Source organism: Nilaparvata lugens, chromosome 5, assembly GCF_014356525.2.
Source record: "Nilaparvata lugens isolate BPH chromosome 5, ASM1435652v1, whole genome shotgun sequence".
Taxonomy (NCBI): Eukaryota; Metazoa; Arthropoda; class Insecta; order Hemiptera; family Delphacidae; genus Nilaparvata; species Nilaparvata lugens.
In genome coordinates, this window is record NC_052508.1 from 20214338 (window position 1) to 20325001 (window position 110664).

A 110664-nucleotide genomic window follows, 5' to 3' on the forward strand; every position below is an offset into this window, starting at 1 on the left:
ACCTCGGCACGGTTCGGTGCGGTTATGTGTTCCGAGCTTTAGAGTTTTGTGATGAACGTTCCAAATATTATTAATGTTGTACTTTATTTTCATCTTGTTCACAAATTTTAACTTCAAATGAATAAAGTGTTAATCACAGAAGTACATTTACAAAAATACAATATTTCAAGCTTTATACGTTTTAGAAACTGAAATAGAAAATTCTAAAAACAGTGAAACTCCTGTAAAGCCGTGTTTACACTGAACAAATGTTCGACAAACATGTTTGTTAAAAAAGTGTGGACACGGCTCAAGTGTTGCTTTGTACAACGCGCTGCTTGACTACAGTAAGGAAAATACATAATTATCTATAAATATCATTTTCTTGTATCATTGTTTGATCCGTATTTTCCACTACTAAATTTTAGCGTGAATTGTTTGTTTCTAAATCATTTACTTTTTTCAGGTGGGTGACAGTGAACATTTTCCCATTCATCTTCATGCACAAGGCTTTAAACACAAGAGTAGTCTTCAGCTTCAAGTAAGTCAGTCTCTTATCACTAACTAGATGAGTCCCTTTTGAACAGCTCAAACGCTTCCAAATTATTTGCTATACCAATCATCGGAAATTCCAACATTTTGAAGTATTGTTATTCTTTAAATTCTTAAAAGGTTATAGGATCAAAATTCTCTTAAGAAGTGCTTCTTGTTCAACGGAATGAGAAAATCATGGACTTATTGATAAATTACACTTTTCTTTGTCGATATCAATAATAATATTAGAACAGAAGTTTGAATGTATAAAAAACTTTAAGCTTTTGTTCCTGCTCTACTACCCTTAGATCACTTTTATTATTATTATTCTTACTCCTCCCTGAAATAATCGTTCAAGCAGGGAGTAATGTTCTTTTACTTATTTATTGTAATATACGTATTTGTAATTCATTTCTTGATCTTTCATGTATATTTTATTCATATTCACCATAACTGCATATCTTGTACTGTTTATTTTCCGAATTATACCATAGCTTCTTTTTTTATAGCTCTCTGTCAAATGCATTAACTCTTATTATAATTATATAGTATTATAGGCTGAATTCAATTAAAGAATAACAAGGATTGAGGCAGATTTGGTTGAAATAGTCTTTAAAAACAGTCTAGTCTACCCCACCAGCAGTCAGTAAAGCAATTATTGAATGACGACTAAAACCAGTAGGTCTTCATTCATCAGCGACCCAAATTTTCAAGCTGATAGCTTCTGGCTTTCTGTGTGTGTGTGTGAGTGCGCTGTGTGCGAGCATTGACTCGAACCGCTTGACTTGAAATGGAAATTCTCATGGAAACTCGCGTTTATAAAAGAGCACATGAGAGAGTGATTGAGAGTTAAGAGAGAGAGAATGTTTACAAGTGAGAGGATGAGTGCGAGAGAGATATTGGTGAGAATATGAGTGAGAGGGTGGACCGCGAGAGTAGCCCTGAAAACCGTTATTATAACGAGCATTTTAATTGCTATCAGAAAATCGGAGTGAACAGACCAGGACTGAACTTCCGGTGTGGCTCGTCTCTCTCTCCACCTGTGACTTCCGGAGACTTTTAAATTCGGCCGTTCAGAGCCGCACCAAACACGTTTTCTGCTTCAACGCCTGCTTCATGCCTTCACTGATCACTCTTTTTTCATTTCTCACTTGCCAAATTGTTATTGAACCACTTTTTCTCAAATACATCGCTTTCTAACGTGTCAGTCATATAAAGTGGAAGTTCAGTAGCCCCTACCAAGGAATAAAACAATCTCAAGAATAAAATTTCTCTGTCCCTTCTTAGAATAGTTGAAAAACAGAATATATTCATGATTAAGTTTATTCTGTATAGAATCGATTCCTTGTCATAAATTATAAAGAAAATATAAAAATGTCACAAATAATTTTCTTTTTTCTTAAAAAGAGAATATCTAATTATTGAACAATATCAATTAGAGTTTCTAACGATATAAAGACCGATTAATTTTTGAAGTAGTATATAAGGATAGAAAAAATAAGCTCATTAGTCTTTAGACTTTACAATTTTTCTCTAGTTATAGTTATTAAGAGAGAAATTCATCTCAATAAATATGCACAATTAGCAGATCTTATAATCATGTTTCAGATGAATTCCAAAATCATAGAGACCGTTGAGACCCTTTCATGTTTCATCGTCCAGCATTCAGTTGGTTGTTACTCTCTCAAACTGTCGATTGTATGCTGTTTCTTCAGAACACGGTTCTCCTAAAAATAACGGCTACCGAACTATCATCATTAAATGCTTCTATCTCATCGAAGTTTCCACGCTATCTCTGCATGACTTCCATATAGTTTTCCGGTCACAGGTACTTGAGTATGCCTTTGCTGTTTAATTAATACTCTTGTAACGCATATACTCGCGAATGTTAGTCAATCAGATAGAATCTCAAGAACAACAGTAGCCGTGAGAGGCTACCTGCTAAAGGAAGAGGGAAGATGCTCTGTTGGACAACTTCTGTCTTGAGAATTTATGAATTGTTTGGGAAGGGGGTATCCCGGCCGAATAAGGTCTCCGGCATTCTAGCTCGCGGCTAACAACAACGGGGTACTGTGCTGTCCAGATGTTCCCAACTTGGGGGATTCGAGAACCGGCTGTCGAAACAGAAGAGATGAGGAAGATGAAGATGAAGAAAGAGGAGAACAAGTGCATGAAGATGAAGAAGAAAAGTTCGTCCGGCTGTGTTGTGAACAGGGTCAGGAGAAGGAGCAGGCAGGACCCAGCAACAGTCAGTTCTCAATCGCCGCCTGTTGCACCTGCTGACTGTTTCCTTCTCTATTCTCTCCACATCCTTTCTCCTTCCCTTTCTTTTATTTAGTGTACGTGCAACAGTAGCCAGCGATCGTGTTTGTCCAAGTAAGTGCGTGTGCGCTGCCAATCTTGTCGTGGGAAAAATCTCGTTGCGTTCCCACAATTACCTTATGAATGATTTCAATATAATTCTTTTACCTCCTTGTTCGCCTCCCAGCTAGTTTAATAACTATCTGTATGAAATTGCCTCTTCCATAATGCTTTGTTGTCCATATATGTGTGCAGGCTACATGATTTGAAGGGCAGGTCGACCGCAATACAAGTCGGCCATTTTGAATCCGTATTTGATTTACCAAGCAGCAACTGCCTACTCACTCTCTCTTGTCTGCTGCATTTGTCCACACCCTTGAAATATCATACTGCCGCTATTGAGTTTCGAGTAAATTAGATATTCGCACTCCGTAAATATAATTGATTTTATGATTGAATTGTTTGCCTATTGCAGGAGTGTTCACTCTCTAGCATTTAGGAATCATGACACCTAGAACTAGACAGATTTCTACAACTAGAGAGAAATAAAAATTTATTCTCCCCAGTTATTAGCAACCGTCAACTAATAATTGACACAAGCGACCGTTTGAACTGAAGTCGATCAGAAGTTGCGTGCAGTTCACCAGTATGAATGAATTGCAGCTGACCGGAGATAAAATTCTCATTGTTGGAAGTGATCAAAGATTTTTCATTTCCGAACGTGGTGGAAATCTTAATTAGCAATGGCTTTTCTATTGTTGCCCTGTTCACCAATTTCATTGAATTGGAAAAATCAGAACTCCATTAGATCTAGAATGAAGGAATCATATTCATTTCTTGTTGTGTCTGTGAACATACTAAGGACTTTCCTGATGCAGAAAAATAGTTTATACTTCCAATCTTCGAAGCAGTTTTACAAGCTCAGAACTGATCCAGTGGCTCTAGTTGTTTGAATCTATCACTTAGAAATGTCTTTTAAAGCATGAAAATGTCATTTGAAAGATGTTGTGGTATAAAAAATATATGTTGGGAAAATGGTACAATTACACAACAATGGAAATTGCACAACAATTAAGAAATATTGCTGCCAACCAACTAGCGAAACAATGATGGAATAAATAGCAATCATACATAACTAGGATGTTTGTTACACATATTATGTTGATTGGATTGTTTGATGGTAGGAATTTGGATTATATGATTACAATATAGAAGTTTATTGAAATACTCGAATGATAAATGGAGCTAATTTATAGCATATTAAAATTTTTTATAAACAAAATCTTCGGATTTTCATCCTCTTTACTTTTAATAAGGAATCCAAGGCATTCCATGTTATAATCCAACACTGATTGCGAAAGACCATGGGGAATTTTGAAACGTATAACTAAACAGAGAATTCATCAAACAGTTTGGATGATTTACAGTCATATTACAATTGTTTGTCATTTTTTATCCTCTCTGTGACTGTAATCAATTTTGTGATGAATGAATTTTCCAATTCGCCTTCAGCCTCTTCATTCTAGGACTAGCATAAGTTCTAACTCTCTTCATCCTGACTATCTTCGATTTAAACAAACGAGAATCGTCTGACATTTGTATCAGTTCAGATGTGACCTACATGTATTATTATAAGAGTCATTCTCAACTCCTACACTTTCAGATGAACACACCAACGCCATTAAGAGCCAAAGAATACTGTCATACTTGCCTCGTGAAAGCTATTCAATGTAGTGTCTGATTGAAATGTGCGACGTGCTCATTATTTTGGACAGACATTGGTATTGTCAACATTATGTCAATCGATATGGAAATCAGATCAATGTGTGTCAAGTTGATGGGAACATGACTGTCAAATCACACATGTCCACGTTTATTCTGACAACATGAGGGCTGTTATGGTTGACACACAAATATAGGATTAGAAGTTTGGACAAATATTATTATAGAAGCTTCATAATATCATACCATCCCGAATTTTATCTGATAATTCCATAATCATGACTTTATCATTCAATTTAGTATTAGTCTTGTGGTATCTAAACAATGATTTTGAATCACTAATCAGCTTGAAGAATAAAAAAATATGATTGATTGTACTGTATTATTTTTGATATGATAAACATAAACAATGACTTATGTCGGTGAAATTGAACATTTTTTAAAAAGCAGGAATATTTTGAGAGAAAAATTATAAAATAATGTGAATTGAATCATCAAAAATTACAAAGATATATTCTTCAAATTGAGTTCTCATGATATTGCTAGTGCTATGTGAACATGTGCACAATCAGGGAGGTCCTTTAGAAACAGGTCTTAATAATTTTCGAGGCAGCGTCAAATTACTCAACATATGGTCGAGCATATGCTAGTGTCAGATTTTAAAAATATCTACCACCCTGCTAATCCAGATCTGTTTCATCTTTTTTCATACTTGGCTTCGGAAGCTGATTAGCCTGCACCAAAGCCCGATCAATTTAAGTGGTTGCTTCCATAAATGGACTGTGCAATTTGCATCATAGAAAATTCAATCCACTCTTGGAATGTACCATTAGTATTAATTATTATCGAGTAACTTAAAATTTTGCAGCCATCAATCTCTCAAGCTCAACCACATGTGCATATCAAATTGATAAATTACTTCTTAAGATTATTGGTAAAGCTTTGAAGCTAACTGCAGAGAATGTGCAATAATAATTTTAGGCCGAAATTTTGGAGCCGAGATAATAATCCAATTTCTTTTTCTCACAATTTAAAACATGAGAGAGTTTTCTAATGAGATTGAAACACTTTTTCTATTGGCACGCAAAAAACGAAGACTATATCGTATTAGCTCAAATGCTACACCGTACTACTTGTGTTACCGATAAGTATTTCTTTATCCTACCTAAAAACTTACTCAGTACAGTTATAATATTCATTTGCTTCATATATTATTATAGACGTTCATACAGAATATGAGTAACCAATATGAGTATATAACTGGAGCTATAGTTTTTTTATGAAATATTAAAATAATTGAGACTGTAGGAATAAACAACGATATAGATATCTGAGAAATTCTATAATTTGATACATTCACATTTGGCATCCATACTATTCAAACGCACTTCGTTTACCTCGAGGATAAACGAACGTCCCAACATTCTCAATAATCCTCCAATAGTCTTTTGGTGTGCATCTTCTGTTGAATATGTACCGTATTACAGAACAGGACAATAACATTTGGACACCTGTCTATGCTGTAATTAAACTGACGTCTTTGGCCTCTACTTGGATCGTTGTACTCCTTTCTGGACTTACATATCCTGTCTCTGCTTTCCTGTATTACTCACTCTTTCAGAACACACACCTACAGCTGCACTCACACTCACACATGCACCTACTTATATTGTCCTACAAAGGCTTGTTGCAGAAAGTGAGTGTAGAAAAAGAGCCGAGGAAAACAATGCAATGGAAACATAAACGCCGCTTCTTACTTCTGCACTGTTCCATTTTCTTGTGTGACTCATCCGTTTTCTGTTTTCCTCGGTAATTTTTCAATCCTCTTCCGTTTAAACGTGAACTGTTCCTGTCTAATGAGTGCTCTCATCCTTTCTACAACAATGGACAATTATTATTCTGTACTTCGGCGTAAGAGAGGAAAATGTAAACATAACCGGGGCCTTACGACGTCTTCAAGATGTCCGTTTCTACATTTCATTGTTCCTTCGGCCTGAAAACATCTTCCATGCCGACCGACTAACAAAGCATTGCATGTGTCTAATCAGTTGGTTCTACGCATTTTTCACTGGAAATTATTATTTCGAAGAATATGGGGAAGTATTATTTCTAGAATCCAAGACAAAGATACTGACTATGCAGTATTTTTTTCGAATTCTTGGAATGCAAGTTCTTTCTGTTTTAGTGAATTTTTATAGAACATAATATATTCATTTATTCGAGCACATAACCTGCTATGAGAATTGACAAATTAGGCCTACTCACGTACAGCAAATAAGAAGATACCAAAGCACAATAGATATAACTTATGTTTTTCCACCTACCGTATTTTTTAAAACTTTCAAAGGAGTTATATTTTAGCAGAGATAGTGGACATCCCAGTCAACTGAAATATCTTGCTGTAGCAGCATCAATACAATAATAAATTATTGTTAAGAGGTATTCATTCCATTTAATTAAAATTATTATAAAAATATGTCTTCCAAGTAGAATTAACTTTATTTCCTTCAAATAAATCCAACCAGATGCCTTATAATGCTCTATTTCAAATATAGTTGAAGATTGAAGATTCAATATGAGTTCATGAAAAATACTATATTTCAAAGATACTAAATTTGCATTCAAATTGTGTATTGGAATATTCTTTTTGCACTGTTTCTTTGATGAACAGATCTTATGAACCATCTACCTTTGCTATTTTCTAATAGGACAAGAGTGGAAAGTCAAATCAACATCAAAGGATGGAGAAAGTATAATTTCAGCCTCTGAAACTGAATCTTGAACTTGGAATTAAGTGTTGCGATCAATCTAGAAAAAGAGCGTTTGTGTGTGTACATTGGTTTTATCTGGTTTTAGCATCAATGGACAGAAGTAGTAGCTGCTTCGCTTGATCGGAGTAACCAGATCTCGCTCGCTCTCGCTTTCTTCCACTTGGAAAGGCAGCTGGAAAGTTTTGCCAGATACGGGTTAGGGTGCTTGTTCTTGGGCAAACTACGTTCACAGCATCCCAGTTAATTCGAGTAAACTGGATACACAGCAAAACAAACTTCCATTTCTAAGCGCTACACTCTTCCAATGTCAGCTTTTGTTCATTTACCGATTGGCTGGGATTTTAGGTACCGTTCTCCTAGAATCAATCCACAGGAATTTCAAGAAGGATTATCTGAGATAAGATACCTAGTTGCTCCAGTTTTGATTATGATACTGGTTGATTGGAGCAAGTATATTGTTTCAACTTTGCAGAAGATTGTTTGTGCATTATATAGAATTTCAATCTGGCAGACATTCATGGATAAACAATCTAGGAAATTATAAATAATCTATAGATTATAAAAAGATTGAACGAATTCTAGTGTAAATTATTGGGTTCAGTAGTCAAACCTCTTTCTTAGTACCAATGTCATCATCATTAAATATCCCCTGTATTTCATATTTTTGTTGGAATCTGATCTAAACACATAAATAGGTATGTGACTTAGTTACAATCATCAACTACTCCCAAGCCCTGCAGTTATGGGTCTAGAGCAGTTATAGAGTCTATAATGTTACCAAAAACGAAATATTATATCAAAAAATTTTTGGTATGATTCTATATTGTTCATTACAGGTATAAATGAATGAATGAACAATAAATGAGTTAATACAATGAAAAATATAATAATGAATGAATGTATACATAAATGTAGAGTAGCTCCATCTTTTCAATCTTTCCCATCTTTGAGTTTTGATAGACTTGATCAGAAAAACTGGTACATTGAAAGAGATTAATGACACTTTCTGCATAAAAATATTCTTAATGGCATTGACTAAAACGAACTAATCCATCCTGAACCTCTATCTGTTTACTCTTTCTCTGTAGCTATCGTAGCTTTCTCCCCAATTAATCAAATGTTGGCTGAGCAGTTTATCGCTGGAGCCCGAGGGCTGACAGAGCGGACCAATATAGACTTCTCACTCTTTCTTCTTTTTCTATCCTCTTTTTTCGTCTCCATTGAATGTCTCGAATAGATCGATCGATTCGAAAACGAGACGTTGCTATCAATTTCTCTCGTTTATTCGCCTCATTATCGACTCCCAATTGACAGGTCGTTTTCACCGAACCAGCTCGACTCTCGACTGGACTCCAATCGACTGCTCGTCTAATTATCCACGAACCGCTTCGCCCTGCAGTAACATAGTGGACAGACAAATCCTTCGAATAATAGACGACAGGAAAGCTGTTGGGGAAATCTCATTTGGACAAAATACGTCTAGTTTATTGAATGGTTAATAATAAGGCACAGACAAGCTCTCAATATTTCTGTTATTTTCTGTGTCGTATGGCATTATCAGATATGAGTTACACAGCTACAGAAATGTGATCGTTGGTTATTTCAATTACAAGTATTATGAACAGTATTTTGCAATTTGATTATTTGTAATATTTAACGGTTCTCAAATTCTGAGAGGAAAAAGTACAATTCATGAATAAAATATTGAGGGTTAATGTGCAATTTTATATTTTTGTAATACATGAGCCTAAAAAAGAGGCCCAAAAACCTAATCCAAGATAACACCCACCCTCTCCATAAAAATTCCACACTGGTGAAGTTCATAGGGGTCTAAAAATTATGAACAAACTCCCCACCCCCCCCCATTTCAAAATCCTGTATTGAATCACAGTACATACAAATATATCGATTATTCGTAATTAATAATGTTGATGTTTTGTGGCAGACATAGAATGGCTGTGTTGGAACTTTATGTTCAGTTCAAGTAGTGTAAGTTATTCAGGGGCAGATCATGAAACCCTCTCAACACGTCAATACCTAATAATATTCAAGAATCCAACCCAAATAAGTAAAATACCGAACTACTATGTTACACAAATAACATAGCTTCCCCGTTAACAAAAACTACGTCAGTTGCTAATCTATTGAATACAAGTTTCATCAGCTTTCAATAATAGCAATATGACAATGTATTTTCTCATTTATCTCATTCATGAATGGAAGTTCAAGTAGCATAGTTTGAAAATTCATGATCCCAATTGGAAATTTGTATGGATACATTGTCACAACCATTATTTGGGTGATTGGCTCAAGGTATTCATTATCATTTTCTCAAATCAGTATGTGATGATAAAAGGAATTTATTTATTACTGTATTATGTAGATGATTGTTCTTATCTGTTTCGAATTATTTTTCTTCTGTGATCAGTGTATCTGAATAGTTCATACAGTGAAAATGTGAACTATCATGGAACATCTCTTTAGTATGAGCAATACTTCACAATAATGAAGCAACTATCATGTCTTGGAATGTGGGATGGTAGCCACTGCAATTACAACAATTAAAGCATTTGATAGCAAGAGTTGAGAAAATAGCACAAGTACTTGTGAAGCACTATGACTGGAATTCAAAAAACTAATGAGAAGCTCAAGAACGATGTAGGAGAAGAGAGATGAAAAGTAGTGGAAATAGTTCTCTGGGAATTAGTAATTCAGTATAGATTTCTTCTTAATTATGAAAATGTGTTGTATAAGGGCGATGGAAAGAGGAAACACGGAAAAACAAAGACAAACCATGAAATATCAGCATAAAAGGTATTATTGCCTTGATCTAGATCGCCATAATATTGTATCTACTAAGGACATTCTGTGGATGAAGGCTTTCAACTGAATGAGTGTTATAACTCGAGACAAACTCTTGAATTTCTGACACCAGTACCAGAGTAGACAGAGTTTGGTATAATATACAAATTCGAGTAGATTAATACTAACTGACGATGCTCAATATTTTAATTATATCAGATCATAGTTATAATAGACTTAGATCCATTAAAACACTCACTATTATTAAGAATTTGAGCTGATCTCGCTGCTGTAGTATTTTAATATACAGTATTACTTGAAACTGATACTTTGTCTTGAGTGTCCTTACATTTAATCGGTTTCAATCCTTCAGCGAGCTTATTCCAATGATCTCTAATATAGTACTTTCAAGATGGAATAAGTGAAACTTGAACGAAAACGTTAGCTCTCACCTCGCAGCTTGCACTAATACTTCAAGTCCTTTCACAAACCAGAATAATAATCGGATCATTGGTAGGCCAGTTATTACCAAAGTAGCATTGTGGTTAAAGGTTGAGCAATTCAAATTGCTTGTTAACAGCATGGTGGTGACGTCAGTATTGATAGGCCTACTAACTGTAACAATGCACTAAGAGCAATTTAAATAGTGAGTGATACCTTTAAAGCAGAGCACGATCCAACAGCTCATAGTGCGCGTGCTTCGACTTTGTTATCTTGTAGGCGGCCTTGGCGCTTTATTAAGTTTGGCCTCACCAAACAGAGTAACAGAGAGACAACAAGGGGAGAGAGAGAGAGAAAGAGAGTATGACTGAGAGCAGATCTTAAGATTTTCTAGTAATACGAACAACGAACGTCAACTGCAACAACAAAACTGACGTGGAAGCGTCATTTATTAATACAAATTGTGTCGGCACGTTATAAAGATTATGCTAATGAAGGCGACGGGTCCTGCCTTACTTAATTGAAACAAACTGTCTTCTCATTTGTCCTTTTTAAAATTTTATCCGGACGCCCGGCTAGATTAAATGCTGGCGCAATGATTGAGCCCTGAAGCCTGAATGCATGGTGATGTATAGGAGATCTGTGTGGGAGGAGGTAGGAGGTAGGTCACAATAGGCTACGAACCACTAATGAGTTGCTAGCTCGGGATGAGACATTTTTGAAGAATCTACTGTCTATGAAACTAGGAATGCGACCAGACTTTTCTTGAAATGAGAGTACTTATTCTCAGAGCGGAAATTGCAATTTTAACTTCAAAACATGGAATGAAAAGTTTTCATTGGAAAATAAGAGCATTGTCGTGAAAAAGAGTTATTCTTCCAATAACTTGGGTCCAATTCCGAACCAAAAACAGTACAGATACAACAGTACAATCTAGAACAACCTACGTGTAAGAACATTGTGTTTTTCTCTGACAACTGATACCAATTGTATCGGATAATACCGCGGAATGTGGCAACCTGAAATACAGCAGTACAACAAATAACAAAGATATCAGTAGCAGTTTGTTTAACGGTGGTAGACACACGGTTTGTGGTGGTTGAGGTGAGTCGATCGCTGGACGATTTCTTTTAATTGGGCGAGTTGAAGTGTGACCAGTGAAGTCGCAGGTCGTCCAGTTGCGATTGCGACGCTCGCTGGGAGCTGGGGACGCCCCGTCGCCACGTCGCCGTTACAATAACGACGTCGGCCAATTATTTCACAGCGAAATCTCGTCTTCGGATGTTGGCGTCATTAGCGCCAAATCCATTGCAATGGCAGAGCGGTCTCGGTCCCTACTGCTGCTGCACTAAACGTTTTTCCGGCGTTTCGCGGTCTTATTAATTTTCTCCTCTTTTTTCACTTGCTTCATTTCGGTTTGCCGGTTCAACGGCCAACTCACAGCCTGGAAATTTCACCGCAGGCTAGGTCAACAATGCTTGTTAAGAATGTTATTATGTACTAATTTTTGTGATACCTAATCGTGAAGTCCTTATGAATGCTTTATTTTGCCTGAAGAACCTGAAAATAAGAATATCATGTTACACATTACTTGTCAAAAGCTGCAAGGAACAAAAAAAAGCTCATTGACTTGCACAATAACAAATGAACAACAGATCACTGTTGTGATCTTCAATGAGAACATTATACTTTCGATAATCTGCTTTGTTTCTCATGCATGGAAACTCATGGGAACTTTGTTGATCATTTGAATTTAAAATAGTCTGGTTAAATAATCAGCTTCAATTAATGTTCCCTGGGATTTACGTTCCCTTATATCTTCCCATTCTATTCCTGAAAAACATGACTTCTTATATGAATATGAAATATCCGATCAACCATGCAATACTGGGAAATTCTGACAATACATTACAATTCGATAACAGATTCTGTTGCTGATGATTTTTTGTCACTTATAAAAAATACTATATAACATTCCTCAAAATGAATTTTCCATGAATAACATTTTTCGAAAGAAAACGGTGACAGTTTGCAAGCTCAAGGTAATTTCAATGTCGAAATAGGAAACCTCTTCGTTGGCTGCTTGAAGAGAAAGTTGAACTAATGAAAGTAATCATAAATGAAGGATTCATGAGATCGTCCTCTAGATAATTGATTTCCATATTCGATTAGACTTGATCAACATGATTTCCATTAACCACGTTTCTCAATCTCAAGAGGAAGATATTGACAGAGTGAGATTTCAGTTCTCGATGATTGGTTGATAGATATCCATATTTCAAGCAATAACCTAGAGAAGATAGGAGTTTTTAGGTCTCAATGATTGCGAAATTCATAGCGGCTTTTATCTTCGCCTGAAAAGGGAAGAATTACAGATGATAAATGTGTCACTGGGACTGCAATTTCAGTAGAACACAGATTGATGATTGGCGTGTCTTGATGACAAGAAACTGATGGTGGAGGATGGAAATGTGGCGAAAGCGAGTCTGCAAATTGTTTGTTTCGGAGCAAAGGAAGTCGTGTCGGCAGATTCTACGCAAAAGTAAGATGTCATTATCGACGCATGAATAAACCAGAAGATCACGCTGGGTGCTTCGTTTCGATGTTTCAATCTGCTTCTTTCTACAGTCAACAACCGCCTGAGTAACCCGAATATGGCGTCGCCAAAGGGGAGACCGCGTCTAACGGAGAACAGACCTTAATTCCGACAATCGATTCTCGTGAATCGATGACTTGAGCGCGATAGTGCACGATGCAACCGGAAAGCGATTCGAGGAAACGGATCTACAACTGAACACAGACTCTCTTATCAACGAAGATTAACATCGATTCGAGCCTACTGTGACGTCACAGGCCAGGATCTACCTCGGTCACGGTGGGACACGACCTCTTGGCCCAGATCTGTGTCGCGGGGCTCCGGCTATGGCATCTCGCTCCTCCAGCTTCAAGTTACACAACGCATGTGTGTGAATGTGAACAAGCACTCGCACCAACGCACCGTGACACGCACTCGCCGCTCATCTTCAAGTAGCTTCTCAAGATCACTGTCACGAGTCTCTGCTCCTCACCTTCATGGCGACCTCTATTAGTCTCAGTTTCACAATACAGCTCAAGTAGGTATCTTATAACTTCACGTTACGATCACATATTAGTTTTGGTTATAGGAGGGAAGGAAATCCAATTTGATCTGATATTTTGATGTTTAGTTCACTTTAGCTATTATATTTCTTATGTACTAATTGTTTATTGGTCATCTCAGTGGTAGAGTACCGGTTTCCCTAACTTTGATAACTTCTACGCAGAATACTCTCCTACTAGTATTGACTAGCCAACCACTGTAAGTGTTGGATGATCAAAATTAGAAATTCAGTGGGTAGAAGCATAGAAAAAACTAAGTTATCATATAAGAGTATTTCATTATCCTCTCTGGTAGGTATACAACAAAATATGAACAAAAACGCCCTTCATATGATGCGATGAATGAAGGACTAATTGCTATTGATTGTACTCATAATTCCACCTTACCTTACATTTTACGTGTTTATACCTTACATAACGTAAGCTGGATACAATACCGTCGATTGATTAACTTATCTGGGTTGATTAATTCATTCAAATTTTCTCACAGTATTAATTCATATCATTTTACAAACTCTAGAGTGTACTGCATTTCCATATAATATATTTCAAATATAGGTCCAAAGATTCAACGAATTTTGATTAATTATATCATAATAATATGAATCAGGAATAATTGAACATTATTAACTATATAGGCTATTATAATGTAATGTGGATCAAAACACGGATCAATGAGGAATATCCATAATGTATTATGACAATAATTTGCCACAATGAATATTCATAGAGTTATGTGATCTGTATTTGCCTAATCAATATAGAATAGTGTTTCCTTATAGCAAGGAGATTCTGGCCTTCATGTCTATCATATATAGTGTATATTATTTTCTAAACTATTTACGAAATCATACGTTGATTTTCATATTATTTATATAGGCTACTGATCAATGCTTTTGACTGGCTTCAGTTATTTGTTGACAATAGATTGTTCAATTTCAATACTTGAAGTTTGGATTGGAAATGGAGCAGGATACATGTCGCGAACTGACAGAATATAATCATTTACTAGTGAAACTTATGACGATTCGTTTGACACAATATATAATTATGAAACTGAAAGAACAGTTAGCCTAGTCGAGGTAACACTCTAATAAAATCGAATCTTCTTTCTGATAAGGAGCAGTCGTACTATATATATTTCATATCCTTCTTAGTGCCGGTTGCACAGCAGCCGGTTAAATTTTAACCGTGATTGATTCCACGAGAACCAATCATAGAAGGCCTTACACTAGGTCTGACAATAAGAGATCCATGGAAAATTTAATTATGCATTAGTGAGAATTCTTTGGCAGAAATAAAATTATAAAGCGACTTATTTATTGACTGGCAGATTATAAAAAGGAAAACACTTGCACGATTTGAGGTTAGAATCCTTGTTTTGATTTAGCATGTCACATGATCTTAGATCAGTCGACAATTTATTGATTCATTATGCGAGCAAATCAGTTGACTGATCACTCGACTATTATGAATAAAATATATTTTATTTGGATAATATTATTATTAAATACTAGCCGTCAGGCTCGCTTTGCTCGCCATATCCGTCTAGCCAGGGGGCTCCGCCCCCTGGACCCTCGACTGGATCGTCCAAGAATGAGATCAGCAGGCTCGCTTCGCTCGCCTGCATTTCTCATTTGAGCATTTTTATCATATGTTAGAGCAATCCAGTCGGGGGTCCAGACTAAACGTCTGGCTAAACGGATATGGCGAGCGAAGCGAGCCTGACGGCTAGTAATATAATATTCCCAGGATTGAAGTAGCAGTGCCCAATCAATTTTTCCGCGATAAATGCATTTAAATCTTCAACTTGGTGCCAACCTAATATAGTCAACTCAACATAATGCCAACCTGACAAAATTATTAATTTAGTTGCCAGTTAACAACTGTTTCGAAGAGGTACTCTATCTAGATTATAGTTCTATAGTAACATATGATATGGAAATTTCAATTATAATTAAGAGATTGGGAGAAGAAGAATATACATGCTAAAAGACGAACTTTAAACCCTTAAAAACAACCCTTAGAGTTAAAATATTGCCAAAAGATTTCTTAGTGCGCCTCTAAAGGGCCAACTGAACATACCTACCAAATTTGAACGTTTTTGGTCCGGTAGATTTTTAGTTATGCGAGTGAGTGAGTGAGTGAGTGAGTGAGTGAGTGAGTGAGTCAGTCAGTGAGTGAGTGCCATTTCGCTTTTATATATATAGATGTATGTTAAAGAAAGGTTTATGTAATGGAAAAGCCATGATTATTATGTTATTTTGAATATTTATTGGTATCTCAAAATATATGAAAAAACAAGAGTGTACAAAGCTCACATAAAAAAGTAAATGTATTCATCATTATATTAGTATATATTTAAGATTTATTTGAATGAAATGCTCACGGTCTATTATATAAATTTATTCAAGTGCAATCTTATTTATTTTTGTATAATAGAAGCTAAGGAAACCCTGAATCTTTAATAGTCAATCACATCACGTCTTACAAAGACTAGAAAACCAATCTGATGAGGGCTTACAAATTTTAGAGGGAGAGATGGAAATTTTTCCAAGAAATGCTCTCTCTGGCTTGTGATCTCGACCGATATGGCAGCACATGAGGATAGGGTTCCTTTCAATTAATTTTTTAAAAGCATCAAGCCAGTCCCTTTTTAAATGTCAAGTATTTGTAATTAATGTTTGATTGTTTATGAACTCAGTGATTGTTCAAGAGTTCTAAATTGTAAAATATTCCCATATACACAAGTTTGAAAATTTCACAACGTGTCGAACACTATCATATATTTAATAAAAACTCTTTTCATGAATATATTTGATATACGTAGGAAGCTTATTTCCGTGCATGGCATGAATCCACTTATCCCTGAGATTTTAAATTATTATTTTATTGATTATTAATTATTGATTGAATTAATAATTCTATAATTATAATTCTATTGAACCTATAGACTGAACAGGTTCCATTTTGTTAAATTCTGAATCGACCTGAAGTTTCACATATCAGTATTAATAAATATATATTTTATAGCTCACAGTATTGTGAATGCTAACAATCCCTGTGATAAATGATTTATTAAAGAATTTATTTATATGGATTTATATTTATAAGAGATTTTTATATTTACATATTTTATGGGAATATATTTGAGTTTTTTTGTCAGCATACAAAATATTAGAAGTTTTTATTCTTTTCCTGATTCATCTCGTGATACACAGTTTGAGCTGTCTTGGTACCAAGCATTTTTATTCTGCAGCATATACAATTAGTGAATCAATCAAGGTTGATCCTATTCAGAGCAATTATTACTCATCATCCTTTGATGATAGTCATATTATTTAGTCAACAAATCTTTACTGATATACAGGGTGTTTCAGAAGTAGTGTCGAGAATTTTAGGGTATTGTACCTGGATGCTAGGAGACTACAAATGTCATATTTGAAGTGTCCAAAACTCAGCGGTTATCCTTATAGCTGCCATTTTGTTTTTTTCACTTAAAAATTTTTATCTCAAGAACGAAATGTTGTACTGATCTGAAATTTGGCATGAATATTTATGCTATAAAGACTCAACTATAAAAAATAAAAAAAAATTTTTCGTTGAAATTTTTCAAAATGGCGGCCATTTTAACTTTTTGATGGCGAATATCTCGAAAACCGTCCATTTTACAGAAAATTTACAAGAGACAAAAAAGTTAGCAAATTTTTTCACAATTCCAATGATACCTAATTTATTAAGATTGGTCGAAGAATAACAGAGAAATTAATTTTTTTCGTACTGCATGCATGACCACTTTTCACCATTTAAAGATCAATATTATTTTTTTTTATAATTTCATGAAAACCGTTCTTATTACAGAAATATACAAGAATAACTTTCCTCCAAATTTTATTTTACATTGAAAAATATTAATTTCACTCAAATCGGTTCACTGATACTAATGCAGCAATTGCTCAAAATGCCGTCCTTCAACTTGATTACACAGTCTGCACCTTTCAATCATGGACCGTCGAACTGCTATAAAAGCATTTTCATAATCTTGAATGGCACCTGCTGCAGCAACCACTCTTGCCACAAGGTCTTCTTCGTTTTCTACTGGCGTGCTGTAAACAAGGTCTTTCATATGGCCCCAGAAAAAGAATCTAAAGGGTTGAGGTCAGGTGAACGTGCGGGCCACGGTACTGGTCAACCCCGCCCAATCCACCGCTGACGACAGGTCATGTTCAGAAAGTCCGTAACAACATTTTCGAAATGAGCAGGGGCACCATCATGTTGAAACCAAATATTATATCTGTTTGCAAGAGGCACATCTTCCAAAAGTTCTGGTAGTATGTCTCTTAAAAAAGTAATGTACGTGGGAGAATTCAGACGATTAGGAAGAATGTATGGTCCAATCACGCGATTACCTAAGATACCCGCCCAAACATTCAGCGAAAATCTATGCTGATAACCACGCACTTTGACCTCATGAGGATTGTCTAAGGCCCAGACGTGACTGTTGCGAGAGTTGAAGATTCCTTCTCTTGTAAAGCTGGACTCATCGGTAAATAACACATTTTCTAGAAAATTTGGTTGGATAATGTCTTGCTGAAGAAACCAACGGGCACAGTTTACTCTTGGCTCATAGTCGCGTTCAACCAATGAGTGAACTTTTTGAAAGCGGAAGGGGTGAAGTCTTTCCTTGTTTAGTACACGCCACACAGAAGAAGCACTTGAATTGATTTGCTTTGCAACTGCTCTCGTACTCGTTCTAGGATTGAAATCGAATTTCTGCAATACTTCCTCTTCAAAAGCAACATTTCGAACTGCTCGAGGCCTACCAGCAATTACCCTGTTCCGTTCAAATGAACCAACTTCTCTCAGCCGATTGTGAGTTCTTGTGAACACCTTGTCGGAAGGGAGACGGCGGTTTGGAAATGCAGCTGCATACATTCTTCTTGCTTCGGTCGCATTGCCAAGAGCTGCTCCATACATGAAGTGAATATCGGTGTACTCCAGCGAACTAAATTCCATTACAATAATTAAATATTTGTGTAGAAGCAACGTAAGAAAATATTGAAACTGGAAATTTAAGATAGAAATAAGACCTAGGAAACGTGAGACTAAGAAATAGGAAGCACTACATCTACTGGTTCTTTACTTTTAATGAAACAACAATACTTTTACAAGACAAACATTATCATCTGAAAACCATTGTAAAATCATCTGTTTGCCCATATGGAGCCATACCGAGTTTCAAAGCTTCATCTTAATACATCTGGAATTAAAAAATTAATATTGATCTTTAAATGGTGAAAAGTGGTCATGCATGCAGTACGAAAAAAATTAATTTCTCTGTTATTCTTCGACCAATCTTAATAAATTAGGTATCATTGGAATCGTGAAAAAATTTTCTAACTTTTTTGTCTCTTGTACATTTTCTGTAAAATGGACGGTTTTCGAGATATTCGCCATCAAAAATTTAAAATGGCCGCCATTTTGAAAAATTTCAACGAAAAATTGTTTTTTTATTTTTTATAGTTGAGTCTTTATAGCATAAATATTCATGCCAAATTTCAGATCAATACAACATTTCGTTCTTGAGATAAAAATTTTTAAGTGGAAAAAACAAAATGGCAGCTATAAGGATAACCGCTGAGTTTTGGACACTTCAAATATGACATTTGTAGTCTCCTAGCATCCAGGTACAATACCCTAAAATTCTCGACACTACTTCTGAAACACTCTGTATATAATAACAAGTCTACAATATATCATATAAGGATCCAGAGAACTTCTAGAACTGGCGTAGTAAGTCTCAAGGAATTTCGAAAGGATAAATTAGTGCATACCTGTATTCATGATGAGCGTTTTGAAACTCAATTAGAAGAATAATAGTTGATTTTCATTGTTCTCGATTGAATATATTATATGGTTACTGATTATCAGTCACTGAATATCTTTCTGATTTCCTTACTGGTATTCTTCAATATCTTCAAGAGAGCAGCGGTAAGAATAATTAATTATCAGTTATCTAAACCCATGGTAGTTCATTATGTTGAAAATATTCATGCATCTATCACTGAGCTAGAGCTGTGGTCAGAACCCAAGTATATTTGCGAGCCGGACGGCCTTAACTTTTTTCAAATTTATTTGCAACCTAGGGATAATAGCACAGCACTGGCATATATATAAATGCAACATCAGAAACTGAAGTCCAATCAAAAGCATACCCGTGCTATGAAGGTTTTTGAAGACAAAGTACCTATATTATGAAGAATAGTCTAAAAATAATCACGCATAATGAAAAAATAATTGGATGGAAACTACAAAGATTGGATAGGAATAATATTGTAGTTTAAGATGTTATGGGGTTCATCATGTGAGAAATCATCATGAAAAAATTTTTTACAGTCTGAACAAGTATTTAATTTTTAATTAATAAAATAGAGCTACAGTTTAATGGTTTCAGTTAGGGCTGGACCTGAAATTTATTAATATCAAGAAGCTACATGAATTCTTCTCGTGATCGAAGACTACCAAATTTTGACAGATTGAAAAACTGAGGGATAAGATCCAGAGACTATGGTGTTTCTGAACAGTGAACAGCTGCTAGGCGGCAAAATCAGCTGCCGAAACCTTCCTTTTCTCTTATCATAGTTCATTACAATCCGAACAAATTACCCTGCAGATGGAAACCTAATTTAAAAGGGATGAAAAAATCGTAAATCCATCAGAGAAGACCCTAGGAAAGTTATTTTTTATTTCTTAGAAAAAAAGATAACAGAGATCGACTGTGAGGGCTTGGTGAGGCTGGCCGAACCTGAAAATAAACTAACCTTAATCAACTACTACCGTCCTCGAAAATCGAAAATGAAGTCTGAGCTTTGCCTCTGTGCGTCTATAATTAAAGTGGATTTGTTTTTGTTTTAGAATTTTTTAGAGGGTTGGTCTGTGCGTCTGTATTGATGGAGGTGCGTGCACACCCACTAGGGGTTTGGTTTTTTTTCTAGTTGTTGAGCACGTTGATGGTAGATCGGAGAGCTGAGCAAAAAAACTGAAAACCGGACTCCAGGTATACTGTTGCTGTTGCGTATGGCGAGCCTGTTGTGCGTTAGAACAGCTTTGTTGTCTGGATGTGGTGGAGTAGACCCCGTAGAAGTTGTACGATGCAAGAAGGAGAGAGAGGAGTGTGTAGAAGAGAAAAGGATAGGAGCGGAGGGTGGCAGTTGTTGTTGTTGCCGTAGGAGTGGTGGCTTGACTCGACTCAGACTCGAAGCCGTCCTCAGTCGGCGTTTAGCGACCGTTGAGTGAAGAACTGTGACGTCACGTTTGTGCACCGGAGCGTTTGTTGGTTCAACGTCGTAGGTCGCGCGTGCCCACACAAATGGACGGTTACAAAACCGCCGTCTCCTCTCATGCAAATGCTGTGCAAATGGACGTGTTCCATCCTACTTTATAACTTCTTCAAGAACCTTTAGTAAAGTGATCTCTAGTCATCAACAAAGTTTAAAAAACAACACAGTGAAATGATCCAGTGAACAAAACTAGTTTCAAGTGTCAGTGTAACAAATTTGCGTTGTGCTTGTGTTTACCTAGTTGTGACTTCGCTATAGTGATATACCATGTGTAATTTGTGATGAGTGCTCTATTGACGTAGATTGTCTGGATATAATTCTCCTGGATTTTGGAAATTTGGAGCCGTCAACTGTCCATCTGCACTTGGGAACATGAAGCTGGATAATTTCGCGTTGAGTTGCTGCTGCATGCTGATCGTCGCAAACCTTGGTGAGTTCATGCCTACAGTAACCGGTTTTCATTCTTTTCCTATTTGTACTGACGGCCTACGCTGGAAGCATTGCATTGCAGCAGTGCCAAGCAAGTGACAGCTGCCACTGAAACTCGAAGTCAGACTCAGAAATTGACTGTTCTGATCAATGGAATGGCTTGAAAAACTACCATGCTAAGATTAATACGAATAACATGTGTTTTTGATTATTTGCTTTGTGGTCGCTTACATAACCAGTTTCTGATGAACCAGAACCAACTTCAACTCAGTCTAGGTCTACAAGGAATTCACGAATTCTAGATTCTCCAGATGCAGCAATCGATTTCAAATGATCAAATATGTTTGAATGCATATTTTAAAATCAAAGAAATCAAAATTATTGACAATTCTCATGATTTATAAAGTACAGTACCACTGTATAACTGATGTAGACCTACTTGATAGGCGAATATTTTCTTTGATCTCGGAATATTTCCGGATGGATTTTCCGCTGTTTCCATTGTTAATTAAACCTCACTCAATTTGATCTTTAATGTACCGAGAATAATATTTTTTACTTGAAAAACATAGTTTGATCGATTGAAACATGAATCAATTAAATGCTTAAATTAAATTTAAATATAATACAATTTATTGAATTTCAGAAAAGTTTATTTTTTCAAATTTTTAATTAATTATACTGTACCGAAACTAGTAAGCGGCTATAAGGCAAGGAAGCTGTCAAAATCTTTTCGAAAGCTGGAGACTTTGAATCTCTCCTGTGAAATAATTCAACTCGATTCGGTTGTTCACAAAATTTAATTTTTTTATATTATCATCAATGAATGACGTTACCTCGGAAGAGGAATCCGCGTCCATGACATCCAAGAAAGCCTTGCATTATCATTATTTTAGTAAAGTTGAAAGAAAAAAAGAAGTGTAATTCCTAAATAAATGTGAACATGAATCAAATGCAAGTGAACTGATTCTGATGGGTCTATAATCCTACATTCTTATATTCCTACTCCTCTTTCATTACCTTACGTGATTGTTCTAAATTGGGAATGATTATTTCGAATAATTATCTAATTCAGAAATTTAATCATGTTGAGCTTAGTGGTGAGCTGACTGGTTTATTAAGAAAAAGCACATCGCTACCTGGTATGATTTCTCCATGGTACAGGCGTAAAGCTGAACTAGTTGAAGAGCATATATTTTATATTGTTGGATTTTGATACTCTGACCTACGATTGCAGCACATTCTAATTAAAATGCAATGTTATACTTGTCTGTGAATGGTTATTTCGGTCTATTCACATTTCAGTCCTGAGGATCTGAGGATACCAACGACTGATTAATTTGGGCATGTTGTAGCCTATACGTAAACGTAAACCGTGGTCTATATTTAGATGAAATGTGAGAGGTACAACTCGCATTCCCTAAATGAATGGTAGGTTACAGAAACTAATGGAACAGAACAAATTAATTGGTATATGCACTCCAAAAATTTCCCTTATTGATTGAGTTGTACATCTGAACGTAAATACCGTTTCAGTTTTGGCATCACCTTTCAAAATTTGCTTCATCAGCCCACAATAATTGACAAAACTTCTATTCTTTTATTAGAAAGACGATACTGTATTATATTTATGTATTATATTACTTGGTATTGTTTCTTTGAAAGGTTTACAGAGTACTCGGGTTTCGCATTCCGGTTAATGAAAAACTTACATAATTAGATCTCATTTGTGGAGAGAAGTCATCGCATGATAATATTTGTAGGAAACTCTTATTATCATAATCATATATCATTCTATCATAAAATTAGATAACCATAATACAAATCCCTCACGATAATCACTAAATCCATTAACTCATATGCTACTGCTATCAATCACTCTGCACACATCCGCAATAGCGAGTATTAAAACAATTACATAGATGAATATCACCACACAGAAATAATAATATCTCAAAATAACAATAGTACAGTAATTCCAATTTATTTCGTTTCAAATGCAGGTCAATCACGAACACGAGGTACGTCATGAAGCATACTTATCGGTTATGAGGCTCTCTGAAGACACATGATACTAATGATCTGATGTCAGTCTGACAATGTATTTGTATGCTAGGCTTTCTTAATGACTTGACGAACTTAATGAGTTGAATATCCTATTTACGATGATAGTTCTAGAGGCTAGAGATTAACTTCTAATGATCGTGAGCTCATTTACCTTATAATCTCTTCCACATGTGATGTTCAATGTACTATGATGATGTTGAGAGCAACTGATTCATGACAAAAGGACTAGTTTTAATCACTTAATAATTAAGAATTATTCTAAAATTAGCCTTTCCAGGAACTTAGTTTTTACAGATATTTGCTAAATTAGCTATTATTCCGAAAAATAATCAAGGAAGCCTTATATATTATGGTTCAATATTAGAAAATACGGTGCAGGTTTAAGGAGTAGTTGTAATATGGGTATTGATTGACATTGACTCTGGTCAAGTAGAAACAATGCTACTAGTAGCTCTGTGAACAGTAGACCTCACGCAGTATTCTCATCCACAAGTACCTTATTGAAACTATAGACCTTATGGAAATACAGCAATAGACTGGCTTCTCCACACATCTGTGTAATCACTTGTCAGCTGATTTATGATGAATAATTCTATAGTCTGATTTTTATTCTAATATTGGAGTATGAAAAAGGCTCCTTTTTCCTTTTATATTATCCTTTAAATACAAAATTTCAAAAAACCTTGTATATTACGTCGACGCGCAATTAAAAAAGGAACATACCTGTCAAATCTCATGAAAATCTATTACCGCGTTTCGCCGTAAATGCGCAACATATAAACATTTAAACATTAAGAGAAATGCCAATCCGTCGACTTGAATCTTAGACCTCACTTCGCTCGGTCAACAAAACAAATTATTTCATCTGTGATGGAATAGTTATTAGGCTAGAGTAGGCTGAAATTTCTTCATTATCCATCTCATCACGCTTTCAAATGTACTTAGCTTGCACACACAATGCTTATACTTGACCAATTTGTTCGTGAATTTCCAGTCTTGAATTTTACCTGTTGTCTATTCATAGTTTCATACCACAATGAACCTTTGACAGATTTTGGACTATAGTGTTGGACGTTTCCAGTTTGAATAGAAGGCTCCAAGGTCGAAAACAGGTCGAAGCCTTTTATATTTATTCAAAGATGCTTCGTCCATTTCTTCCAATCATTGTAACCTTTTGGAAGGAGATTTTCCTACCTGGCCAAGAGGATCCTGGCAATAATAGGTGCTCCATTGTGTGTGCAGGTATCAGGCCTGGTTTCTATCCTTGTATGCCAGATTGCTATTCGGAGCCTCTATTCTACGGCGAAGCCTAGCATTCAACCTGTGCGTTATTTCACGCATCTGCCTCCATAGCATGTCAATGCCATTGTTGGAAATAACTTGGACAGCAGTTGGTAGACGCCAAGTTCTCAGATTCCTACTAATTGAGGCCCTCAATTATTTCGAATTATTGAGGCGTACATTACCAGCAAGTTTGTCGTTCTCATTCTATTATTAATTTCGACACTGATGTACACCAGTAACTGTTAATCAAGGACGCCTATCTGATGTACTGAACATGCATATCCTTGTATAGCTGTTATTCCATTATTGACTTTCGATTCTGTAGGCAGTGGCATTTTATACCTAGAAAGGATACGTTGATCTTGATGGAGTGAAAGTTGCTCTGTAATATAAGAACGGAAGGCGTTCTACTAATATCAACCAAACACTGTATGTCTAGTCTGTTGAAGTGAGGTTATTACCAGATTTCTCTTTCACATTAGCATCACTGACTCAGTCAAGAAAAACTACAAAAATATAATTTCCTAATAGTGCCATTGATTGTTAGAACTACTATGAATTATCAGTTCGATCATGATTATAGAAAATATATATTAGGTTTTTTCATTATTAAACAAAAAGTAATATTATCCATACATCCATCTATGTAAGTAGTGAAAGTACCTCTGTACTTCATTTATGTAGTAAGTAGAGGTATAGCTTTGTGAATAATACGGTAGGTTTGTTTGACCTCATTGTCAATTCCAACCCTGAGCCTCAGACATGCCAAAGTTGCAGCACTCGAGTGACAAACTATGAAGATTTTTAGGGAATGGTGAGAGATTGAAGGCGTGAGTGCGCTATTCAAAAATTCCGGACCTCCCTAGAAATAATTCAACGGTCAGGGGATGAAATAAACATGTAAACCAAGGGTGAAGATATTGTGTGAAATAGCGAATGTTGTAGTGGGTGGAATTTCTCCCACAGGCAGAAAAAAGAATTTCACACTTTTTCAACGTGTCATGGAATGTTGGCGCTCGCATCCATTCTGATAAAGTCAAAACTTTCTCTACGACTCCTACAAAAATATATTTGGGTGTTGTAGAGATTGAACACAACTTTGAGGTTACATGCTTCAATTTAATTAATAACGCATTATCCACGAAATTAACAGATTTTTCAAAATACCAAGCACGAATACATTACTATTCATTTTGTCTTCCCATAGCTATGGAAAGGGGATCTATTCAATTTTCACTCCAGATCTGAATGATAGATCCCATTATTTCTATAATGCTCTTGTAGGATGAAAAAGGATTGTTAAAATTGTGACTTTACATGATAAATATATCAGAATATTACAAAAAGCCTGAAGAAATAGAGATTACAGATGTTGGGAAAAGTTGGTTCTTTATAAAAAGTGAGTTAGTTATTTATAAAAGTAATGTATGTACTCTTCGTGAGTTCAGATATAATAGGAGATTCGTTGGATTATATATTTAACCAATTTATCTGAATTACTGTATTTCTCTGTTTTTTCCTCCACTGTATTCAATTTATAATTTTCAGCAAGTTTCATAACTACTGTATAAAATTTTCAATTAAACCAAAAAGCTCTTACATTTCCAAAAAAGGGGTTCCTTCAGTGTCTTTAGTCAAAAGATTTTTACTAGAAACGAAAAGTACATGATTTTCTTCTCATCATACTCATACGATTTCTGTCTGTCCAACTTCAAAAATCACTGGAACCAGTGCCAGAATAGGAATCTACTCCAATCTAGTGAATGTATTCCAATAAATGAAAGTCAATCGAATTATAGCGAAATTCTAGGAAACCAACAACAATTATTATCAGTTCCATCGATCGATGTGGGAATCTGGAATTGCATTGATATGAGAACAAGAGAACTAGGCTCTGCACAGCATTCTAATAGGCTATAAAGGGAGGACATGACGTCTTTGTTCGATAGAAACGGGAGAGCAGCGATCCAAACGAAACTTCCCCTTCATCGAGTTCGATGAAAAGAGAGAGAAATGAGAAAAGGTTTTTGTTGTAGATGTACAGCTGATTTCTGCAACCGTAAAGTTTTTTGGTCAGCTCCGAATGACATTTTCCTGTCCGTTGGACAGTTTTCCTTCAGAATTGGGGGATAGTTTCGAATGGTCCAAAATCGTTTTTGACCACAGCAGAATGGATCACAGAGCACCTGCACCTTTTTCACAATTATTCTGCTTCCTGCCACGATCAATCACGGAGCTGATTTGCTTGCAGCGCAGCCTGTCCAAAACAGAAAATCGACGCGCAAAAAATGGGAAAAATGGAGCTGATGTCTGAGAACTACCCCTGACCTAACCTCGCAGCACCACTAACCTCGTTTATAGGACTCCCTTTGTGAAGTGAGGCATTGCCTTCAAGGGCCTCTATTGAGATGCTGGCATCTGAATTGATGGAAGCACAAAAACGTCTGATTTCATTTAATAAATTGCATTTCATTCCACCCTAAATGTTATTTCTGATTTCACAACTGAATGATTTACATTTGTAAGGACCTTTCCCCCTTATTAGAAAGATATTTCTCTATAAAGATTCAAGTTAAGAAACATAACATCTCAATTGATTAATACAGTAATATTGACGTCCAGTCAAAAATATATATTATAATGGTATTTCTTATTTTAGAACAATATAATGAAGACTCACGAATTATAATGAATGACTGATCTAGGTACCAAGGCAACTAGAATACAAGTACCAAGGTATCTGTTCTACAACAGAGAAAAAATAATATTCTGTGTTGTGCACAAAAGTATGCAAGACAGTTCTAAAGTAGAGCCGTTTATTACTCGTGAAAACTCTTATCTTTATTTTACGTACTCCGTTATAAATTTCAAACCTGTAAAATCTGTATGATAGGTTACAGAGAAGTCAGTACTAAAATAAAACTATGGTTTGAGTTTCTACATTTTTTAGTTTGGTACATGCTAGAGGTATCAAGTTGAAAAAAAGTTTCATTGCAGAGGAAATGAAAGGTGTTGGAACGCTTGAATTATCATAGAATCTGAACACGTGTAAACGGCTACTATAGAATAAATCCCACCTGAGAGACATGTTCCCCTCGGAATTTAAATGACAATTTATGTAATAAGTTGACCTTGGTGAGTTGTAATTCCTCAAAAGATTCTGAAGAGGTAGGTGTATAATTTGATAAAACAATAGTGTGATCTTATAGTAGGATCATCCTATTGTTCCATGCTTGCTGATAAACATGTATTACCAGTCACATGCATCCTCTCATAAAACGTGTTATGAATCTTTATAACAAAATATTCTACAAACCGTGAATTTATAATGATATCTCGTAGAGACTTGAGATTCTTCTCATTCAGTTCTTTAGTCACGGATTCTCTTTGCAATAATCATGATTTGTTATGCCATCATGGAGAAGGATTGAGCAAAGGCTTTTTTTTACTTAAACGTGTGAAAAATACATGAAAGGATGGAATCAACAACTTTTTTCATCCTTAAAACATTATTTTTGCGTGCATTGATAAATACTAGTTAGTGTTTTCAAAATTCTCGCATCTGTGATTGGGTGTGCGATATGTAGATAGACGACCAATAAATTATTGTTACCTGTGTCCGATAATCTGATTTATTGGTTGAATTGCATTCTCATCCTCTTATTACAAATAAATTATGAGTAATTATTGCACAATTTCCATCTCCAATTATAGAATCCACACTACAGCCAAAACTGTATGCTGAAATTTTATCTCAATGTAGAATATTCTCTACTACTACTGAGTATACATTAGGCTACATAATTCTTTCTGATAGAAATGTCAATTATCGTATATTTTCACTCTGTCATTGTGAATTTTCAGAAACACTCCAGCATTAATTTGACCTTTTCATATTTATGAAATTTGATCTGACAGAGTTGTTTTTATCACGATAGTTCAAAAACTGCTACGTTGACTTTGTGATGTGTTTCATTGGAAGTGTCAAGCGTTTCCATGCGGCTTTCCAAGAAGAGAGATGAACCCTTTTCATCGGAATCCTTCTAATATTACATTGTACAAATCATTGCGTGTCATCATCATTCTTCCGTTCCTTGATTGTACAAATCAAATGCAAGATTGTACAATTTGGAAAATGAGAAATACAGAGAAATGTGTTGGTATAACCATAGAAAAATAGATTCACACACTTGAATTCTCTTAGATATGATACAAAAATTTATTGACATGAATCCACGGGTCAAACAAATTTTTCTACTAGTTCTGTCGAATTTTTCGCTTTGTACTCATATAATTTTAAATGTATTATTCATTGATAGGAGGTTATCTTCGTTGAAGTGTATTTTTCTACTCGCCAGGTCTTCAGTCAGACTACATCTGATAATGGATATTTCAGTTTTAATTACTAGATCTCACTGTCTTTTGAATTGGAGGCATGCAATTGGATCTTTGCGTGCTGGCTCACTATACTATTACACTCCCGCTCCCCATAGCAAATTGATATTATAATAATGCTGTAGCTCTTCTCGAGCCGAGGCTCAACTGACAGCTTCCTCTTTTATATTCGCAAACTATTCTAATTTTCTTATCATAATTTTTATCTAACAATATCTGAAGGAAACCCACTTCATTCAAGCTATCATTTGTCAGGGGCTTTATTCCGTGCTGCTTGATCGTCCGTCAGATAGCTAATTGTATGTGAATGAACGAGGCGAATATACAGATTGTAATCTCAATAACTGGAATGAGAGATAGATAAGCATGCAACTCTTCAACGTCAGCTCGATGAACATGTTCCTTTCAGGGGTAAATTTACTGCAATTTAATTCGTTTCGCCATCATGCTCAAGTGAATTTTCCATTATGTTTTGCCATTATTAAGTTGTCAATATAGGACTACATCATTTGAAAAACTTTTGGAATCAAAATGGTTTTGGAATTTCCGTTATAAAATATCATAAATTTATTTCGTAAGGGGCAGTCTCTATGTTGGCTGAATTGATTCGTGTAGCTTTATAAAAAATGATAATCTATAAATAAAATTATAGCGGGTACAATATTAGTGTGAAATGTACGTTTGATGCTCTTCATTAGATTCATCCTTTCAAATCGAGTTTTTCATTCAATTTAACAGTTGCTTTCTATCCAATTTCAACGTTCTATCCTTCTAAGGCATATTCAAATTTTCTCCTTGCGAAAGAAAACGATCATCAGCATATACTAATCATTATCAAGGAGCTACCTATAATGGAACGTTTTTGCAATAAGTAAATCATTAACCTATATTGATGTTCAATTCCAAGTTCCAATTTCTATAATATATTCCTGTAATTGAAGTTCTAATAGAAGAAACCTAAAACCGATTTTGATGTTCAGTGTCAATTATAAAATTCTAATTTGTTTGAAATGAAAGCGCTATTTAGTTTCTCGTGTAACTCGTTAATAAACCATGATTCTGCTCTGACTGGAGTTTATTTTCTCGCTGATAGATTCTTAAATAGTGTTCAGTGAACTTTGTGCTTGTCTATTAATTCGGTCAGATACTTTGGGAGCCAGTGTATTCATTCTGAGCCACGCAGAGCCGAGAAGTTTGTTAGTTGGATTGAAGTTTGCAAAGTCGCGGTTACTTTGCAGCGCAGACGGCAGCATCGTGGCTTATTAGCCTATCTAGTCGGCGTCTGTGAACGTAATTACATAGATTAAGCCGGTAGTCTCTCACCGAAAGCAGGCGAAAGGTATCATGTCTCTAGATGGCAGCGTTCACTCATTGATTTGTTGAACACGAAACTGAGGCTTGTTTACGGAAGCCACATGGGTTGGGGTAGGCGGTTGCCGCGTTATCATTTCCTGTGAAAACCTCACTCAACTGACGGTTCCTTATCTCACGCAAACGTCCGACGTTTCTTTGGCCCACAAACGGGCCGGGCGGGAAACCCTTGCCGTGCTAATCACGTGACCTGTGTGCATCTGTTGACAGCTCTATAAATTTGTGTGCCGTTCACGATTTTATTGGTGTTGGTTTTGAAGGAGGCTACTAGGTTCTGTATGATCGATTTATCTGTTGCGTCAAACAATTTCTTCCTTGGTGATTCTGTGCTGGAAAGGACATGAGAGCATTCACACTTTTTTCTTGGTTACTTACAAAAAACTGAGAACAGAGTGGTTACTCACAAAGAAATGAAGAACAGAGTTGAAACTCATATCACTCTGCAACTGAGCTAAAGTACTCATTTTTCAGCAGTAATTTGAGAAAGCGGATAGCTCTAAGCGAATAGGTAAATTGAATATCTGGGAAGCATTTTGCTGATTTGAACTAACCACTAACCAAGGTGAGATTTAATCCTGAATTAGGAAATATACATTCCAACAGCCAATTGATTAAAAATAGTTCTTAGTCAACAGCGATAGTGAAATTTGATCATATCGGTAGTTGGTTAGTTAAAGAAAGATTACCAATAAGTTCATTCACAATAGTATTCAGTTGTTTATTATATAACGTAAATTAGATATGAACAATTCTGTACTTACTCTATATTAAAAGGTTATTCAAATTTGATTCCCAATACTTGAAAAAATAATTCTGTTCAACCTTTTTTATTCATCCAATTTTCAAAGTATCTTTCCACTTTATTAGTGATGGTTGGTCGCCATTGGTTTTCTCCTGATGATCTTTTGAATATCATCAAATCATAGAAAGACATATCTAAAACAAATCTTGTATCATCCCCCTATATTTATAAATGAAATGTATTAATGTCCATGTAGCATAATAATATTGTTTGTGGTTTAATGAATGTTTAATGGAAATTTGATATCAAATTGATAAGAATCATTTGTTTTAGCTTCATGATAGATTTGGTATGCATTGAATGAGTAGAAATATTGTTCAAGTGTTTATGTGGTGCTGGATGAACGATGTTAAATGGGGATAAGACTCAGGATCACAATCATTAATAAAGACTAATTGATCCAGAATCAATTGTTTTGAGAAGAAAAGGTTGAAGGATGATTTCAGCAACTGCTGCATGGATGGGCAATTACGGAACAACAAAAGCTTCTATTCTGATGAGCTTCCTGGTGTTCATTAATATTTCAGTGCAATCCCGCTGGTGATTGGCTACTATACTAAAATTGTGACCACTTTCAAACTAGTTGAAATTTCACTGCAATCCATACCGGTAATGGCCTCCGTATACTACACAATAAACAGACACCGAAATGGACTATGTGCTCTGTTCAGCTAATATGCTCGCCTGCTCAGTTATGGAGAATTTATGGATACTGGAACATATTCATCCTACCTACAAATGCTTACACCACCGTTACATACAACATTATCAAGGCTAACCTGCTACCGGCAACCTTGCAACTATTACAAACTTTTGAATTTCAATCGATCTGTCGCACATGTATTTGAAATAAACAATCAGTTTCATTTTTAGTTGGGATCTTTGTTTATTCATTGCTTCAATACACTTAGGGTTGATCATTTTCGATAAAATTCCAGAGCATCAATGATTCCAACAGACATTCAGTGGTTGTTGTAAACTCTACTATGGCACCGATATATTGTACGTGTTGAACTTCCTTTATACGGATGTACTCTTTTGATACTGATGTACTCTTTTGAACAGAATAAGACAAAAGAGAATTTTCTAAACGTTTTTAGACTTTCTCCTCAGAATTCTAGGTGTCAATCACCTTCAGTACAGCTGTACTGTTTAGAGTTTGCAGAATTGGCTATTTTCTTGGAGATCGAAGTGTTCTTGAATCAAAAGAAATGGAATTTCACCGCATGTTTTTTCCAAGTTAGCACCTCCTTCACCATCTGGACGGAGAGGAAGATTGGTGCTGTACCACCAGTTTCCTCTTGCCATCATTCACACATCTCATGCTGTTATTTCGTGAAACCGCTAACCTCCTCAATTCCAACAACTGCTGAGAGCTTCTTTAATCAAATCTCTTCTCCGGCAACAGACTGGATTCAATCTATTGACAACGGACTCAGCGAAAATTGAGTTCGCCTCTTAACTGACCAAAAGTACCTTCCTTGCCCTCAACGAATGGCTTACATCTGTTATTACAGGTGATATTGCTGCTAGTACTTGCACCGTACGATTTATTATTATTCGACCGCAAACCGTACGTTTGATGTGAACCTGTTTACGCCGGTCAGTTCATAGCTGAGAAGTGAATCAAGTTTTCTCAGATACTCATTCAGTAATGAAGATCATTTTTGCGTGAATAATTTTTCTCGAACAAAAATTAATACTGTATGTGAAAAGCAAATGCTTCATTAATAATTTGAAATATGTTAATATGTTGATACATATGAATATGTTAATATCAGTTCGCATAATATCAATCATCATGAGGAATATGAATGCAAGCACACATTTTTTACATGCGTTACACAATCGAATTTTAAATAAATATGTCCTTACTTATGTCATTGTGAAGACAGAAGTTTTCAGTTTACTAGCTCCATGTTTTATAAATTTCATGTAATCTGAAATGATAGAAATCATCTACATGGAAAAAGTGAACTGCGAAGCAAAACAATGTTTATGATTCATCTGAATTATTTCCACATAATTCTTATATTATTCCAATTCAGACGAAACTGACTATAGTTGAAATCCACTCCATACAAGCTTCTCTTATCCAATTTTGTCATCTTTTATGAATTCCATTGTCCATTACAGTTTGCCAGAGGATATTCAGTTTGAAACATGAAATTTATTATTGTTTCTCCATAAAATTGACTCCCTACATGGAATAAATGACAGACGCTTGTCCAGTTCTCACTGGGATGTCAGCTGAATCAACAACTCGATAGCAAGTTTTATTGGTTATATAATTAAACATGGAAAATGTGTGCTACTCAACTTTTATGGCGTTTGTGAACTCTAGTGAAATAAACGTTCGGTTCGATGTCGTCCTACATGTTTTGCAGATCGGGCTCTCAGAATATTATTTTATTCTATCCAGTCATTTGATCATGTGAAATCTTTTTCATTGTTATTACAAATTTTGTCGTAATTGCAAACAATGTTAATGCAGGGTAGCTTCATGCTATGTTTAATATGGCTATCTGACAAAACTCCCTTGCGGCAATATTGTGTTTGTGATGGAGCTAAATAATTGGAGCATTTTCTGTAATAATGCAGAATGCATCCTCAATTACTATAAGATTTAATTTTGCAATATTATATGTACATGAAATACAATCTTTATTTATCATAAGATATCCTCTTGACGGATAAGATGCGGTTTCACACGTGGTAATTATAAACTCCCTTCAAAAGGAATTTCAACAACGTTTTGGTCGGCTTCAAATCTTCGAAATCGACGAGAAGAACTCGAAAGCTTTCTTCTCCAAGAACCTCTCTGGTTTTACATCGGTTCGCCAATGCGCTCAGGAGTTCAAAAGTGTTTAGCTGCGGAGGGTTCGCCATCAGCTGGTTGGTCAAATTCTTGATGATCCTGTCTTGGACGTCCGTCCCATTTCGCCTTTCGTTTCTTTCTCAAAACTGGATGGTTCTCCTTCTCTGATCGCAATATATCAGTGTAAGCCTCTCTCGCCATACTTACTAGACACTTCTGAAAACTCCAGATTTTGGGGTTATATATATCCATTATCAATTTGAGTAACGTCGAACAGTGCAAATTGATTATTCAATGTTTCAAAAATAGATACTACCTAGCTAGTTCCAGGAATAGAGAAAATGGGAAATGTGGTGGTTGGTGGTTGGCCTAGAATTTATTTCAGCTCTGTGATAAGTGGCTTGGCAGGCTATTGCACATGTGAAAGCATGTGCACATTGTGCAGGCATTGCACATTAATATTATGTTTGTCGTTTGCTGTAAATCAGCAAAAATTACATTGAAAAATATTGATCTGAATAAAAATGATTTTTTGGTTTTTAGGTACCATTGAGTAACAATCTAATTGATACTCTTGATATTGAGTATTGGATGCTCTATTCCTTCATCCTCAAGTTTGTTAATTTAATATTTCTGCATTATTCTACTACCGTATCGAATTATGAAGTAACATATACCAATATCCCGTATTGGTAGAATAATTACTGTCATCGTCCCAGATTTGGCTGCAATTTCTTGAAGTACATAATATTTTTCAGTTTCCAGCAACAGTTTTTGTCCAGCAGGTCTGCTGGAGACAAACGTTTTTCTTCTTCCTATAAAACAAAAGCCGTTGTCGCCGAAAAGTTATTTGCTCAGGTGAAAGGAAAGGGATAGGGGGCTGAAGTCGGTTATTGTTGGAGAGAGATGGTGTTATGGGCAGGTGCTGTGAATTGGACAAGGATAAAGCATCGCGGCTGGCCATCTGGCGTTGTTGGCCGTACACGGCGCCGGCCAAGCAGTTCTTGCTGTGTCTCCAACTTGACTCTCTTCTCTCTTTCTCACTCTGGCCCTCTCATTTCTTTTAACCGGTCGTAAAGGTAAAACAAACGAAGGTGTGCCCGGTGTAACCCCCTCTCACTCTTGCCCATTTGTTGTGGCGACCTTCTTCTGAACCCACCACTGGAGCTCGATACGCATGAAGCATGATGCCAAGCTGCTTGCTCGGCTCTCGGCTGACATGTCAAGGTAAAGGAGAAAATTATCACTTGCCTGCTTCAAAATGCAGAGAGCTCACCGTTTGATACGCAGGGGACGTTCTGTATCACAAATATGATACAAAGATAATTTTAGCTAGTAGGAGAATAATTTTATTTATTTTGTGTTACAGATAAAATATGAACCTTTCTATTTTGTTGTAAGGAAATCGTTTGAGTTCATCTTCAATCATAAATAAATCAAGACTTCTTTCACAGTTTGGACTAGGAGTAGGATATAAATTATTCCATAGAGAAAAGATACCATTTAATGATACCTTGATTATTTGTCTCTGAGGATTCATAAAATTAGCTAGAACAAATTAATTATAGGATCTTGGATATATACACTAAACTACATCAATTATTTATGTCTTTCAGTAATGTGAGAATACACATTACAGTAGATCTTGATCGACTTAACCTCTATGGAATAGAAAGTCTCTTCTATAGTAAACCATACTTCTCAGTCTGCTTACTGTATAGGCAAATGGAAGCCAACAGTCTCACAATTACAAAGGTACCTAGTGAAATTTGTTTGAGTGTTGTTTTTGTTGGATGAAATCCAGTGTTAGTGTGTTCGTTTTTTTCAGTCTCCTTTCTTTACTTCACCTCACAATTTGTTGGTGTCTTGAACTATCGAAATTCACGTCAACTATTAAAATTAGTGACGAAAATGGATTCAGATTATTATATTCACAATTATTGAGGACATGACTTTGATATCTCGACTTCTAATTATTCTCGGTTCTTGTTTTCAATTGGTTATATTAGTGAGATTAACTACTTGATGGACAGATATGGAATATCTCCATATGAATGTGAATTATATCTCTTTATTTTTATCTTGGTTAACTCCAAAACTTGCAGTCTATGAAAATTTTTTTTTAAAATATTCAATTCCACTGTTAGCTGTAAATTTGTCCAATTTCAACTTTTCGACATAATATTATTAACTTAACGCGAAACTAGAAGCTTGTGGATCGATATCTTGTTGTTGCTAATAGCTTGTGTATCACACTACTCCTTGTAGGGCCCAGTGTGTGTTTCCTTCGTGTAGGATACTGGTCCTTGAAGTAGAAGCATGGGCATCAGGCCGAGGCAAGGTACAGAGGCAACAGGCGACCGAGCCCAGGGCCCCACCTATGTTGGAGGAAGAAAGAGAAAAAGAAGAAGGAGTAAGAGGTGATTATGAAGAAGAAGTAGAAGAAGGTAGATGGCAGCCATCTTGAGGTCGTGGACCCGTGCTGCTTATGCTGGCAGTCCTCTCCTCTTGGTCCTGTTCAGTTTCAGTCCTCCTTTCCTTTGGATAGCTGTAGGTAATATGCAGCAGGAACCAAGCCAGAATGGCCCACCAGGCACCGTGACTACATTGCCAACAGAAACAGGCTCATACTCCTGCTTGACCCTTGCTGAGCTGCACAATTAATGAGCAGTCCTCCAAAGTAACATGTCATCCCTTTTAAGAACTCGCAAATGCTCACCTCAACCAATTTCTGGAAACCAAACAATTAAACTTCAATTGAACGAACAGTCCATTGAAAATTAAATCAGTATTTTAAATTGCTATTTCTGGTTATCAAACAAAAGCAACATTAAGTATTTTTAAATTTTGATCATAAACCCATTTTCAGATCCAGACTGATCTTAGTAGGCTACAAATTTCAAAACGAGAACTCTTCTTTTCTCAATATTATTTTTTTATTTAAACAAATAATATTATTTTTCCTAATGAATTGAATGAATGATCATGTATGTGATGTTGATTTTTCGTACCCGTTAGAATTTCCAAGAAAACATTCATCGACTCCATACTGAATGCAGCTGCAGTGTAGACTGGAATAAATGAAAAAATGTTCAACTAGTTTTTTACTTTCCTTGCCCTACTACCATAGGTAAGGAAAGTATTGCTTTCCAAAAAAAATTAAGGTAACCCAATTTCAAGTTTTCTATACGTTTCAAGGTCCCCTGAGTCCAAAAACATGATTTTTGGGTGTGTGTGTGTATGTGTGTGTGTGTGTATGTGTGTATGTCTGTGAACACGATAACTCCATTCCTAATTAACCGATTGACTTGAAATTTTAAACTTAAAGTCCTTATACCATGAGGACCCGACAATAAGAAATTCAATAAAATTCAATTCAAGATGGCGGAAAAAATGGCGGATAATTACTAAAAAACCATGTTTTTCAAGATTTTCTCAAAAACGGCTCTAACGATTTCCTTTAAATTTATACCATGGATAGCTATTTATGAGCCCTATCAACTGACATAAGTCTCATTTCTGGGAAAATTGCAGGAGCTGCGTAATATTCTTGAGAAAAATGGCGGATAATTACTAAAAAACCATGTTTTTCACGGTTTTCTCGAAAACGGCTCTAACGATTTTCTTCAAATTTATACCATGGATAGCTATTTATAAGCCCTATCAACTGACATGAGTCTCATTTCTGGGAAAATTGCAGGAGCTCCGTAATATTTTTGAGAAAAATGGCGGATAATCACTAAAAAACCATGTTTTTCACGGTTTTCTCGAAAACGGCTGTAACGATTTTCTTCAAATTCATTAAATGGATAGCTTTTTATCAGCTCTATCAACTTGCATGATTCTCCTCTCTGGGCAACTAATGGGGGGTCCACCCCATCCTTGAGAAATGGACTTAGTAATCTCCTTCTCGTTCATGAGGTAGGTAGGTAGCGCAGTTCATAAAAATAACACATAGTCGAGATATTTCATCTGTAGAACGGCTTTTTTGACGACTTTAAAAAAATTACGACTAAAAAAATAATCGAATTTCACAATTTACACTAAGGAAAAAGTACTCTGAAAACAATAATTATATATGTACATATACAGAAGTTTGATCGTAGTTTCAAATATGAGCAAGGAAAGTTGTGTGAGTGCACCACACCAGATTTTTTATCAAGAGCTCCATTTATATAATTCTATGTGTTCAATAAGTATTTGTTGATTTTCATTATAACCATTGGAATAATTTTATGTTAAAGCATACTGATTGGAAACTGATTCTTTTAATTTACCCCATTTGCGTATTTCACATGCGAAACGGTGAATTTTCTGCAGCAAAGGAATGTTTTCAGTCAAATTTTGTTTTTAAGCTCTGCCTTCTGGGAAAATTCTATCTCATTAATGAGAGTAGTGAGCCCGGAGCTCCCAATAACCATGCCCAACTGTAATGGACTGTACGTGATTGGAAAAATTGAGATCCACCCATAATTGGAAAATTAATATTCCATCATATTTCATATAGGCTACATCATCTGAATACCTCATTGCAGCATCCATATCACATAAGTTCATCTGTGATACTCTGATTGATTAAACTTCTCGATTTAAACTCGTATCGTCGCAGTGACCTGGAAGAGAGAGCTCATCGGAAACTTTTTAACCGTTCCGCTGTTTATATTTTGCAAAATTGAGATAAAATAACTATTGATATTAAATTATCAGGCTGTTGAAATCGGAAACGTTTCTTGACGTTCATAATGTTTCTCCTATATGGAGTAAAATCTAACTTCAGGTGAATAGATCAAATGCTGCTTTCAAAAAAGAATATTATATTTACAATGATGATTTTATTAGTGATAAATTTATTATTGAAAAAAACATGTATATTGTGTTTATAAATATTGCCTTCAGCCTTCTATTCTATATTCTTGAAAGAATTAAAACTTCCAAATGTGGATATTGCTTGACGAATATCATGAACAAGAACTATTACAATAATTATCATGATAATTATGTGATTTACAATTTATTATAATATTATAACTCATAATTATATCATAGTGAATCTAAAATTCATTGCTCATCATTATTGTGTAGATACTGTAGCGAATATAGTATCATAGCATAGGATTGAGTTTAAATAGCTTACTAGGTCTTTATTACGGAATATTTTCAATTAAAATGATTGATGAATAGAATATTCTGCCCACAATATATTTTACACACACCTATTTAAGTGATAACTAGGATGATACGATTTCAAACCTCGAACAATGTTTGTGAATCCAATTAATGAAGGAGATTACAAAATAATGATTGATTCCTCTTATTGCAAGATGTTTATTTCATCAAACAGTCATTTTTTACTAAACAAGAGTGATAGCTTTGTTTTGCCTACTACCCGATTGCTATTTTTGGCAGAAGACCATTTAAGGCAAAAACAATTAGAGGGTCAATGCTATTATGGATTGGCTACTAAACAAGTACAAGAGTGTCAATTACATTATTTTCAAAATGACATAACTCTATGAGTAATCTGATAGCCCAGCTCATTATGATTCAAGTTGTAGACAATTGAGTTAATTGATACCATGAAAAATATTGTACTGAATTGTAAGTGGAAAACTACACAAATTACGTTATTTTGTCACGTCTTTCCAATTTTCGATACATCCAATGAAATTATTATGAACGCTTAAATCGTGCCGATGTGAAAATGATGAAGTTATGGTTTAGATTTTATTTGATAATTTGCGTTTAAAAGTACACTGAATCAAGGATTCTGAAGAATTTATTTTATGAAAACAGCTTTATTGTCCTTCTTATAATTTTCTTGATAAACTGTACTATGAGAAACATTATCCTAAACATTTCTAACAATTTCTTTATTTTTTGTTTCAGGTGAGAATTGGTGTCTTGTTTGCTGCTGCAACGATAAGTCAATTGAATTATACATTGGTTTTTTAGTGATAGGCCTTCAATAATAATAATAAATTTCTCTACTCTTTATGATATTGTAATAAGTATCATTAAATTGAAGCGAGGCTGCCTTTATCGTTCTTGATCACAGATAGGCAAGTAGGTCAGTATGATCTATCTCGTCCTTCTCAATAGGATTTCATAAACCTTTTTAGAACCAGATTTAAATTAAACTAAGATTTTATGATACATGTTCTAAATCTCTTCATAGACTATTCTGTGATAAAATCAATAATATCCAATTGCTTTATCACTATTGTATTTATATTTTCGATTCTTGTCTGTATCTCCATCTAACCAATAATATTGATTCAATTTCACTGACTATATACTGTATTCAATATATGTGATTGAACATAATTATATTTCTATATGATGCGTTAATAATCTGACAGTTTATTAGGTTTATTGATTTGAAAGAATGAGTCGCACATTCAATATTCTATAACATGACTGTAACACGAAACTCCTGCACTTTTGACTGCAAAATATGTTTCAGTGTGCATGTATGTGTAGGCTACAGCCTACACAACATTTTATGTATACGAGTAGTAGCAGAAGTTCGAACGTAGGCCTCTAGAAGTGTTGTATATATTTAGATGGTAGCGCTAACACAGTGACGCTCTCAATTGATATATCACAGACGCAATCCCTTATCACATGACGACGCCGCCGCCATTAATTTATGACCACTGTGACCGCAGCATCAGCGTCAAGTCCCCCTCTTGGGGCGTGCCAATGCATTGCGTCCCTAATTGCGTGTGTGAATCCTGTTTGACTTTCTACAGGGCTTATAACCGTAATACACATCAAATCTCTCTCACACACACACACAACACAGAGCTGCAAAAATCGTTGCCCACCTGTCTCTATTACGCTAATTACTTGGTGTTTATTGCTGCAGCCTGCTGTTTATTGGCTATCAACCCCTTCTGTAACATATTATATGAGGATATGAAATACCTACATTATTCTGCATATCTGAAATGAAAATGCTATTCTCCTAATGGAACAACCTATTCTACCCGTATTTCTCCGAGTTTCGATTCCCATCGTCACGTACCAAGCATTCCATATCCACCCTAACGATTTCTATTCCTTGATGTTAATTAATTAATTCTTCATCCATATTCCTATATCATGATGCTCCAAATCCTATTCTAATGTTCAGTGTTGGTGTGTAGTGTTTATGCGTTTGCAGATTCCACATGGGAAAATGTAAAGTTTACTAAAAAGGCTCTTTTTCAAAATCGAGAAAAGAGTATTAAGGCCTGAATAATTAAGAACTTCTGGAAATCAAATCAATTTATTTGCCATTTGAACAAAAACAATATAGATACAGTATTTTGATATGAGAAGCATAAAACCGAGATTTCAAATCAATCATAAGTAAAATCAGAAATAAAACATAAAAACAATACAAAAACTTGAATATACTGTCATCAACTTCATTGAAATATTTTTCATTACAATTATTTTCCTATGGCGGAAAACCAGCAAGGAAAACCAGTCCGCTAGGAAGAAATATCCCATATCCATACCGGCTTTATCTGAAAAGTTACTAAAAAGGTGAACTTCTCATTTAAATAAGTATGAATTTAGATAAATTTTAATTTTGTTAGAGTAATAGAAAACAAATTATTTACACTGCAATTATAATCCTTCAAAGAAAACTCTCAGTTTTCGCATGCTGTCGGTCTATACATTCAAGCCAGGATTAAAAAGGGGGAAATAATCCAGATGTAGAAGCCACCATCCTTTTTCCCAATGACTTATGTCAAATAAATAAGAAAGTTGGCGAGCAGTAAGCAGAATAGAATATCTTGCCGATTTACCCCACAAGAAACGATAAAATTTGCATGATACAATTTTCTTTCTCCTTTCCTTATTCTAAAGTGGTGCCATCAAATAGACCGAATACATTCATGTGTACGCCACTGTCCTGGGGGTGAATGGTAGGCGGGGAGGCGGTCTTCCTCAGCATTTCCTTCCTTTTTCTGCCGCTCTGGGTGACGAGGGAGGAGTGAGATAGAGGCACCCACTACCTCCCCCCCACCCGCACCGCACCCAGGTGCATCTTCTTTTCAAAGTATCGCGCGACAGGAACGCTTGCAGGGAAATTTGTTAGCCGTAAGTCCTGACTCGAAGTTAGTAGGTTGCAAGGGAATAAAGAATTCTGGGAGTTTCCCTTGAACATTTCTTTGTGGCTTGCTCTTTTATTGTGATCCGAGCCAATGTCCGTTTCCTTTTCCTTGCATTTCCTCAATCGACTCTCTCTATTTATCCACTTTATGTTTTATAAAAGACCCACTCAAAATTCACTTGCCGGCCACTTGCTCACATGCAATGCCTTTCGTCAAGTGCCTCTGTATAAACGACTCGTTATGTCGATGTTGGACATCGTTATTTATTCAACAGTCGCTTTGACTGATGTCCTGTGAGTTCTTTTCATTTTTCCAAGATGACAGTGAATTAAACTGTTCCTAATTTCATCAACATCGGGATAATGGATGTTTGTTTCTTCAACTATAACTTTTCGTTTCTAACCCTATTCGAAGAGAATAGTCTAGACATTCTTTGATTCTATTGATGTTGTCTATCATATATCCATTCCAACAATGTTTCTTTCGTGGCAAAAAATTCATTTCTACAACGAGTACTTCCTCATAGTCGTACCTACTACCACAGAAGGAGTAAACCAAATGTGTTCTCTACTCCGAGAAATTCGTGTTCTTTACTCCGTGCTACCACCTTCATCATCTCAATTTTTCTCAAGAATACTTGTGAAGAAATAATTCAATGTAAGCGCCTATGAGCAATGAGTAAAATTGATGAAAAATGATTGTTCAACAATAATGTGTTTGTTTATGAACGGAAATTAATATTGTATTTGACTGAAAAATCAACGAATTCCATTATAAACAAAATTTCTCCATAATACAGTATATTCATCTTCTACAGCGAACAGTTTTAAAATATCGTCGGATTTTTTCGCAATTTATTGAGGTTTTTAGTGAGTTTGTCAAGGAATGACGGTTGCGTCTAATTGCAGGCGTCAGGAACGATCAAGCTAGAACATAATCCACAGACCATAAAAATTCATAAAAAATTCATGAAGCTTTTTTCTGTACGACCTGTAGCCATCCGAAGCACCGCGCTATTAAAGTGCGATAATACTCAGCTTGGAGGGAATTTTATTGCCAGCTATATCTTGAAAAATCCATTTGAAATCCCGTTAAAGAGACTGCCATGTAGTCGTAAGATCCGTCCTAGAAATATCTAGTTATTTGAGTGTGCAGTGTTTTCGGTTTTCAGTACAAGTCTGTAAGTTTGTACAAAACATTGCGCGGTTTGTTGGAGAGTATTCTTGGCGGCTATATTCCTTATGACATTTTGTGCTCGGAAGAGAAGACAGGAAATGAATGTTTCCCATTCGCTTTTACGACGTCATTGTTCACTTACTTCTTTAACACACTCTTCTCATCACTAAATACTTCTCTCAGCCCTTCCTCCTCATTTTTCACAATCCGTTGTAAATTATTGTCTATTCTTGTATTTTCGTTCCAAATCACTGTTTCTCTTCAGAATCTATTGTTAGCAATTCGTTAAGACAGGATTTTCAGTTTTCTCATACCTGGCGTGGGTTCAGTGATTCACAAGAAATAAGAAATTATCTACATTGCTGAAAAATCAGCTATGAGTCTTTCATACATCATAATTATTTACATTCACTATAATTTTCATTGTAAGTTGAATTGGTGTAATATTAGTAATTGATTATATTAATCATTGAAGGCATTGAGTAATATCAATGATTATAATTAGAAATCTATCTTCGATAAAAATCAAGCCTAACATACAGCACATATCATATATATACGTTACATTTACTATAATTTTCATTGTAAGTTGAATTGGTGTAATATTAGTAATTGATTATATTAATCATTGGAGCCATTGATTAATATCAATCATTATAATTTTAAATCTGTCTTCGATAATAATCAAGCCTCACATACAGCACCACATTAACATATACGTACATGAATAAAAAGAAATACCCAAAATAAGGTAAGGTATTCTGTAACTTGTTAAATGAAGGGATGAAAAAGTGAAATAATATTAAGATTTCATGGTTGAACCAGTATGATTCCATGGTTGAACCTACATTCATCATGGATATCTCATTTTCAAAGTATATTAGGCTACTTCCGAAACTGTGGTACTGAACTTTTATTCTCCTTATTCTAAACTATCTATTGTAGTTTCCCATTAACTTATCCTCACTAACTTGTCAGGTAGCGAAGTAGTATATTCAGGATTACTTCCGTCGGTTTATTCATAAGGTTGAATCACGTTAAATAATTTGTTAACAGTGAACTGTGGATCAGCTCAGTAATTGTTAATCCGAGCAATGAATGTTGTTTTATCTTTCCGTAAGATCATGAATTATGTACAAAGGCTCATAATATTTGCATAAACAAGGGCCTGCAAGAACAACAATTATTACTCCCTCGAAATAATAACTCTCCTACAACCTGATTTTCAATTAGTAGTTCCGTTTCTTTCTGGTGGCTTGCTGTGTTTACACCGTTGTTTTATGTGGAGGATAGCCGATATTTATGGTGGGGTAATTACTGCTAATAAAAATCTCCAGCTCATCCGAGCAACCAACCCTTCCATTGTGTTTTTCATGTTGAGGGTGGAATATTCGCATACTTTGTGAGGGTGGTTGTGTGGCTGGGGTGATTTTGAAAGGGTGAAAGAAGAAGTGTGAGTGCGTCTATTATATCTAGTTGCAAGATCTAGGTGGGGATGTGAAAATACTTTTATAGCCTGAGAGGGACGTTATTAAAATCAACGTCTCCATTGCTCTACATATCCATGTATCACGGTGATGTAGTTAGCGGCCTCTCCTTTCCCCATTTCCTATCCCTGACAGCAAACGTGGCCTACCCTCCATTAATAACATAACCGATGGCGTCGACTCCTCGGCATGTCTTAACGAGTCGTATTTTATGCGTCCATTTTTTTCCGTACTCCAGCCAAGTATAACCTTACCTGCACTTACAGAGCGTCGCCATATTGGAGAATTTCTTTTAGAACTGGTATTAACGCTCGTCGCCTTTAATTAATGAATTTCCTGACGCTCTTCTCAAGAGGCCAACATGTAAATACGCCATCTCTTGTCGCGTATCCCCTCAATGAAGAGCTTCATAATATTATGATGACTGTTAAATACAGTTGGAGAGGTGAAACCTGTAAAGTTGAAACAGTCTTCCTAACGAATCCTCTCAACTACTGAATGCCACCTCTTAGTGAGTCAATTAGTATTATATTTGCGACTCAATACTGCACTGTGCATATTTCTAAGTGGTTACAGACATTCCAGCTTGACTTTCCAGAATTGTATATGACGGTATATGAATTCACTTCAGGTTTTATACAACTGCGTTTATATCAACACTGTACATTAGCTAAAAAACACAGAGATGCGTTTTCCGATTCAGATTTCAAAATATTTTACTCAATTCACTTTACTCTTATGATGAAATTAACATCGTAATTCTCAATATTCAATGCGTTGAAAATTATTTTCCAATGTACAGTTTCAAAAATCGTCACAAAAACACGTTCGCACAAATGTGAACACTACGATTGCCCTCAATAATCATAATTTATTATGAGCTTGAATTCAATAATAAATTTATTTTCCAACTAGTATAAAGTTGGAAGAATAAGACGATGTTGGCAATAGCACTATAGGCTATTGTGGTTCACTAAATGTCACTAGAATAAATTCATTCATTTTATTTATTTATCACTGAAATAAATTCAATAAATAAATTTATTATTGAATTCAAGCTCATAATACATTACAACATCAACCCACAATACCACAATACAATCAAATTAGTATAAAGTTGAGAGGCATCAATTGATTCTTTCTAATGTACTGTAACATAATTTTTCTCCAACCCTACAACGCGATGTCATAGCTAATCATTAATTTAATTGATTCTTACAATCTTCAACTATACACTGTATTCCAGTTACCAGTTTTGCATGCATCTAGCTTCTAGAATTACTAGTAGTTCTGTGAACAGTAGACCTCGCGGAGTTATAAACCACAGCCTCTTATACTATCCATCAGAGTAAATCCTGTCTGTATGTCGTGTCGGCGAGATATCGGTGGGAAAACGGCTAATGGCTGTTGAGGTTGGTGTATCGAAAATGCTAACATCAAAAGCTAATCTTCTTCAAGACATACTGGCAACAGGACAGCCCGAGCTCAAAGCAGAGAAAGGTCGAGAGACAATACTATGCTATTTTAGTTATTAATTGGATGCGTGATTGCATGCAATTAATAGTTCATTTAATAGTGCATAAAAATTGCATTCAATGAGGCATGCAATTAATAGTCCACACAGCAGCTGATTTTTCACCAAGTTACATTGAGATATTGAATTGCATGCGACATGGCATTTATAATCCACTCGACAGCTGATTTATGATTAATAATTCTATAGTCTGATTTTTACGCCAATATTGGCTTATGAAGTAGGCTCCTTTACCTTTTATATTATCCTTGAAATTCAAAATTTCCAAAAACCTTGTATATACGCGACGCGCAATTTAAAAAGGAACATACCTGTCAAATTCTATAAAAATCTATTGCTGCGTTTTACCGTAAATGCGCAACATATAAACATTTAAAAATAAAGAGAAAAGCAAAACCGTCGACTTGAATCTTAGACCTCACTGCGCTCGGTCAATCATCCTGATTAAGTTCATTAAAGTTTGCTTGTCGAAGAATGTTTTGAAAATCGTTTTTTAATTGAAAACTATACAAGTTTTTTTAAATTATAGGGAGTTTATAATATATTTTGTAGAGAATCACTGGTATATTCTGAATGAGCTAATAATGTAGCAGCTTATGAATGGAGGAGAGGCTGTTGTGATCTTGCAATGTCAGGGCTCACGAATTGCACAACGGTCGAGCAATACCTTCCTGATTGACGTCTCAATTGATTGTCATCTCGTCACCGTTATGGACTCATGAACCACTGTCTGTTGTCTGATTCAACCGTGAAATTCTGAAGGCCGTGAAACTGTTTCGACTCTCAACTCAACTGAATATCGGATTCAATTATTGATTGCTTGTCGATAATATTTGAAAGCACCAAGAAATCGAAAACAAAATCTAAATGGTCATCGTGCAACTAACTTTCTCCATTGTTGACATCAACGATTAGATATTTATTGAATAGTTTTCCTGCTATCATTCAGTTCTTTGACGGCTGAGTGAAAGTAGAAACGGTTTCATTGTAGATTGATCATCGTGGTTCCTTGAGAAATGCAATCAATACTCATGGCATGTATTGGGTTTATTCAATTCTGTTACTTCCTTATGTAATAGAAGCCAGTCTTAGATTCTCTTCCTGCCTGGCGATGTAAGAAGATACCAGCAATGGAATTCTAATTTTATATTCCAGAAGAAAGGATTCTTCTGAAAGATTAAAATTGATCTATTTATTTATTCAATCATTCAAAAAATTTACAGAGCTGAAATAGAGTCTTCTGGTGGATGAGCCTTATTCTATGAGTAATATTCTTGTAAATAAGTTCAGTATGTTACAGAAATCAGTTTTGTTCCGACATAGTGTCATCAATGACTGATATACTTACATTCATCGGAAGCTGACAAATAATCATTTTGGGGAATTATTTATTTGCTCGTTCTTGCATGAGATTTGATAATCATCCAATTGGAATTAGACAAACTTTATGTAGCTTGACTAACCTCGATTGCCTGGAAATTGCCATAAATGGATTGTTTTTCCAAACAATATATTCAGTTCTACACTATTTGTATGAATGAACAGGATTCTTGAAATAAGTTATTATTCACTATATCAAGATGTAGTTTTTCTTTTTGAAACAATAAAAGGACATCACAAACTGGTAAAGAACAGAATAATTGTAGATGAGTTTTGAAAATAATGTTGTATTTCTTGGAGGTAAACACACTTCTTCTGTTGAATGTCGGATGATTGACCTATGTTTTTGTAACTCAAGACGTACGTAGTCCATTCTGTGTTGCGCCAGATTTAATTGACCAAATTTAGTTAGCTGTACTCTGCGACAGGTACATGTCTGAAAACGTGTGTTGTTCCTGCCATAGAAATGATACGGTATTTGGTGGGTAGTATGCAATTAGAATGGAATACCAAGAACACCATTATCATTATTTCTATGGGAAGGAGGGTAGGTAATAATCCAGCATAAGTGCCTGTTCTCTGTACAGTGTGGTTAGCGCTGACATATGCTAAGACTGAAATAATTCTAATTTCCACTTGCAACTATTACTATTCATGATGACCAAATCTACCGTTATTTGATACGCTGTCGCTTCAAGTCAACGTCATGTTGTAGTGGTATTTGCATTCCATTATAAGGACAAACTAACTTTTGACATTTGGCCGGACTAATGCATTATCCTGGTAATTCGGAATGGACAAGTCAGCTTCATGGCTGTCTTATGATATGGTTCATATGTGATTCCAACAATCCTAGCTCTAAATCCATCTTGAACATTCATGCCAGCTCAAAACTTGAAATAAATGTTGAGAATGGAATATTAAATAGAACTGTTTTTTGCATCATTCGGCTAAATTTCCAAACTCCACACTTCAACTGAAACTTGAGCTTTTAAAATTGAAACCTGTATAAAATGTTTAGTGATATAGGTTTATCTCTGCTAAGTATAATTTACTACAGTATTTGACAAATATAATTTCATATATTTAATATAGACTAACAATAACACATATCGATGGATTCAATATTGGTGAAATTATTGGATAGGACGACGTGTATTGTTGGACAATGAATCTCCACAGTAGTGTGCTATACTTTCTCATCTCAGCTGCTCAAATATTATAAGGAATGTAGTAATTGATTGTGAGACTGATTATTATTTACAATTAATACGAGAACATGAATGCTCTTCTATCAGTATTCCACATTTTACATCACTTTAAATAGAATAAATTGAAAATTTCGTCAATCAATCATCCCGGTGGCGTTTTGTTCGTAGAGAACAGTAAATACCAATGTTTGCCGTTGAAATTTCATCACTATTTTGTTATGAAAGAGCGATTCGATAAATAATGACAGTAAATTATAGAAATAATTGAATCGGAACCGTGCGTCAATTGGGCAACAGCTGGATCGTGATATGCTGTTTTTGGGTGGGGTCACATCGATACATCATATTTTGAAATTGGCCCGTCGTTTAATTGTTATTAATTTAGAATTTAGAGGTGGGGAAACTTGGGTCACCCTCCTCCTCATCCTCATCCAGCGTGGATGGTCCTTCCCAGCACGTTCATTTCTTTATTCGGCTGATTATTTCTGTCGAATTGATTAGCGTTTTACGTTTACGGATCGATTCGATCGAATCGGTCACGAACAGGCGAGAAGTAATAATGCAAACAGTACAGCAATCATCATCTTCGTCGTCGTAATCATTATCCTCATCATCGTAAACAGCGGAGGCCGTTCCAGCAAATCAAAGCACTGATGGCAACGAGAGAGAGAGAGAGAGCGAGGAGTGATCAGTGGCATTAATCCCTTCCAATCCTCCAATTTTGTTCCGTTCAGTTTGTATCCGCGTTATATAGTTTATTTATTTAAATCGCCCCCCACGACAGTGTCTGTTCAATCTGGACGCCATAACAATTATTCACATAGATTCATTACCCTTCCCCTCTTCCACACAACTCCAGAAGAGACAGAAGCCTCTCAATCCCCAATTTATTATCTACTCCCTCTTGTAGTGGACGTCGCTTTGAATTCGGACAATCACTGAGGCTATCCGTGCTACATGAGTCGGGTGGGACTCAACTAAGTTAATTTATGATAAACTGTATCTCGCATCATAGGAATTGATAGGCCTTTGGAGACCGATATAGTTAACCACATGCACGGTCAGTTGATTTTTTTAAAGGTAACTTCAGCGCTGACCCATGCCATTCTGACTGTGTATATAATATAATTACAGCGGGTGTGTTTGTATGCAATCCCTGGAGTACAAAACATTCGAGATAGGGTGGCCGGTGTTCATATCTCCGGTTCACCCTTGGTGTAAATTATTGATAACGTCCGATTTGAGGGTGAATTATATATAATGCTAAGGGTGAGAAATTGTCATGGGACATCGCTCGCCCGCCGAATCTGTTTTCCACCACTTTTTCTCGGCCTTTTTCCGATGCGCCGGCCAAGCTGCTAAAAGCCAGCTTTCCTGTAGCCTGGATTCCAATCCGCTTGCTCTGCTATGTTGGGGTGATCACAGTGCACGTATGGGAGAAGAAGATTGTTGCGTGGCTTTTACACGTGTATTTTACCGTCGAAATAATTTCGATTTGCTCTGTAAACAATGTTACGTAACTTGAATAAAGCTCACTGAGTGGAACCATACAGAAAGCTTAGGCATCTATGCAAAACCATGGTAGAACTGTATTGAGTTTCTATCATTATCCTTCATGGACTTGACTGAATCCATTAACAAAATTTACAAACATTTATTTCGAGGGTATTCTCGGAAGAGACAGACATTTGAATAGCTAATTCGGTACATTGATGTCAAGAACAAAACAGAGGTTTTCAAAAGTCTGAACAGGTGAATTAGAACGAATCTATCATGATCATATTATTAGCCTCTTATACACTTAAAGGAAATCTCACAATGGTCTTCTCATGGAATTATTACAGCAACAGCGGTACTACCCATCTATCAATACGTATATTTTTGTCGTTAAACTACTCTACACGATATATAATCCATGAATCAAATCTGATTCAATTTATGATGCTGGATACTTGGAATGAAATGAACTCAGAGGATTGAGCATTAAATTCTGCTCTGGGTACTTTTGTTTCCCTCTGATAATGGAATTGCACGGTCAGCCACAGATTGCATTCAAAACAAATCACAATTCAACGCGGCAATCAATGAACGTGAAATCTGTCAACGCTAACGCTTTTATTGCAATGAACTATAGAGGAAAATTGGAAATTGTTTCATAGGTATAGAAGCAGTTCTTTCTTTGTTTGATTTGTGCTTCAGAGATATAATTATCTTTCCCCAATATTATAGGATTAACCAAACAATGATAACGGGAATAGGGAAAAGTTTCGATTCCGTTAATGGGAGCTTACATGGTGGTAGTTCAATTAATTCAATTGCTAGCTCATATGGTGGATATAACTTCAATAAAAGTTTGAGATAGGAGAGGCGTTGCAGAGCAAAACTAGCAGGATGAGCGCAAATAGATAAAGAGTGTTTTATTCATGAGAGACGGGAAAGCGAATAGGAGAAAGAAACTTTCAAAACTTTCCTTTACAAAATTGTTTCAAGTTACGAGTTAATTTCTTCCGCCTAGATAATGTCGTCGTTCTCTAAAGAGTAGGCTTTAAAAAGAAACGAAGTTGGGCTTTGAGTTGATAGGGGGAGGGGAGGTGAGGAGCTATTCCACTTTGGAGTCTGTTCCTGCCAGGGTCGTCCAAGCGAGCTTTTATTAATGGAAATGATGATTCCCCCGAACGAAGACGTACCGTTTCTCATAGAGTACGTTGCGTTCTCTCAAAGCACGGAAAAATGGAAAGACTCGTGAACGGTCAACTGAAAATTGGCAGAGTGCCTGAATCGCTTTTCCAGTTTGGAAGCAGCTCCAATTTTGACAGTTATAGATTATTTGTTTGTTCCCATTGATGGTTGAAAACCCGTGGGAAAATTCCCTCACAAAGAGGAAAATGTTTAACCTTTAAACAGCTATCAATCCAATGGAACTGATATTTCCTGTTTTCCCATCTGATATTTTGATCTCTTGCAATGTTCATAGCATTTTTCATATTTTATTCTCATTCATTTACTTATTGATTTGTTAATGGAGACAACAGGTAGAAAACCTGTAGAAAATTTCGCCTCCTCCACACAATAAATTTATTTTCAATATAATACAATTTTTAATTAGAAGATGAAAAATATGGAAAGAAGAAATATACAGCCAATCTAATTCAGTTTTATTTCTATAAAATTATTATAGAAATGGAATAAGATGATATTGTCTTATAAAGACTGACCCAGATGCAACCTTTCGTCTGTTACCTCTACTTTCATTTTTAATTTCCTTTATTCAAACTCACAAAAAAATCAAGAGTTCAAAAATCTCTGATGAATCAACTCAGCAAGATGATATTTGACGTCCTTCAATACATTAGACATAATATACCTTTTGAATGATTGGATTATATCGGAGGTAATGAAAAGTAATTTATGGCCAGACAATCTTATTTGAAATCAGGGATTGATCATGAATCTCCTGAAATTGTATCGATTCGATATTGAAGATTTTTGTATTGATTGAAAATTTGATGCTCAAGTGAACTACTCCATGATTGAGATGCAAGATGTCCGAGGAAGATTCCCAGCAAAGTAGTGAAGAGAGGGAGCTTTAGATAGAGAAAGGGAGTGACTTAAACTCGAAAGAAATCAATTTGTTCAGAGATTATACTGTGGGTAACCATTCTTTTAGGAAATAAGGGTGGATACTGCAAGAGAATGGGAATTCAAGCAGAATGTAGGGGAAGTAGAATGCTCTTCTCATCTTCAAATTCTCAGAGAACATGCATACTCCTTATCACAAGCTTGTATGTGGAGATAATTCTACGATTGTGATGTAATCCCAGATGAACAACGATTGGCAGAGGGGCTCAACAATGGATGGAACTGCAGAGCCTGTGCATCCAGAAGTATTTCTGGATGCTGCTCATTGTGTGTGGGGGAATCTGGGAATTAGGGGAGTTAATCGAAGGACAAGGGATCTGTAGAGGATTACAAGGGGATGCAGGTTTTGCAGTTGCCAGCAGAAAAGGACGACTAAGTCGCAGAGTCGTGTGAGCTGCATGCAGCGAGGCGAGACATCGACGGCACTCGGTGCGGTGGAGCGACGAACGTTGAGACGCCCAGGAAAAGCGTCGGTCCGTGATAAATAATTTCGGATCGTGTAGGCGCGTGGCTGCGGATAAGGGAGGGAGCCAATCAGCGACGTGGAAACAACGTCACCACCGAAAACGTTCACTATTTCTGCGTCTGAAGATTATCTGCTTTATTGGGCGTGATCGGTCAGATAGCGTTCAGTCTTTATGCTGCCGGTAAATCATCGCACGTGTGTAAAGCGAAGCGGGGGATACTCCTCTACCTTTTACACCTGTTTGATGCGTTACTTTACGCGTGCGGTTTGCTCTGTAGATAAATTACGCGTGAAAGATCACCGACGCACTCTTAAAAATCGCGTAATCGTGTTGGTTGAGTTATCTTCACTATGCTCATTATTCTAGAATCGCATTATTGCATTATGCATACGGTCATGGTTGTCTCTAATTATGTAGCAGAGGAATGGCAACCCTAGTTAACCATGGCTCAGTCGATAAAAATATTCATGGTTTATCATGTCATACGCTCATAAATTATTATTAACTCTCGTTTAGCAAGAGGAAATGACGGTTCTTGTAATTCAGTTTGTTGAATTGTATTCTATACGTAATGGGAGAAGTTTTGTTAATCAAAAGTCCTATATTTTGATTTGGTTTGTATAGTGTAAATTGAAAAAAGGTCAGTTGTGGACAGTTTTGTGCCTTCCCGTTGAGTAATACATCCAACTTCTCATTTGTTCTGGATAGAATAAAAAAATAATAAATAGGTAATAGAAAAATATAATTGTTTGACGCTTTTGAACTGTTTTATTAGGTAGGTACATATAATTAGGTATTTGTGGTTTCTCTGGAGTTGTCATATTTACTCAGTTTGATTCATTGATCCTTACTTGACTTGGTGTAGTACTCTCTGAGGTTAATGACTTCCTCATTGCTTATGCAGCATTGAAGGTCTTCAAAATGTAGAAAATCTTTTGAGCTAGCGTGAGTTCGGTTCGTAAAAGGTGTTACCGCTGCCTATCGGCTTTCATAATACGATCACCGGTTTAAATTCAACGCGCCCGTTTCCTTATGTATTTTTCAGGTAATATTTCGTGTGTGTTAAGTTCGTTGAGTGTGATTGTGTGTGTGTGTGTGTGTGTGTGTGTGTGTGGAAGGCAGCTATCTCAGATCTGGAGCAGTCTAGCGAAAGGTTAACACGTCGTCAACGGCGGTGGCGGAGGTGAGGGTTCTATTCTCCCTCTGTGCAGACAATTTCAACAATTGCCTTGTGAGTTGGTTCTCCTACCGCGCAGTTCGTGACAGTATCTCAGCCGTGACTAATTAGTCAAAGGTTAATGGCTCAGATTACGAGGCATTCCGCTTTAAATCGCGCGCGCTTTGTGTGAGCTCTCGCTACTTTCGTTTTCAAATCCAAAAGTCCGTGTCCGTTTGCACTTTTCAGTGCTCCTGTTACAACTCGCCTGTCTGCAGATACAATCAACTCACAACTTTTTCAAACTTGGATACTTTCTCTGCCAAATTGCTTCCGGGACTTCATTCGCTGCAAAACGATAATGTTTTTCTTTGTGAAACTCATTCAAATGAGTGCTAATACTTGAACTACAACTGAGGAATATTAAATAATGTCAAATTTCTCTGAAGCATACTAAATACTTCTCCCGCTAGAACGTTGTCTCTTCCTATATTCATATCATTACAAGATAAATAATTTCCCAAAGGAAAGTAGGCTTCAATCATCATTGTTCGACAGCTAAAGAGTTGGTAACCTTTCCACTAGTCGATGGCTTTATCCTACTTGTCTACTTCTTGCTTCCTGTACAGTAATTGTTTACACAAACAACTACAATATTCCAACTGAAATAGCGATAGACAAGTGTACTCTTTGACCGCCTTTCAACAGATGATTTTAAGGTTGGTCACTTCACAATAACTAACTTTTTCCAGAAGTACTGTAACCACAGACGAAAATATCGCTGGGATTACAATTCTCATTCACGATCAGTTTATATAGAGGATGATGAAATAGTTTTCAACTTTCGTGCTTTACATTCTCGGGCTCAATAGTATCATAGATTAAAATAGATGAAGAAAGCCCTCCCCCAGTTCATTGTTCATCTATAATAGTATATACTCATATTTATTGTAAACTGTAATTTTATTTCCAATGCTGCAATTAACCATTTTTGGGTTGAATCCCTTTCTTCTCCATCGATAAAGATGAGAATACAATGAACTCCTTGACAATAATCAACTCCTTGACCGTTTTCGCATTGAAGCTCTCTTCCAGCTGATATCAGTGATAACTAGACGCTTGCAATCCTTATCACAACGACAATGAAATTGTCTTTTGTCTCCTTTCAACCTCTTCCTTTTCTCATATTGCAGAAGCTTTTCTTTCCTCTTGAATTCTTTCTCTCCAACTTCCAATCAAGTTACTGCTCGAAACTTCCAGTCCCGTTCCCTTTCTCATTGAACGTATAAGCGCCTTAAAGAAATGACTGAGGAACCAGTATCATTGCAAGTTGCTTTTCATCGAATAAGTTTCTATAAAAAAGCGGCTTCACTTAATTTCTGACTGGGAAACTTCAAAGTTGATTTAAGAGTCTCAACTTCACGTATTTATTTGAAGAGAAAACTTTTGAAATTTTAAAAAAACAGGCAACCTTTCTAAAACAGGGTAAATATCGATTTGAATCAGGAGTTGAGACAGATAAGATTGAATTGAAATTGAAATTTTAATCATCACCCGTTCAACAAAATCATGTAATGCATCAGAACCTACATTCTGAGCAATCGCTATTCGGAATTCAGTATGTTTTAGCTGTCCTCTTGTGATAATACGGTATTTATCAATATTCCACGTTTCAAAATAGGACATTCCTTTTTCTATCTCTCCAGTAATCGATACTGCACGTCCAATTGTGGAAAATAATATTTTATATAGAAAATGTGGCATCCTCATGAGCAAGATTGAGTAAAGTCGCATAGCCTACGTGAGTTGGTGAATTTAAGTAGTGAATATTCAAGATATTGAACCTTTAAAAACTTCAATTGCATAGTTTAGAATCACCTTGATAAAAGCTTATTTTGTGTACTAAAATCGCAAATATTTTGTTTCCAAGTAGTATTTATTCCATTCAATGTTTTGACTGCTTGTGCAAAACTAAGTTCCTTTCTGACAATGATCTCAATTCACCTACTGGGTCATCTTATATGAACGGGCCGCCGTCGTTTGACCTCAGTTTGAGTGTAACCTTTGACATTAGGCAGCCCCGTGGTCGTGAGCAATGGGCAGATAGGCACATCGACATCACTTGACAGTGCATTGCTCCTGTCTCACCAAATTGGTGGAATGAACATACTTATCTTCTAGTCTGGTCTCCTGATTCCAAGAATAGTGTCACTTTCTTCTACACAATTGGGAATGCTCTTATTAGTGAGTAATGAGGTTGGTTTTGCATTATTGATATCGTGACTATCAAGAACTTGATCAGTATTTGCACTAGATTCATCAGTGTTGATGATAGAGGAATTGTTTATTAATGAGAATAATAGATCGAGTGTTGAGAGATCAATCAGTTGATCCATGAAGGAAATTGAAGACTCGATAATTGGTTAAAGAGTAAAACATTGAACAAAACACAATCGAAATCATCATTCCATTCACTGATTTTATTATTAAATTTTTCTGTGAATATATAAATTACATATTCATGTTTCAGTCTAAAACGTTAACGCAATGTATTCCAAAATGTATTGTTTGTATTGGACCGTACCTTAGTTTACAATTGTGAAAGTTTGTTCTCACAAACTATTCCTCAGATTTTGTCTTATTCTATTCTTGGGAACATAATAGGAAAAGACTTATAATATGATTTTATATACAGGTTTGTGGTATAATTGATTACTTACAATCTCTTTTGAAGAAATTACGGTGATTCACTATTCAAAAATCTTCACCACTCTCTACATTAGCATTCGGTTATATAAACTAAAATCAGTAATCCGATTTATTTATGTGGTTAACTCGAATCTATCATGACGTTTTCCAATTTGTGTGTATGTTATCAAGTGGGTTAAACTTGTCAGATTCGTTGAAATGTGGATTGACATGTTGGATTGTGACAAGTGGACCAACATACGGTACTTGAAGTGAGAATATTGATGGTCGACATCCTCGAAAGTTATTCTTCAAGGCCATATAGGTGTATAGAAAGTGGAGTCTTCTGTAGTAGTGGTGTTGGAAGGCTTGTAGTCAGTTGAGAAGAAACGTACACCTGTAGGCTTCTGACCGAGGTGAAGGACTTCCATGATGAGGGCATTGCGGTAGGGTGAGGGGGAAGACGGCATACAAGGAGGATCCTAATTTGATAGGGAATAATATAACAACAGATTGGTGAGTGTGAAGCGCCTTCCGCACTCAGGAAGGTATCATTAGGGACGCCATCTTGTATCTTCCTTCGTTTTCGGTTGGGTTAGAAAGAGAAGGAATGAGGTTTAGACGCAACAAGAGGCCCCTTCGGCTATCAGGCAGGCTGGAAAAAAGAATCAGACAGAGACAGAGAACAAAAAGAAACATATGCTTACTTTAATAACATACCTTGTTCACCATTCGTTTTTTCTTCTTGATACTTTTTTATTCAGCATCGCTCCCTACACTTATCATTTGCTTATTTTCTTATTTCTATGATTATTATTCGTTCTCTCATTTTTATTCTTGTCAGCCGCTTGATAGCTTCTAGCCATCCTCACCTTCTTCTCCTTCTTTTCATCGTTGGATGCGCTCTCCACATACTCTGCTCTGCTCTGCGCTGCGCTGCACCCTGATAGTATACCATTACAATCCCCCAACGTTTCGTCCTCTCATGTTTCCTGATACCTTATCATCATCATTATTCTTGCCGGGTTCTCCTATGCTTGCCCACATCATCTTCGGTGACCTCCTTATTCTTGTTCATCGGGATGAATATTACACCACCGGTAAGTGGATGATGCTTTGTTGTTCATCTTCCCCTTATCCTCGGCTCCACCAGCAATCAACCACATCAGATGCATTGAAGAGGCGTCGCTCTCTCTATAAATGATTACCTGTTACTTTATAAAACTGCTTTCGTTCTTATTAACCTTGACGATTATTCGGTTGGAGGTGATGTAAATTACACTTTTCACTGAGTAACGAGTAATTTCAACGTTGTCTGTCCGTGCTTCTATAGTTGATTCGAGTCGGTGATACCTGATTGAGAGCTGAGCATGATTCGTCAGTATTATTCCCCCTGCTTCAAAAATGTTGTTTCATTCTGTAACTGATGCTTGTTTCAAGTTTCCATGTGCATCGTATGTGAATAAAGAGAATAAAAATAGCCTCATATAAAAAGAAGAAACTATTCAACAAGGATTGACCTGTGCTCTTTGATACTGTATCATTTTCCACAATTCTTTATAATCAGTATTTCTCTGAGGTTAGAGTTGGAATGCGTCCGAGTCTAGAGTCCCAGAACATTATTTCATTAATACTCATAGAATGTCCTTTTCCTCCTTAGGATTTTGTTTTGACATTTTCCTAACTTGAAGTAACTTTTTTATAGTTTTCCAGACAAATAGAAGTAATGTTATTAAAATAGTCACTAATTATTCTACTCCTATACAGTATACAGCTCCATATTTTCCATCGAAACTCAAATCCATGTATTACCCAATTGAACTTTGGCAATAATGAAAAACAAATAAAAAAGTACCTCTTGAAAGTCTGATCTAACGTCGGATATATTTCTATATCATAGATCGTAAGCCAGTTTCACGCTCATGCGCAACAAAGCCTTTTTGCTGTAGCGATTAATTGACAATAAAACTGCTCCACCATAAACCAGAGTAATCGACTTCTAATGAAAAGTTTATATCCGCTACGAGCTTTATTAGTTTCCACAACAATTCGCGTGCTGTTGAGTAAACACACTAACACAAACCGAGAGATATAATATCTAATAATCGGGACAACATAATTTCGTAACACGATTCCATGATGGCGACTGTTGAGGTGGATTTTTGGTCTAATGGCTTCTCGTTACTCGGAAAATCAAAAGGCTTTGCCCTTCCATGATAGAGGGTAGTTAACCGTATCAAATCACCCTAAATTGTTGTCTTGAAAGACCGGACTCACTAATAGGCGTTCATCATGCAACAAGTGGGGTGATCCTTTTTCCACAACTATGAAATAATACTGTTTCCGTCAACTGGCAATTTGTTTTATGATAATTTTCATTGTTGTCACTTCTTAGTTTGAAGGTATAGTCAACTATCATGCCTTATCTAGTAATATGAACGAGTACTATGAATTATGATATTTCAAGAAACTTCGAAAGCATCTTTACCGATTTTTCAGTGTTTCATTGTTTTATCGGTAACCATAACCACGTAGAACTATGAGTGAACTGGATGTTAGAATGGATGTTAAGCTAGAAAAAGTGGAATATTTTTGGGAAAGCACAGTCAAGTACTTTCCACTTACGTGGATTGATCAGTAATCAATATTCTGCATTACTTTCAAGATCTATTGAGAATCAGTTCAAGCTAAATAGGTAGAACCACTCTGATGGTTCCAAGTGTGATGTGCTTTCTATTTCTTGTTCACCATTACTTGATACCGGTACTGATCAGAACATATTAGTGCTTTCACTTATTCTGTCAACTAGATGCTATGTCAAGCTAAAATTATCAATCTAAACCAGTTGGGCTGTGCGATACAAGCTTCCATCAGTTCTAAGCTGTCACGATTGAGATGACAGCATCATATCGGCATGCGTCATCAACTGCGGTGGTGTCACGGACGAAGCATCATTTTAGCAGACCGTGATTGACAACGCGTTGTCTCACTCTCCACTGCTCACTATTGGAGATTATAAATATCCCAATTTCTTCATATCGACAATGGTCTTTCAAATGAATTATCCCTGGGTGGTTTCCATTCTTATCCTATTAATTATCTTCCCTTCACATCTTCTTAATATATTTTACTCATTCTTGTTGTTATCCCGATGGTCTTTCATACGAGTGGTCAATTCACACGTGATAGAAATGAGTAATGTAGGTGATGATTAACATAACAATGGAATATTGTATTAGAATTTCCATTTTCATTTATTATATTAGAAATTATATTTGTATACATTAGATTTTTTGTACTACGCCATGAAACAAGTCATGCGCAAAATAAGTTATTCCGGAACAGTCTCCCACAGAGAAAACTAGTGAATAAGAATTAAGATTCATGGCTCCTTATATGGTCCTGAAATCTCAATAATTATATATTTTTATGATGAATATGTGCGTAAAATATGATAGTTCATTCACACTCATTGATCGTTACAAGAAGAAAGTCTGTTTTCTTCTCAACGAAATATGGAATTTTTACGACCAATTTTGGAATACCTCCTGATTTACGGTAGATTATCCACACTAATGGATTATAAATTATATACTGGATGAGGAAGTAAGATAGAGTTCTTATCATTAGGAGTGCCGCTGAAAAACCTAATTGAATATTTATCAATTCAAGTGTGAAGAAGTGTTTCCAGTGTAGCCTGCCTCATCACAAATCCAGTACACGAGGCTACTTTTTCCAAGGAGCGAGAAATTTTCCAACATTGGATATATACGTTTGGATTTCTCTCTCTCTGCCGTTGCGGGTGTTTAAAATACAACATAAAAAGAATACGAGATCAGAAGAATCCATCTGTTTCTGTGAATATGTGATTTAACACTGGCGGCCATATTGAAAGTTAATGAAGGGGTCGGGTAGACCTATGTGTCGGATTTTCCACACGCATCTATCATCTGGAACTGGAACAGGGGTGGCAGGAGGGTCTGGAACGTCACTTTTGAAGAACACAGCTCTTCAAAAACAGGATCGGAGACTGACAGTACAGAAAATAAAAATAAGAAGTAGGAGTCTTGTTATCCTCGCTAGCGCTCTCTCCGCGGTCGACGTCCAATTATGTGATTCAAGACAAACGATGTCTGCAAACGAACCGGAGAAACACGAGATTCCACCAAAATATTTCATCTGAATAAAAAAATAAATATAAGAATAAAGAAAATGGATAATATAACGTCTATGATAGTATGATATACTTTGAGAGCGTTTTACTTTCTTCTAAATTTCATAGACAGTATTCTTTGAGTAGAAATTTGATATCCAATAATGTGATATAATTTCATTGAAACTCAAGTTTCAATGAGGAACTTATTCGAGCCTATCCTTGTATCTAAAGTGCATTATTGCTTGTACATCCGTTGAGAATAGCTTGTATTATCAGAAATCTATATAAGAAGTTTCCTTTAGAAACTGAGGATTTTTGAGAAATCTTCAAGTTGTTGATTTTTTATATGAATTTGTGTAACAATAAAAGTTTTATCTCTTCCATTTTATAGTTTTTTCCGATAGTTCATTACATTTTGAGAATTCCACGAATTTTTTGAACTTCAATTCAGATCAGTCATGCAATTACAATCAATTGAACAGTACTAGCCTATTGAGTGCAATCCTTTGATGACTATGCTGAAACCTTAGCAAAACAGCCAATCACAGAGACAAATTAGCTCAGGTGACATTGTCGGGTGACCGAAATCTCAAGAAAAAAGTGTCATCTGGTTCTCGGATGGGTGACCATACGGGTCAACAATGTTGCCGTGTTTTGTTTTCTCGGGTAAATTAGAGTATCAGAGTTGCTTCTCTTGGAAAAAGAAGGTGATTACATTAAGTGCAAGACCTACACAATACTGAACACGACTTGAACAAGTTTATCAACGTTTCTATTACAATTTCACTCATTATTTACTATTATGAAAATAGAAAAAGTTTCTCGTCTTATTTGTAAATAGCTGAATGTTCCTTTCATTGAATTTGAATGATAGGATTGCATCCCTCAAGTAATCTGACTTTCCTCAAATATTTTATTGGTTTTAAAATCAAAATCAATATTCTCAATGTTTTATGCATCATGGAAAAATTTTGCTCAATTTTCAATAGGTGTTAGTTACTCTAGTCGTTTCATTTTCATTGTATAACATAGATTTAATTCAATGAAATGTTAGTTCTGACTCTGAGAACTCACATTCACATAGAATCCCGCAATTGATTCAATTCAACATTGATTTTCTCAACGATTTTCCATAATTTTTCAAGTATCCAGTTGTTCAACACCAGGATATCTCACAAGTATGACGAAAATGATGATCTTACTGAACATGTCTCTGTACAGCGTAGTAAACTAACCCTGAAAATGTTGTTATAACTGTAGACCTTTGACAAAAGGCGTGAACAATCCATTCAGCGAAGTACTGTTGTAACAGTCATCCAATTTGTCATGTTTGAATTTGAGGATTCAAGCAACCATTGCTAGCTAGCAACCCCCCAAATCATAAGCTGGGAAGCAGGGCTCGCCCCTCTGTTGTTTCACTCTCATTGTTTAACTAAGAAATTCGCAATCATGCTGTTCGTAGCCCCGATGTCTAACTCAACTTCTTGTGTTTGACTTTGGAATTGATAATCACCTATATTGGGATGTGATCTGGGAGCAGCCTACTTAGCTCTTATTAATATTGTATGTACGCTGTGCAAAGTTACGTTCATTATATGAGACTGAACCCTACCAATATTGTGATTTCTGGGCTAAACCAAAGAGAAGTTGAATATTGGGTTCTCAAAAGTAGAGTCAATCGTTATATTAATATTCCATCCGGTATGATAACGTAGTAGGCCTACAGAACTAATAATTCTCCAAAAACTCATGTCTTCATTAGATTTATAAAAATTGAGATACAAGTTTTCGGTTGTTACACAATTATCAATCTTTGGTAAACTAGTTTCAATATGAATAACTACTATACCACAATATCACCATCACAACCACTCAAAAAGTGTCATTATTCATGTATGTTTTGTACTCATTTGCAGCTTATTTTAATTTAGCTAAATATTCAATTTTAACTGAACCGTAATCAAGTAAGTTTGTAAGTAGTTAGTTTATTGAAGTGTGAATATCTTCGCTTTCACTGTAATCTCCTTTCGAGAATAGTTCATTGGTTGTTGTCAAATGAAAATATACTAATAATTTTGAAATTGAAATCAGCGGAATCTCTTCAAGTTTTAATCTCATAAAAATGCCCAAGAGTTTCGATCAATATTATTTTTCAAGATATTTAGATGGAATTCTTTGTTATCTGAGCTTAACTGAATCGCAATGAGAAATTGAACATTTTTTGTGACCTGAGTAGGAGAATTTTGTGTAAGAAGTTTACAGGTTTAATAGGATGACTGTCTTGATCAGAGGAATGGGCCAATCCGCCAATGGCCCAACAGTTGATTATTCCTTTCATCGGCTGTGGTACTGGCATCGTAATTAAAAACAAAGCCAAGCCGAAAACTTGGCTAGATATTTAAGATTAGTTGGAGAAGAGAGTTGGAGTGAAACAAATTCGGACGATGAGTAGCCTACTGCGCAGTGCGCAGTGCGCACCCTCACTCAGTATTGGAATCGAGGAGGACCCTTATCCGCTGGCGCGATTCAGCTTTTCTTTACAAGGAATTATTAATAAATCTCCGTGCTTACCGCGTTTTCTGTCTCAAAGAACACGAGGAACCGGAGATTATTATCATCATCGGATGAAAAGAGGAAACTGTGTTGATGGGGGAAACGAGGAGGACAATGATTCTGGTGGTCGAAGAGGAAAAGTGGAGGCTAGAAATTTGATTTTTCTCCGTATCCACTTTTCCGAAAATCTTTCATCTTGGCGTCGGTCTCGACTTTCTCGATAAGCTGACGAATTATTAATTCTTCGAGCCTGCAATCTCTCAGATTTCTTCCTCTCCTTTCCTCAGCCGCACCAACCCTTTCCTATCCTGGTCTCAATGAATTTCGTTATTAGGCCTTTGTCCAACCAAGTCTTCTAGATGTTTATTAATCAAGTATCAAATACATCCTCTTCTCTTTTTCTCTTGCCTCGCTCCTGTTAATTGGAGATTTCATTCAATTATTCAACTGAGGAACGGAGAAAATACTTGGGGCGAAATTTGTAGCAGCTTCTGCTGCGTTATTCTTTGCTTTTCAAGCTGCTAACAGAATAAAATTCTATAACGAAGTAGTCAATTATCTTGCTTATTGTTGAGATATCGGAACGGCCACGGTTTTTTGTCGAATCAAAGCAATGAGGAATATTAATTGGACTCAACCTTTGTTCCAATTGTGCAATCGAGTTAGTGAGCCCTTTTCCGTTTCCTGAAAGTCCTCTTGCTCGAAGCGTGTCGTTTTTATTATTCAAATGATGTGTCTGCAGAGTGCTTTGAAAAAGGTCGCTTTCACCTTTAACACTCTTTTCACAATAATTTGCATTGATACTACTGGACAGTTATTATAATTTGGAATATTTTATTATTTTACAGTTGAATTATACAAAAACCTCTTATAACTTTGAAAATCAGAATTTTTACTTACTAGAATTATTAGATACGGTATACTAATAGCTCCTCATCCATTCATCCAAATCATTTTATTGAAAAGGATTTATTAATAAAAGGATTATTAATAATAATGTATTTTGTTTGGTAATTATATTATTGTCTTACAAATATCTGCATAATTTATATCGGCTAGCGCACAAGTTCTTAACTTATGCTAGTCGAGCCACGAATTGATAAAAAAGCTTGATGTTTTGCTTTCTCTATTTACTAATTTGATTGACATTTGTGTTTTATTACAGAAATATTATTTTCAAAGTCAAATTGTATTTAGAGGACAATTCATGTAATTGTAATGTATTTTATGGCAAATAAATTGATTTTTGATTTGATTTTGATTTGAAAATATGGAAATATACAATTCACTAATATATCTTTCCATTTTCACTGAAGAGAGTGGATCACTTTCAAGTGATCATTTAATAACATTTATAGCAGTCTACAATCAAATGATAACTTTATTGTTTTCTATCTGTTAGTATACCGTATTATTGTAGCAGCCTTATCGATTTCGACTTAGAGATGAATCACCTTATTGATATTCCCTTGTTCAATTCAAATGACAGCATTTTCTGTCAGTGATTAATAATATTTGCATTGTCAAATTCGCGGTATGACCTTCTCTATTATTATTTAATTTGACTGGAATAAACTCACATGTTACACGGAATAAATTGACAGTTCGAGTTAGCTGTTATGTACAGATTCGGAGATGTTTCGGTCCTAGACTGTACACATTCATGTAGCCTGTCACTTACCGTGAACAATGACCTTTTCTATGACGCTTTAGTAATCAAGCAGTGGCATTCCTATTGCATAAGCTACAATGGCATATGACACATTACTAATCAAGCGCATGGTATTTATGTTGCAGGAGTACTATGTCAGGACATAAAGGATACTCGGGAGGGGGAGGACGTCACTCTGGAATGTCGGTTCTCACCTCAGCTGGCTTCTCAAGGCACCACCTATTATTGGCTCAGGACAAATAAGAGGAACCACGACAATGTTGCTATTGAACAGACGCCTCTTGATGCCAACTACAAGTGAGTCATTTGATTTATCTCCAATATTATCAACCTGCAATACCCAAGTAGCCTCACAGTTGTTCAATTGAAAATGTATCACTCCTTCTTTCGAAGGAAACAGCAGTGTAATTGAATTGGATTTATTTATTTGTCATAGTAAGAATACTTAAGTGACACTCATTTGAGTCATTTATAAAATCAATTTGATTTCCCATGTTTCATTAATCTTTTTTAAATACTCAATACTTGTATGATTCATCAATATTCAATACAAAATTGTATAATTCAAAAATAAATAAAATAAATTGATAAATTACAGTATACGTAAATAAATGAACAACAAACAATACAACATACCATACATTGTGTTGTTAAACTAGTTGTGAATGTATAGATTTCTAATAACTTCTCTATTTACAGGAAATTCACATTTATACTAACATTCCAAACTTTTTCGCCTACTGAAGAACACATCAGTTAGTACCTCTCAATGTAAGAGAACATCGATAGATTTTTTGACAGTACCGTACTACATTCATATAATGAAATTTGATAAATAAGGGTTATACTACTTTCTATGAAAAAGGGTTCTCACTAGGCATCAACATTTCACTGCAATGTAATAATAATTAAAAAATAACACTAATAATAAATGTTTCACTTTTATTTCTGAATGGAGCGGAGCGTACTCGTTCTCATTTTTATCATGTGAAAATTAGTTTTCCCTTTCTCAATTATCCTGACTCCTGAGCAACGTTCTTTTTGCTTCAACACTCGACTAGAAACAAGAAACAAAATAATATTAACACTGTTTCTGCTGACACTGGACTTGAAATGAAATAGCGTGAACCTTTACACGGCACTCCCTTATTTTATTCAATTTTAATTGAGGTGGAAACAGTGTGATGCTGGAGTTTATTTCAGCCAAAAGGCGTCAAAGATAACACATTTTTTTATTCTGTAGCATGGTAACGGTCAGTGATATAACTGCGGCGGCTATGGCTTCCTAGGTATTCTTTTACAGCGCCATCACTCCTCTTGTAGTTTATTTAAGTTGCCTTTTGCTTGCAAATTACGACTCCCTCTCATAAATTCTAGCTTGTACATCCAACTTTGTACGATGTGGGACGAGTGACACTGGCTAAATATATATGGAACTGTTATGTCTGGCACTCGGAATTGATTCTTTCTCGCCCGGGGGAAAAACACACTGTGTACGAAACATTACAACATAGCGAACTGTTGGTGCTCACTACACTACTCTTTCAATTCGCGGTCCGTTACAGCTCCTTTTGTTCGGCAAAACGAACTGGAAAAATGGGAAATGGATTCATTAAAAATGTGTGCTACGCTCTTTCTAGATCGACGGAAAAAATTGAAGCCAAGCTTGAATGAAAGCGGCTGTTTTTCTCATACAGAATTCAACATTTTCTTTCATAAAATATTCATAGAAACAGATTTGGATTTCATTTTATGTAGAGTCTGAAATGCACTTCAAATGATGGGATTATGTCGATTCAACGTTCTCTGAAGAGAACTGATGTATGGTGGGATCTATGAGGGTTGTAGTACATGTATTATATATGGATAATATACATATCTTTCTCACTTTTGTAATTTTTTGTTTCGAATCGCACTGGGAGTAGATGTAACCTATTTACTGCCCTGCAATATAGTAGGATTATACTATAGTATAATTAGTCTTAGTTTACTCTAAGACCACTACAGTAACATTGCTCCTCTTTCATGGTAAATTTAATATTATGATTCCCTATATATAGGACAGATATATCTATATCTGGGAATCTGCGGATAGAAGAAAGATCATTAGATAACATACCTGTAGCAGACATTCAGTTTCGGAATATCTATGAATTTCTGGTACAAAGTAGTATATTTATGCTAAAAATTTATATTACTTTTATATTTTTCAATTATTCTTAACTTAGTTTACTTATTATTTCTTCTTTTGTTCATTTAGAATAATATTTTTTATTTATTAATTTATTATCATTTTGTAATTTCGCAATGTTGTAATGTTATAAATGCAATAGGTTTTTCAAGACCTGGCATGTGATAAATCAATCAATCAATAAAAAAATCAAGTTATATTCAAAGAACTATGCAAAATGTTATACTGTTTGTATTTATTTTTAAAATGGGGGAGCTTCTTCCACAATTTGCTTAAGACTTATGTTATTGAATTATTCTTATGACTTGTTAGGTACTTCACTCGATTTTCTAATTGTGTATGGAGAACGTGAACATCATATTCTATGAAACCCAGTCTTACTCCCTTGGAGTAATGTATGTGAGAGAAAAAACTTTAAAATGGGATCTAACATGAGAAAACAGGGCGAATTATGAATGAATTGCTGGATATCATGGAAACTAGCGAAGGTTTTGATTGTCGTTGCTATGGCGAGCGGCTGTCGAAGCGAAGTATTGGGTGCAATAATTCAGGCGCACTGCAATCCAATGGGATTTGGGCGATAATGGGCGCGATCTAAAATTCAGCGGCACTCGATGAAGTACAGTACAGAGCTCAACTGCAGCTGGCCTGGCTGGCAATAGCAATAGCAATAGCAAGGCAATGCTCACGCGTAAATCACGCGGCGGCAAAGACCTCGCTTTTGCAGGCTATCCATTTTCATACCCCCACTCACCCGTCTAGCATTTCGCATTCAATGCAAAGCAAACGCTTAAGGGTGAAAGCTTTCCCAACTGCAATAATGCTAATAGTGAGAATGGGTTGAACGCCGCCATTGGACAGCAGGGGTCTCTCTGATGATTGAGAAAGCAAGACCTGCGATTCACTGTAATCATGTGGCCTTCTTTGATTACCAATATAAGAATTCCTATACTTTTTATGTTTACGTGTGGTTTTTGAAAACATATATGAAATTGCACATAGTTCTCTGATACTTCTTCAAAGTAAACATACTACTGATTGAACGATCCCATCAATCAATGCATAGTAGGCTATACATTTTTCAGTTTTTGAGGTTTTCCTGTGACCTCCAGTGTGTCCTCTATCTGATTTTGAGGTGTGTTTTTCTCTATAAAAAGCAGTATTGGCTGTGAATTTGTTTGTCATTTGCAGCTTCGAATAATATAGATAATGGTAAACGAAGCTCAATTAATAATATTACTAGTATGAACGGTGAATTTTTATCTATTAGTAATGTGAATCTACATTATAGTTTGTCATAGTCTATGAGGTTTTGAGTCAAGATGAAACCAGAATATTTAATGCTTTATTTTTGTGAGAAACTTTTAAGAAACTTCATTTTCATTCTGATTATGTTTCTCATCAGTTTTGAATGCTGCTATCAAACCTTGCTTCAATTTCCTGTATATTTTATTTTCGAAAGCGCTTGACCTGTGTTTGGTTGGTGGCTTCAGCTCGGATGTAGCTGTTGATTTGATATGCAGAATAACCTGTTGTTGCCTCAATTATAGTGGTCCGACTGGAAACCTGTTGCGCAGCCTAGAATCCACTCGCATCTTGCTATGCTATGCTATGCTGCCGACCGCTCCAAGTAGGACGACCGCTTCTTCAAATTCCAAATCTTCAAGTTCAACCAACCGCCTACTTTTCAAAATGTTCTGTCCTCAAACTTCCAAACGTCTTGACGTTCCCATATGCCTGAATGTCTATTGCTGTTCTCAGACATAAGGTAGTCTATGGAAAATTTTACTGATGTACTTCTTACTATATTCTTCTCTAAAAAAAACTAAATTATTTTACTCTATTTACATCCCATGATTCAATACGCAACACTTGGACATTTTGACAATATTCCATACCTTAACTTTTTTCAACAATATTCCTTTCGAATTCTTTTCAAGTCCGCCTAGCTTGTCTAAAATTAATACTGTATTCCAGTATGATTCATGACTCAATGACATCTCAGTATATGACTTTCTCAACAATGAGATGATTATAGAATCATTTTGTGAATCATTTGTGAAAAGTTTCCAATCAAACTTTTTCTAGTCATTTGTGGATGTATATCAATGAATAAAATTCTTGTTTAAAGATTGGTAAATATTCTCCAATGATTTACAATAGAGATCCTCACTAGTATTGGAACTTCTTTGGAGTTTTCAGCAAGACAGGACGAATAAAACGTCTGAATTTGTCGATGTATATTCATTCAATTTGTGACTAAAAGGTAGGAGACAAGTGGCTGAAAAGTGTATGGGTGTGGTGTGGTGAACTTTAGCACTTTTCCTAATAAAGTTCTAACACCAATTCCTGTTCCCAAGACTCACCCTTTCTTTCGCCTTCCACACCCCTCACCGTACTCTCTCCAAACAGCCATCTTGAAATATTTGGGACAATTCCAACACAAATTCTCCTTCTTGCCTCTTATCGCAGCACTAAAACCCCCCTCCCCCCACTCCAGTCTCCTTCTCGTTTGCACGCTAAAAGATCTGAGAAAACGGAAAACTATAAAATTTCCCATCCCTGCTGGCAAAATGAGAACTGGCTTCTATTTCTCAAACAGTATCCTCCTCTTATGTTGCTATGGAGAACTCTTCAAACCCTAATGCCAAAGCTTTTCTAATCCTAAAGGCGAAGGCCAAACTTATACAAAGCTGCTGGAATTGACTTCATATGAATTTCCGTTGATAGTAAGCTACAATATACGGAAACAGTTGGAAGTAATTTTATTTGGAAACAATGGCAGAATGAAATACTTCGTCTTTATCGCATACTCCATCGAACTTCTTATTTTAAAAATATTTGTTCCCAATTCATTCCATAAGATTTTTTTTTGTTTTACTGCAATTTCTTATGTGGTTTCCTCCTCATTATACATTAAAGTTTCAAAAATCTAGAGCTAGAATCATCAATAATTGGTAGAAACTACACTATCCTCTGTGAATATTCTAGGGCAAGATCTTGAATTGGAGATAAGCAGCGATCGATTCATTTCTACTCTTCTTGCATATTCTTGCCGATTTGTCGGCTTGCTTTAATATATTCGGTAGAATTCCATTCACGCGTTTCAGCTTTCAACTTCCGTACGTATATGATCATAAATAATTGATCGAAGGAATACATGCAACAGGTTCATATTATATTAATGTATTCCAAGCACAAATGTTGGATATAATGCACATTATAGGAGGTGTTGTACTGTTATTAATATTGAACAGACATGCCAATGAAAACTGGAATAATACTTTGAGGCAGAAATTGTTTACTTATCATTAGAATATCAACCTTTCCAGTCTCCTCCCATGTAAATACTGAATTCAAACAATAAGTTTTGTTTCAGGTCTGTAATAAGAGTATTTGCAATATAAATTATTAAAAATCAGGCTTGGAAGTTCTGATGGCTTGTAACATTTGGTCCCGCAAGATTGTTCAAAATTGGATACTATTCATTGAACTTTGAGAAATAGTGTTCCAAGGTGCATACATTTTCGTAATACTAAACTATTAGTCTCACAGCTCATAAATTTCGAAACTATTGCCATCATAATATTCATCGATACCACAGATTTCAAAACTAGATCAATCTTCAGATAATATTCAATATCAACAACTGTCATTAACTGTTCATTCTATTCAGCAGAGTACAATCTGAAGCATGGGAGGTTAAATTGCAAATTTATTCGATAAGTACTGTATGAAGTAATCTTCTAGTATTTTCTGTTAATAGTTGAACAGACTGTTAACTTGTCAAGAATGCATAAGTTTCTGCTTTTGAGTACGTAGCTGTGCCAGAGCTGGCTTCGAATTATTGCTAGAGAATGCTTTTAATTGTCTCTAGACAGTAGCAGCAGATAAGCATAGAACATGTTGCTTAGGAGAACAAGCAGAGAATGTATTTGCTTACTTCTCTATAATGTGTATAGTAGAATATGTTTGAGAGAAGTGGTACAAGAGGAAGAAAGAAATAGAGCCATAAGAAGAAGAAGAAGAAGATGAAGAAGAAGAAGAAGAAGAAGAAGAAGAAGAAGAAGAACAAAAACAATAGCAAGAAAAAGAGAAAGAAAAGTGAATTACAACAGAGAAGAGTGAATAAGAAGGAAAAGGATAGAAAATCAGAGGATGGAGGAAGGGAGAGGTAGATGATGAAACACAAAAATATTTTTCTCCAAAAATCTTGTAGAAATCTGAAAATAGGTTATAATTAATTATTTAATAGTTAAAGGACCAGGATTAGGAGCTGAAATGTGAGAAAGGATGAAAGGTGAAAGGCATTGAACTTGGGAGCGTGAAATAAGTAGAATTGAGATGGAGACAATAAGAATGAGAAAGTAAAATTACGAGGTGAAAGAGTAAATCCTAAGAGAGAAAAATAAGTGGAATTTATAATTGAGATGAAGGAGACTGCTGTACTCTCGGCAACAAAAGATAAAATAGTAGAAGCAGGTGGCGATAGTACACAGAAGAATTGATGAAGCGGTGGGGGGGGGTGGAGAAAATTAAGATAAAACTTTGTAAATAACAGAAACAGGTTGATAAGAGGAAGGGGAAGAAGCAACAGCTGCAAAGCTAAAGGATTATGAGGACTGGGATCAGTAGAAGGATGAACAGATGAAGGGGAATAAAAAACTAAGAGATAAGCAATGGAGAAAGAGAGAAAAGAATGGATTGGTTGAGGAGGAACAAGAAAGTAAGAGATAAGCGATGGAGAAAGAGAAAAAAGGGTAGATTGGTTGAGGAAGAGCATCCATCCCGGATGCTTGCTTGAATTGAAAGAGTTGAAGGAGAAAAGAAGAGTGTCATAGAGTGGAAAGGAAAGGAGAGGAGAGGTTGAGGATATTACGACATATGGAAGAGGAGTGTGATAGCGGAATGATTAATGACGGAGCAGCAGCATCATGTCCTGGAGACAGAGCTGACTCTCCTGTTCTTCTACAGCAGACCTGGCAAGTGTGTCAAGAGTTGGAGCTGGAGAAAGAGGGCACGATGCACTAGAGAAAGAAGGATGCCGAATGTCTCATATGAGAATGGAACGGAAAGTAACAGACCTGCATATTAAGATGTGATCCTTGATACGCCCGTGCACCGTGATTTACTCTTGGCAAGTATCCTATTGCCGTTGCTTTCCCAGAGTGCTTTTTTCAACCTTGAACATGTTGGCACCAATAGCAGCTCTATTTCGAACTCATTCATATCTACTGTTTGATCCTCCATTATGTTTTCGGCTTCCTTGTTGCACTCGAAAGTAATTATCCGAGATCGAGTCCAAGGGTAAAACGAAACATTCAGTTATATTTATAGCTCTATGATATTATTGAACGATTGAGAGGTACAATACTAACATTGAAAAAAAGTGATAATGGAATATTCATATTGAGTCTGCTTGTTTCGAAATCGATCATGTATGCTTCAAAATTCCCAAATATATAAGGTTTACGTTGTGTTTATAAAATGATTGTATGCCTATTGATCAAAGTAATGAAGTATTATATTGTAAAATTGTAGTATGTAGTAATGTATGTGTTGGCTTATTGATAAGTATGAGATATACTTCAGCCTTTACTTGGAATATTTATCATGTTACTTTTCAAAAACTTTTTTTAATTCTCACTTAACTAGACACTCGTGTCCCTCCGGAATGGTGGTAATAACTCTTCAAGAAGAATATTCCCGTAAATATTTAACTGTGATTCAGAATGATAAGATGGTGTAATGAAGTGAAAGGAAAAACTGAAACACTCGACCACATTGAACCGTGACCTCTTAGTCTTAGAAGGAAGGGCCTTCCATCAGTTTCCCATTTTCCAACTTGTAGAGGGAAGAGAAAATAAAGTTGGGCATGAAATCAATGGAGCTTAGTGAGTGGACTTTCAATTGAATCATCTCGTAGCTCCCTGGCATGATCATGTGGAAATTTAAGAGACATTAAATCACTGGCTAGGTTTTTACCGGCATTGGAAAACAGTAATAGGGATAGAAAGTTGGCTTGGACTGGAGCTGGAACTGAAACCAACCCTTATCGTTTCAAAGGACCCTCCAGTCTTACTCAAAATATTACCGGGCTTTTTTGCCGCTACTTTCAAACTCTTTGCTATCGGGGCTTGTGTAGTTTATGATGGCGCACCGAGAGATGCCCATCCCACCCATCTATTGCTGGCAACCCTAGCAACGACCCTTCAATTTGACCCAAGATGAATTTCTTGAGCTGTTTACGACCTTCCACGTCTTGACGAGCATTTACCGTCATAATTTCCCCCGTAATTAAATGCGTGTTTCTAGTGGCGAGCAAAGTCATTTCTTCACCCTTTCACCGAGCTGTATTTCCCAACTGCAACACAATTTGTGTTCCCTCAAGTGCGACTCTAGCAGCCTCAACCCTTATCCAACCTCGTCCCTCACCCGTTCGGTAATGATGACCTATCCAACAGATTATTTTTCCCCTTTGGATAATGATGTCCTCAAGAATTAAGTCATAATTCCATGTTCTCTGCTAGTAGCAAATTGTTTGTTGAAGTGTGTACCTTGATCCACTTCAAGAGAGCAAGTAAAATAAAGTACCTCGTTTTGTAGTTACACTGGTTGAGAGGAATTGTACCAAATGAATGAATCTAGATAAAAAACACGATGTTCCATGGTTCTTATTAGCTTCTATAACGACAAAACTTCCTCATGATAATTCTTCATCTGCTATATTTAGAATCATTATCATATCAATAATAGGATTGAAACAGTCTAATATAATCGAGGGGACAAACATGAGTTTAACAGATGTTACATGACATTCTATATCGATGAGAGACGTGAGGATTTTCCCAAAGGCATATCTAAATAATATGTCGTTAGATAATGTGTGGCAGTATTTGATGTGCTGGCGGCCACTTTGAAAGTAAAAAAGGGAAGAGAGCTGGAAGAACTAACAAGTCTGGAGCATTATATTAATAGAAACATGGTTCGATTGAGAACAGAAAGAAAACATGGCCAAGACATGAAACAGGGCCAAGAAATTCTTCTTCCTTAACTTTGCTTGTAAAATGACATAAGATACGGCGGAAGAGTTGCTAATACTTGTCGGCTTGGATAATTCAATCAAAATATGTGCTCTAAGATCAGCTTGATAAATTAGCCACTAATAATCCAAATATATATATATATTAAATCTCTAGTACTTAGTAGATTTCTTTGTATCGAATATATATTTTTATCTCAGGGTGCAAGATTCGGCACCTGACGGAATAGGTAGAGCCATTCATCTAGTGAATTAGAACTATGATAAATTATCGCAAATTGTATTGCAAAAAATTAAATATTGTATGCATACGTTTGATAGCCTAGATTTCGTACTTCTTTGATTAAATAGAAATTTCTAAAATATTGATCTATATTTTTCTTTCAATTAAATACCTTTAATACTAATTTTTACTTGCGCAAGTATTACTCTTATTAATTTCTCAATTTATAATAACCCTTTCGGCGAGCTAGCTTTGATCATCAGATTATTTCGAAGCACTAGGGCGCCCATCACTAAATTCAAATTTAATCACTCACGTGTCGAAAATCTTCTTGTAAGCCGCCGATGTCGATCCAACTCCATGTGGTCCGGGAATATGGTAGCCGGAATCGTCTCCTCCAAGGGTTATAAATTTAATTAAAATGAAAAATGACTTCTGCTTCACAATAGCATCACGAAGTCTTTTAAGAAATTTAATAATTTACTTTAACTTTAATTTTTACAAAATTATTAATAAGGTACTTCGCTCTAAAATATTTGGGGTCCTCTTATGGTGGCATCTGGCTGGCGAGTGCTGGTTCTTCCTTCTCAAGTTTTACAGATCCTCTTTCCGACTTTCAAATTAGCATAAAATTTAAATATCTCAATCCTCCGCCATTAAATTCAAATAGATCTTACAAAAATGCCAAAATATTGCTTAGATTATATGATTAATAATTTCTTTGCATTCGAGCCATATTGATAACATAGATTACACAAATTTTAACACAAAATCTAGTACATTTATATAAATATATATAAATATTTTTAAATTGGCCTACAGTTGCCGCCTATTAACTGCCGTTTTACTATTGGTGCATGCAAATTTTATTCGGTATTCATGCGCCTGGTAACTCTTATTTCCTGAATACATTAAATTATTTTTATTTGGTTTTTTATTTATGCTCTTTGCATGCTAGTTAATATTCTATACATTAATATTAATTCCATGCTACCTAATAATTAGCCACGTGGACGGGTGTTTTTTCACATTGCACACCATCGAATGCAATAAAGCTCTGCCAAGGGGTTTTGGTCAGATTCTACGTTCTTCGGTTTGATCGATCTCTAGGTCACCGATCCGTGAATACATCTACATAACCTCAATCTTCAAATATTTTATATAATAATCTATTTATGAGCAATAAACTTCCTTCAAATCCTTTTTAAGTTCTTGTACCATTTAGCCAGAACAAGCTGATGCTATCTAATCTTGTTTATTATCTGCTTGGCGATATTAGCCAATTACTTTATTTTTAGACCTATTACTATTTCTGTTAGGGCTTTTCATCTACCCAGATTTAATATGTTACACGCGCCCCTGGGTTTGAATTCAAAATATTTGAGAATCACAATGTTTTTAATGAAAACCCACCCTTCAATATATTGATATACACTATACTTTATTATAAATTATACTCTCCTACTTCTATCACATTTCGCAGACATATTTGCTGCATCTCCTTTATACCTTTATCAAAAACAATAACAATTCTCCTCCTCAACACACATAAAATATCATAAATATAAACTTCTAAACACTCCTCCTGACAACATTTAAAACACAGTAATTTTTAAATTCGCCGCTTGCAGGGCCGCCAACTTAACTACACACATTTCATAATTCTCATAAATGATTCCTTTTAGACAATAATTTCGATTCATAAACTTCTGGGCTTATGTCTTATAGTATTTCTTAGGTCTTAATATAAATAATTTTCTATACATCAGGTACAATACTTTCTTTTGCTAATGGCTTTTGGTTTTTGGTAGCTTGTATTCACTTTAACTCTTTTCAGGTAACAAACGTGGCATAATTAAAAGTAATAAATATAAAACATATAAATAAATATATCGACATTAATAAATATAATAAATAACAATAATAAATAACTCTTTGGGTACAGTACTTCTTTTTATAAACATATGTTCAACAGACATTACATTCATTTGATTTGGGTGGCTTTGGTCAGCTGGTCGCTGTTCTACAATTCATAGTGCTACATGTTACATCAGAATTTGCTATCGACTTTCATAATTAACCTAACTGCTCAATTTTTTCTCTTAAAAAGGTAATTAACAAATTTTAACTTTATTATCCCCGCTTGTGTCCTTTTTTATCTGATGTATATAATTTAATTACACATTTAAAATTTATTCTTTTTCTTATTGCAGGCTTCTAATGGTTGGAAGGAATTAAAACATTGGATTGTTGCCACGCGGTCCTATACCACTATTAAATTTATTAAGGGAGGTTAGTAATCGGTTTGATAATAATGTTTTCCTTGATTTCTTATCATATAAATTTCAAATTCTGTGATATGGCATGTAGAAAATATTGTGATTTACTTGCATCTTCTTGCATTCTGTTTGTAGATTGTTGCTGTAGGCCGTTCGGTTATCTGCTGTCCGGTTGTTGAGGCTGTCCTAATTGATAATTTATCTTCATGAATATAAAGCCCCGGTATCTTGTATACTCCTTTAAACAATTCCTTGATTCATTAATTCTAGTTCCTTTCAATCCATTCTTTTTCCAATCATCCTGTAATTTTAATTCGTCCTTCCTCTTATTTTCATCTAATATTCTTGATTTCGGCTCATTATAACTCATTAGGCTTACAACAATAAACATTTTTATACTATTAAATTTCCAATCATCAATAGTAGTTTCATTTATCAATAATAATACAATATTTTCCATTCTATCCACAACACAGTCTTTTATTAATATCACAGCCATTATTACAAACATTAAACACCATAACAAAACATTTATTATCTCTTTAATAGCATAATCTCTCATCATATAATATCCAGGTACTTTCACTTTCTTAATATTATTTTTTAATTCTTCCATCTTATTAGCCACCGTTTATCCTTTATTAGTTCCCACAAGTAATCCATTTTATTGTTGCCCATGCACGAATCCGTAGTAGTCCTTTTAGTTCCATTTTTATTCCATATTTGCTCCTTGGCCTATTTTGCCGGTCACATAGCTGGTTTGCCCTCTTGAAACGTATGTGCCGCGGATGCACGCCGTCGGTGGTCTGTTCTCCAACCTGGTCCCGGTCCGGTATCCTCCTCGGGCGTTTAAATCGTGCATGCGGCCTCCATCGGCGCGCGCGGTTCCTCCGTTTCTTCCGCCTCCGGGCCTTACGATGCATGCTCCTCTCCCGAATGCCATCCTCTCCGTCCTGATGTCGGCCGTCCGGTGTCCTCGGGCGCCTCCGTCTCCGGGCCTTGCGATGGTCGCTCCTCTTATCCGGTAGTCCGTCCTCCCTGTTGTCGTCCTCTTGGTCCGGGTCCTTGGTCTGCTGTGGGGTCAAATGATGCGCGGGTGTGGTGTGCAGATACATGGTGGCGGTCTCTTGATGTGCGGGCTGCTCTTCCTGCGGTGATGGGTCTTCGGCGGGAAACAATATACTTAAAATGGGTTGTTGCTTGCGGCTGGTTTTAATTGCATGTTTGGCGGCGGTTTTTTGTGGTAGGCTGTCTTGTATTGGCTTCGGTTCTTCTAATACTATTTTCGGTAAATCATTTCTAAAGGTGGTGTATGATGTTGAAATATCTTGATTTTCTTTGTTTGTTTCATTGGAGCTTGTCGGTGTTATATCGGGGGTATCATATAGTCCTGGTTTATTAGCTGTAGTTTTCTGTATATCTGGTGGCGGGTCATTGGGTGCTGGGTTCTGTGTTTTTTGGTGATTTGATCTGGACGCATGCTCTAATGTGTAGTTTGTACTTATTTGATGAGGTGGCGGTTTGTAATTTTTGTCGTAATTATTCTGAGTGTTATCATTATTTGTATTAAATCGATCACGGCCATAATAATAATTTCTTTCATAGGTATGCTGTGGATAATGGTTTGTTTGACGATTCTGAAAACTTCTATTATTCCAGCTGTTATTTTGATTATGATTATAGCGGCGTTTAAATTGAGGGGTAGATCGTGAGCAATCATATGGTACTGATTCATAATTTTGGCTGTTATACTGATTAAATTTTGAGTTATGTTGATTTTGTGCGTATCTCTGGTCTGAACGGTGGTTTGATATTGCCATCACAGACTGTATGCCATATAAATGATTTATCAGCTGCTTACAATCAGTAATGGGTTGTGTGGCGAGTGCCATTCTAACTTGATACGGTAGCTTCTTTAAAATAATACTTGCTAATGCCGATTCATTAATGGGCTCGCTCAATTGAGAATTTTTAAACTGTAGGGCAGTGACGAAAGTGGTACATGCACCGTCTAAGTTAGGGTTGAAATCGCATGATATAATGTCCGCTAGCACGTCCAACTGTTTACTTCTGCTCCAATACTGTTCCAGGAAGACAGCGACAAACTCATCCAATGATGTAAATTCATGGACTCTATTCCGAAAGAACATCAGGGGTTCGCCAATCAATAAACTAGTCAAACGAAGACGCCAAAAATTCCAAGAGGTGGGTGTTAATGATTGAACTAGTTTTATCTGATCTATAAATTCTTTAGGTTGGAGATAGCGGTCTGTATTGTCAAAACGGCCTAATTCATTGAAACTGTGTAGTGAATCAAACGTTGCTATGGGAATAGGCTCTATATTCTCGTGCGGAAATTGATGTATTTGACTTTCAAGTTGTACCAACTTCTCTTGGGCCTGTTTCCAATGACTAGAAGCTTCTGTTTCATTATCTACTACTTCGGCATTTAATTCAGATGAAAATAATTGCTGTTCTCCAACGGCTGTCTCCAATGAATTAAGTTGTACTTTGTTTTGATTTATATCAGAATTTAGGTGAGCTATTTGTGTAGATTTACTATTCTGTTGTTTATTTATGGAAATAAGTTGACTATTGTTCCTGTTTGTAGCTATTTCATGAATTTGTGAAGTGTTTTGTGCTGGTAGGTTATCTATTCTTTCCGCAGTCTCCTTATCCATTCTTACCGATGTATCCTTCAGTGATTCCCGCATTTCCTTCATTTCCGCCTTTAAGTTCTTCATTACTGTGGTCATTGTTTTTTCTAAACTATTAGAAAATGACTTGATCATCCCCTCTACTATAACCCTCCTTATTGCTTCTTGGGAGACATTTAACGGTTTATTACTGTTCACAGGATTCTTGGCGGTGATTGAAGATATCTGGGCGTTGGACTCCATCGCGCCCCCCTCAGCGTCGATCTCCGCTACTATCGCCGTCTGCAGTGTGTCTGCTACCTTACTTTGCGTGGACGACAAGAGACTCATATTTTAAAAATGGATTAAGTGTCAAGTGTTTGTTAAAAAAGTGAAAGTTTTGGCCAACAAGGCATTAATAAGGACACAAATGAGGATAGGCCTATGGACATTACAAGCCAGGTAACCTATTTATTACTTAAGCTCTTATAATATAATAATACTATTCATTGATTTCTGACTAGCAGTTTAGGCCCATAAAATATAATAGCTCTCTCTATAAAATATATTTTCTACAATATAATAATATAAAATTTTCTTTAAAACATATAATTTCTCTTTATTTAAAGCTATTGATTCCCCAAAAAGTAATACAAATTTCCCTTCGCCAGTTTTCCTCACAACTCGTATAAGTTATATATAATTTTCAATATGGTTATTGACTTAATTTCAAATAATTATTTAATGAGCTTGGCTCTCATCATCAGTCCCACGTTGGTACGACATGTCTTTGTGCCGTATCCGTGGCCCCACGTTGGGCGCCATGTCTTTCTGTCACGTTATTCTTTATATTTAAATAACGATTAGCCTCCTGCTTGGCATCAGTCGGTAAAGCATGAGATTTAATATAATTAGGGCGTGGTTTTCTAATAGTATTCAGTCTTAAAAAATCTTGATAGGCCTAGATATGGGCTTCTCCAATAACTCCTGTAATTCAATAAATAATAATATATATATATATATATATGATACTTATACTATAGAGATGAGGAATATAAAATAAATTGCACACCATGAAAATTTCACACATATATTACACAATAATGCAAAGATCAATCGAGGCAAAAAATATATATAGAGCGATAAAAATATAATATAAAAAAATAGAACAATATTTGAAATCAATAAAAATATCACAGGCTAAACTTTATATTCTAGATTTGTGGCACGAATCATTACCATGTGCCTTTATCTTGAAATCATATGCATTCTTTGGCATGTAGCTGTGACATGTACTTGCTAATACTTGTCGGCTTGGATAATTCAATCAAAATATGTGCTCTAAGATCAGCTTGATAAATTAGCCACTAATAATCCAAATATATATATATATTAAAATCTCTAGTACTTAGTAGATTTCTTTGTATCGAATATATATTTTTATCTCAGGGTGCAAGATTCGGCACCTGACGGAATAGGTAGAGCCATTCATCTAGTGAATTAGAACTATGATACATTATCGCAAATTGTATTGCAAAAAATTAAATATTGTATGCATACGTTTGATAGCCTAGATTTCGTACTTCTTTGATTAAATAGAAATTTCTAAAATATGATCTATATTTTTCTTTCAATTAAATACCTTTAAGACTAATTTTTTACTTGCGCAAGTATTACTCTTATTAATTTCTCAATTTATAATAACCCTTTCGGCGAGCTAGCTTTGATCATCAGATTAATTCGAAGCACTAGGGCGCCCATCACTAAATTCAAATTTAATCACTCACGTGTCGAAAATCTTCTTGTAAGCCGCCGATGTCGATCCAACTCCATGTGGTCCGGGAATATGGTAGCCGGAATCGTCTCCTCCAAGGGTTATAAATTTAATTAAGATGAAAAATGACTTCTGCTTCACAATAGCATCACGAAGTCTTTTAAGAAATTTAATAATTTACTTTAACTTTAATTTTTACAAAATTATTAATAAGGTACTTCGCTCTAAAATATTTGGGGTCCTCTTATGGTGGCATCTGGCTGGCGAGTGCTGGTTCTTCCTTCTCAAGTTTTACAGATCCTCTTTCCGACTTTCAAATTAGCATAAAATTTAAATATCTTAGTCCTCCGCCATTTAGGTTCAAATAGATCTTACAAAAAATACCAAAATATTGCTTAGATTATATGATTAATAATTTCTTTGCATTCGAGCCATATCGATAACATAGATTACACAAATTTTAACACAAAATCTAGAATCATTATCATATCAATAATAGGATTGAAACAGTCTAATATAATCGAGGGGACAAACATGAGTTTAACAGATGTTACATGACATTCTATATCGATGAGAGACGTGAGGATTTTCCCAAAGGCATATCTAAATAATATGTCGTTAGATAATGTGTGGCAGTATTTGATGTGCTGGCGGCCACTTTGAAAGTAAAAAAGGGAAGAGAGCTGGAAGAACTAACAAGTCTGGAGCATTATATTAATAGAAACATGGTTCGATTGAGAACAGAAAGAAAACATGGCCAAGACATGAAACAGGGCCAAGAAATTCTTCTTCCTTAACTTTGCTTGTAAAATGACATAAGATACGGCGGAAGAGTTGCTAAGAACTCATTTTTCTTTTTAGAAGGAGAAAAACTTCGAAATAATCTCTTTATACTGCATTCCTCCCATTTCAATTATTTCCGAATAAGTTTTTTTCAGAAGAACAAAGTTTTGGGTCGTCTACAATAGGGGGGAAACAAAACTTCACATTAAACCTGGAATTCATTTATTTGAAGGGTGCAGTTCAAAGATTAAATTAAATCCAATGAACATGCTCCATTTATACAAGAATTCTACTGAAGATAATTGATTCGCATTGCATTTTGTAACATGTACTGATGATAGATTTGAAGTTTTCCATTGATGAAATGATTCCACTTGAAAAATTAACATTATTACTGGTAAAATAGATTATCAAGATGTAGACAATTATATCGATCCATATCCCCAGTCAATTATTTTGTGATAATATTTCCCTGTAACCGAAGTAATTCTATAGAATTCAATGATAAATTGCTAAAATCTTCAATCGTTAAATTGATTCAATTCTGTATTCTGCTAGAATCTATTCATTTTCATAACTTTTCTCCGCCGTTCTCCCATCCTTCCATATTTGAAAAATGGGTTTTAGATTAATGATCATAGAAATCCAAAAATTATAACATTTCTACCTGATAAACTTAGTTGTCAAATTCAGAGTTCTTGTGTTCGATTTCATGCACGCCCAAGTCAATTTCTTCCAACAGACAATCTCTTCTGAGAATAGTACTTTATCCCTGTTTTCAGTTGTCTTCTTACGTCATTCATATCTCCCCCTCAGCCCATCTATTCTAACGTATCTACAATTCCACATAGTACAAAATTCCCGTTCTGTTGAGCAAAGTGACATTTCTAAGTAGCCTCTTATTCGTGACAGTCGCGTATTTCTCTCTGTATGAGATTCCACTTATGTGCTCGAAAAAGCGAGGAATATTTAGAAAACAGAAACGTCATACGTCAAACAGATCTCTGTGAGACGTCACGCTCATAGTCAGTAGTTGTAATAATGGCATCCTTGAGAATTATAATTTCAATTCAAAAGACTGGAGACCATCTACAACAACTGCATCCGCCCATTATGTGCTCTTTTCTTTCTCAGATAGTTTTCGGCCAGAAGTCTGCTGCTGCCTACTTATAATATCCCCACTCCTTCCACTCAATTACAATCGTGGATGTCTTTTATTTTGTCTGATCCCAACAAAGGCTTGCAACTGAATTCCCCGCTGACTTTTGTAGCGTTGCCAATAACAGAATAATCTTCTATTCATCGCATCAATATCATTATTTACGAAAATGGCTTGAATAGAATAGACCTTATTTCTTTGAAGATACAATGATACTGATCCTTGACCCTCGACTAACTAATGATTTTGCCATTGGCAAAAATAAGACTTCAATGTGATTGTGATATTAAATTATATCATTCTAGAATCCATATACTGTATTGGTCCATGATATTCACGCTTAGGTCATTTATTTTTACTCTTGACCATTGTATTTGAAATTTTAAGTTATTGCTGTGGAAAAATCAGAATTCATTTTCAATATCTTGGGAAGCTATACATGCGTACACCGTACATTCAACATTATTCATTTTGATTGTCTTGAATGGAAATAAATCAACCGCTTCTGTAAACTACTTACAGTAACCAAGGCAACTATTATACCTTTGCTTGAATGTTATCAATGTACGGTTAAGTATATCTAGTCCAATTTGAAGAGAGTGAATTCTAAAATTGAGTAGATTTACTTGAGCATTGCACAAGAGAGTAAATGTGAAATCGAGTAAATCTAAAGCTATCGTTGGTCAACCTTGTTGGTTTGTCAGACTTATCAGCCTCAGGCGCACATTCAATTCACTAGTTTCACTCTACTAAAATGGGAATCAATTGATCCTTATTCGATCGCAAATGTAGAGGTAGAGTTAATAGGGGATTAGCACATCGATTCATGTTATTCAGAGCAATGTGTACATCAGGCAAAGCAAACTATATTTGACTGCCATAGTTCTAGTACTATAGTTCATAGTAGTTCATAGCAGTACTGTGCATAGTTCTATGTTGACGTGATTGCAATAGCCTAGTACAGTTTCATGAATGTGACAGAAATATTTCTCACATCAATGTCGTATTCAACATAGAAAATCACATCTTCCACCACACTGAAATGGTCTAACTCTATTTCTCCTTAGCACGAAAAAGTACAACACCAATTACATTATTTGATCTCAAAGGAGAGTATTTTACCTTATTCCAAACACGAATACTACTTCACTAGTTCACTAGTAGCACAGTAAAAAGATACATAAAGACTAATTATAATAAAAGTAAAACAGTAAAAAATACCTATGTTGATGAGAGATACAAAATATGGACCATAGTAATGAAATAATTTTTCTAGCAGTGACAAGAAAATTGATTTTGAGAACGTTTTAATTGGTATCGTGTTAGTTTGAATCTGCGATTTTATTTCCTCATCATTGAGAAATTGAATAATTTAAGATTGTAATGATTAATCTTCCAACTATTTGGATCAAACATTTTCTTAAAAAAATATGTATGTGACTTGAAAATAGGCAATGATCTCTATCACATATTCTAAAGATGTTATAGTTGACAATAAATTGAAATGATAATGTTCTTTTAAATATGTTGGGATCAGTCATTTTCTAAAAAATATATGTTACTTGAAAATAATCTCTATTACGTATTTCAACGATGTCATAATAGACAATCAATTAATATTTTTTTTAATACATTCTAATTAATTTATTTATTGTGGATACAATTACAAGTCATTTATTATAAATACCATTGAGATAGAACAACAGGCTTAGCCCAAGATTGATGAAAATCAAAATCAGTTTTCCCAAATGTGATGAATTCTTATTGTTTGTTTGTAGACTGGACTTCAAGCCGGACCAGGGACGCTACGACCTTTTGATCTCGAACGCCAGCTACGAGAGGGACAACGGCAATTTCGAGTGTCGGCTGAAGGCGGGAGGCAGCGGTCGGGACCTGCACTCTCAGGCATTCACTGTCACCGTGCTCACGCCTCCCGGTCCGCCTCGTGTGTCGCCCGCCGCCAATCCCGTCGCCACCGAGGGAAAGCCACTCGAGCTAGCCTGCTCCTCCGCCGGAGGCAGTCCTGATCCAGTCATCAAGTCAGTAGCACTACACACTATTCGCAATTACAACATTCTGAAACACATTGGAATCTTTCCCCAATCACAACATTTTCAAATATATTGCAATGTCTCCTCGATTTAAATAATATGTATTCAGTTACCAGTGGTTCGGAGCTCACCTATTTATGTCATTCCAGTGAGGTGGCTCTTATTGCCTCAACTTTGCCCACATCACTTGTAATGTTATCAAGAGCAAATAAAATACATTTATCTATATTTTCTATCATTATTAGGTTCATTACTCAAGCACAAGTCTAGAGCATAATATGCGACACTAGCCGAAAAAAATTATATAGCAAATCAGTGATGAATGGAGAACTAAAGTTGAACTTGGTAAATCATTGCTTACTGAATTTCCTGTTTTCCAGAACTGATGAATACCTTATTAACGTTCATACAGTGAGGGTATTCATTGAAAAATTTATTTCTAGTAGTGTTTAGCTTCTAAATATATGTTTAGGCTACTGGAATCATTGTGGTATTTATTGTCCTTTAAATCTTTTATTTATTGTCTTTTGTACTTTTATTGTCCTATTGGAACACAATTGTACTTTGTACAGAACATTAAATTAATTTAATCATTATATTGTTTCAACAGGATCTTGATTTAGTGGAATTACATCTTGTGTATTAATGACAGTTTGTAGTTATGGTTATGACAGAACCCCATCTGCGTTATTGAATCGTGGAGAGGTGCAGACCACTTAACTGGTTATAGGATATTCCTGGTTGTAGGCTACCAGGTGGTGTGCTCACTAGTTCAGTAGCATTCTAAATTGATAATGAAACTTGTGAAACTCAATTAGAAAATCCATCACAATGCAGGGGTATTAATAGAGACTAATTGTTTGAACCCGGCTCTGTGGGAATCTGTTTTGTGGCGTGGCTGAAATCTTTCCAAATTGTAAATTCCAAGCCAGCCAGCTTGGCGTACGTGTAATCCGTACAAATCTTGCCAGACTGTTGTATCATAGCTCATTCAAGCACCACCCCTCACCATTGCTACATGTACGGGGCTGGTAATCCCCGGGAAGCAATATTCGGCGCCGTCATTTACTATTTACCCCTTTATACGATCGCCGAGGGCCATTAGGAGGAGTAAGCCCCGCGGAGACAACGCACTACCTCCGGCTAAATCTTTAACGCGACGCTTTTCCGTAAATGGAAACCGGCAAAGCCCCGAATAAGCAGTTCATGAACTGGGGACTCAACCCAACGACCGGCCACTGCACTGCAACCCTTGCCTAATGCAGGGCACTCATCCGTGAATCGACTGCTGTTCAATCATTAATAACAGATCAATTAACATCGTAATTCAATCCCTTATTTTATTATACATTCATTAAAATGCGAACTGCCCGAGCAATATCCTCCTACCTCCCCTCAAATGATTATACAGTATCAGTTTGTTTGAAATATTGATGCTCAGCTGTTTCTTACGTAACCCTTCCTACCCTACCCCCTCACCAAAGTACTTGCTAACTGCCTCGCTGAAGTTCGGAAACAAGAGAATGGGTTTGAGCGGAGCCGAAGGGATGAATATACCAAGTAATTGTGCGATGATTCATTAGTTGCGTGTAATAAATCTGGGAAACTCAGCTCACCCAATTAGTGCCTCTGTGGAGTTTTTTTTAATTGAGAGGATGAAACAGGAAATTCATTTGATCTCTCATCATTCCTTGATTATTAACATGTAGAATGTTGAATTCATTCATGTACATAATTAGTAGACACACCAAATACGGAATCTATGATACTTTGTTATCTAAATTCATTCAATGATTCAATGCATTTTTAGTAGCTACTCTTACTGACAACCTCGATATAAAAATATTACTCAATGTTTTTAAGTTTGCAATCTGAAAGTGCTTCAAACTAGCTTTTCACTTCCTACTCAATATAGCCTCAAAGAGAAGTAAGATTTAATGAAAACATTTTCATCAAACAAATTTGAAACTGGAAAAGTCCTCTTCACCTCTCCAACTCGGTGTAACTTGGATAAGTACAGTACATCGAAAATACGACTCCACTATACAAGATTATAGAAGAAGAAGAAAGTTTTCTCGGAAAGAATTTGCCGATTTCAAAGTTATCTTCAGTTGGTGAGCGCTCTAGTACCTACTTGTTTCGTAGCTAGTTCTTCAGCCAGAAGATTTGCTAAAACTTATGTTGAGAAACAAAAGCATCCCCTGAAAAATCTGTGCCAGCTTCTAATTATAAGTTTGCCGTGGAGCGAGACGAGCACCAGAACGCACAACCATCACTAGGAACGATACAGCTCGTCAACAACGCAATTAAAACTTGTGATCAAGACCGCCAGCCCAACAGTAGCGCTTTCTGCAGGAGTTACCTGAAAACAAAGCATTAGTATCCGAAATTATTATTGTTGTGTGTGGCCTCTCATTGTTCTTGGTACCTATTGCCGAGAATTTCGAGAAACAATCGGCTTTGTAGGATTCTAATGCGATTTATCAACGCTGTTATTCCCATCACCGTAATTCTGTCCATCAAAACTTTGGACTTACCTGTTAGCTAATCAAGTTCACATTTGTTGTTCAAAACTGTCCTCTTACCTGACTAATGCACGATAATTTCATCGAACAACAGAATCTTGCCTCTTGTGACTGTAGCTCGGTTTTGTTATTCTGTCACTCCGAAAATCTGGCCTTTTGTAGTCCCAAGAGAGAAAAGCCCAAGTTTCTGTCAAGTCTAATCCTCGTTCTAAATAATAAGGTTTAACGACCAATTTATTCTCTTTTGTATTCTCTCTATTCAATGAAAACTCTCTTGATTGTTCTTATTTAGAAGACGGTAAAACGATCATCGAATTAAGAAGCTTTTGTTTTCCTATTACCGGCACTTATTACGACATAAAGACATGCTTTCTGCTTATCAAGTTCTGATTGTCATACTGAGCTACAAGTAGGCCTATATTACAGCATTTAAGTCCTACAATAAGAAATGAACAAAAATCCTTTGAAATTTAATGCTAGAAACCTTTATCGGAAAATACTAAAAGTTAATGCACCCATCCGACTTCAGAAAATCATGATTCAAGTGATTGTGTTATGTTAAGTTCTTATTTTCAACACGAATTCAAACTGTGAAAAACTTAGTTCGACTAAACTAGACTAAGCTATAGAACTTTAAAAGAGTATTTTGAATATAGAAGAGTTGATCCTTTACATTCATCTGATCAAAACCCATATCAGGTCATTATCGGACATTATCTAATGAAATTGAAGGAGGAGGAATCTCCTCTACTGGATCGTGTCTTTTTATCAATTTCATCGTACGCTCATGATGAAAAATAATCAGAAATGACTCTTATAATGAAAATGTTACTTTTATCAATTTCATTGCAAGCCCATACTGAGCTTGATTCGATAATGGTTCATTTTTTTCTATTTTAATAGAACCATACACTATTGTTGAATACATAATGATTGGTACTGTAAAGAATTTCTACATAGAAATTTACAGCATGAGATGTGATGGTTTGAATTTGATACTGCTTTCCTTAGTACTTAGTTGATTGAAAATGTGGGATTGACAATGTTGTCCACTTCCTAACACTCTTATCTTCTTATCGAATTTACCTTTATGTATAATTCATTGCACCATATTTATGATGTACAATACAAATCCTATCAATCTCGTATTTTTTCGGAAGATGATATTTTCCATCCATTGATTTCAATTGTTGAGAATTTGTTTGAATGAAAAATGACATTTGCTTGGTGTGCACAGATGGTACCGTGAGGGTGTCCGTGATCCGATCGAGTCGGCAGTGAAGTCGGCGACTGAAACAGGCGTCACGTCCGTGCTGACGCTTAAGCCATCCAAGAACGATGACGGCGCTGTCTACCGCTGCACTGTCTGGAATCGCGCTATGCCCGCCGGTGCGAAGCTCGAGGCCACTGTCACGCTCAATGTCAACTGTGAGTACACTTATTCAATACTTGACACCTAAAATAGGATCCTTAAAAGAGGATTAAGTGAATATTTTCAATATAATTATTGGGATGATTCAGTACTTACAGTAGTATAATTCAGAACATTAATTTACTTTTCTTTTCAGGGCTATTGATTATTGAAACAGAGTAAAAATTATCATCGAGTACCCTTCATTTTATTATAACACAAATATACCGTTTATTGTGTTATTAAAATAAAATAAAAGGTACTTGATAATACTTTATTGTGCTTCAGAACATATATACTTTCTGTAGGTATCTATAAATACTTATTATAATAGAAATACTGATTATTATTTTAATCTTATTAAAAAAAACCTCATCTATCATGAAATATGAAATTTAGCGAAATCAATGAAAACTTATTAAAAAGTATGACGGTAGCCTACCTCTTTGTTATGGTTTTGAGGATGATATGACATAATTTCATGATATATGATTTGTTGCTTTGTCACAGTAACATGAATCCACTTCTTATTGATAGAGAAATTAAATTCACCAACTTTTTACTTCTCTAGACCAATACATCATATAGCATTCATCTAGTGATTTATGGGCTTAAATCATATGAAACTTTAATAACATTGATGTAATAAGTTTATAAAAATTATATAGAGCCAAACTCACTTCGTAATGACTGGAAAACGCCTGATTTGGCCTTCCGGTAGTCACGCCCTACTCAATCACACGAGCAGTCGCGTGTTGTATTTTTTACAACATCCAATTTTTCAAGTCTTATGTACTCTGTTTACTGTCAAAACATATTAATTAATCGTATAATTAATTTTCCATCTTCTTGGATTATTTTACGCCTATGAACATTTGGATGATTACCATTTCACAGCCCAATAAGGTACATCAAGCAAAGCCATCTATTCTGTGTTATTGGTTCGTTTACAGTCCCCGGATACAGTCTTTCCCTATCTTATGCATAGTGCGACTTATGCACTGTCGCGACTAAATGGAACATAAAGACTGAACCATTGCTCGGTTGATACTGCAACTCAGTTGAGTGATGGGGGAAAAGTTTTGGAATGCATAGGTGATTCATTCACTGATACCACCCCATTCAATAGTTTTGTGCAGCAAAAAACTGACACTGTTGTACTTTTTACTACAGCGCGACTGCGGGAAGGTTAACAAATAATTTATTGATTAATTAATTTGTATTAATGTGTATTTTATTGAAATCAGTTTTGGGCTTTGAAGCCTGTTGTTTCCATTTACCTGTGTAGGCTACTGTAAATAAATGTATGAAGGATTGGGCAGAACAATATGAAAATAACTTTTCTTATTGCACAGCCACAAAATTTAATCAATTTTGCAACTTGACATGACTGGAAAAGTAAATTCCTATTTTTAGAAGGCTCCAAACTCATCTGAAACAATGAACTTTTGTCTGGCCCAGCTACAAAGCAATGACTTCATGAGAAAACTTTGAAACTACATTAAATGTAATTCATCTCATAATTTATGGCTTGACCCAGTGAATTTGCAAGTTTGTTGGTCGTAACTTTGCAGCGTCAAAAGGCTACTGGTTAAAGAGTTGAAGTGGGGAAAGATTAGGAAGTTTACGGTCATTCATACTTACTTCTTTGCCCCGAGCTAAATAAGTTTTGCATGAAGCTGGGGATGAAGAATTTGTTATTTTATATTCTCGCAAGCAGCGTTTATGACTCGTAAACCTCCTTACAATTTTGTCACAGCTCTGGCATTTCTTTGATGGTACTTCTTTGCTGTTGTAGGATATGACATACATTCAAGGATCGAGAAGTTTGTGGTCTTGTTCTCAATTGCTTCTTACTTGTAAATCAGTTCCTGATTGATGTTTCTTCTTCTATTACATTTGAATATTAATCTAGAAGATACATTGATTCATAAAATAGTGCGATTAGGAATGCCAACAAATTGAAACAATGCAAATCCATGTATGATTCCATGCATCTTAATGTGGAAATTAAAATATCAAATTTTGATACAATTATTTTTTGGATCTAAGGTAAGTCTCATACTGAGAAGCGACACGATGTGACCCGAGTCTGCTAGATGAGTCATTTCATTTGATCATATTATGTTCACATTGTAGCGAAGCTAACACGTGTAAACATTATAATGTGATCGTTATGATGTTAACTCATCTTATTATATCAACTTATCTAGCAGAGTCGGGTCACGTCGTCTCACGTCTCAATTTGTGACTATAATGAGGTCCACGTTATAATGGCAGTATTTGACTAACATTGGTGTTGCTATCCTTGTATATCACTCGAAAAAGCATATAGCACTATCTTTTCTAGCTACACAACGTTGCCAGATCCTTCCCCAACAATGTAGAAATACATTGTTGGCATTATGAGAATTGATTATTCAATCATTGAAAAATATTTTTTCCTGACGAAATAAATGTAATTGATAATTTTAAACAAGAATGAACCGTTAAAATTAATCAAAACACTAGGATGTTGTCAAAAATATCACTTATTTATCGTAAAATTACGAACATGTTTTATTGTGTATCCTAACCTACAATTTCAAAGTTTTGAATTTTTCACACTGAAGATGACACCATTGGTGTTGAAACATGTTTATAATTTTACAACAAATAAGAGATATTTTTGACAACATACCAGTGTTTTCATCATAGATAGATATCACAACATTTCACCAGTAACACCAACAGTATCTAAAGTTGAAATTACATAAGATATACGAGCGTCAGCTATCCTTCAAGGCAGAGAAACGGTATCGCTGTTCTCCTATCTTTCTACACTGACCTTATAACTGACCTAGTGGACCACACTAAATAGCCCCATGGTATTCTCTCAATACCTGTGACCTCTATTATTATGTATTATCAATTTGGTTCTGTGCGACCTCACTCGGTAGTTTTTCAATATTAAATTGAATCCAATGGAATCTAACGCTAATACTGGTGCTAATCCTCACGTGATAGTTTCAATATCAGAATTGAATCGAATGTAATCAAACGCTAATGCCGGTTCGTTGTATGTATTGCAGACTTTCCCCGCGTGGAGATCGGTCCGGAGAACCCGCTACGCGTGGAACGCGACGGGACGGCGACGCTGCAGTGCAACGTGGACTCGAAGCCTCGCGTGAGCAATGTGCACTGGGCGCGTGACGGCCGCCTGATAGCGCTAGCCTTCACCCACACACTGCACCGTGTCACCGTGCAGGATGCTGGCAAGTACACCTGCACTGCCGACAACGGACTCGGCCAGACTGGCAAGGCCGAGATCGTCCTCGATGTACAGTACCCTCCCAAGGTAATTCATTCACTGCTATTATAGAATTAGTAAGAAAAAATATTAAAAATAATAGAGTGCATTATGTATATGATCATCTCACTGAAGTATTTGAATGCAACGTGAATATACTTGAATCATACTTCCAATGATATTACTGTACAATCATTCAAATTACTGACTTTTTGTGTAGTTGAGAAGTTGATATTGTGGTAATTATTCATATTGAATGAAAAAGACTAAGAAATTGTCAAAAAACCACTGATTTATTGATAATTAGAAAGACCGGTTTCGGTTATTACACCATTGTCAATCTCTGATAAACCTCTCTCTGGTAAATCTCTGTTTATCAGAGATTGACAATGGTGTAATAACCGAAACCGGTCTTTCTAATTATCAATAAATCAGTGGTTTTCTGACAATTTCTTAGTCTTTTTCATTCAATCAAATTACTGAACTAATCAATATTTGGATTCATTATTACAGTATAAAAAATATATAAATATTTATTTGTCTAGCCTATCTGTTTTGTTGTGAAGGTGATGTTGTGGTAGATATCCTCATTGAATGAAACTATTATTGTCAAAACCAATAATTTATTAAAACAGTTTGAAATCTCAAGAGAGTTAAATTTGATATCAAGTGATCAAATCAGTAATTCAAGATCTCAAAGGTTTGAATAAATTAGTGATTTTAACAGTATTAAGTCGTTTTACAATTCAACACATTTTTATCCAATTCAACAGAAAATACACAATAATAATGAAAATAGTGAAACAATCCAATATAATGAAAATACAGAAAACAGGCTTCATGGTGGGGTGTGCTGAATAGATCGAAAGTATAAATGCCTAGCCAGCCATTTTGTTCAATCATAATTAGAGATGGAAATGACAATAATCATAATATGTTTGTTATGAATCATAATAAATTAATACATTATATTCAGTATAATTACATTACACAACTAAAAATCAATGTTCAACAAAGCAGAAAAAAATTAAAGTATACTTGATCATATAAGCTTACTTCTGTAGTTCCAGAATTATCACAATATTTCATTTAACACAACAAATTAAGAAATGCTTAATATACCTAGATAATATTTGGACAATTTAAGACAAAATTAGGAAATTGAAGAAGTTTTGGGCAATAACCTGTTTTTTTTCTTTTCCGACTACTGTATTGTTTACTTTATAAATACGGTAAATAAATAATATGAATTTATAAATCAACACCAATAATGTTATATATTTGACAGGTAACGGTTGAAACTGGCCCTGGTGTTGCAAGACAACGGGAAGCTGAAGAGGGAGAAATAGTGATGATCAAATGTAACGTTTCGGCGAACCCAGCCCCAATCACAGTCGAATGGACGAGGGAAGGACGTCCTGACTTCAGGCAACCAGGAGATGTGCTGACTCTGCACAGAGTGACAGCTGACTCGGCCGGAACCTACACGTGCCGAGCCGTCAACATCCTCAACCTGTCCAGCAGGCAACGAGTCAACAGAGTTGGCAACGCTTCTGTCACTCTGCTGGTGCGCCACAAACCAGGCCAAGCTCAGATCACTCCCGACAGACCGATCGCCACCGAAGGATCAGGAGTCACTCTCACCTGCTCAGCGTCGCCCCCCGGATGGCCAGTGCCGCAGTACCGTTGGTGGAAGGACCTCGAAGAGATCAGCAGCGGGTCATCATCTCAGGTGCCCACCCAAGCAAACGGCCCCAAGTACAACATCCCAGCTGCACATCTTGGAAGTGAAGGCAAATACCATTGTCAGGCGATCAATGAAATGGGTCACGGAGAGATAGCCACAGTCATGCTCACAGTCCACCAGCCTCCCAGGATCGTCTCCAAGCTGACACCACATGTCACCCGGCGTATCGGCGATTCCGAGTTCCATGCCATGTGCAAGGCCCAAGGCAAACCGAAACCATCGATTCGTTGGTTGAAAGATGGCAAGGAAGTATCGCCCAAGCTGTACGAAATCTCCACTGATGAATCGGAAGGCCGCAACTCGGTTTACACTGTACAAAGTACTCTACGATTCTCTGGGAGGGATAGACGTGAAGGTACACAGTTGAACCCCAAAGATAGAGGAGTGTATGCTTGTGCTTTCGAGAATGAAGTGAAGAAAGTGGAAACAACAATGTATCTGAGGATTGAACACGAACCAGTTATTCTCCATAAGTACAATAAGGTTGCTTTTGATCTCCGTGAGACTGCAGAGGTTGTGTGTAAAGTTCAAGCATACCCACGACCCGAGTTCCAATGGAGTTACAGCACCCACAGTGCTCCTTTACTGTCTGGTGACGGTCACTACGAGATCAACACAACCGTGAACGAGAGTGGAGGGGATGTGTACACGAGTGTGCTGCAGATCACCAACATCCAGGACGGTGACTACGGCGACTACAATTGCCGCGTGGCCAACACGCTGGGCAGTGTGAAGACAGCCATTCGTCTGCAGTCGAAAGGCCCGCCCGAGCGACCCGAGTCGCTGTCAGCCGTCCAGGTCGGTCACAGCTTCGTCACCCTCAAATGGACGCCCGGCTTCGATGGCGGTGTGCACACCAAGTACTTTGTGTCGTACCGGAAAGTGCTGAAGACCAGCGACGAGGATGTGGACAGTGACTGCTATGCGAAGCGCAAGACTGGCCCAGCCGACAGCTGGCATGAGTTCGACTGCCAGCGCATCAATCCTTGCAATGTCACTTCTCTCGAGGAGCATCAGAGCTATGAATTCAAAGTGAGTATCTCAACGCACTCTTTATTTCAATCACAATTATTAAGAATTAAAAAACTGAAAGTCCTTTAGAGAATATTTGAAGTCTTGAAGCACAGATACCTGTAATAGTAGGTAGTTCTGCTTGAAGGCTTTACAACTTACAAATAAGTTCCTGGAACGATTTCTTGTTAAAAATTGAGAAACTTTTCTCTGCCTAATCATAAATATCTTTCAATTCTAGATTTGAATCTTTTTATTCCATTTGAATTGTTAAAGTGCGTTAATACCAAGCTAAAGGGTTTTGAAAAATTTGGTGGCAGTCATTACAGCTTTACAAAAGAGAGAATTTCATCACAAATCTCCACTTTTTTTTATTAACCTCCCTTCTTATGGAATATGTATAATAATCTTCTGTTCATCAATATTAGTATAAATATTTCTTTACTTACACAATATGTAGAATATTTAATAAAAAGGCCCTTGTTGAATGTGATTTTGTAGTTTTAACTGAAATCTTAGTACCTCCTTGTTTCACTTATTCTGGATTGTTAAACTTGATTTCTAATCTATAAACATGTTTATTTACAGATGAAAGCCTACAATACAAAAGGAGATAGTGACTACTCGGAAGTTGCGACGGCCATGACCCATGTAGACAAGATCCCAGCACCGCAGAGAGTCACCTTCGATCCAGAATCACACGCCATGTCCATCAATATTGCTGCCACATGTTTGCAACTGGTAACAATAATTATTTCAGTAATCAAAAACTCAAAATCTCTCATTATGTTGAATGTTGAAAATTCTCTCAATTTATCGTGAAGAATCTTCACACTATTTATTATTATATTTACTTAGCGTATGGCTTCCAAGTTCCAAGACATCAATTAATATGTATTTCCACTCTATGCACATCTCTGACGAAAAGAAGTAAGAAAGCATTATTCCCTTTTCGAGATAAGAGAAAACAGTAAGCAAATTATAACGTTTATCCATTAAAAAAAACTTCCCTACTATTTTCACAAGTATTTCAATATCCTACCTACAAATTATTCAATAATAATGGATACAATTACAACTTTCCTAATATTAAACGTGTCTATTAGTTCCACAAGTTTTTTCAATACCCTACTTACAAATTATTTAATAGTTGCTACAAGTGAAAATCGTACAATCTCAGAAACAGAATAATATTCAAGATTATTTTTTGTCAGACATTTGCAATAGGCCTGTCAAAAAGGTGAAAATCCAGAATACAATAAACAGAAGTATAGAACAGGCTCAACTTGTTCCTCTGCCGAATTTCAAATTTAAATGGATACAAATTACCATGGATACAAGCTGTAGCTCCATTATACCATAAAAACATCAGATAGCCCATAGTATAGGTCGTTTATGTTCCAAATTCCAAGCCGATTTTCTGTTAACTCGATTACTGTCGACTACTGTCTATTATTACTTTTTTGGTCGGGTAAGAGTGTAAGAACGGTACATTATGAGAGACTATGTGATCAGCTTCACGAAAAAGATCTGCGTGGACTATTGACTTGACTTAACCGTGACATTTGGAATATAAACGCCCTAACTTATACCATGAAATATATTCTTATGCTATCTTTTCTCTATGATTATACCGAATCAACAACAATCATTCTTCTCGGTTTTTATTCATTCATTGTATTTTTATTGCACCCTACTCTCTCTCTGGAAATTCTTCCTCTTAATAATTTATTCTAATGGAGGTCTAATCAATTTTGGAATTGTTCTTGGCAGGATGGAATCGTGGAATCGGCCTCGAACCACATTCCGGATCCAACATGGCGGTTCGTGGAGTCGCTTGTGCTGGCACCTTCCGGCGGCAGTTCGAAGCGGTCGACCATCCTGTCACTGATGCCGAAACGCAACGCGGTGAAGAGCGGTGGTCGCTCCCTGGAGCCTGAGGATGACGACCAGCTGGTCATAGGCCATGCCGCCGACAACATTCGTGTGCGCGTCAAGCTCTGCCTGCAGACCAACCACGACATGTGCGGCGACTACACCGAGGCTGAGAGTGAGTTCGACCTTCATGAAAATGCCATTTGTATAAAAAAAATTTAAATTATAAAAGGAACTTTATTCTGCCTTTAAATAATAAAACAATTACATACAATAATAGTTTCAAAATTATAATGGCAGCAATTGTGTGTATAGAAGATGTATTATATAAAACACTGTAATATAGAAGCTGCCAATTCGAAGCTTCAAAATAGTCCATTTTTATCATGAAAACGTTGAAACTAAAACTATGTACTAAATGAAACCAATATTTTTTCGTGAATAACGCTCATTATGAATATGGCTTGTGTCGCATTGAAAACTTGTATTATTTGAGAGAGGTTTAATTGAATTATAGCATTTATCTTCACATTGAAGTTGAATACAGTACGTAGAAGACGTACAGGAGAGGTCACGCGTGCATGTAAACTTAGTGTTGATTATGTAAAATTATTGACCTGACTTGTCTTATTTATTTATTATTTTTATATTCCATAACTGGAGTCCTTGGAAATCTTGAGAAAAAAATGTTTAGCAGTTTAGCAAAACCATGAGTGTTTCTTGGTAATTAAAATAATTATTTTGTATAGTAAGTCATCCCAGGATCTATTCTATGATTTGAACGATTTATTTTTCATCTATCTCTATATTTGAAATGAAATTAATTCCTTGAAAAAGGAACAAAATATATTTTCAACTGAATTCACTTATATGTACATTTATTTCATATTCATAATTAACATCTTATAGTTGAAGATTTGATATTTTAGTGAATTATGTGGGCTCTACACTTCATAATGGAGACAATACAGACAAAAACTCAGCAATCTTATGCTTTTTGATGCCAGAAACACGGATCTGCCGTCGGAATTGCGTAATTTGCAACCGTTTCGAAAATATGGAGTTCTTGTTGGTGTAATTCGTGAACATGAGTTCAATGGATGCAATTAATTTTCAGTCGGGCCCTCCTACATAAAAGAGGCATCGACCCTGGCCACGCCCACCCTGGTTGCTATAGTGGTGTCGTGTGTGGTGTTTGTGCTCTTCATCGGACTGCTGTTCGTCTACTGTCGCTGCCGCAGAGTGCAGGGCAAGAAAGCCAACGGCAAGGACTACGAAATGGAAACATCAACGTGAGTAGCCTTATATTATATTGAGTGCCGGTTAAATTTTAATCGTGATTAATTCCACGAGAACCAATCAAAGAAGCCGTCTTATCAAAAAGGCCTTCTCTGATTGGTTCTCGTGAAATTACACGGTTAAAATTTAACCGGCTTTAGTGCAACCGGGGCCTCAGACACTAGGAAACTACACCACAGCTATATATACTACTACTAGAGCATCCTTAATTTATACCTCAATTTTAATGCGTTCTGTCCCAAACCAATGGTTATAGCATTTCTATATGCTTTTTCCACAAATAAAAACATCTATCTATTTCAATTGAGTCGAAACTAGTTTCAGACCAGCTAGTCCTAACTAGACTGTACAGACTGACCTAACTGGACAGAAGTGCAACTTAGCTTTTTCAGAGGTTGAACAATGTGTCCAAATAAAGTGAATCAACATGGTTTCGAAACAGGAGAGTAAATAATTTTATTATATTAACAATAAATGCAATTTTCACTTGACAGAATGCTGTTTTCGTACTTTGTAACTATGAAAGTATTGGAAAAACAAAGTTTTGTTGAAAGTAAAGTCGTTGCATTTAGACTGCACAAAGCCAGCGCTAAGCGTTGTCTTCATTGACTCTATCAAAGTGTTTTGTGTTTGAGAATATCAATATTCACAACCACTCCAAACTCTAGAACCATTGTGATCTAATCAAATGCTATTATGGTACTGAATCAATATTTAGTATTTTTAGTATATCAATATTTGATAAAACTATAAAATAAAGGCTTTTTATTTTTTTGGATTACCATTGTTATCTAAAAATGTATTTCTTCAGGGCTTCAATTTGACAATTGAAAAGTAATGTCATAGTACCCTTAAAAAAACTTTTTAATATAGAAGGAATGGATTAAGCTTCCGAAACTGGTTGTTTTGTATTCTGTTATTTTCTATTAAAAAGTTTTTAAAAGTGTATTATGGTATTATTTTTCAATTACCATTGTTATATTTCTTATTCCTTATACTATTGACAAGTAATAATAATATATTGTTGATTTTTGCAGTGTACACCCAAGTATTGTGCAACAAGCTCCTCCACCTTACTACCCCTCCTCCGGAATGGAGAACAAGGCTTTGGAGCACTCTTTGGATTTGGCTTTGGACGACCCTGCCAAGAATCCAGTCTATGCCGGCCAAAACGGATATGGATATCATGGAGCTCCTCACAACAACTCTCAGCATCCCAATGGAGGTGAATGTAAGTGCAATTATCATCACATTTCAACACTAATAACTGAAACTTGAAATTAGTAGGATCGATCCTTATTTCCCATCATTATATCATACGATCATACCTACTATTTCAGTCTTAATCTTGAAAATGATTGATATCAGCTAAAAAATTCATTCAACATACCGAAATAGTTTGAAAATGTAGAACAGTATCATAATTTCATGTGTTTGTTAGTAGAATATCTACTTTTTAGAAAAATCAATCATTCAAAACTAATTTTTCCAAGATGAGTAATATTGTCTTCATGATTCCTTACCTCGCTAATCTTCACGATTTTACATTCAGAAATGCATCACATTACAGTACATGGCATATAGATTATTCATTTCTTATGTTCAAAGCAGTAGTGATACTATAAAATAGCTTGGAACCAACCATTTATGAACCTTCCTTATTTTATATTATTACTTATCCCTGATGTAAAATACCTGTTTTCAAGGAGCTTGCTTGTTTTGACCACATTAACTTGAACTGATCGAACACTGTACCCTAAGTCACATGCATATTCAACTATTATGATTTGCTTTCGATTTTCCCTGTAAATTAACAATCATTAATGGCAAGTATCATCTTAAAAAGTCAAGGTTATGATATTCAATTGTACAAACTGTGAATGTAGCATCTACAAACTTGTAGCTGAACCTTGATCCATACAAAACATTTCTATTACACAGCGTTGACGATCAGTTTCATTGTATTCTTTCTCGTTACATGTAGACTTATTTCAAACTTCAGTGTATTTTTGATTCTGGGAAAGATTGGAAGTGCAATACGTACTTTTGCTCTACTAAATTGAGAATTCATTATAGGCGTTTCGCTTTGTCCAAACGTCTGATTCCACGATCATAACCATTCAATCAGTACAGAACAGAAATTATGGGTTTTGCTAGTAGTTATTATTTGAAATCCATGTTGAATATCAGCTCATAGCTTTTTAGATAGATTGTAATTAGTTGCGAATCCTGGCTAGTAGTCCTAATAGAAGTTTTTTTCACAGCCAGCATACAGCGTGCTGAAGGTAAGATGTTATGAGGTATGGCCAATGAATTTTCACTTTTGCTGTTGTGTTTGTGGTGTGATAGACAATTTTTATTTTCCTATCATTTTTTACCTTATCTATTTTTTTCATTCTGAACTTGAAATATAAAAAAATCCCATCTAAAATTAGTCTGTTTCCCAAACAACTATATTTATTCTTTTCTACTGTTTATTGTTGCACGCGCCTCCTCTCATGCTCTATGTTGAAAATACAGTCATAGTTTGAGTTTTTCTATGTTTTCTTTTATTTCTTCGCTGTGTTCTAGATTCTATCCTGTTAAAACCTAGGTACCTACTCTATTATATATCTATAGCGTGCTCTTCCTGCTTGAAAGTGTTTATTGTGAAAAGGAGATATATTATTCACAGTTTAGGAGATGAAGGACAGAGATACTCCTCATCAACACAGCAATCACATTTTTAGAATGCCTATTTTGAATTATTCCATTCTGTAAATGTAATTTTTACGAGAATAATCAAAATCAATATTTCAACGATTATTGAAAACTAATTCTAATTCATTTTCACACAAAGTTTTGTTTTTGCTCAGAAAAACGCATATCTTTTGTAGTTTAATGATGTAATTATTTGACTGGAGAACAAAGTTGGAAAACTACAAGATTCCTTGTGAAGAAAATCATTATTTGTTGCATATTTCAAAGGTTTTGTAGGAATGAATAAGATTTAATTGAAGATCTGAGGCGCAGTCCTCCATTCAATTCTATTAAGAATGTGTAGATTAGATTTTTATGAAGATGGAGCTCATTTATAGAATGTCGTACAGCAATGAGAATCAATATACCGTATGCAATTATATTGTCACAATGAACAATAATGCTATTTTATAGTAAACAACAATAGATGGGAAATAAATAAATCAGAACTCATTATGAAATGATCAATTTGTTGAATTGTAAATAAGTCACCTTCCTATTCGTCTAATCGCATGATTTTTTGTTTCCAGGGGTAAATATGGCTTACATGGAGAACAGTTATTCCAACTCGAATAATGGCGGATCAGTCAACTCGCAAGACTCCCTATGGCAAATGAAAATGGCGGCTGCCAACAACAATGCAAACCAGAACAATCCACATCACCACATTTCAGACAGAACTAACCATTATGGTGAGTTACCACACTATCAATAGATTGGCACTACATATACAGTAATAACTGTAAATGAAAATATAAATCTCAGTACCCTTTTAAATTATTTTGTCACAACATATTTCGGACATTAATGCCATTTTCAAGACTTGAATAATGGCGAAATTAATGTCCGAAACATGTTGTGACAAAATAATATAAAAGGATACTGAGATTTATATTTTCATTTATATTAAAAGTAACCCTAAAGAAAAAATGCAGCAATAAATGTATAACAACAACTGAATATAGATTGTAATATGTCTAGGCATATACAGTAATTTATTACAGTTCTTCTACACAGTAATAAGTATGGTCGGTACCAAAATTTGAATATTAAGTTACAAAGTTGAAGGAGCTCAAGTAACAAGTCAAGTATGTCAAGTCTAAATTACATGATTAGCTATTATTATAAATCTGTACATACCTCATGCAGTAAATCTTATTGCATCTATTGTTTCAAAGAGTCGGAATTCCTTCTTGAGATGGGCTTGAGTTAATATTATTAATCAATTTTTGTTGAGCAGGTGGATACGACCCCCTGACTCATGGAGGCTACGGAACTGTGGATGACTACGCTCCTTACCCGCACCTCGTCCCCTCTGCCACTCCGGACTATGGTCGCAACAGCAACAACCCATCTCGACAGGACTACGCCTCTGACAAATCCAGAAGAAGAGATCATCATATAGGTGAGTAAAAAATGAATAGATGTACTTATATCAATACTACTACAATACTTTACATTGAAAAGAATAATAGGTTTCTCTTCAAAAGATATTATGATAATATACATAGGGTACCAATCTATGTGTAGAATAAACATTTCAAAACTCAATTAAATTGAATAAAAAACACGATTGGATGAATTTTCTTCACTACTGTGTTAGATTTATGGAGTGTGACTGATATGAATCTGTCATTCATGATCGACACTATATTTTTTATAGGTAAAATTGATTTATTAGATGACTCGATTAGTTATTAATTTATATCTATGATTCTTTCCTTCTAGGAATACTTGAAAAAAATACTATTTCTTGGATTAGTTAATTTTTTTCAAGACACTTGGAGAAAGGAAAAGGAATCTATCAAACTAAAATATATTTTTATGATATGATATTATGATAGATTGATAATAAACAAAAATTCTCAATACATTGAATTTCCTCTTATTTATCTGAAAAACATCATGTGTCACCTTATACAGTAGTTTATACCACTCCATCAATTAAAAACTATATTGTCTCTTTCTGTATTTTATACAAAAAAAAACTGCAAAAACTATACACATATTTTATGAGGAGGAACACATATATCCGCTGCACTTGAATAAATTAAACCGATAATGAAATAAAATACACAATATTTTATAATTTGGAATGGTAAGTTACCATTCCATGCTTATTCCATGTTTTATTTTATCATGGAAAATCCTACATCTCTGAATATAGTGTTCAATTTATTTAAATCGATAACTTGGAAGCATTAAATCATAGTACGTATTGAGGAGAAATTCTCTTTGAATATCCTGGAGGTACTGTACTGAAATTGAATACTTACAACTCGTATCATTTCTGATATTTGGAATTAAGAACGTTATTAACTCTTGTTTACTATGAATGTTGCAGAATCACCATACCGCGATGTAAGCGGCCTCCCCGATCCGTACCTGGAGCACCAGATGATGCTGGAGAGCGAGGAGAACAATCTGAAACCGCAGCAGCATCTGTCGTTATCGTTCGACGAAAGTCTCGAGTCCGGTTACTCCACGCCCAACTCCCGCAACCGGCGAATCATCAGGGAGATCATCGTGTGAACAGTGTTCAGTTGCAAACCAACTTGTCCAGATTCGCGTTGTTCGTTTGCCGATCTGAACGGAGTTCCTCCTTCAGTTAGAACTCGGTAACGACAATTGTTGTTCGGTGGAGTGATCGGCTTAGAAAAAGCAAAGGTACAAATTTCAACTCTTCTACCGAACTGTCTTGAAACATTTCAGCAACAAACCGATCAACGTTTGTTCTCTACTACAAACGATAGATCTCTATCTCTTGTTATCTGCTCTTTCTCTCCAGAGCAAGTGTATAGAAATAATTTATTGTATTATCTTCTGTAGATAAACGATTTACTGTTACATTATGACTCATGACTTTTCACGAATGACTGGAGTTTAATGATGGTGATAGAAAAGTGACGCCGACATTGTTGTAGAAGTATTTCGAGTAAAAACGAGCCGCCATAGACATTTTTGACTGACTGATTCAAGGACTATTTGAATGATTCGAAACTATTGTTCTCCGTGTAAATAATTGTGTGTGAGTGTGTGTATGGTACGGTATCTTATGAGCCTGTTTTCGAATGATAAGACTGAACGTCTTTTAAATTGTAATGTTTATGTTAGGATAATTATTTACTACTTTTTATATAAGAAGCATCTTGATGTAGCAATAACTGATTTATATCTAGTTTCATGGAATGGAGTATGAAGCTACATTCCATATATATTGCATTTGGAAGGCATAGTTTTCACGCATTTTATGTGCACATTATATTGACTTGGTTGCGTACCAACTTGCAATACAGTTCTTAGGTAAATTGTGGTAATGATCCATTTTAAATCCGATTTAAAACTGAAATCGTGGAGGTTCTCGAATTCTTTTTTCGTAAATCAATATGAATCGATAGGTTGTATCTTAAAATGTGATTTACTGTGTATTGCGTCCACTTTTTGAGATATTTCCACATAATCTACATATTTATTTTAACGATGTGATTTATTCCTCACGAATAACGAAGTAATGAATTGAACAGAAACTCTAGTTTAACAAGAAATATTTTGAATATTGTGAAACATAGTCTTGCTTCTTCAACATGTAATTGAGTGGATATATCGTGTGAGTCAAAAATAACTTTTTCAATTTTGCCTCTCATAAATTGATGTCTTATTGCTCATTCGTATTGACTAGTGGACCGAGGTTTTAATGAATGATGAATTATATAATAGAGCAGTATGCATAATTTAAAAAACGTGTTTTTTTATCAATGCAGTTTTGATTATTATGCACTTTTTTAAACGTTTTTTTTTAGTCTTATGGATTGACTCTTTTTGTTGAAAATGCAGCTTTTATATTATAGCAACAACTGAAGAGATACATGAAGCCTCTCAATTGATATTGAAATCATATTGTGCAATTGACTGAATTCGTGGAGAAATTCGTAATTTCTTGAAAGGTAGAAATGAATCTGTTAAGTGTATATACATTTTGTGTATAAGTTCTGTTCATATTTAGTTCTATGTACGGTTTAGATATTTTGCGCATTCATCATCAGAGTATTATTAATTTGATAGTAATATTTTTACGTTTGTATATCAAAATTTATATGTATTATTTCTGTATATATAGTTTTATACTGAATGTATTTTTTACGTCCGAAGAATTAATTTGTAAGATTGGAAATTCATTCTCGAACAACTACTTGTAGATTGAAACTAGTGCCATCGTTTCTATTCCATCTACTAGCGATGGGATGATAAAGGGAAAAGTTTTCTTTATGAGTGGAAATTTCAGCTTAAGTCAGGAAGTGCTCAATATTTGAATAGTTAGATAGTTATCTCTATGAAAATTCAGTGCATATAGAGTCACTGAACATCGTGTGTGTATTCATGTGCTAGTCAAGTGACGCAGCATAACCTGAGGAAATATTGTTCGACTAATGAATATTAAGTTATAAATATTGTTCAAATACGGTAACCATGTTTTAGTGGTCTGTTTGGACAAAAAAATTGTCTTCAACTTTCCATTGGTCATGAAACATGAAACTGGTTTATTCACAAAATATATTTTAAAATAGTAATGCTTTGATCAAAGGAATATTTTTGTGGAGATGAATTGAGTTCAACATTGAATGAATATGGCATGCACTTTCAAAGCTGTGGCATGTACAGTGGTACTTAATTTCTTTCAACTTCAATATTCATAAATTGAATAACATTCATGATGCAGCTCAACTAAAAATCATCAAATTAATCTCTAATAAGTGGTATAGCAATTTGAGTAGATCATTTTCCAATGTAAATAGCACATGCGATTCCTTTCACTAATATTCACTGTAATTTTTAATATTCAAATTGGTAACATTGAAAAATAATTGCAAAGTATTTTCAAAATAAAAACAGAATTGAGTTTTGAAAATATTTTGCTATTGCAGAATATCTATTACGCTTGAGGATTGGCTATTAACATTTCACAGGGATTCTATTCTAATGTTGAAAAGAAAATTTTGAACTTTGAATGAATGCCTGTGAAATGTTATTACAATCTCATTTTAAGTTTCCTTCTTTATCCTAATAATGTTCTATTCCAACGGTTATGGCTATGGGATTTCAGCTTTGAAAGTCCAAATCATATTCATCATTAAAATTCATGTTCATAAAATTTTATATTTTCCTATTTAATTTCCATTTTGAAATGACATTTGAAAATTGAGAAATAATGTCTAGGAGTAATAAAGTAACAATACTTTTCAGTACTTTCGTACTTTTCAATACTTTACGGTACTTCAATGATATTGCGTTACCGAATCTGGAACAAGTAATTGAAGAATTAGAAGTATGAGAATTAATTATCAATATTTATGTTAATAATAAAATATTGTGGAGCTTGCTGGCTCAGGTACGCGTTAGAGGTATTCAGGTCGCACCCAGGTAATAATTTCAAGGACGCTGGCGTAAATTGAAATATTGTTAGGTAATACAGAATAAATAATTTCCCTTCTTCGTGTTTCTTGGAAATCAAATCAAGATTATAATCATGTGTTTTTATAGAATTCTTATTATATTACTACACTTTGAATGTTACATTTTTTATCTCATCAATAATTAAAAAACAATTTTGATTATCTTTCTTCTAACAAAGAATTCATTTGAATTGTACATTTATATCATTCTTCGTATAAATATTCATAAATTTCCCCGTGATTGTCAAGCGAATGTTTCTTCTGATAAATCTATTATAAGTTACTTGATATTTGGATATATGTCAAATTGAATTTATCTTTTTAACTATTATATCTTCAATTCATGGTAATTTCCTATTGAATTACCAAATTGTAGTCAAATTCTAATCAAGTCCAAATCTCACAATTATGATCATCTGAATGTTTTTATTAGTTAGGAAAATTCTATAAATGCCTCTGGAAGGTTGTCCGATTTGGATTCAATTAAATATATGGTAACTTGTTTCCAAGTCATGAAATTTGATCATTCAGCAATTCAATCTCTACAAGTACTGTATGTTTTTATTGCTTGCAATATTATTATTTTTTTTAAAGATCTCATGTTTTCTATTGTTATTAGTTTTTTATGGGTTTGAAATCTTTTAAAACTAGAAATTAACACTATCTATAAGATCTTGAGAGGTTATTACTATAAATGAACAAATAGAATTAAATTATATGATGATCATGCACTGTCTGACTTTTACAAAAATGGAATAATATAAGTGCTGTTCAATTGTTTTTCCCGAATAATTATCGTATTTTATCATTGATGGTATGTATATGTGAGAGAATGCTTTTGTGTAAATTATTTTTAATTATGAATGTTGCAAACTTTTAAATACAATATAATTTTATGTGTACTTTTTTATTTGTGGTTTTTAATGAATTGGTAGTACCTTTTCCTGTAGCAATAATACTTTATTTGAGTATTGAATAAATTCTATAGAATAGGGATTCAGAGATCACACCGGTGCCTGCTGCATAACGGCGAAGGGAGCAGGATAATTTCCAAGCTGTGGTTAAATAGTTGAAATCGTCGCTGTCATGCAATTCCCGCAATGTTTTTGTACGTTGACCAAATGACATCCTACTTTATTTTATACGTTATGAAAAGAAATACATCAATGAAATTGAGTTCCTAAAAGGAACAGGCCCCTGCCTGTTTCATAAAAATTTAGAAATCCTGTAATACAGGAACAGCTGATTTTATCGGCTATATTGAGCATGTAATTGGAATGGTGATTCTCCTGTATTACAGGACTTGTAACTTTCATGAAACAGGCCCCAGGTTTACTTTTCAAAGCTTATGAAAAACAGCTGTTTGAAGAATAGTCACTGCTGTCGCTAAAACTCACACCTGGAGCCAACGCTTTTTAATCGCTCCAGTTGATCTATTATAGATGATCTATAATCTATCTATTTTAAGATGTTAAGTTTCCAATCGAGTTCAGGCTGTATAGTGCCAAGTGTACCCAAACAGGTCTTTGAATCTATTCAATAATCGAGTGAATAATAATCAATTCAGTGTTAATCGATATGAAGCAGTTCCAGCACTGTAATTGGAGAGATAAATATTACTTTTGAATAAATAATAATTAGAAGTGTTGATCGTCGGATATTTCTTCATTATTTATGTAAGTTACTTCTACAATAACAATTATTATACGATATTCAGACATAACTACAGAAATCCTTATCTTCATCAGAACCTGAGCAGATGACTAATAATTATTCTTTAATAAGCTCAACTCCGCGATACGGTAGCCTGGATGGTTAATTAAAGTGGAGTTACATGGAACTCAATTCTGATCTTATCGAATGAATGAGTGAAAACTACTGTTGAACGTGATGAAGTTTTCAATAATAAATTGGAGTGTGATGAATAATATTATTTGCCTTGATCAAGAATTTCAGAGTTTGATCGTGTAGAATTTATCGTTTTCTTTAGGCCTTTCACAATATAATATTATATGCAACCTTCAAAGCTTCAAACAATAGCCTGTGGTAACTTTTCTTATCTACTTAAGAATCGAGGATGAGAAAACTATATTGGAATAACTTTTTAACAATAATTATGAGAACTCATTAGAACCAATATGGCATATTCCGTATTTTATGAAATGAGGCGATTGAATAAAGTGAACTATTTTATAATAGTGATCAACACTATTCAATCTGTTCAATACAGCTTTGAGTTTCCCTCTTTAATGAAGTTTAACTAACACTTGGAAAAACGACAGTAATTCCTGAAATATTCCCACTGTACTTGAACTGTTTGTTTCTGAGTCCACCTCATCAGAATGGTTGAATCAATGACGGGATTATACATTCTTTACCTTTAGCATTCATCCTGAAAAGGGAATTGATACCAAATGTACTATAATAAACATCATATATTATATGATAGAAATAATTTGAAGGATTTAACCATCCTATTGAAATTTGATTAGCTTCAAACATTATTATGACAGAGAATATAGCCTATAAGAATTTTTGTCAATTTTGTTTATTGTGTAAAATAAACTTAAAAAAGCATTCACAAATAGGTTACTTAAAGAATGCGAGTTAATAGGTACAACAAAAGAGACGTTGACACCAACGAAAAAACTCCCCTTCACTATACATTCAATTTGCTCAATAATTAATCAAATATTATTTAATAATAATTGATCCGTAATTATTATTACTAGTAGTTCTGTGAACAGTAGACCTCGCGCAGTTATAACGACGTCCCAAACCATAAGCACATCCACACTGATACACTATTTATTTGATCAGATCATGCTTACACAAGATTTAATTATCATATAACGCTTTCCGGAATTTACCGCGAGAAAACCAGAAGACATCTAGGCGCCCAGACGAGCTATTATAAGTTCTTTGCATCCTATTATAATAGTGCATAAAAATTGCATTCAATGAGGCATGCAATTTATAGTCTACACAGCTGCTAATTTTTTACCAAGTTACATTGAGATACTGAATTGCATGCGTCATGGCATTCAATTTATAGTCAACTCGACAGCTGATTTATGATGAATAATTCCATAGTCTGATTTTCACTCTTAATATTTTCGTATGAAGGAGGCTCCTTCTTCCTTTTATATTATCCTTGAAATGCAAAATTTCCAAAAACCTTGTATATACGTCGACGCGCAATTTAAAAAGGAACATACCTGTCAAATTTCATGAAAATCTATTACCGCGTTTCGCCGTAAATGCGCAACATATAAACATAATATAAACATTCAAACATTTAAACATTAAGAGAAATGCCAAACCGTCGACTTGAATCTTAGACCTCACTTCGCTCGGTCAATAAAAAATAATCATTATATTGTATTTCGATAATCACAGCAACACCAAAAAATCAAAGAAAAATGAACAACTCAAGAGAGGAATCAAGTTTAAACAAGAATGTGAGCCATTCTATCACCAACAGAGGTTTTCAATAACAAAAATCTTAATTGGCCTACTAGGGATTATTCGACTATGAATAGAAAAACAAGAATGTGAAAATTATTAAAACATCACATCCTATATCTTAGCACTGCAGCTTAATATTACGTTGATGATTTGACATTTTCTTCTCAACCTACTGATTGCCAATTGAGTGATAATATTCTAAATAAGCGACTCAATAATACGAGTAGCCTACATTAATGGTCTCTTTATCCTAAATAGAAATTGCGATAGTAATAGTAATTCCGATTTACA

General features: G+C 35.4%; 1 protein-coding gene across 2 annotated transcripts; it reads left to right on the forward strand.

The window, feature by feature from the left end:
- Positions 1-20933: 20933 nt before the first annotated feature.
- Positions 20934-107813, forward strand: LOC111043263 (hemicentin-1). 2 transcript variants are annotated; one of them, XM_039427870.1, is made up of 14 exons: positions 20934-21458; positions 65547-65718; positions 85287-85547; positions 89322-89512; positions 92567-92832; positions 94073-95563; positions 96131-96283; positions 97316-97592; positions 98535-98709; positions 99754-99947; positions 100981-101001; positions 101986-102147; positions 102696-102860; positions 103800-107813. In XM_039427870.1, the coding sequence occupies exons 1-14, from the start codon at positions 21401-21403 to the stop codon at positions 103985-103987; spliced, it is 3774 nt and encodes a 1257-aa protein (XP_039283804.1). In that variant the 5' UTR covers positions 20934-21400; the 3' UTR covers positions 103988-107813. The 2 variants fall into 2 exon arrangements, with proteins under 2 accessions (XP_039283804.1, XP_039283805.1); XM_039427871.1 differs by lacking the exon at positions 100981-101001 and having other exon boundaries at positions 20936-21458; positions 103800-107807.
- Positions 107814-110664: the final 2851 nt, after the last annotated feature.

What these genes read in the sequence shown, in the direction of transcription:
- LOC111043263 (XM_039427870.1), top strand. Translation starts at nt 21,401, where the DNA reads ATGAAGCTGGATAATTTCGCGTTGAGTTGCTGCTGCATGCTGATCGTC. An exon ending in CCTCTTGATGCCAACTACAA is followed by an intron (nt 65,719 to 85,286) that starts GTGAGTCATTTG and finishes GTTTGTTTGTAG; the next exon opens with ACTGGACTTCAAGCCGGACC. An exon ending in GCATCCCAATGGAGGTGAAT is followed by an intron (nt 99,948 to 100,980) that starts GTAAGTGCAATT and finishes TTTTTTTCACAG; the next exon opens with CCAGCATACAGCGTGCTGAA.